This window comes from Megalobrama amblycephala, linkage group LG5 (assembly GCF_018812025.1).
Source record: "Megalobrama amblycephala isolate DHTTF-2021 linkage group LG5, ASM1881202v1, whole genome shotgun sequence".
Classification (NCBI taxonomy): Eukaryota; Metazoa; Chordata; class Actinopteri; order Cypriniformes; family Xenocyprididae; genus Megalobrama; species Megalobrama amblycephala.
This window is the reverse complement of record NC_063048.1, coordinates 22,797,960-22,919,855: the sequence shown is the minus strand read 5'-3', so window position 1 is coordinate 22,919,855 and position 121,896 is coordinate 22,797,960. Positions and strand designations below refer to the sequence as shown.

The following is a 121,896-nucleotide window of genomic DNA, read 5'->3' as shown; positions in this document are numbered from 1 at the left end:
AGAACTCACAGAGCTTTCATCTGTGGTAGATTTGTCTTAAGTGTTGCCAAGGTGACAAGATAACAGGTACAGCAGATTATCATGTGTCATCACCAGACCTGGGACACCACAGGCTTTCCACAGAACCTTCTAGAAACCAATGAACTAGTAAACATGTAAAATAGCCTCGCATGCAAAACAGCCTTGCATACATTACATCCAAAACGTAATGTATATAATGTTGTTTGAATCCAATTGTCACCATACTGGTTTAGTTTTTACAGACACTTGTATTGAGGGAAACAAATCAAATTGAGAATATGAACATTTATTCAACTCAAAGAAAAAGATTTGAGACAAAAATATTTTCTTACATTTTAATGTGACTTTGTTCAAAGTCAGAAATTACTGCAGGGATCAACAATTTCAAACACAACTTAGGTTACAAAAAATATAAAGCAAAAAAATAAAGGATGAAAACAGACTTTTCTGATTTGTTCTCATGTGCACAGTAGAGCACTCGTGCGTTGCCACAATGCTCAGATGAACAGAGAGAGCAGCCTGCTGGATCAGCTCTCTGGGCGTTTTGGTTTATGGATCATGCACACAAGAGGACAAACACGCTGGGGTCTGCCGTCCATGCAAACAAAACACTCGTAAAAAGTCCTGCTGAAGTGAAGCAAGAATCCACAGGCCAACGTGTACATTATTAACTCAGAACTGCAAATAAGCTTTTCATGTTTCATTGTGACTATAAAAGCAACATAGGAATCATGAGGGGGACTGGGGACTAAAAAAAGTTGTTTTTAGGGGGGATAAACAGTCGTCGACAGTATTTAAGGGTGGAGAAGGACAAAATCTGATCAAGAAGCTTCAGCTGCTCAATCATTTTCACATCATAAAACTCCTCAGCAATAAACATTCCAGAAAAAAAAAATCCAAAACAAACAAGTCTAGGGTGAATTTTAACAATTTGTACATTCTAAAGCTGAACCAACATCAAACATTTAAAATGCAGAGTGGAAGAAAAATAGGGAAATGTGGGATGTGGTAGATAATCCCTCAGGACTGAGATGATGGAGACATCTGGGCCTTCCTCATTGAGCGAAGAGCTTTCTCACGTAGGTGCTTCTCCAGATCATCCAAACTGTCTTCTACTTCACTCTCTGATTCCTTCAAGAAAGGTAGCATTAATTATGTCTGACTCAAGCATAACAATTATGTTTAGGTTCTCACATTATATAGAACTTGTGTAAGTATGGTAAAACTGGACATATACTTTTATACTCCTGGACTATTATATTCTTCAGACAGCTTTAAAAGTGTAACTTCACCTTTTTCTGGTCAGAGTCTGGCTCTGCTTCCTGTCCGTGTCCTCCTGCCACCCCTCCACTCTTTTCTTCTCCACTCTTCTCCTTCTTCTGTTTCTTATGCTTCTTGTGTTTTTTCTCTTTCTTGTGTTTCTTCTCTTTCTTCTTTTTCTTCTTTTTACCACCTTCTGCATCTGAGTTCTACAGAACGAAGAGAAAATGTTTTGACTCATGCAATATAAAAAGTAACATCATGCATAGCACAGTGATTTTAACACACTTTTGGCATTAATCGTAAATACTAGGGATGCTCCGATCGATCGGCCGCAGATCGGTATCAGCTGATAATCACATTGTCAATCGGGAGACATAAAATAGGCCGATCTCACCAACCAATTGCAAATTGATGATGTCAGACTTAAGCGCCACAATCATGTCATCACCAGTTATTACACAGTCTCACGAAACAACTTTATACAATAGATTGCTTAAAATCAAGAAACTTTACAGTATTAAACATGAAAAACAGTGTCAGTGTCATTTCATCAGAAGTACAAATAAATTTTTTTACTATAAAGCGGCTATACAGTGTGTTGATGTTTTCACTCACGGACGTCTAACCTTGACGGACTGAACAGGAGAAATGAACCGGAAAAGATTTCCATGTGAAAGAAGGCGGAGCCTCTGCGCATACCCACCTATTACATAATCGCCACAGACCAATAGTAGTACAAAGGTGTTTACCAGCCGTAGCAAACTTTTCTGGAAATTTCACTTTGGAAGGCAGTTTCAAACTCCTAAAACAAACTCCAAACAAACCTAGTTTTGGCCTGATTTTGTACGAAATATCACATCAGTTCATTCTTCGATTTCGCTTGAAGTACACTGGGGCCTTCAATCAAACAAATGGATCAAACAGTCTCTAATTGCTCTCAACTAAATCACTATTGTAAAGATTATGCAGAGTTTTTGTACATTTGATTACTTTACACAATTTATGTTGTATTTCTATTTCTAGTGCTTTTCTCGAAGTTTTGCGCTCGAGCGTTGATAGTGAGTGACTATTCAGTACAGCTGCATATGTTTTGGATGAAAAGAGGAATAGACTATCTCCCCAAATTGCAGAAAAGCTTCAAATTTATAAAGAGAATCCAGCGTTACCTACTTAAGTAGGACATATGAAGGAAGGACACAAATACTCAGAATGTGCTGAATATTCCTGATCAATTCTTATCAGACAACTCATTTTGTTCATTTAGGAGTTGCAGTGTTTCTATTTGTTTTTGTCCTCAGTCACATATTGGACAATGTTTAATTACACCTTATGGGTTGTAATTATGTTCAGTTTGAGTCTTGTAGGCTCTTTAATAAGCCAAAGTATCCCAATATGAATTGTGTTTTGCATGAGCATTGTTTTAAAGGCTTGTTAAAATGTTCTAGTGTTGTCACAGTACCAAAATTCCAGTAGTCGGTACCGATACCATGAAAATTTTACGGTTCTCGGTACCAATTTCGGCAAAATCTATTGGAACTATTTTACCATTTTATATAGCCTATTTTAAAAACATTAAATATGATTTGGAGTGTGTGTGTGTTTGTGTTTGTGTGTGTATATATAGGCTACCTCAATGAAATAAATTTTGAAATATATATAAATATATATATATATATATATATATATATATATATATATATATATATATATATATATATATATATATATATATATATATATATATGCTCAAACATCCATCGTGTACTGTTGAAAAAACCAGCATATGCTGGTAAGGTAGGTTTTGAAGCTGTATGCTGGTCCATGCTAGTCCTAAGCTGGTCCTGGACCAGCATAAACCAGCTCAAACCAGCGTACCAGCTTCAAAACCAACTTTACCAGCATATGCTGGTTTTTTCAACAGAGGTAACAGACGTGCGTGTTTATTTTAGCTATTCCGTCAGAGAAACAACACACTACAGCCTGTAAAACTATGAAATAAATAATCGGTAAATAATGGTAACCTAAATAATAAGAAAGTTAAATATTATTTCAAAGAGCATTCGTTTTTTATTTCCACACAAGACGCGTCATATATAGCCAAAGTCCTGTTATTACTTTGATATAGCCGCTCTGCGCTTTGAGAGGGATGAGGGACACGAGCAGGAAAGAGACCATTTCTCTTCAATAATATCTTCGTTATCTCCTGATGTTACAAGCAACTGACATTTGTTGTAAAAGGTCTGAAGAGCCTCCACAGGGGCAAGACATTCAGGCTATGTTTGATTTAGCGCTGCCAAAGAAAACGAAAGTAAAATTCACTGGTGTGTGAAACGCGCTATACAAATAAACTTGACACACCTTATAAAGTCTAATAACAAGCACAAACTCTGTTAAATAGAAATTGATGTGCAAGCAACAAGGTTTCTGTCCTACAGTGTTTTTTCTACTTTACCACAGTAAATAATGCGAATAGCCTATAATAGGCCTAAATGCGAATGAAAGAAACGTTATAATCCCCTGCGTGAGTGAAGATTTGGGAAAAGAAACAGATTCCATGTTCAGTGGAATAAATAATAGAATATTGTTAAATTCTCTGCTGATCAGATCGCGATTGGCAAAACAGAATACAAAGCTTAAATGTATGGACTTATGCACCTCTCTCATTCGGCATGAACCAAAATGTTTCCATGGCTGCGAAGTCGCATTTAATTGCTAACCTATTATTTCTTCTGTAAACAAAGCTTTGTGCTTCACTCGTGTCATATTCACGTAAATACTGCCACAGCCCATTCAGTGGGTACCGAATATACCCGGATTCTCGGTACTACAGAAATGCTGGTATCGTCACATTTTCAAAATTTCAGTACCGACTTGGTACCGAAGTACCGGTACTTTTGACAACACTAAAATGTTCATTGTAAAATTAACATTTGTTGTGCTTATTTGATTCTCAATTAAAGCGACAATCTATAGCATTACTGTAAATAACGTCTGTGGTTTTACTTGTCTGGAAAAAAAACACTGACATTCAACAGAGCTTTTATTATTAGTTATATAAAGCTTGAATTATCAGGATCTGTATCGGCCGATTAATAAATAAAAATCTTTTTATTTTTAAAAACTATTGGCTGTAAAATTCCTGATCGGAGCATCCCTAATAAATACAGTAGTTTTAAAGGTCCTGTTTTTCGTGTTTTTTTGAAGCTTTGATTGTGTTTATAGTGTGCAATATAACATGTGTTCATGTTTCGCGTGTAAAAAAACACAGTATTTTTCACATAATTTACTTTTCTGTATACCGCTGTTTCCACTGTCATAAAACGGGCTGATGACTTACTTGTTCTATGAAGTCCCTCCTTCAGAAATACGTAACGAGTTCTGATTGTGCCAGCGGTTCCTGTGTTGTGATTCGACAGCAGTTTAGCGCATCTTGCCCGGAAAGGTCACGCCTCTTACCATAACGTGGAGATGCACGCGCTCAGTGTTATTGTAAACATGTCTTTAATTTTACCCTATCAATTTGAGCCGGAATCAGACCCGGTGATTGGACTGCGGGATGAAAATAACAGCGTTTCGAAGACATGGCGACAAACACACTCTACAAACGCAACCCTTGTGTATTCCTGTGGGCGGAGGTTAGTCAAAAAACTGTTTTAGTGACGTCATTAAAGAAGGAAGTAGAGGGATGTAGTCCAAACTGGCCGTTCGATGTAGGCGACTTCTGTTAAATAAAATATCTCGCTTGGCATTGAACTTTGAGCTTTAAAATTTTACAGATTTTATTTATACTCTAACAACAACATTACACACTAACTAAAGTTTGAAACATGGGATCACGAAGAACGGGACCTTTAATAGGATCCATTTCTAAAAGTGAACAACTGAAAAGTCTGGAAACTAAAATCAACCAAATACAAATTTGGTTTTTGAAGCCTCAAAGCTCTCTAAACTCGAGCAGTCTGGGGCAAGTAAGACCAAAGCTTAGGCAGGTGTGGCATACCTTGTTAGGTGATGGGCTCGGGGAGACACTGCTGTTCTTTTTGGCAGGTGGAGGTGGAGAACGGCTAGCAGAACGAGAGGGTGAGACTGAAGCAGGTCGCTTGTGAGCCGTGGGAGGAGGAGGAGAAGCAGATGGTGAATGTGAAACCTGCCTCCTAACAGGCTGGGGGCTCTGAGAACCTCTACAAATGGAAAGGAACAGAGTCAGTCAGATATTGTTTATCTGTAACACAAATAGAACATGGGCTAGAGAACAAATGTACCTCTGAGATTTGCGTGGTTCTGGTGTGCGGGAAACCCTGCGAATGGGTCTGGTGCTGTGAGATGGGGACGTCTGACGTCTTTGTCTCTGTGGGGATAAACTCGAGGGCCCGTATCGAGCTGGAGGACTGGAAGACACTCGAGTAGCATGGGCAGAGGGAGAGGAGCGGGCATCTCTGCCGCGTTGGGCTGCAGGGGGATTTGGAGAGCTTCTACGGTGGCGGGGTGGAGGCGAAACAGACGAGGGTGAAGTACCTCTTTTTCCTGGACTACTGCCACGGCTCCGTTTGGGGGATCGAGAGGAGCGACGTTTGGCCACAGGGGAGGGCGACCCTCTACGCTTCGCCACAGGGGAGGGGGATCCTCTACGCTTTGCCACTGGCGAGGGAGATGCCCTGCGTTTGGCCACTGGCGAGGGAGACGCCCTGCGCTTGGCCACTGGCGAGGGAGACGCCCTGCGCTTCGACACAGGTGATGGAGACCCTCTGCGTTTGGACATGGGTGAAGGAGACCCTCTGCGTTTTGAAACGGGGGAAGGAGACCCTCTGCGTTTTGAAACGGGGGAAGGAGATCCTCTCCTCTTGGACAAGGGTGAAGGAGACCCTCTGCGTTTTGAAATGGGCGAAGGGGATCCTCTCCTCTTGGACAGAGGTGAAGGAGACCCTCTATGTTTGGATACAGGGGATGGAGACCTTCTACGTTTGGGAGGAGACACTGATGAGCGCCTTTTTTGAGCTAGGGGAGGGGAGGGACTGTATCTGCGCTGGATAGGAGGAGTGAAACGGCGATGAGGTGGAGATGGAGATCTGAAAAAGAAGGGACAGAAGAAAGGGATGAATATCCAAGTAGGTCAAAGAGTCTTCACAACCCAAAACCACAAAAACTATTCATAAACTGGACTTTACCTGCGTCTCGGGGGAGGAGAGGGTGACCTGCGGCGGCGAACAGGAGAGGGTGATCGATGTCTACGGCCAGCAGGTGATGGAGAACGTCTCTTTCTGAAAGAGAAAGGGAGTCAAACTCAGGGTCTGATTGTAATAAAGCAGTTAAGAGTAAACAACAGGGCTGGGAATAGATTCTGATTCCCAAGATCACATTTAATTCAATGTTACACAATGTAAACTCAGTCTTTAAATTCATTAAAGAGTTTGCACAACCAAATATGAAAATTCTGTCAAATTACTCACCTTCATGATGTTTCAAAACCATTAGACTTTTTAATTTTTGAAACAAGAATTTTTTAACGAATAAGTGAACCAATGAGGTTTGTTCTTGCATGTGATTCAAGCTTCTGCAAAAAACATTGAGGTTTGTTCTAGTGTTCGAATGAGCTTCTGTTTACCATTTTTGATGTGCTCCGTGTGTGTTTTGATCAATGCTTAAATGTGAATAACAGTTTGAAATTGTGTGCTAGAGCTGGGACAATTCATCGATTTTTGATTCGCAATACAATTATTCTGTTTCGATTATTATATTTTCCAAATGTATTGATTCTGAGCATAGTTATTAACCGCACTCTTAAATGCTCAAGAAGAAGAGTGCTGGACAGCGCTCGTGCTTTTGGCTGAGTCGTGTAAGTGGTGAACAAAGCATCTGAGTAGTGACCTTATGGGGGTATCACATTTCAAATGCAAATCTTGTTGATTTTCACCTTGGGGATGCATCTCTGTGTCGCCTCCGTGGTGATGCAGGTGAATGGCTCCGTCGCCTTCTGATTTCTCCATTCCTGGCACCTGCCCCCCTATTCTGCCTCCTTGGACCTTCATCTTCAGAAGAAGAGGATGAACCAGTGTCTGTAAGCCAAAAAAAAAAAAAAAAAAAAAATAAAAAAAATTGATTACCAGCTCTAAATCAAACATCTACTAGCATACTTTTTCCACATCCAACATGACTCGTAGGTGCAAGCACAGGTGTGAGAGGAAGACAGACAGTGGAAGTGAGGACAAACAAGTGTGATGGACAAAAAAAACATTGGTAACCTGAAGAGGACTGCTGATTCTGTCTCCGATACTGACGGCGCTGCTGGACAGAATCTGCCGTTGACCCTTTGCCCACCTTCTCCTCTTCTGTAACACAAAGCAGTGGAGTCCTTCAGTGCCCGAGAAACACCCATGTGCCCACCAACACAAACCCATGATGTGTAAAAATACACAGCCACACACACCCCCATGGCATGCACCCTTCCCTCATCTTTGGAATGAACAGAAGAGACTGAAGAGAATAGTGAAACGAGCTGCAGATTCCAAATCATTAGTTTGTGTTGTAGTATAACAAAAAGCCAGACAGACAGGGTTCTGCCTACAAGTCTTGGTCTGTAAACCTTTCTGATATGCACACAAATGCATGTTTAAGAGCCAATTCTTACCAGACTCTGATGCATCAGACCGTCTAGGTTTTGGAGAAGGTGTGTCATTTCTTCCACCAGGCCTGTGCTTCACAGCTGAAATTTTCAGATGCATTACAGTCAGAATCATTTTCCTGCTTAATATCCTATAAACAACACGGCTCTGATAAGAAACCATTTCAGACTTCTATCCAAAAAAAGAAAGAATTTAAACCATTTTAAATTTCAGATAACAATAATAACACTTCTAGGAAACAACCTGAAGGGCTGGTGTCTGGTCCTGAAGGACTGCGGCCTCGTCTTCTGGAGGGGCTGGCGGGGTCTAAGCGCCGTGGAAGTTTTCTGGGCGGTGTAACTGACCTACGTTTCCCTGCTCTCTTATGGGGTGACCGAGAGGAGGAGCTGCCTGAGGAGGACCGGGAGCGAGAGCGCCGCCTGCTGGCCGAACAGGATCAGGTGAACACAAAAGCTGACTAAACTTCTAGCAGTTCATGTGAGGCAGATGAAAGACAGATTTTTATAAAAAGATGAAAAAGACATGAGAACATTTATAAAGCTCAGTGTCACACCAGTATGGCTTTACCATTCAAATATTTGGGGTTGTGTTTATTAGGGCCGTCACTAATAATTATTTTGGCATTTTCGTAAATGGTTGATTATTTTGACAATAAATGGGAGTAAACTGATAGGTCTATTTTTATTACCACAAAATAAATTTAAGTGAACAATAGCCTTTAAAATGATTTAAAATACATATATTTAGCGCATATACTTATTTAAAGGGATAGTTCACACAAAAATGAAAATTACCCCATGATTTATTCACCTTCAAGCCAGGTGTATATGACGTGTGATGTATTGATGAACACGGAACCAAATTAAAAGTCTAAAACGAATGTTTTTAAAGAGAAATGTCAGGATTTTGAAATAAGAGAAGATGAGCTTGAGTTTGTTGTCCAGCCCTATTTGTTTGAACCTCGAGTATCATAAGCTTATGATACTCCTACATCCTACGTTGTGTCAGAGGTTACTTTTATGTTGTAAATCGATGCGTAAGGCAGTCACCCGAAAGCTAGTTATTATAGTAAATGTTTTAAATATGGATATTTTTCTTACAAAAACCCATCGCTTCACTTCAGAAGGCCTTTATTAACCCCCTGGAGCTGTATGGATTATTTTTAGGATGGATGGATGGATGCACTTTTTTGGGCTTTAAAATCAAAATTCACTACCATTATAAAGCCTGGAAGAGCTAGGGTATATTTTAATATAACTTTGATTGTGTTCATCTGAAAGAAGATGTATACACCTAGGATGGCTTGAGGGCGACTAAATCATGGGATCATTTTAATTTATAGGCAGATGATACGCAAACTACATTTCTCATCTGGATAAAGCAAACCAGTGCAAACATGGTCCTGTTTGGTATCACATCTTGACTTAAGCTCTATGCTGTTGCACTGTACCCATACTATACATTGTGAATTCTGAAAAGCTTTTTTTCCTGTAATGTTTTTTTTTTTTTTTTCATGGGTACTTTGGTATGCACAAATTTCTGAATAATATGGACTGCTTTATCATTTGGTTAGCTTTGAGTTTCCAGGTTTCCTTTTTTGGAAAAACACCTACATTTACCTTGGAAAAATGTTTTGTGAGAACCACTCTTCAATTGGATGGTTCCTTTGCTGGATATAGCAAATGACAAAATGAACAAGAAATGGTGTATGCTTAATTTCATGATAAGTGTGCGATCACACAATTTTTTATTTTTATTTTAATCTATTGACAGCCCTAGTTTAAATATATCGTGCAGCCGTATAAAACAGACCAAGTATTTTGCTTGTTAATCGACATGGGTAAATTGCAATTAAGGATATTTTTTTTTTTTTTTTTTTTTTTTTTTTTAAATCAAATACTCAAATTTAACAGAGGAATCGTGACAGCCCTAGTATTTATTATTATTTTTCATGTTTTTGAAAGAAGTCTCTTATGCCCACCATGGCTGCATTTATTTGATCAAACATACTGTAAAAACTATGTATTGTGGAATATTTAAATAATACATACATAAAACGTAATATTGTGGAATATTACAATTTAAAATAACCGTATTATTATATATAAAAAATATATAATAATATATTTTAAAATTTAATTTATTCATGAGATGCTGAAGCTCAATTTTTAGCAGCCATTATTTCAGTCTTCAGTGTCACATGATCCTTCAGAAATCATTCTAATATGCTGATTTGGTGTTCAAGAAACATTTCTTATTGTTGCCTAATATTTTTATGGAAACCAATATATTTTTCAGGATTCTTTAATGAATATAAAGTTCTAAAGAACAGCATTCATTTGAAATAGAAAGGTTTTGCAACACTATAAAAGTCTTTACTGAAACCTTTGATCCATTTAATGCATACTTGCAGAATAAAAGTATGAATTTCTAAAAAATACAAATTAAAAAAAGGCTGACCTGCGGACAGGTGAACGGCTACGTCTATGCCTAGAGGGAGGTCGACGTCTAGGGGGGCTCCTACGTCTTGGAGAGATTCGCCTCCTGGGACTTCTGCGGCGAGGAGAGAACGACCTAGAAACAGAGACATTAGCTTATCCCCTAGTTCAATCATATCTGCAGGTAAACAAAATGATTTAAGATAAGAAATCATCTGACTTCAACATCGGAGACAAAACTCACCTAGAGCGGGATCGAGGTCGTTTGCGAGAGCGAGGAGAACGAGAGCGGTGGCGTGGGCGATCTCTCCGTCCATCCTTGTCTCTGTCCCGTTCTCTGGGTTTGGGCCTGTCTTCCGATTTGGATGTTTTGTCTGGAGAGGATTCTTTTACAGCCTCTGTTAAGGAGTCCGGCTTCATCTCACCCACCAGATCACTGACAGGAAAATGGGGGAAATAATTCAGTCTAAAAATCCATGATACTACAAAAAGCAATTTTATGCACTATTTTAGCAAAGTCACTACATGTGGCACAAGGTGGAACTTACATAAATTAACATTTCAGATTCATATAAAGGTCTTTTTTTTTGTCAATAGCAACTTGAAGGACTAAAATATTAGGATTGCATAGTGCAGGCAGCTTTCCATAGTTACCTGGTAGAGGAAGCCTCCTGAACAAGTGGCTCTGGTTTGGAGCTCTCTGATTGGTCCGGTTCTTGCTTTGGTTCTTCTTTATTATTGGGCGGACTAGAAGGCGGCGAGGCAGCCGGGCTCGGTTTTCGGCGAGGAGAGCGAGAGGGACTGGATTTACGGTCGCGCTTCACAGGGGAGCGGGACTTCCTCCTGGAATCAAAAGTGAACCAGGAAAAAAAAAAAAAAAAACATTTAGCACATGGCCAGTTTACAACATTATCCATTATTTACACTTACAAATATAACCTAATTATATTTGCCTTTAATTAATAAACTAAAAATTAATATAACCTAATTCTTAATGTCACCATGAATTCAGAATTGACAATTCTTATTTATTAATATACATAATTATTTTTCTTAACAACAACAACTTACATGAAATCGCCATAATTAGCAAATAACCAATGACAATGATCAAACAATCCCATCAATTCCCGTTCAAAATCAAGCACTGCCCTACATTTTTTCATGTTTGAGAAGCCATTTAACTCAGATGTGTGACAATGGGGAAGAAAAGACGATCAAAATTGAAGCAAAATGAAGGCCAAAACAAACCTTTTAGGGCTTTTTGACTGAGCTCGCTCTTTGATCTCCTTCTCCCTTTTATCCTCATCTATTTTTTTCAGAGAGGCGAGTTTCTCCTGTTCGATCTAAAACAGCAAATAGAAAAACTGTTAAACACTCAGTTTTGTAGTTTACAATCATATTGTACACATGCCCAAGTCAATTATTACAACACAAAATGTCCAGCCATAAAAAAAATCCAATCACAGTCAGTATGTAAGTTTGTAACTTCTCAGCTCTTCATCATCACCTGTCTCTGTTTGATCTCCTCTTTCTTTTGCTCCAGGAAGGCAGACGGGATACCGGCGATGTTCTCCTGGGCACTTAGCAACAGCGGCCAGAGGTCCTTCATGAATTCCCGAGCGTTCTTCCCATTCAAAAACCCTGTCAAATTAATCTGCATCATCTTCCCATCTGGATTCTGCAACACAAACAGCAGGGAGGAAGAGAGAGGGGAGGAAACCATGCAGTTAATACTGACACAGAACCAGAGTGCTGAGCTCTGAAAGTCTACCTACACCTTCCCTTCCTGAACATCCAGTAAACAGCTGCTTTTCAACAAGAGCCCAGTACCTGTGGGCCTCAAATGTCTCTAAAACCAACTAACAATTGAATTTTATTTTTACTCATAAACCAATTGATAAAAGGATCAAAAACACTTCTAAAATGAATACACTCCCTTTGAGCATGCATTACATGTTTACATGTTATTATCTGAACTGAGATGTACCCTCCCAGTTCACATCCCCTCGTCAAGGAGCAATAAGACCCTCCCCCACCACTAGGGCTGTCTCTTCCTGTGCAATATCAAACTCCTGAGAGATAGAAACATTACAGTCCACAAACAGAGTGCATCAAAACCCCAAAAAGCAAGAACAGTCCAGTTGTCTTCAGTGTGAGTGGCGCAGGCTCTGTGGGCTGGGGGGGCGGAGAAAGGCGCTCCATTGGCTGGCCTCCGCCTCACTACCGCATCACACTCAATCACCTTGAGTTTAATGCTATATCATTTATCTAAATTGCAAGAGACGAACAAGCAATAATGAGTACACAAGGCATGGAAAACTCTTTATTTACAACAAAATGAAGAGGAAAATAAACCTATGAGATCCATGTGCTAAGACAGGGATGCCGAATCGTGCTCCTAAAGATGTACGATTTGTTGTAAGAATAGGGCTGGACTGGACCTAAATTTTGCAATTAAGTAGATCTCCAAGAGCAGGACTAAGCACCCGTTGTCCTAAAATGAGTGTTAAATTAACATTTCTGGTTCAATGAAGGTTAAGCTCCATCAACAGCATCTGTGGAATAATTTAAGAGAGTTACATTTTTGAAGCCAGGGACCAGCAAATATGATGATTTGCTTGCCCTCTTCAGACATATTGTCATGTATATGGACCCATTTAGATGGAGTACAGAAAATGCGTGATATTAAAAAGAGAACATGTTAGCAATTTTTTTCTTTGAATATTTTACTGTACTTTTTTAAATTATATGCAAATTTATATACCACTTTTTAGCTTTAAAGCTAATAAAGAATGTGTAAAAAAATATATTTTAATTATTATTACTCAGATTAATTACTGTGATTATTTTTGAGATTCTATATTAGATATAATAAAATAATGGTTATTGAAGGGGGAAAAGAAACATACGCCTGGTTCACAAACAGGGCTTATATTAAGCCAGGATTAGGATATTTAAGTAGCTTTTATAAACATGCCTTAGAAAAAAACATGACTGGTGTGCATCTTAAGACAAAACAATGGCACTGACATATTTTAGGATATGTCAGTGCAAGCTGCTTTCAGTTAAAAAAGCTCAAACATGCATTTTAGTCTGCATTCACAAGGCTTAAGACTTGTCTGTGAAACCAGGGGATAAAGTTTACATCAAGATTTTTTTTTTGTGAATATAAATAAACTCATCCTGTGACCCTTGTGGAGGTTTGCTGAGGCCCCTTAGTTGAAAAACACTGCCCCTAGAACCCTTTTGTGGACCTCTGATGGTGTGGTTTAAAACCCCCCGGGAATAATCAGTTACCACTGAAAGAAACTACAGGTTTGTCCACCTAGAGCAGTAGTCCAATTGCAAAAATTATGATTTAGGCAACATTTTAGCTCAAATAACACATTTTTATAGAATTAAAGTGCTTAAATGTATGAGCCTCACAATTCAGTCTTTAAACCCTTCGAACCCTAGCACTGTTAAGTGCCATTCTGTCGCTGCAATTTTTTTTTTTTTTTTTTTTAGAAAACTACAGAAAGACTTCATTATTCTCTGAGGTAACTGACATTATTCCACAAATGCTGCAGATCAAACCTAAACTGTATTTAACCTGAAACATTCCTTTAAGTTATTGTATGTCTATGTAATTACAAAAACTGAAAGCACCTTTTTATGTCTGAGAATAAAGAAACACCTGTACGTATCATTAATAGGAGCAAATACCTCTCTGGAATCCAAGCAAAGGCTTCCTGAAAATCAAATCTTTAGAGACTAAAAAACAGTGACTAATAAACAGAGCTTAGCTAAATTAATGAAAACGCTAAATGTGTCTCATGTCTCTCTTTGTTATTTGTATCATTTTGCGCAAATGCACAATCATACAAAAAACCAAAATATTTTTTTTTTTATAATTGACAGTTGAGCCTAATAAATTCCCTTGAAAAAAAAAATTCCCATCCAATGTCGTACTGCATTATCCCACATGCAATGTTACATTTTTCTTTGCATTCTTTACTGGTTGTATGTTGTTTCTAAAAATGGTCATTAAATTAGGCCTTTGTGTTTGAGATGTATTGCTGAACTTTGACTTTCAAAGGCACAAATGATAAAGCTGAAATGACTCTACCACTGGCACAATGTCAAGCCCTGCTTATAACTCACCTCAAAAATTAAAGCTCATCATCAAGGGAGAGTTGGATTCAGAGAGACTTTGGGCTCAGGTGAGATCTAATTAGGAGTTGGTGCTATACTTCAGATGCAAGGAATAAGATCCATATTGGTTCAGGCCTTTTAAATCATAAATCACATCAACATTAGAACATTGCTGTTCAGAAGGAACGGTGTCACAAATCATATCTTTAGAGAGAGAGAATATCATTTTTACCCCCTTTCTGTCTTTTTAAAGCCAGACAGACACTTAAAGACTGATGTTAGATGTTTTCTGCTGTTACATCTACACATGACAAATGTTTCAAATAACTGTCAGCGGAACTATTCACTGATCTTCAAACCTTCTCTCATCCTCCCAAAGAACAAAACACATCTAATATATAATTGCAGCATGTGTGAAAAGCGCGGGAAGAGCAGAGTGGCCGTCTACCTTTTCCTCCAGCTGGTTGAAGACAAATTCGATGACGACATCATCCTCAAATCCAAGGATCTCCGTCACACGCTGGGTGATCCAGGGCTTGATGACTTCCAGGTTGACCTTGGTCATATCCACCTAACAACACATCAGAAAACGACAATGAACAACTTTTCCATATATTTTTAGGGTCAACTTTTATTTGAATTAAAAATGATTCAATATTAAATGGTCCTTAAATGGTCATGTAAACATGTAATGCATGCTCAAATGGAGTGTATTCATTTTAGAAGTGTTTTTGATCCTTTTATCCTTTTACCAGTTAAAATGCTGGTGTCCAAAAATATTTTGAAAACAGTTGTGCTGCTTAATATTTTTGTGGAAACTGTATACATATTTTTTTTTTAGAAGGTTCCAAAGAACAGCATTTATTTGAAATACAAATCTTACATTAAAAAATAGATTCTACTAACATGATGGAACATAATTTAAAATCTAATAAGCATCAATGTGCAGCATGTTTACAGTAATATGATGCTGTGAACACATTTACACCAAAGAAAATAAGTATTTCCATTTTTTCTACCTTCTTCTCCAGACATTCTGCAAACTTCAGCTGCTTCAACAGCTTCTTATGTTTGTTGCTGAAGCGGTTATCCTGCTCCGCACTGGTGCCCTACAAAAAAAACATTAATTCATAAAACATCATGTGATACAGAAAATATTTATTTTTTTCCCTGTATCTGGGGTTAATATAAAATTTCCAGGATGAGGCTAATGAAAAACTTAATTATTTATACACCAATACACACACTCTAATAATGTACATATAAGTCAATCTGTACTTCACAAATGTAACTACGACTCCTCGACCACAAATGACTTTATAACGCGATAGTGGACTTTATTTGTAATAATAAGAACGATAATATGAAAAACAAATTCCTTAAATCGGTTGTTCCTGTTTAATCTGTTGAGTATTTTCAGGTTCTCACACGCAGCCGCCATTACAGCCACACTCCAATGAACACACCAAATACAGCCTAAAAACAACCAACCAGTCAACCAACTGACGAATAACAAATAGTAACAACGTATTCGACATCTATAGTGTAGTATTTGTGAAAGAATATAACACTTACGCGGAAAAACCCCGCGTCCATTTCTGTCGTGTGTCAATATGGCACGATGTCCCAAAATCCACTGCGGCGCGGCAGCTTTTCCGTCACTTCCGGAAGATGAGTGGTCACGTGCCTGAAATCTGCTGGACTGCGTCTGCAAGCTGAAAAATGCTGCCTCCGCAGACAGCATAGAGGTAGGAGGGCGAATCCAATAATCGAGTCACATTCTGTCTCCTGAGATACCTTCATCTGATGCATTTCTTTCGCTGCCTTTGATATCCCACAATCCTTTAAACAATTTATTTTATTATTATCTCCCCTGGCACCCGTTTTTTCCCTTTTATTTTTATATTATAGCTGTTTTTTTCTTTTTTTCCCCCTTCTTTTTTCTGTTTTGTATTGTGCATAATGGCATGTTTAATACTTGCAAAAATATAGGCCTATTTCATGTTGTGTGAATAAAAAAAAAATCTATTTAATAGGCCTACTAGTTAATGTTTCATAATATACTGATTAAACAATGAAATATGCAAATAAATAAAATATAAAATAAATGATTTCATTTTGTTAGTTTATCCTCCAACAAATGAAGGAATGAAAGTTATCATTTGAGCAGCTGTTTTAATAATTTTATTTATTATGTGAGCATTTGATTTATCTTTATATTTTAAAGAAAAACTCTTCCATATGTTTTATGTTTTGTAATTTAAGGTGCACGTTTTCCCTAAATATATAGCTGTTTGTTGTTAATGCTGCTGTTGGTTTTCCAATATTCTTAGTTCACTGCTGCAATTGATTTGAAAAATCTCTTATTAGTATGCTATATAAGTCCTTGAATGGTCTGGCGCCGTCCTGTCTCTCAGGTCTCCTGACTGAGTGTCTAAAACACTAAGATCAACAAGTCAAAGGCTATACTACTAGTTGAGGTTCAGTCTAATAAAACAAAGGCAAGTTTAAATCACACCTTAAAAACATCTTTTTTTATGGCTTTAAACCCACTAACTGTTTATGTGTTTTCATGTATTATTTGTCTTAGTATCTTACTGTTTTTGCTTTTTGTAAGTTATGTAAAGCACATTATCTCTCACTACTGAAGAAGTCAAAATCTAATATTATTAATGCAAAAATCCAGATTTCTTTTTTCATATTTTACAGGATTCATTTTAAAACAGCATTGAACAAATCCATAAACTGTTTGCTGTATTAAAGTCATTTATTTGACATACACTGCAATTTTCCACCAGTTCTGAATGAGATTCATTAGCAACTTTTGATGTTAAATGATAACTGAAAATTAAGGCAGTTTGAACACAATATGTTTTGTCCAGAAATCACACTTGCTTTTGGAAGGGAGGTGAGTCATTCTACATATTATCTTAGCTAAGAGTCATTTTTATTTGTCTGCACTAGGCAATAAGAAGGCAGACAGACAGGAAGAAGCCAAAGAACTCTCCCCTTTCTGTTGCAAGGCCGCATTGGCTGTTTTATCCTGTAGTTTTGCTGTTCTGAGTTAACAAAAATGTAAAAAAATATCTCTTCACAGTGTATAAATAATACATCAGCAATGCTGAGTGATTAAGTAGACTACTTAATTCACACCACCACACTATATATTGTGAATCCAGAGCCATTTGATAACTGACTCTAAATAAATAAAGCCAATACAGGCTAGTGGGTTTAACAGAACCCAAAATTCAGGCAACTGTGAATTCCTCACAGATAGCAGTTGGAACAATTGCAGTATCATCTTTTGATTCACACTAGAGCTGGTAGTGATTTGAAGCTTTTTCTTCCCATGGCTGTGTTCAAACTGAGACACACAGTACATGGTCTAGAGCACTGTTAAGTGAAAGGTGTCTAATGGTCCTTACTGTATTTGTACAAAAATAGCATCTGTGGGGTCAAAATTGAACTCTTCCCAAAAAGAATGTGAGGATTGGATAAGATGAGGACAACAGTGTTTTAATTATAACATCAGATCATTGAAAGTCTTTAAGGGAAAACTGGGGCCAGAACTTTTCTCAGCGCTGTAGTTAAAATAAAAGAAGTGTGGTGTCTCTAAAATGATTAAATTGGACTTTCATCTATAATGTGTGCAATTATTATTATTGTTATTATCAGCAGCATTTTATTGTTTCCTTGTTTTTCCCCTGTCCCATGACAACTATGTAAGAATAGATCACAGAGTAGAAAGACAGACCCTGCATCCAAATATGCCAACTTCAATACTACATAGTAGGCAAAACTGTATGTGAACCAAGTCCGAATTCATAAACACTAAGCTGAAAAGTAACCGAATGACCTACTACTTCCGGCAAGATTTTGAAGTGCACATCCACTGGCAACTGACACTGTAGCTCACATGACAGTGACAACATGGCAAATGTAGTATGTCCGAATTTCATTCATACTACACACATTCTCACTATATCAGAACATACTTTTTTAATGGTCGCAAAGCAGGTATCAACCCAAATGTAGTGCCTACAATACAGTATGTGATTTTGGACGCAGCAAGAGTCTCCTGAGCGGTGAGAGAATGTGAGTTTTCACTGTTGGTTTACATGTTTTCTTCACAAGCATACGTTTGTAGAGAACTGTCTGTGTCGGCAGTTCTCTAACTGACAGAGAGTCCTGGTCTAAAGAAATTTGAGATAGATGAGTTTAGAAATGTACTGGAAAGATGCTGGTGATTTGTGCTTCAGTCCCTGAGAAGACCTGCTAGCTGACAGGTAGTCCTGCATTGGTTCTCTTTTCACGGATGGAAGCCAACATGTCTGTAACCATCTCTGACAGGCCGTACGCAGGCTTCCAGCCCCAATCCTGACGTGCATTAGAGTCATCAAACCGCACAGGCCAGCTGTCCGCTATGGAAGGAATATAACATTTTATGAATATTTAGATCATTGCTTTAATTGATTGTTATAAAAGCTTTTATAGCCTTTATTTGTACTTTTTGAATTTTAAAGGTGCCCTAGAACTTTTTAAAAAAAGATGTAATATAAGTCTAAGGTGTCCCCTGAATGTGTCTGTGAAGTTTCAGCTCAAAATACCCCATAGATTTTTTTTAATTCATTTTTTTAACTGCCTATTTTGGGGCATCATTATAAATGAGCCGATTCTGGGCTACTGGCCCTTTAATTCTCCTGCTCCACGCCCACGGAGATCGCGCTTGCCTTGAACAGTGCATAAACAAAGTTTACACAGCTAATATAACCCTCAAATGGATCTTTACAAAGTGTTCGTCATGCATGCGGCATGCATGCGTCGGATTATGTGAGTATTACTGTTATATTGTTTACATTGATTCTGCATGAGTTTGAGGCTATTCTCCGTGGCTAACGGCTAATGCTACACTGTTGGAGAGATTTATAAAGAATGAAGTTGTGTTTATGCACTATACAGACTGCAAGTGTTTAATAATGAAAATGGCGACGGCTCTTGTCTCCGTGAATACAGTAAGAAACGATGGTAACTTTAACCACATTTAACAGTACATTAGACGAAACATTTAGAAGGACAATTTACAAATATCACTAAAAATATCATGTTATCATGGATCATGTCAGTTATTATTGCTCCATCTGCCATTTTTTGCTATTGTTCTTGCTTGCTTACCTAGTCTGTTGATTAACCTGTGCACAGATCCAGACGTTACTGGCTGCCCTTGTCTAATGTCTTTTATAATGTTGGGAACATGGGCTGGCATTATGCGAATATTGGGGGCGTACACCCCGACTGTTACGTAACAGTCGGTGTTATGTTGAGATTCGCCTGTTCTTCGGAGGTCTTTTAAACAAATGAGATTTACACAAGAAGGAGGAAACAATGGAGTTTGAGACTCACTGTATGTCATTTCCATGTACTGAACTCTTGTTATTTAACTATGCCAAGATAAATTCAATTTTTCATTCGAGGGCACCTTTAAAATACATGTATAAGCCTTTAATTTGATTTTTTTTAAAAATCGATAATTAACTATTAACAAACATACAGTGACCAAGAGGCATTATGTCTACAATAAAACAAGAACATTAAAATATTTCAAAAGGTCATTCACTCACGCTGTTCTTACCAATAGTCTGCCGGATGGTATCAGGATTGTACGTGACCCTCAGGTGGGGCAGGTGTTTACGGATCTCTTCTGCCACTTCCTCAGGCGTGAAGCTCATGGCTGCGATGTTGTAAGTACGCAGTGAAAGTCGGCTTTCAGGAGCCTGCATGAACTCAACGGTGGCCCTATGGCAGTCAGAGATGTGCATCATGGGAAGCCGAGTGTTGGAACGCAAGTAACATTCATGGTGGCCGGTGCTGAGGGCATCGTGAAAGATCTGGACAGCATAATCTGAGGAGAAGAGGACATACAATTAAGTGAAAGTGAAAACTGAAGTGAAGGCCAAGTATAGAAACCCATATTCAGAATTTGTCCTCTGCATTTAAAGGTATAGTTCACCCAAAAATTTAAATTCTGTCATTTATTACTCACCCTCATGTCGTTCCACACCTGTAAGACCTTCGTTCATCTTTGAAACACAAATCAAGATATTTATTCATAAAATCCGATGGCTCAGTGAGGCCTGCATTGCCAGCAAGACAATTAACACTTTCAATGCCTATAGCTACTAAAGACGTATTTAAAACAGTTCATGTGTCTACAGTGGTTCAACCTTAATGTTATGAAGCGACGAGAATACTTTTTGTGTGCCAAAAAAACTAAATAACGACTTTATTCAACAATATCTAGTCTTTAAAAAAAACTGCTTCCTGAAGCTTTGAAGCTTTACGAATCTTTTGTTTCGAATCAGTGGTTTGGAGTGGTTCAAACTGCCAAAGTCACGTCCCCCAGTGGTGAACCATTGAAATTTCAAAACATGACATAACGAAGCCTCCTTTACTGAAATCACATGACTTTGGCAGTTTGATACGCGCTCTGAACCACCGATTCGAAACAAAAGATTCGTAAACCTTCAAAGCTTCATGAAGCAGTGTTTTGAAATCACCTATCACTAGATATTGCTGAATAAAGTCATTATTTTGTTTTTTTTCGCGCACAAAAAATATTCTTGTCGCTTCATAACATTAAGGTTAAACCACTGTAGTCACATGAACTGTTTTAAATATGTATTTAGTAGCTTTCTGGGCATTGAAAGTGTTAATTGTCTTGTAGACCACACTGCGCCATCGGATTTGAAAAAATTAAATATCTTAATTTGTGTTTCAAAGATGAACGAAGGTCTTACAGGTGTGGAACGACATGAGGGTGAGTAATTAATGTCAGAATTTTCATTTTGGGTGAACTAACCCTTTAACTCATCTAAGTTAATGCACACACATTAGGAGCAGTGTTTTTGTGAATTGTGGGGACATTCCATAGGCGTAATGGCTTTTATACTGTACAAACCGTATTTTCTGTTACCCTACAAACTCACCCCTAAACCTACCCATCACAGGAAACTGTGCACATTTTTACTTTCTCAAAAATACTCATTCTGTATGATTAATGTCCTCATAAGTCATCCTCTCCTTGTAATACCTATGTCATACCCATGTCATTATACAAATTTGTGTCCATCATGTTACAAAAACACGCACACACACATACACACACACACACACACACACACACAGCCAACCAAATATACACCCAGAGCAGTGGGCAGCCATTTGCAGTGGCACCCGGGGAGCAACTGGAGGTTGGTATTGAGGGTGGAAGAGAGCGCTGTTTATTCACTCCCCCACCTACATTTTCTTGCTGATATTGAGGTTACCAGTCTGACTTACTAACCATTAGGCCATGACTGCCCCAAATTAGTCAGATTAGGTGTGTTGTTTTATTGTAAGTAAACAACAATTCTATGAATAAGTGAATAAGTATAGAGGTGTGTGTCTTTATGTAAACTAAAGATTGTGTCTGTAAGTAAAGCTGGTTACCAGTGGTGCCTCCTCCTGGCTTGGTGTGGGCAGAAACGACTCCTGGGTATCGCAAGCATCGGAAATCCAGGCCATATTTATGGTGGAGATACTGATCCAATCAGAACACAGTTAGGATGTTAGCATTTCATAATTACATATATAATGTAAGTCAGGGGTTCCTAAACTTTTTTTTGTCAGCCGAACCTCTTAGACGTAATTTACTTGAAGTTAATTTATTTTAAATTAATATTGCAATAATTTAACAACACTTTTGCATGTTCACAGTTCTCTGATGTTGATAATAATAATAATAATAATAATAATAAAGAATATATTTATTTAATTAAATTGAAGCCTTTGATTTGATCATCTCACTAAGCTATATTGTGATTATCATGCAGTCCCAATTATTAATTAATTTTAGAAACCCTGATGTAAGTGAGAAATTGTTCACATTAAAGGTTTAGTTCACCCAAAACAAAAAATTCTGTCATTAATTACTCACCCTCAAGTCGTTCCATATCCGTAAGACCTTTCAAATGAAGATATTTTTATTGAAATCTGAGAGCTTTCTGTCCCTCCATAGAGATTCAATGCAACTACTACTTTCAAGGTATGAAAGTACTCCATGTGACTCCACTGGTTTAACCTCAGTTTTATGAAGCGAAGCGAGTGCTTTGTTTGCACAAAAAAACATAATTTACCACTTTATTTACAAAAATATTTATGTATGTTGTGTTCAGACTTGCGTGCCAACAACACAAATGCGTTCACGAGAGCATCGCGGCGCATGTGTTTTGTGTTCACGCGCAAGATGACATTATCGCGTGAACCCACTTTGGATAATATTATTCTGTAAATAAAGTGGTAAATTATGTTTTTTGCACAAACAGAGCACTCATGGTTCTTCATAAAACTGAGGTTAAACCACTGGAGTCACATGGAGTACTTTAAGGACTTGTAGGTCTTACATACCTTTCTGGACCTTGAAAGTGGTAGCTGCTTTGGAAACCTCTCGGATTTTATTAAAAATATCTTCATTTGTGTTCCTAAGATGAAAGAAGGTCTTATGGATGTGGAACGACACAATTAAAGATCAATTTTTGGGTGAATTAACCCTTTTTAAGCTTATGAAGTATATATGCATTGTACACTATTTAGACATACTGATTCCTGTTACAATGAACCTTTACACAAATCATAATTTTCAATTATTATTAATTAATTAATTTCCCAAGACTAACTAGAACATAAAAAAACATCAATCTTTACTTCCCCCATCAGCTCTGCATGGACTTTGGAAACTCCATAAATGGTGCGAGGTCTCTGGATGCAGAGGTCAGGGGCCGGGTCGCGGGGAGACGAAGGGCCAAATGCTCCGATGGTACTGGGTACAAACAGTCGCAAGCAGTTCTCCAGAGCCAGATCTAACACATTATGCAGACCTAAAGGAAGAGGAGTGGGTGAGGGGAAGAGAAGAGAAGATATCAGGACGGGCAACAGGAGAAGGACAGAATGTGGGACGTCAGGGATAGTGGAAACCTTACGTTGTAAATTATGCAGTCATATAACATATAGCATCTAATCCTAACGCTTAAAACATGTGACTGAGTTTTCCCACCTGTTATATTGATGGTGCGGGCAAGAGCCATGTTAGCTTCCCCGACAGCACTGAGCAATGCGCTGTAATGCACCAGCCAGGTGATTCTGTTGTTCACAACTAGCTCCCTCAGGTTTTTATAGTCCAGCACATCAGCGTACACAAATGGACCTGTGAGGTAAATCACACACCAGAGAAATATGAATGAGGCCAAGTGATTGAAATGTAAATAAGGTTCGATTTGTTAACATGATCGTGAGCTAACAATAAACAATATTTATCACAGCATTTACAACATGAATCTAGGCTAGTGTTCATTCATAAATATACTATTGCTCAAGTTAAATTCATGTTTGTTAAAGTTGAAACGTTAAAAATACAACATTCAAAAGGTTGGGGTCGGAATGTTTTTGAAAAAAAGTCTCATGCACACTAAGGATGCATTTATTTAATTAAATATACAGCAAAAACATACATAATAATATATGTGATAATATTGTGAAATATTATTACTATTTTGAAAAACTATTTTCTATTTTGATATATTTTAAAATGTAATTTATTCCAGTGATGGCAAAGCTGAATTTTCAAAGCCATTACTCCAGTCTTCAAGTGATCCTTAATTTTTGTGGACATTTTTTTTTTTCAGGATTGATGATTAGAAACTTCAAAAGAAAAGCATTAATCACTTTTGATCAAATTAATGCATTGTTATTAAAAAAACATTAACTTTTGAACTGAAAACCCAAACTTCTGAATGGTAATTGATCTTATAAGATTAATAAATGCTTTAAAGATTTATTTTATTATTCCATCTTAGCTATTGTATTATTTAATGTTAACATATAGAGCCTTTTTGTACACTGTTACTGGAATGTATTTGGAGAGTTGAAATGTAAGAGCCACATGATGAATAAACTTATACTGTAAACTCTAACAGCCAGTTCAAGGCACCACACTATCCATGTGGCTCTATATATATATGTTGCACCTGATGCAACCGCCTGCCTATATCAGAGCCGTATTGAGAGTCAACATACCCATGTTATAAACTTCAGCTGGAGGCCTCCTAATATCTGACAGGATGACATTTTCCTTTCCATACTGCTGCCTGATGTAAAAGGAGTTAAAGATTATGAAACAAATTATGAAATTATCATTCAGCATTTGCAGAATTTCACAGAATCTACTTCAGAAAATTAAAAAGGGTTAAATTTGCACAGCAAATATCTATGTAAACCAAGGCAAATATCCAATCTATGCAAAGTTGTAAAAACTGTGTTCTGGAGTCTGATTTCAATTTTCTCTCATGCTACACATCTTTCACTAACCTCAGCATTTGAGCTAGACCAACTCCAAGCTGTCCTAAGCCACCTTTAACAGGAGAAAAACACATTCAACAATGAAAGGAGTTTAAACACACTACAGCAACAAACATTTTACCACCAGAAATGTCACCATTCACAATGCCACAAATGAGAAGCAAGTAAGCCGAATAAAATTCCTAAATCTAAATATCAATTAAAAATGTCACTTTTATGTGCATTATTTTTTTTTAATGAATACCCCAATACTGGAGGTGAGGTGAATGCACAATAAAAGACAACTTGATTCCACACATCATGTGTGTCATACAACTCTAGTATACAACTAAAAACAATACAATTTCTATTACAGTGATTGCTTTAGACTGATGCCACATAGGCTAAGTATAGGATTATTGTGAAGATTTTGGTGAGTCCCCAAAAGAGCTAAAAGCTCACAAATGGCAGTGCAGTTTCATAAACAGGCCAAAGTAATTTGAAAAAGGCTCCGTTATTGTTATTGTCCAGACATTTTTAACTCCACTCTAACTGACAGCCCATTTACTCACTCTTTACACGCTATTGCACAAGCATAAAACAGCCGCGCGCTCTATTGTGCGCACGCGGAGCGCTTTTAACACTGTTTATTCCCAACCTATTGTCATGGCGATCAATAGGATTGACTCTTACGAGGCATGGAAAACAAACACAGAAGACGTGATGGAACTGCTGACTTTTCCATCAAAACATTACAGTTTGTCACACGTTATTTAAGCAGCTGGGAAACAGATGGCACCTGTGATAAGGACCCGAGGACTGTCCGTAGGAGGCTCGGAGGACTCGTTGCTCGGCCATCGGTTGATTTGACGCGGCGACAAACTCATGCCGCGAACCGACCAACCTTTACACAACGAGCGAACACACAACCGGACACCTGACAGCATGTCGTCTATCTGTCAGTTAATAAACAAATCAGTCATCAAACCGAATGGACGGTTCGGGAAGAACATGGCTATAGTAGCCTAAAAACTGTACAATTTTCTTTAATAAAACTGAAAGCTAAGTCGATATTTCATCTTTAAAAGTGAGTTGATTCATAGACATGTAAATCAGTAGTTCAAGAAAAAGCGCAACATCTCACCTTGAGTTTATCAAAACTTGAAATCCGTGATGATGTAAAACACGTGTCTTGCACCAAAATCACAACATTGCTGTAGTGTAGACCTATCCGGAGGTGGAAAATTGAGTAAGTAAATAGTGCTGATAAGAGGGATTTTCATGGTATTTAACCATTAGAATTAAGAGATTACTGTCCGATTGGTTGCCGGAGGAACGCATCGAATGACCATTGGATAAACAAGCTGCCGGAGCAGAGAATGCTGGGAAATGTAGTTTTATCGTTATGCTAGCACATACTATCGCGTGATAATGACTGTGGTGTCTATTAACGCTACAAGAGGGCAAACTTGCTGACGGGCTGCCCACTCCGGATTTATATTGTGTGGGTGAGTTTAGCTGAGCTGGGGCTTTACCCTGAGGACTTCATTGGCCAGTGAGATGTTATTGTCTCTCTCTCTCTCTCTGTGTGTGTGTGTGTGTGTGTGTGTGTGTGTTTCATAATTTTATAGTCAAATAATATATATTTATAATATACTCTAATGTCAAACATGTAAAACAATAACATAGCCTAATATAATCATTGATGAATAGAAAAAATATGTCTGTTATATATTCCATAAAATGAAAATAAATTCTAAAATCAAATAAAAAAGTAAATGTCACAATACAAAGACTCTGCTAGGAAACATTTTAATAATATTTATTAAAATATTTCCCTAGACAACAGTCATTATTTGAAAATATCTGAACTCTGAATGCGGCTAATCAGAATCAAGTACTGTGCAATAACTCATTATAAAGCATGTTCCCATGGCAAATGCTGTTTGTAACTTCTCAAACATGTATAAAATCACCTTCTAGTAGGTCTTCAAACTTCTCACATTCACCTGATTCAACATTCAGCTGTCTGTAACAGTGTGAACAATGTTTACAATAAAACATAATTATTAATCACAGTAAATTCCAACAACAAACTATTCATACACACTACAATAAACAGATTTTTCCACTATTTGGGATCATTTATATTAGCATTTTGCTTGAAAGTGAGGCAGATGGCCGTCAATATGTCTGATCTTCAAATGCAAGTATGTCTGATTACTATTCAATGATAGAACATCAGATTGTTTTCGTAAATGACATTATATCTGATATATCTGATTGACAGTGATACTAATTTCGTTAGTCCAATTGCCAAGAAATGCATAATAGCAACAGTCGCTCTCTACAATGTCCTTTCTACCATGAGGTCACAAAATAGTCAGCTCATCCATGAGGTTCTCAAATGGGGTCAAGGTGTCACAGTGTGTACTAGGTGTTTTATTGGTCCGGTCAGGTCCAGCTCTCTCACGATGCTCTTTCACAATGCTCCACATCTCCTCTCGAGCTTCCTCCATGTTCTGAGCATACTCAGTCCACCTGAGGAACAGCCCTACCCACAAACCCATACAGAGATAATGAGGACCCTGTGACATTAAGGATGGAAGTGTATGTGTTTTTTCTCTCAAAGTCAGACTCTACACACTAATAATACCAATAAACTCCAATAACATTATCACACCATAGCTGTAACTTTGTATTCATGTGTGTATTTATTGAATGATCTGGACCTAACCTGTCCAGAGTTGTAAGGACTGAGGATGCACTGAAGGCCAAATGGCCAAATCCGTGGGTTCATACAGTGGATTGAGGTACTGCTCTTCAATATCAGGACTCAGTAGGGACTGAAACAAACAGTGTGTGTTCTCCTTCACTCCTGCAGCACATCTATTCCAGGCAAAAATGTAAAAAAAAAAAACAATAATAATTATACAGTATACATGCACTACTGCTCAAAAGTTTGGGGTCAGTAATTATTTAAAGAAATTCATATTTTTATTCCAGCATGACATATTAAATTGAGCAGAAGTGACTTTAAAGACTTTTACATCACAAAATATTTCTATTTGAACTTTCTGTTCATCCATGTAAATTCAACTAATAAAAATGTATCACAGTTTTCACAAAAATTTGAAGCAGCACAAAGCACAAAACTGAAAATAATATGCATCCTGAGCACCAAATCAGCATGATTTCTGAAGGATCATTTGACACTGAAGGCTGGAGTAATGGATACTGAATAGGAATGCCATCATAGGAATAATTTACTTTTAATATAATAATATACTGAAACCAAACACAGTTATTTTAAATTGTAATAATATTTCACAATATTATTTTTTACTGTATTTTTGATCAAATAATTCAGCCTTGGTGAGCATAACATTTTTAAAACAAAAAATAATTTAACTTTTGAATGGCGCATAATAATGTGTGTCATATAAGGATAATTTGTGCCCACCTCTCCTGCTCGTTGTTACATAGAAAGGTTCCATAGTTCGAAGCGTAAACCTCTTGTGCTAATCGGAGCAGCAGGGCCTCACTAAACTCCAATGCCAGAGGAAATTGCCGCCACACCTGCCACACACAGTCAAGCAACAGTAGGAAGGACGGACACTCCTGCTTCAGACGGGCATGAGAGTATGCCGAATGAGCACAGCGCTGCTGGAATGGGTGTCCAGCCTGAGAAACAACAACCATACAATTCATCAACCTTCTGACAAACAGATCTGCGACACCTATTAGATGTAGTTTAATAGTAAAGTGACTTTGTTGGCACAATGCATCCGTAAACATTCACAAATTTCACAAACACACATACCTGAGCACAAATGATGTCACACAAACAAACATTCACCTGTATCCAGTCCCTCTCCAGTAGGCAGAGGAAGCCAGTGAGAGTTCTAGAGGCGGGGTCTAGGATAAGTTGAGCCAATGAGCTCACCAGCAGTGTACTGTCTGTCCCTTCAGAGCCATGCACAAGCACAGAGTGACCATCCCTGCAAAAACAGACCACATGACAGAACAATACATCCCAGAGCCATGCATAAGCACATGACTTAAAAATCAACAGAACTAATATACAGTCAAACCAAAATTTATTCAGACACCTTAAACATTTCATTCATTATTTCAGTTTATTCACTATAGTTTAAAAATGGTAATAAAATATGACGAGATCTCAGAGTTAAACTGTGTCAGAAAAAAATAATCTTAATTATGTCATATAACACTTAAAGGTGCTAAAGAGGTTCTTTTTGTCGACTGAGTTTTTGAAATGAGCGCATGGGTAAGAATAACCCCCCTCCTTCACAGCTCATTTAGAGGGAACGCCTCCCAAAACTCGTGCACAAGTATCGGAACACGAGTGTTTACCACCGGCATTCGCTGTGTTATTAAGCCGGGCACACATTTAACGACTAGCTAAAACATTCTGACTGTGCTCAACATACAGCGATTGTTTCCTGCTCCTGAAGCAGATTTATATACTTTCACATGGAATTTGAACACCGACTGTAATCGCAGACTGAAAGCAACTGGCTCTGACTGGACGCGTTTGAGCGCAATTAGTCATAAGTATCAATTTACATTCATAATCGGCCTTACAATCGTTAAGTGTGTGCGTGACTTAAAGCCGTGGATTCATTATGTCGGACTCACCGCAGGTAACTCATAATCTGCAGTTGTTACTCCTGTCTCCTGACAAAAACATTGCATGCGGCGCCTTGGAGTGTGGAAAGTTACTGGAGCGCGCAGCCGCGCGTCTCTCACAAGGAATGTCATGGCAGTGATTGACAAGCCAGAGGGCCAATCGTTTACGCAATGATTGCGTAAACGATTGGCTGATGTTTTTAAGGCCCTACCTCGTGCACAGATGATGTATATTAATATTATTACTTTCAGTGCACCTAATAAATAGTTTTTTATCAGTTAGTAAAGACAGTTTCAAGTAATATTGCAAAAATGTATAAAACAAAACATCCTCTTTAGCACCTTTAAGCAAAACATGGTCAGGTCAAAGTGTCTGAGTAATTTTTGGTTCCAAATTTTTATCAATTTTACTGGTAGTCCACTCTATGAAGAATTTTTGAGTATAATATGTCACTTGCTATCCTCACTTACATAAATGAACTATAGTGTCCTGCACCCACTAGTAAAAAAATATAAAAAATGTCTGAATAATTTTTGGTTTGACTGTATATATATATATATATATATATATATATATATATACACACTGTATATATTAACATTCAGAATTTTGTGGTTAGTAAAGTTATAAAGTTACTAAAGATTTCTAATTTAAATATGCTGTTCTTTCTAACTTTCTGTTCATCAGAGAATCCTGAAAACATGTATCACTGCTTTCACAAAAATATTAAGCGGCACAACTGGTTTCAATATTGATAATAATAAGAAATGCTTCTTGAGCAGCAAATCAGCATGTTAAAATGATTACTGAAAATTCAGCTTTGCCATCACAAGAATAAATTACATTTTAAAATGTTTTAAAATATAAAACAGTAAAAAAAAAGGAAAAAACAGAAGAAGCTCATCAAAAATTCATAGATATGAGGGTCAACCAAAATTGACAACAAAAGCATCAATACAATACAAAGCATCTGTTAGTTACACAAAGGCAGTAAATAAAATAATAAGAGAGAGAATGTGAAAAGCAAAGCACAATAATAGTTAAAGGTACACTATAGAGAATTTTTTTTATTTTATAATATTATTTTGTTTAATTTTTCATTGGAAATTAATTATTGAGCCAGTAAAAATAGTGTTAAACTGTGTTATTGCCTTATTCTGAGTCAATACAGAAAACCTACAATAATTTAATAAGACTGCAATTTTATGTTTCAACCACAGATGGTGACAGGGAGCCCAAAATTCTGTAGCATCCCATTAAAACACTAGCCTGACTACGTCAGACTTCCTACTTCCGCTCAATTTCATTTCGCTTCTGTACTCAGTCTGATACAGCGTCAGAGCTTTGTGTTTGCCACCGGTCTGGAAACAGCCGGGCCAATCAACGAACAGAGGGCGGGCTGAGAGCCGTGACGTAATGCTAAGCGCCGAGTTTTACATTGTAGGTTAGAGAAATCGAAAACCGAAACGACTGCGGAAATGGGAAACGAGACACGGGATGCAAACTTCGGGATGCATTAACTTCGCATAATCTGCAAAAGTCGTTTACAGCCTTGTTCACTCCGGTATTTCGCTCGCATCATCATGTGTTTACAACAGGTTTACAGTGGAAGTTCAATCATAGATTTGAGTTCGATGCATGATGTCTGTGCTTCGATGCGGCTGTACAGGCCCATAACATACGTCATAACTAAACGTATCTGATTGGCTTACGGGTAACCAATGATTTTAAACTTCAGACAAGCGCCCCCTAGCGAGAGAGAAAACACTTCTCTATTATGCCATTCCAGACTCTGTCTACGAAGCAAAGTGAAGTAGCAGAGTCTGGTATTACCAGGCTATTAAAACACCAAAGTAATAGATCTTCCCACCTCTCCACACACTCTACCACCAGTCCTGCAGTGGATAACGCACTGTGAACATGAGAAAGCCATTTGGAGTTCTCCAGTTTACTGAGCCATCGGTCCACACTATGAGACGGGTCACTACACGCTTCCACCAGCTTAATAAGACTCTCCTGCAGAACCTTACCCCTGTAAACACACATGATGACATGTACAATCAAAGTCAAATGTGTCACATAATTTCAGACAATTAAAAATGTCTTGTAATATTCCCTCTCACCTTTCATGGTGTCTATGGATTCTTTTCCAGTAGCTATAACAGGATTTAGACTCAAAACCTCCTCCTGTCATCCGGGCCTGCTGGGCTTGCTGGGCAGAACGCAGATCGATGATGTAACCCAACTCTGACCCATCAATCACAGCCTGGAGAAGGAGCTCATCCTCCTTACATCTCTTCCTATTGGCTCCTGTCAAGGGCTGGCTGCTTCGCATGATCACCTAAAGAAAAGATACAAATAACTTTTACTTTGTATCATTTATTACAAAATTTAAAATTGAGCTGTATGATGCATTTTTCGCTTTGTTACACCTTTGTACTGTCTTACTGTTGCACTGTTCTTTTCAACCAATACAGCTACATACGCTTATATTTGAGATATGGCCATAGCCAGCTATCTAAGTAAATTGGTAAATTTTTAAAGTTCTCTGAATGACTAATTAGGCATTTAAAACTCCTATGAATGCTTGCATGTATAACTCACTTTAGACAGTTTGATAGATTCTTTAGTGTCCATAGAGTGAAAATAATGGAGAGGGATTCATGTTGCTGCGAGACACTGGCGGAGCGAACGGGGCTTGAGAGAGTGAGGATGCAGATGCAGCCTCCATTGTGTTGCCAGATCAAATTATCATAAGGGTCTTTAGACTTGTTTTTTGTTTTTTTCAAAAACAGTATCATAGTATAGTACACAGATCTGTAGAACAAGTAGGTTACAGAATGAAATATGCCAAATATGCAATGCAAACACTGGCCATGGCTATTTTATTCAGTTTAGTAGTTAAAAGTTTAGTTTACCCAAAAATAAAAATTCTGACATTAATTTCTCACACTCATGTCATTCCAAACCAATAAGACTTTCGTTCATCTTCAGAACACAAATGAAGATCTTTTTGATGAAATCTGAGAGCTTTCTGTCCCTCTATATAGCTTCATAAAGTTCATAGTCAAGTCAAGTCACCTTTATTTATATAGCGCTTTTTACAATGCACATTGTGTCAAAGCAGCTTTACAGTGATAACTGGTAAATAATTTTGGCTGCATAGCAGCTCTTAAAGAAAATGATGTTATTGTCCAGCTTAAGTAATTTCAGTATTGATTCATTCCCTTGTAAAAATCAATAGTTATTAATGTAGTTTGCATACAATGGTGTCAATGCAGGCAGATCAAAAATATTGTTGAATATCAAGAGTCCCCAACTAAGCAAGCCAAAGGTGACAGCGGCAAGGAACCCAAACTTCAACATCAGGTGACAAACAGGTGATAAAAATGGAGAAAAAAACCTTGGGAGAAACCAGGCTCAATTGGGGGACAATTCTCCTCTGGCCAACAGCGAACAGTGCATGATTATGATTCAGGCAGCTTTACAGATCATAAGCCCGATTGGGATTGCAACAGTCAAAATATTTAATTCAGTTCCATGTAGTTGAAGATCGTATTCATCACGCCGGTTCATAAAGAGATAATAAAAATAATCTATATCTGAAGAGACAATCACTTTATATGATGAACAGATTTAATTTAGGCTTTTATTCGCATATAAACATTGATCAGCGAACATAAACAGAAGCTCAACCGAAACTGCTTGACCCATGAGAACAAACCTCTTCTGGAAGCTCAAATGTGCTGCGTAACACACGAGAATGAACCTCATTGGTTCTCGCACGTCAAGCAAACATGCTTGAGCTTCGGTTTACCACAACTGATGTGTGAGCTGATGAATGTTAACATGAATAAAAGCCTAAATTATATCTTTTCATCATATAAAGTGATCGAGTCTCTTCAGAAAATTTGCACTAAACCGCTCAATATATATGGATTAGTTTTTAGCTCTTTATGAACTTTTTGAAGTGTCAAATTTTCAGTTGCATAGCTGTCAATGGAGGGACAGAAAGCTCTCAGATTTCATCAAAAAGATCTTTATTTGTGTTCCGAAGATGAATGAAAGTCAGATGAATGTCGTTCCAAACCCGACATGAGGGTGAGCAATTAATGACAGAATTTTCATTTTTGGGTGAACTAACCTTTTAAGTTTTACAAAGTCATGCTAAAAACATTCATAAGAGCACTAGACAACGTTCTTATCATTTATCATCCATATATAGCAATGCTTATTGATGCTTATTAAAACTATTACAGTAATAAGTATTGTTACATGAATAATAAACAAATAATAAAATGACCTAGCCTATGGTAAATTATTAACAAACTGTGAAAATTTAACAATTTAACAATGTCTGTTGACCCCCCAAAACAGACAGTACAGAGAAAGTGTACCCAAAGTGTAGAATGGCAAAAAGGTTCTGACAAAATACCCCAGACCTCACTAATTTTCAAACCCTGGTTACGGCCATGATTTGAGATACAGGAAAACATGATACACTCACCATTCCGTTCCTAAGGTGACAGTAGGAGAGCACAGGAAATCTGCCACCCTGTCTGAACCGGGCTGACTGGACCAGCTTCTCATCATCCACCTCGCGAGGCACAATGACCGCACGTGGATACGATGGGCATACAGAGAAATCTGAGTTTACTGTACTGACTCTCCACCTGTCCCACTGCTCACACACACATGCACATTTTATGAACATACAAACCATGTACATATATACAGTTAAATATACATACATATATACACGTTTATTTAAACAGTTCTAAATATATTCCTATAAATAATCGATTTTATATAAGATAGACACAGCATATAAAACTGATGAATGACAAGTAAAAAACACTGTAATTATGATACAAATATGATGTCGTGCCAAAAGGACAGGAAGTCAAGGGACGAGAGATAAACATCTACAGCTATGGACAGAAATGAAGGCCCGTGAAACAGCTGTGAGATGACAATGGGTGATAATTAAAGCTATGGAAACAAACAAGGCATAGAAAAAAGAATTCAGAAATGATAATTATTAAAAAATGCATACGGGTGAAATATTTGTAACTGACTATAGAGAAAGAGAACACATTGTTATGAATTTTAGTGTCACACATCTCTCGCAACTGCTTTCAGTTTCCTGTGGCAAACAAAGTGCTTCCTGTCTGGCTTCCTTTCAGGAAACAAAGCAATAGCTTACATTAAGTAATGATTTTAAAGATCGTTTGTTTGTGTTTGTCTATTTCATTGTGTGTCTCTCAAAGTGAGAGAAAAACAGGATGACATTAACTGGTCTGAAGCAAAGGGAAGTGAAAGTGAAAGAATACAGCTCACCAGTCTTTCTGTTTGTTTGTAATATTGCTCTGTTGAGGACAGGCCCCACGGGCCATGCAGATTAAGGTGTGACGGTCTATAGAAAAAGGGATACGTCTCTGTCACACTTTCCAGAGCCGAGAGAGCCTATAGAGACATGAGACAATATCAGAATCTACTCTCATTAAAGATGAGGCAGTGCTGGTCTCAACATTCATTTTACTGCCAGTGTCTAGAGTGAAGATTGGCTTGTTCTTTCAGAATATATGTTTGATGGCATCTTTAGTCATCTTTAAAAGTCATCTTTTAAGAGATGTAATCTATAATGACAACTTGCAATGACCCATATTTAAGATTTTCCAGGATGCTTTACTACTGACAGTAGGAAAACTTTTGTAGATATTAAGATTTTCTTAATAGATTCATTTTTAATTTAACAGTATTGGCCAATATTGGATATTTAATTGTGCATGGTAACTTCCCCAATTTGTACATTTGGATAAACTCTTTGCCATCACCTAATACTAATTCAAAGCAATTCTTTTAAAACATTTATAATAATATAATAACACTGCTAAATGTAATCTTTATTAAATCTCAGAATGAATCTTCATTTTACATACTGCACATTATGTTAAGAAGCCTAAATATATTTAGACAAATTGTACAGAATTTTAATATCTGGCAACATTTATTAGCCATAATGTGAAAGGCAGAAATGTAATATAGGTGCAACCTGAATTTTATTGTATTAGTGTATTGTTGTATACTGTTCGCAAGTTGAATTACATGTCCAATCAAAGTAATCACACACCTCTCTTCAACAAACTGCTTGATTTGAGGTTTATTTTATGTCCATAGCACAAATGGTTGCAAAGTGATAGCTATATTTAGTACCTCTATAGAACTGGCTATGTTCAGACATTCCTCCATTCCAGGAATTTCCAACTGAAGAACAAGCAGGTCCTTACATTTAATGGTGATAGTACCAGAGGATCCCATAGTCCTGTATTAGACACACGTACAAACACCGCCACACACATTTTTAAGAACACGCCTTGCTCACATTCTCAAATTCAATACAATCATCCCCATTGGGGCCTCAGTAGAGACAGAAGCAGGAAGCAAAAACAAGCCAGGCTAGCAGGGAGACGTAAAAATGTGAGGTATGACTAAGCTCTAAACAGAACTTTAATACAATGTAAGTTAGCAGTCCCTCTCGTTGTATTTCCATATTTGGACATTAGATTACAAACATAAATATATATTGTACATCATGTACATGAATATTGCTGCTTTGCCTGTATTCAAAACACAAAAAGCATATCAGAGTGATATGATCTTTTACATAAATGCTCATTGCAAAGCACAAAAGATCTTGCAAAATGCTCATTGTTCTCCTCCCTGCCATAAGCTAAGAACACATTGCCAGCGCAGCTCATTTTAGAAGTTGCCTTCTTATGCTGAATTGAGATGCTGTCCATTGCCACTGCTCTCCTCATTTCTTAATATCAGTGTATAAATTAATGGCAGATCCCAGATCAGAATAAAAAGGCAGCTTCAATGAGCAATGACAGTCCACACATCAAACATTGGGCCTGCTTTAGAAGTGTACCTGGGGTATCCGAAAAGATTCTCGACACTGATACACAGGAAAAGTGATGATATTAGAGAAAGAGAGAATTAGAGTTTAATATTACAGAAGCAGGTCAATTCAGGGATAAGACACAAACAATTTTCTAACCTTATCTGGTGTAATTATGAACCAAATGTGATTCAAAGAGTAGATGGACAAATTAATGAGAATATGAATTATGCATTTACAAAGGAAAGGTGGATTATTTTTCTGAACATGTTTCAGCATTGATCAACAATAAGCTACATACATGCAAAAGTGCTGCTGAGACAAAAGTGTGATATGGTAACAGTAAACAATAAATAAACAAAAAATATTACTTAACATAACTGAATCAACTTAAATATATTTGGTTACACCAACAAAACGAAACTGAAATACCAGCAAAACAATTTAGGCTGGTTTATGATGGGTTTTCCGCCTCAGCAGAGAATAATTAAACTCCAGCTGATGAGAACAGCTGTCTCTCTACCTTTTCTCAATGGCATCGATGTTCCTGAGGAGAATGAGAAGTTGCCAGGAAGCTTCATCCTTTCTGTCTGAGAACAGAAGGTGGTGGCTGGTAACGCACAGGGTTCCTCTGAGCGCTGGATGGAAGGGTCTTCTCAGGGTAACATCTTCAACATTAGCGGTCTTGATGTGCTCCGACAACTCCATTTCACAAGGACAACAACCACCATCTGGTAGCTCTCACGCTGAGTTTAGAGAGCTGGTGGGCGAGCCACTACTCCGGTCTCTGTCTTCCGCAAATGTTTTAAGTTAATCCTCTACAAAACTGTGTCCACCCCTCGATGTTAAAATACGATGTTATAAAACTTAGGCTACCGGCGTCTGGCAAATATAAAATACCACTAAGCGACTGAGCGCGAGCGGCGGGAGGTCTGCTCGTGCGATTCATAAGCAATTTGTTTGCTTCTTTGCTTTCGTTTCCGTTCTTGAAGTCCCAACCCTCTTCTCTTTTTGTGATGTTTCTGCTTATTGTTGTGGCTGTTTTTTCAGAGTATTAGTAATTACAAAACACAGGCCTTTATAACTTGTTAAGCAATTTGTTACAGTTTTTGGTGATCTTACAACTGAGGTCCTTGAGGGTGTCTCTGCACCATGCTGATGGTGATGATGATGGTGGTGATGATGATGATGGTGGTAGCAGCAGGAAAAATTAAGATGGAGGGCATAAGCTACAGCCAATTAATTAAGAAAAACATGAATTACACAAGAAAAATGTTTACAAAAATAAGTGACAAAAATGCTGAATGCAGTGTCATTTTCAGCATGCACAGTGACTAATGTTAACTGAACTAATACAAAGTCAGTGTGAGTTAAGTATTTAAAAAATGTAGTCTGGTTTAGACAACTAAAATAAATTAATTCAGATTATGTTGGATAGAAAAAACATTTTCTTTATTTTTTGTCAGGATTGAACCTGTTTTCCTTTTTAAAAATCAATTAAATATTTGTTTTACATTTAATAATTAAAGTCTTCAAACATTTTGATGCCACAAACCATCAAACATGAAGATCAATTTATACTGTGAAAAATATAGGCTAATATCTAGAAAATATTTACTTTCTGTTAAGTTTCTTTCTTTTTTTTTTGTTTCTTTTTATCTTTCAATAGAATTAATGTGTGCTTAACAGTCTTCATTAATGTTTCTGTATTAATAATATTAAATATTAATTATATTTTCAGTATTATTTTTCTAAATATTTGTATGTCTTTATTTTTTAAAACATAATTTTTCTTTGAACTTTTTGAGGATTCCTAACACCCCCTCGCGGCTCTCTGGGGGGTCCTGGCCGAGGCCCTGTTTGAAAAAAATCCACTTACAGGCCTACCGCTGGTTTTTAGAATAGCCTAATAAATTATATCTGACTGATTCTGATGCTAGATTCTAATGGATTCTCCCTGCAATTCCTCAACATCAGCAGAAGATGGAGACATTCTGTTATAAAACAGTTGCAAAGACTCACGTTTGATATAATGGTGCAGTCGCGCTGACTTGTTGATATGTAAAAAGTGTGAGTGAGCTTTAGGCCACAAAATACATAAATATTTACCGCCATTTCTTAGTTGCCTTTGAGAAACCATATTGTTTGATGAAAACTGTCCTGTCCTGGAATTGCCTTTGTTTCACTTTAGCTAATGTGATTTTTGAGATGTGTGAGAAGCTGTTTACTATAGGGTTTAAGGGTGTCAGTGACCCCGTGCCACTTGAATAGTTTCACATGAACACGAAATATCACGTCTGGCCGCAACATAAAAGTTCAGACTGTCTAAAGTTCTCAGATTAAACTCTGATCATGTCATTTGGCTGCAGAACATGGGCGGTCACTTTTCTGTCTATTTAAACATGAGCACAGCACACCTCTTGAGATTAATCACTCATGCACATGATCAGGCACACAGTGCACAAGACCGTCGTACTTAGAATGGAAGGAGCGACTGCAGGCTCGCCCGTGGATTGATGCCACAGACAGTTCAAATATCAGCAGCCCAGGATCTGTGGAGAAGGACACCCAGCTATCTGACAACTGGAAAGATGGGATGCCTTATAAGAATATATGCTGCATTGGCTCAGAAACTAACTGGTATTGTATTTATATTTCATAAGCTTTGTATTTTTAACTTTTGTCTAAGTTTAGATAATAGTCATTGTCTAGAAAGTGTATAATAATGAATATAATAAACGATCTATCTATCTATCTATCTATCTATCTATCTATCTATCTATCTATCTATCTATCTATCTATCTATCTATCTATCTATCTATCTTTTGGATTATTGGTAATAAACTGCACTTGGGTTCTACCTACGCTCGCCTCCAGTGGACTCCTTATGTTACACTGATGCAGAAAAGTTAGTTCATGCCTTCATGATGTCTAGACTAGATTACTGTAATGCATTACAAGCTGGTTGTCCTGCTTCCTCAAACAAGCTACAATTAGTACAAAATGCAGCTGCTAGAGTTCTTACCAGGTCAAGAAAATATGATCATATAACACCAATTTTATCATCTCTACACTGGTTACCTATTAAGTTCCGTAATGATTCTAAAGTATTGCTAATGTCCTATAAGGCTCTTAATGGTTTAGCTCCTGTGTACTTAATCGATCTTCTATTGCCCTACAGTCCTTCACGCTCTTTAAGATCACAAAACTCTGGACTTCTGGTTGTACCTAGGATATCTAAGTCCAGTAAAGGAGGGAGAGCATTTTCACATTTGGCTCCTAAACTCTGGAATAGCCTTCCTGATAATGTTCAGGCCTCAGACTCACTCACCCAGTTTAAATCTAGATTAAAAACGCATCTCTTTAGCCAAGCATTCACATAATGCATCAGATAAATTGCATATGACTATCTTTGCTTAATGTTATGAACAGCAGCTATGCTAATTATTCTCCATTTGCTTTTCTGTTTTACTAGAGTGACTAGAGTTACTGTGACTAGAGAGTACATCAGCTTCAGTTTGGATCCAGCCTCTTAAGAAGACTTCAGATGACCAACACCTTTGAAGACGGTGCCAACTCCTGCGAGGACTTCAGATGACGCAATATCTGGATCAAATTTCTATATATCCTAATTATTGTTAATATGTAATTCATTATTTCTAGGAGCTCATTGCTTCTACCTTCAATTAAACTGCTAACAGTGATTGTAAATTAAATTGCCTAAATTATTACATTATTAGCTAACTGCATTCTCTAAATTGTAATGTTGACATGTATTCTCTGTAAAGCTGCTTTGAAACGATATGTATCGTGAAAAGCGCTGTACAAATAAATGTGAATTGAATTGAACTTTTTCCCATTGAGATGAATTGGAAAAATTGTCCCAATCAACCTGAATTCACCCTATATATAAATAATACACTGTACATATAGTATAAAATTACATAATATAACAGTTAAGCAGTCAGATTGATTTGGCTAAAGAAGCAGACTGCTGTGAAGTGAGATACATGTCAACTGATGTTGAAATCTTTGGCGTAGTACGACACAGGTGGCATGACTCTAGTCTCTCGGCATATTACACTTAAATGCCACACAGCTGCAGAAACTTGAGTGGGTGTTCGACCGAAAGGTGTGGACAATTCCCTGCATGTGTGACTGCTGTTCTGAATAATTTAATCTCATAATTACTGCTGGTTATCAAAGTATCTGGTTTTAGCTGTAGTCCACAGCAATGTGTGAGCTATAAAATCATTCTCACTCTCTCTTTCTCTCTCTCATTTCTCCTCAGAGAGAGATGCAGATGCAGGATAACCATCTCGCACGGCAGTTGATTCGCTTACGGGGGGAGATCCACAGGCTGAAGGTGGAGCAGGTGTGTCACCGTCACAAAGAGATGCTGGATGACGCTACGTATGAGCTGGAGGAGTGCGAGGAGGAATCAGACCTGCTGTGTGACATCCCCATGAAAGCCGCCTTCACTCTTTCCACAACTCTCAAACATCTTGGTCTCACCAAAATGAACCTCAATTCCAGATGATTCTCACTCTGTTGAGAGGCAGACGCCCCTCAAGAAAACTCCAAGACTCCAACCGGCACACACCCCCATCAGTGTTCCCGACTGCTCAGGAGATAAAACCGACGGCTTGGCTGTGATCCCGAGCAGCAGCCTCACAGGAAGTGTGAGTTTGTGTTCAGACATTTTGTCACCTTGTCTATTAAAACCTAAAAATAACCCACACTCTAAGGCTTAGAGCAGCAACAAGTGAGAAGCTTTTCATCCCACTGTCGGTGTTTGGTCTAACATATGTTTTTTCCTGATGTTTGAGAATGTTGTGCTTGGGAAACTTTCATAGAAACAGTGAGGTTACATATATATACATACAGGTGCTGGTCATATAATTAGAATATCATCAAAAAGTTGATTTATTTCACTAATTCCATTCAAAAAGTGAAACTTGTATATTATATTCATTCATTACACACAGACTGATATATTTCAAATGTTTATTTCTTTTAATTTTGATGATTATAACTGACAACTAAGGAAAATCCCAAATTCAGTATCTCAGAAAATTAGAATATTGTGAAAAGGTTCAATATTGAAGACACCTGGTGCCACACTCTAATCAGCTAATTAACTCAAAACACCTGCAAAGGCCTTTAAATGGTCTCTCAGTCTAGTTCTGTAGGCTACATAATCATGGGGAAGACTGCTGACTTGACAGTTGTCCAAAAGACGACCATTGACACCTTGCACAAGGAGGGCAAGACACAAAAGGTCATTGCAAAAGAGGCTGGCTGTTCACAGAGCTCTGTGTCCAAGCACATTAATAGAGTCTGCCGTACCAGACTCACAAAATGGCAACGACAACAAGGTTTAATCATGTTACTGCTGTCGTTCCCGAGACTTATCATTTCGCGGCTGATGCATTAAAGTCCATTCACGCCGTAGTTCACGCTGCACGCCAGAGCCATGCCATGTCTCGTCTGACTCTCCAGAGCCCCGTCACGTCTCAGCAGATCTTCCAGAGCCTCGTCACGTCTCAGCAGACCTTCCAGAGCCTCGTCATGTCTCAGCAGACCTTCCAGAGCCCTGTCACGTTTCAGCAGATCTTCCAGAGCCCTGTCACGTCTCATCAGACCTTCCAGAGCTTCATCACGTCTCAGCAGATCTTCCAGAGTCACATCACGTCTCATCTGATCATCAAGAGTCACGTCATGTCTCAGCTGATCATCCAGAATCGTGTCACGTCACAGCTGATCAGCCGGAGTCTGGACATGTCCTGTCTGTTACACCCAAATCTTTGAGGTTAGTCCTTCGGTATCCCAGTCTGGTATCCAGTGTGAGGGATACACTGCTGGTGTCAGCATGTGCCGCTGGTATCCCCAAATCAGCTCTCTCTAGCCCTCCTGCTCCTGAACTGATTCCCCTGTCCGCAGTGCTCCCCATAATGGGGTTGCTTTATGGTATATCTGGGCCACGTACACCAACGTTGAATCTCCAGAGGTGGCAGCTTATGCTGCAGAACCTCTGATGGTAGCAGAGCCCGCTGCAATTTCCCTAGAGGTGGCGGCATATGCTGCAGAACCTCATGAGGCGCCGGCGCTCGCTTTAGCTCCTTGCATGCTGGTGGCGTCCAGCGATACACTCTCAGCCTATCGTGTTGTGGTCGAAGAGACCATTACTGAATCCTCCCTGTTTCCCGATGTTACTGCTGTAGAACCTCCAGAGGTGTCCTGATTACCCGCCTGTCTTGGATTTCTCTCTTGTCTTGTCGTCTGGATTCTGTTCGCCCCTTTCTTAGTTTTTTATGATCTGTCTATGAATTTCCCACTTGCCTCAACCTTTGGATTACGTTCGCCATTGATTGACCTACGCCTGTTTGTCGGATTACTCTTCTGTCTTGCCCTCTACATACCTGTAAGCCATTGTCAGACCCTTGCCTGTTTAGACTGTTTTTGAATAAAGCTTTGCACATGGATCCGCACATTTCTCATCTCAGTCGCCCCGTAACACTTACGGACCCCAAACTTTTGAATGGTAATGTATATAATATGTTTTTTGATTAATCAAAGGTTTGATGTATAAATATTTAGTGCACTGTTAAGGGTGTAAAACATGCTTTTGCTTTAAATCAACCTGTTTACTTAAATTGAACACAATCCCCCGGTTTCACAAACCAGGCTTAAGCTAGTCCTAGACTAAAATGCATGTTTGAACTGTTTCAACTGAAAGAAACTTGCTCTGAGATATCTAAAAATATGTCAGTGCAATTGTTTTGTCTCAAGATGAACATAAGAAATATTTTTTTCTAAGACACGTTTAAAAAAGTTACTTAAATGCCCTAATTGAACTAAGGCCTAATCCTGGCTTAGGCTAAGCCCTGTCTGTGAAACCGGCCAATGACTAATTTTTTAATCTAAAAACTAAAAAGTGCTTTAAAAGTTGCCTTAAATTAATAAAGATGCCTGGCTGGGGCAGCAGCATCCTGTACACCTCAGTGGCAGGCAAGGACGGGCAGAAAGGACGCAATAGAACCTGTCCCTCCAGCCGAGATGAAGTCAGGGTTTACAGCTCGTACTTCATAATACCCAAGAAAGGCGGGGGGTTACGGCCAATCTTGGATCTGTGTGTCTTGAATCGGGCCCTTAATAAGCTCCCGTTCAAGATGCTCACGCTGAAACGCATCCTCACGTGCGTTCGCACCCACAATTGGTTTGCAGCGATCGACCTGAAGGATGTGTACTTCCATGTCTCGATCCTCCCTCGACACAGACCATTTCTATGCTTTGCGTTTGAGGGTCAGGCATACCAGTAAAAGATCCTACCCTTCGGGCTGTCCCTGACTCCCCGTGTCTTTACCAAAGTCGTGGAAGGTGCCCTTGCCCCGCTCAGGGAAGTGGACATTCGCGTACTCAACTATCTTGACAACTGGCTCATCTTGGCCCAGTCGCGAGATCAGTTGTGTGAACACAGGTACTTGGTGCTCAAGCACCTCAGCCGGTTGGGCTTCCGGTTGGGTATCTCTTTTCTTTGTGTGGAGCTGGACTCGGTCAGCATGATGGCGCGTCTCATCAACGAGCGCACACAGTCAATGCTGAACTGCCTGAATATGTTCTTGCAGAAAACAGCGGTTCTATTGAAGCGATTTCAGAGGCTCCTGGAGCATATGGCATCCGCAGTCACACTGCTCGGATTGCTGCACATGAGACCGCTTCAGCAATGGCTACACACCCGAGTCCCGAGGTGGGCATAGCGCCATGGCATGCTCCGTGTGGTCATCACACCGCGTTGTCACCGTACATTCAGCCGTAGTCAGACCTTGCTTTTCTACGGGCTGGGGTCCCCCTAGTACAAGTGTCCAGGCATGTTGTTGTCACAACAGATGCCTCCACCACCGGCTGGGGTGCCATATGCAATGGGTATGCTGCGTCGGGTTCCTGGACAGGACCCCAACTGCAGTGGCATATCAATTGCCTCAAGTTGCTAGCAGTATTCCTTGCCTTGTGCCGGTTTCCCAGAGCTGATGCTCCTCACGACAGCCCCTCCCTGGCGGATTCCCCTGAGGATGGACCTGTTTTCTGCAACCTCTGCAACCTCCACGTGTGGTCTCTGGATGGGACACAGACGACTTAAGTGGCCTATCGCCAGCGGAAGTTGGCACTATCACTTCGGCCAGAGCCCCCTCCATGAGGCGCGCATATGCCATGAAGTGAAGTCTGTTCGCTGTGTGGTGTTCTTCACACTGGGAAGCCCCCCAAAAATGCCTAGTCAGCTCTGTGCTTTCCTTCCTTCAAGATGGCTTGGAGCGGAGGCTGTCCCCCTCCACCTTGAAGGTCTATGTGGCCGCCATCGCAGCACATCACAATGTGGTTGGTAGCAGGTCACTAGGAATGTACGACCTGATCATCAGGTTCCTGAGAGGCACCAGGAGGTTAAATCCCCTATAGGCCTCTATCTTTTGAGGGAATCTAATTAGGTAATAGGCCTATATATGATTAATATTTTTTACTGTAACACCCTCCACATCCACCCCACCCACCCCTGAAACCACAACAACTATTTCTGCTGTGATCATTGGACTCACCACATGAAAAACCTGGTCAAAAGTCACATTGGGTAACATAAATCAAAATAAATACAAATGAAATAGCAGGCTTGGGCGTGAAGTGTCTAAATTAAGATGAGTGTTCCTGCAATAGAAAGTTAAAAAGGTACCTTATTTCCTTTGAATGTTTGGGCTGTGACTTACTGCAAATGCATGCTCTATTTGCAGCCTGATGCCACAACAAAAGTGTGTGGTCTGCTCTGAGAGAGCAAGAAACAAAGAGAGAGAGACAGTGAACAGGTTTAAGAGACAGATAATGAAGAGAGACATGAGATGGGTTAGCATCATATCCAAGTAGCTGGTTGAAAAAAAATGAAAAATTTACTTTACCTCAATTTCCATTTGCATATTAGTTTACTATTGCGTACTTAATTGGGCTATTGCAAATTGCATATTAGGCCTATTCTCTAATAGAGCATTGACATTTGATTCAAAGTGAATCAGAGGCCTGATTTGTTGTTGTTGTTGTTGTTTTTGCAAATGGGCACAAATGCAGCATAGAATAGCAATGTACATAACCTTTTTTTCAGCATATTCAAATGTAAAGTTTTGTGGCTCTATTCAGTACAAGTACAAGCCAAAAACCCATGAGTGCCGTTAAAGTTTCCACTCTTTGACATCATGGCGCCACAAAAACAGGTGACAAGTGGAGTCCTGACCCAGAATCCTTCACTCCAATGGCACCACTCTAAGAAGAAAAGGTTAAAAAATGAACCTTTTGAGATTCCTGGCGATTGCAACTGTGGGGAAACCTTAAAGGGTTAGTTCACCCAAAAATGAAAATAATGTAATTTATTACTCACCCTCATGTTGTTCTACACCTGTAAGACCTTCATTCATCTTCAGAACACAAATTAAGATATTTTTGATGAAATCCGATGGCTCAGTAAGGCCTCTATTGCCAGCGATGTCACTGAACCTCTCAGGATCCAGACAGGTACTAAATACATATTTAAAACAGTTCATGTGAGTACAGTGGTTCTACTTTAATATTATAAAGAGACGAGAATACTTTTTGTGCACCAAAAAAACCAAAATAATGACTTTTCAACAATATCTAATGACGTTCGATTTTAAAACACTGCTTCGAAGCTTTACGGATCTTTTGTTTCGAATCAGTGGTTCGGATCCCGTAAACGAAGCCTCATTTACTAATGCGCAACATCACGTGACTTTGCCACTCTGAACCACTGATTCGAAAAAAACATTTCGTAAAGCTTCGTTTTGAAATCGCCCATCACTAGATATTGTTGAAAAGTCATTATTTCAGTGACATTGCTGGCAATAGAGGCCTCACTGAGATATCGGATTTCATCAAAATTATTTTAATTTGTGTTCTGAAGATGAACGAAGGTCTTACGAGTGTGGAACGACATGAGGGTGAGTAATAAATGACATTATTTTCATTTCTGGGTGAACTAACCCTTAAAAGGTTAATTTTTGAACCTTTTTTGAAAAGGTTTTATTTGGAACCTCAACTTAAAGGTGCATTAATGACCCATTAAGGTTCCTTTTTAAACCTGTTTCTAGATAGCAATAACATTATTATTATTAACATTATTATTAATATAGTATTTAATCCCATTTCACAATATAAACAGAACACAATGATTGTCCATAAAATGTTTAATACATAAATATAAAATGTGAGCACAGACAAACAGAGATTTGCTTGAAAAAAGGAATATTGCCTTTCATCAATCAAATAAATAAATTAATTAGACTAAAAATTTATTCCAACCTTTAACAGAATGTAGCTGAATATCTTCAATATTTAGAAAATAAGAATGTTTAAAACAGGACACCACTGGGCAAATAGAGACTTACTTAAAATAAAGGAATATTGTATTTCATGAAAATCCGACAACAATCAATTTCATTTAACAAGTATAAGAATGTAACTGAATATTTATAATATTTAGAAAATAAGATAATGCTTTAAACAGGAGACTCCTATTAAGATCACATATTTATATACATATACATTAATTTAAACAAGAAATTAGCCATGTAGTCTAGTTTTTTGTAGTGAGTATACTGTGATTTTTCCCTCCCAGCCTCATACTCACCTATCCCAGAGCGACACACCATAAGCACCACCACACTCACTAATATGAATATAGTATGCATCTAATCTAGGCTACATGTAATTGAGAGCATTCTGAAATAATGCTTATGTGTGTGTTATCAACATGTCAATTTATTATAAGCAACACAAGACTTTAACAACCAATGATATTTATAGCTGGAGAGACTGGACTGATATTCTACTGTTTAGTGTCAATCATCTAAATCAGCCAGTTAGGATCTACATTTAGCCTTAGATGTTATATGAATATGGTCCCTGGAGCACAGGTTTTATCAGCTGCCAATTTTCAATGCACATTTAAGAGTGCAAGTTGCAACTATTATTAACAATGGAAAGATGAGGTTTATCAGTATGTCGCAATATCCCCGTTTTGTTTTCTGTTTTGCACCATTTCCTGCCAGTTATGCATTTAGATTCACAAGCTTGCAATTTGAGTCAATATCAGTTATTCTGGATATACTGTATATCAGGTAGGCAACAGTACATGGCAAATTTTCTCAAGAAAAAAAAAAAATCTCTCAACTAATGCTGTAAAATATACATGGGAATCAGTTGGTACTATATTAATATTGAAGGTTAAAATGAATCAATTTGTATACAAACTTAAATTACACTTAAGGAAATTTTTGTAATAATAAAGTTTTAATAGACCTACTAACTTTAAAATTAATTTCTACTCCAATTTGTTTTTTGAAATATAAACATTATGTCAATGTCACACAACGTCACATTTACCACAGAAAAAACATTCAGTGACCATAAACTCATTAGTCAGCTAGAAAAATTAACACTAGAGAGCAGCATTCTGATAAATATAGCTATGCACGTTACATATATTCATTATAATTTTTTAATGTTCTTCAATATTTAATGCATGTTTGAATAAATCAGTGATGACAGCCACGATTTCAATGTTTATATTTAAAAAAAAAACGATTTGGAGTAGAAATATGATTATATAAATCTAAACTTTATTTATTATTAAAAAAAAAAACATCATTGAGTGTAACTGAAGTGTTTGTAAATAAGTTAATTTTAACCTTCAATATTATTATAGTAGTACCATCTGACTCCCATGTGTAGTTTTTTCCTCTAGAAAATTTGGCATATACTGTAACTGATCCAAAATAATCGATATTGAATCGAATCGAAATCATAATCGAATCAAAAGCATGTGAATAGAAATCAAATCGAATCGTGAAAATTATGTCAATACCCAGCCCTACAGAGAAATATTGCAATTTAGAAAACAATGTGGTATAAAATATGAATAAAAATAAACTTTTCATTTTTACACAACATTACCTTTTGTCATTTATGAAAATCACATATTCTCTCTCTCTCTCTCTCACACGCATGCACACACGCACACACACACATGGAAAAATATCTTGAAATAGTTCCTACTTGTGGAAAAGGTGTAGTAACTGTGGTACACACAGAATTATTAGGCCGTTAAATTGACAATATTGTGGCCGCATTAACACGACGTGTGTGCTTGGCCTGTTGTCCTTTATTCATTATTAACACACACTTTAATGTTATTATGACATTAAATAGGTGTTATTTTCATAGCTTTTAAAAAAGTTCATAGTTTTTTGACAGGTTATGTTGTCTTACCTCAGATTTTTGTGTTGTTCCGCTCAGTCCCGCTGCTGCCACTTGAAGTTTGTAACGGTTTCAGTGCATTGCGTTGCGTACCAAGCACAAATACAGAAAACATTTAAAGAGGCTCTATGTAGGAATGACACCCAGTGGTCGAAATAGGTACTGCAGTCCAAATTCAAAATATTGTTTGCCCCGCCCCCTCGTTCAAAGACACGGGTGGCCAGCTTGAGGACGCGCAACAAGAGGGAGCGCAATTGACAATGAAAGCTGAGGAGACTTACACACTGTAAGCTGATGAATTGATTTATCTGTGTTTTAAAGGTGATAGAGAGGATTTTTTCGTCGACTGAGAATCCAAAGACTGTTACTGAGTTTTTGAAATGAGCGCATGCGTAAGAACAACCCCCCTCCTTCACAACACATTTCAAAGGAACGCCTCCCAAAACTCGTAAACACTCGTATTGGAACACGAGTGTTTACCACCGGCATTCGCTGTGTCGTGTTTTTTGGATTCATTATGTCGGACTCACCGCAGGTAACTCATAATCTGCAGTTGTTACTCCTGTCTCCTGACAAAAACATTGCATGCGCGCCTGTGGAGTGTGGAAAGTTACTGGAGAGCGCAGCCGCGCTCGTCTCTCAAAAGGAACGTCACGGCAGTGATTGACAAGCCAGAGGGCCAATCGTTTACGTGATGATCGCGTAAACGATTGGCTGATGTTTTTAAGGCCCTACCTCGTGCACAGATGATGTATATTAATATTATTACTTTCAGTGCACCTAATAAATAGTCTTTTATCAGTTAGTAAAGACAGTTTCAAGTAATATTGCAAAAATGAATAAAACAAAACATCCTCTTTAGCACCTTTAATATGCTGTCATTCATAGAGATTTTTAGATGGCTGCAGAGGCTTTTTAGGTCAGGTAGAATCTGCGATTCTCTGACCAAGTTTGTTTGCTGGTTTCCATGGCTGCAATACGCAGTGTTTTCTGCCAACTGGCAACCTGTGATGTCGAAATACTATTGGATAAACTGGCAGCACACGGTTTCACACAGACCAAAACAAAGACAGACATTCCGACACAGAACGCACATTTCAAAGTAGAATATCTGGCTGTAGCATTGTGTTTCTGAGAAACAAGTAGGTGAACTTAGTATGTTTCCTAAATATCTGCGAACATATTGGGGTATGTTTATGCTTTATTAAAGTAAAAATCTTACATATAGCCCCTTTAAGGCAATTTGTTTATTTCATTCTTAAAAATTCTTGAATAACTTGGCTGTGCATCACACCTGACCCATGATTTTCATTCCAAAAATGCATAGTGGGGAATATTTAAAGGACGTACGGTTGTCTAATCTGAAGATATTGAACGCAATCTATTTTGTAGGGCAAGAATTTCACTTACCCTCTCCATTTAACATTGAACAGCTTCTTGTCAATTTATGAATGTAAAACTGAACTTTCATTCTTGTTATCTTTAATTTATGCTCTAAAAAATGACAAAAACATGGTGCCTTTCAAGGTTATCATGCAATTTATAGAAATGTGGTCAGGGGGTACAGATGAAACACTATCAACTGTAGCATACTCGCAGTAGAATCCAATCATCTTAGAAAAGGTTAATGAACGAATCTTAACTATACACAGGTTCTAATATGAACCATGTTACCACAACAAAGATTCTAAAAAGAACTTCCAAATAACCAGTGGATCATTATAGAACCTGTAAGTTCAACTTTGAACCTTTTTGAGACTTAGACGTTTATATTTGCACTTTGAAGTTCTTTATTGAACTCCAAAGGTTTGATCTCTCCTAAGAGTGACAGCTGCTCAGAGTAGTGCACCTGCTGAAAAAATACTAAATATCAGCTCAAACATTTCATCGAATGGAAGCTCTATCATCAGCTTGCTTTGCAGCATTGTGGTGTGTGCGTGTGTGTGTGTGTGTGTGTGTGTGTGTGTATGTGTGTGTGAGTGATGCTTTCACAAATGATGTGCTTTTGTTAATGTGGGAAGTCAAACTGTGACGTGACTTGCACAACTTTAGCAGCACATGTCATCGAAACACACGTCGAAGCTTTACAGATCTCGTTGCTTTGTTTGTAATCTTGGTTTAGATGCATGTGGCAAAATGTGTTCTTCATAAAATATAAAGCTAACGATATGGCAATGCCTGCTGAGCTGGCCCAACACTGAAATCAGCATCTTCTGTCGACAGAAAAGGTGAGTTTTACTTGCAGGTTGCTACTTTTTCTTCACTTAAATCGAGACCCAGATGAATTTTAATGAGTACTGGCTATCAGACCTGTAAAAGTATTCTCAGGCAGTCTATTTATAAATAATAAATGATCTATTGGATGAGACTTTACTGGCTAAACTAAAGCCTCAGACAGTCTGAGATAGCAGAGAGTATAGTGAGCGGATTATACTCTCTTAAAAATCATTTCATAAGGCTTAAGAAAAGAAAAGAAATCAAAAAGAGTTTTAATGCTGAGCTCATAATATTTGCAAAATAGAATTTTTTTATTTTCTGAAAAAAATGCTATAAAACATTTATTAAATTATTCATATTGTACATTTTAAATGCAGGCATAAAATATTATATTGTGAAGTAGAAAAGTAGATGTGAGTGTGTTTGAATTGAAATATCTATGCACTGTTGAAATCGAAATATCTAGAACACTATTACATTTTCTAGAAATTTACTAGAAAACTAGAAACTAAGCGATCAAAATTTGTTACATTTTTGAATTTGATTTTGGATTGAGTATTGACACTATTAATATTAAAACAGTAAAACAGAAAATCCTCATAGATTAAAACTGGTGGCTTTTTCTTTTCTTTTTTTTTTTTGAAAAGAGGGATTTTCATAAATGTTGGGCAGTGATTATAAGAAGGAAATTCCCTGCCTTAAAGGCAGTCACTTTAAATCTTCATTTACAAATTATAATCTTGCCCTATTCCTATAATGCAGGTAAAACTATCATGAATTATGTGTTAAGATCATTTATATATTTATTTGGGCAATTGTCAGTCATAAATAGTACACCACTTTTCTTGTATTTCTTGTATATACATTGAGGTAAAATAAAATAATATATAATACAACAGCTCGTATAAATAAAGACTTTAAAAACCAAACCTATTTTTTGGCTTAACTTGACTGTTTTGTGTGAATCAGGAAAGTTTATCCCTCGTGTCTGAACCTCTTGACCTCTGTTCGCTCTCCAGTATAATATTGAGACAGTGATATATAAAAAACATGTGATTGTGTCAGTGGGATTCCAGCAGCATTTGATCTCTTTGACTTCACTTCAAACCTATAAAAACACATCCTATATGTAACAGGAGAATCTGGAGGCCTAAATGAACACAAAACCATCTGTCATCATTAATTCATCCTCATGTGTTCATATGACTTTCTTTGTCCTGCATAACACAAAATATATTTTTTTTAAAAAATGATTTTTGTCTATATAGTAAATCCAAAACAACAATGGACCGCACTGACTATCCCTTTAAGTGATTGTCTAGAAGCGCCTATGTCATACAAACATAAACTATGCTTGGGATCTTCATAAAGCAATATGAACCCAAAACATGTGACCTTACCGTGCATCTCTCGAGACTCATTTGCACTGATACTGGTCGGGTCAGGTACAGGCCGGAGGTCAGTGGAAATTCTTGTCTCTGTTTAGAGATACTTTGATTTGGGCTGTTCTCCAAAACAATCCCAGTAGCTCACAGTGTACAGTTTGACCCCAAAGGGTTGAGCTTTTCCTGACCCAGCAACACAGTTTCTCACGGGTCCAAACCCCAAAGTGACATACACATTGTGTTAGCACATTAACTGTGATTATTTATCTGCTTAATGGTAATGAAAATGCTTTTGTGCTTGTGTCTTTACATATGGATAAACTGCAGTACAGCGCAATCTTACATACAAACACTTTTGTACAGAGATTTTTTTAATGAATGTGCTATATTCAAAAAGCAAAACACAATACATTCAAGACAAGTGAAAAACACACACACACATGGACACGGATCACTGTAATCCAAATCCCTTCAGTCGTTAAGAAAACTGTCTGAAACCTAGTAGGCCTCATTTATCAATCTAACATTGAAATGAGCCTTTTATGCCTTTCTTTAAGGTTCTTAATATTGTTTTGGGAGTCTCCTACAACAGGTTTACATGCATGCAAGATCAGAAAACTCTTTCGTTTTCACATTAATTTCACCTCAGTTCTCAATGATTCATGAACGATTCGTTAGAAGCAGTTTGAAGAATCAGTCTGTCTAAAGATCCTTTCCATGAGCCTACACTGCTCTGATTGGTCAGATGGCCATCGCCATAACTGAATGACAGCTATCAATTCTCAAGACATTGTATACAATGTATGGACAGAAAAGATAGTATCGATTTTACCTTATCAATTCGAGCCTGAGTCCGACAATGAAACGTCTGAAGTAGTCGATCAACCAGAAACCAGTAGTCTAGTCCAGAGTCTGTAAGTCTAGATTTTTGTAGTGAGTATACTGTGATTTTTCTCTCCCAGCCTCATACTCACACCATAAGCACCACCACACTCACTAATATGAATATAGTATGCATCTGATCTAGGCTACATGTAATTGAGAGCATTCTGAAACAATGCTTATGTGTGTGTTATCAACATGTCAATTTATTATAAGCAACACAAGACTTTAACAGCCAATGACATTTATAGCTGGAGAGACTGGACTGATATTCTACTGTTTAGTGTCAATCACCATCTAAATCAGCCAGTTAGGATCTACATTTAGCTTTAGATGTTATATGAATATGGTCCCTGGAGCACAGGTTTTATCAGCTGCCAATTTTCAATGCACATTTTGCAAGTTGCAAGTTGCAACTATTAACAATGGAAAGATGAGGTTTATCAGTATGTCGCAATATCCCCGTTTTGTTTTCTGTTTTGCACCATTTCCTGACAGTTATGCATTTTGATTCACAAGCTTGCAATTTGAGTCAATATCAGTTATTCTGGATAAACTGTATATCAGTTAGGCAACAGTACATGGCAAATTTTCTCAGAACTCTTAGTATTATATACTATGGCACCTTTAATTGAACTAAATGTCACTTTTTTAGTTTCACTTGTTTAGAGTCAGGGTTTCCCCGTTTCAGGTTTTATGTGTTTTTAAAACACTGTCTTGGTATGAACTATAATGTATGTATATATGTGTGTTTCTTAGAGATGATCCTGAATGGTACATGGCGGAGTCTCTGTTTACCAGGCAGAAGGGATACATACCACAGAATTTTGTAGCAAAACTGAACAGAATGAAGACAAAACCGTAAGCAATGTATCAGTCGATTGCATTTGGAGCGCACACACACTCATGTATACGCAAACAAATCCATAATTTAAAGCACAATTAAATGTACAGTGGCATGAAAAAGTATGTGAACCCCTTGCAGAATCTGTGAAAATAAGAATTATTTTAATAAAATAAGAGGGATAATAAAAAATGCATGTTATTTTTTGTTTACTGTCCTGAGTAAGATATTTTACATAAAAGATGTTTGCATTTAGTTCACAAGACAAAACAATAGCTGAATTTATTAAAATAACCCCATTCATAAGTATGTGAACCATTGATTCTCAATACTGTGTGTGGTTACCTGATGATCCACGACTGTTTTTTGTGTTTTGTGAAGGTTCTTCATGAGTCTCTTGTTTGTTCTGAGCAGTTAAACTGAGCTCTGTTCTTCAGAAAAATCCTCCAGCTCCTGCAGATTCAAGCATTTTTGCATATTTGAACCCTTTCCAGCAGTGACTGTAGGATTTTGAGATCTGTGTTTTCATACTGAGGACAACTGAGGGACTCAAACACAACTATTAAAACATTTTCAAACATTCACTGATGCTCCAGAAGGAAACACCATGCATTAAGAGTCGGGGTGTGAAAACTTTTGAACAGGATGAAGATGTCACAATTTTCTTATTTTGTTTAAATATCATTGTTTTTCATTTAGTACAGCCCTTCGGAACCAACAGAAGATCCTTGCATGTTTCCCGGCAGAAAAATTAAGTACAATTTACCTTGATATTTGAATTCAAAAGTTTTCACCCCCCGGCTCTTAATGCATCGTGTTTCCTTCTGGAGCATTAGTGAATGTTTGAACCTTTTTTAATAGTTGAGTTTGAGTCCCTCAATTGTCCTCAGTGTGAAAAGATGAATCTCAAAATCATACAGCCACTGCTGGAAAGGGTTCAAATATGCAAAAATGCTTAAAAACCGATGAATCTGCAGGACATGGAGGATTTTTCTGAAGAACAGAGCTCAGTTTAACTGCTCAGAACAAACAAGAGACTCATGAACAACCATCACAAAATAAAAAAACAGTCGTGGATCATCAGGTAACCACACACAGTATTGAGAATCAATGGTTCACATACTTATGAATGGGGTTATTTTAATAAATTCAGCTATTGTTTTGTCTTGTGAACTAAATGCAAACATCTTTTATGTAAAATATCTTACTCAGGACAGTACTAAACAAAACATAACATGCATTTTTTATTATCCCTCTTATTTTATTAAAATAATTCTCATTTTCACAGATTCTGCAAGGGATTCACATATTTTTTCATGCCACTGTATGTATGCAGATCAGCTGATGTGGGTTTTTGAATAAAGAAGATCAAATCAGCTTCCCCAAAATGAGATTTGGGAAATGCCGCCCAAAACTGTGGCTGAAAGGTTGATTCATTCAGGTTATACCTTGTCGCTTATGACGAATGATTTACGTGGTGAGAAGAAAAAAAATACTCCCACAAATCACACAAGTTTCTGAGCATCACTACGCTAAACTGCTGATGCCACATTTCTGCGTATGTTCAGGTCTAAAATCTTTAAGATCTTGGGAGGAGTGAAACGCCCCAACCCTGTATCTTTAGAACAATTTAAACCCAAAATAAACGATCCCAAATAAGATAATTAATGAGTCAAAGCCCTCATGAAATGACAATAATGTTGTGTTGCAGGTGGTTCTTTAAAAATCTCTCCAGGAATGACGCCACTAGGCAATTACTGGCCCTGGGTAACACACAGGGCTCCTTCCTCATCAGAGAGAGTGAGACCACACCAGGTATGAAACAACGCATTGCTCCGCACACAGCAGAAAAACACAAACAAAAAACATACAAAAAAAACACACACACACACACACACACACACACACACACACACACACACACACACACACACACACACACACACACACAAAAGCATGAGGGCACATCAGACAGTGCTCATCCTGTCACTAGCCAGTCATAGCCAGTCCATATCACATTACAGTGCTGGATCAGAATGTTTTGCTTTTCTAGTTTCACTATAAATAAATAAAAATAAAAATAAAAAAAACATGTAAAAAAAATAAATAATAATAAAAATCTTAATAAAAATAAATTAAATAAAATAATAATTTTAGAAATATTATTAAAATAAAAATATTTAAATACATTTTAAATAAGTTATTGTGTCAGGAAACCCTTTAGGATAATTCAAGGGTGAATTTTAGAACATTTTCTACATGTCATTCACTGTAAAATGACTCCAGTCTAGAAATTCTCAGTGTTGTGAAGGTAAATGTGTGACTATACAGTATGTGCTCTGATTGTCTTCTTGTTCTGGTGCCTCAGGTAGTTTCTCTCTATCTGTGAGAGATCTTGACCACACACAGGGCGACGTCATCAAGCACTACAGAATCCGCAACCTGGACGCAGGCGGATTCTACATCACCACCAAGATCTCCTTCAGTTCCCTCTCAGAGCTGGTCAAACATTATTCACGTATGTTCGAGTGTTCATATGTGCCTTAGACAAATCGGTTGTCAGATTTTTTTAAAAGACATGAGTCAAGAACAGTTCAATCAGGCTGTTTATAAGACCTCAAGTGTGGATGAAAAGTGACACCATTTGTTTATCTTTCTTCACGCAGGAGAGGCTGATGGACTATGCACCCGCCTGGTGAAGCCGTGTCAGACCCGAGCCCCTCAGAAGCCCTGGTGGCAGGATGAGTGGGAAGTACCCCGTAAGTCTCTCAATCTAGAGCGCAGACTGGGGCAGGTGCAGTTTGGAGAAGTATGGATGGGTAAGAAGCGTTTTACTTCATATTTCTCAACTGTATTATAGAATTGACTAAATTTTTACAGTAGGAATTAATAGTGAACGCTTCAAAGGCATTTTCTAGATGAATAACTATAAAGCATATTTTACACACCTCCACCATCATCTCCTCTTCCAGGTGAGATGACACGTCAAACACCTGTCCTACATATATGTTCTTAATGTGTGTTGTAGATAGCTCACTCTTGTCATCTGTGTATTCCAGAAAACCTGGTGGTAGCCATATACAAATATGAGCCGTGCCACAGTGACGACCTTGGGTTTGAGAAAGGGGAGAAGATGAAAATCCTAAATGCGTAAGCAACGCCTATGTTAAAACAGACTGACAGTCTCTGCAGATTATCTAAACAATATCTATTGGGTTTTGAGAAGTTGAATTGAACTAAATGTCACTTTTTTAGTTTCACTTGTTTAGATCAGAGTCAGGGTTTCCCCATTACAATTTTATGTGGTTTTAAAACACTGTCCTGGTATGAACTATAATGTAAGTATATATGTGTGTTTCTTAGAGATGATCCTGAATGGTACATGGCGGAGTCTCTGTTTACTGGGCAGAAGGGATACATACCACAGAATTTTGTAGCAAAACTGAACAGCATGGAGACAGAACCGTAAGCAATGTAACAGTCAACTGCATTTGGAGCACACACACTCATATATACCCAAACAAATCCATAATTTAAAGCACTATTAAATGTATGTACAGTGTGTATGCAGATCAGCTGATGTGGGTTTTTGAACAGAGAAGATCAAATCAGCTTCCCCACAATGAGATTTGGGAAATGCCACCCAGGACTGTGGCTGAAAGGTTGATTAATTCAGGCTATCCCTTGTCGCTTATGACGAATGATTTGCGTGGTGTCAGTAATGGAAAGAGAAGAAAAAAAATAGTTTCTGAGCATCACTACGCTAAACTGCTGACGCCACATTTCTGCGTATGTTCAGGTCTAAGATTTTTATGATCTTGGGAGGAGTGAAACGCCCCAACCCTGTATCTTTAGAACAATTTAAACTCAAAATAAACGATCCCAGATGAGATAATTAATGAGTCAAAGCCCTCATGAAATGACAATAATGTTGTGTTGCAGGTGGTTCTTTAAAAATCTCTCCAGGAACGAAGCCATTAGGCAGTTACTGGCCCCGGGTAACACGCAGGGCTCCTTCCTCATCAGAGAGAGTGAGACCACACCAGGTATGAGACAACACATTACTCCGCACACAACAGCAAAAAAACAAACAAACAAATAAACAAACAAACAAACACACACACAAAAGCATGAGGGCACATCAGACAGTGCTACAGTCCTGTCACCAGAACACAGGACTCATAGCCAGGCCATATCACATTACAGCTTTTCTAGTTTCACTATAAATGAAAAAAAAAAAAAAAAAAGTAAAAATAATTAATAATAAAAATCTTAATAAAAATTACAAAATTAAAAAAAAAAATAATAATAATTTTAGAAATATTATTAAAATAAAAATATTTAAATGCATTTTAAATAAGTTATTGTGTCAGGAAACCCTTTAGGATAATTCAAGGGTGAATTTTAGAACATTTTCTACATGTCATTAACTGTAAAATGACTCTAAAATGAATTCTCAGTGTAGTGAAGGTAAATGTGTGACTATACAGTATGTGCACTTGGCCGCCTCTGATTGTCTTCTTGTTCTGGTGCCTCAGGTAGTTTCTCTCTATCTGTGAGAGATCTTGACCACACACAAGGCGACGTCATCAAGCACTACAGAATCCGCAACCTGGATGCAGGCGGATTCAACATCACCACCAAGATCTCCTTCAATTCCCTTTCAAAGCTGGTCAAACATTATTCACGTATGTTCGAGTGTTCATATGTGCCTTAGACAAATCGCTTGTCTTGGCTATTTATAAAAGAACAGTTTGATAAGGCTGTTTATAGGAGCTCAAATCCAATGTGGTCAAAAAGTGACACCATTTGTTTATCTTTCTTCACACAGGAGAAGCTGATGGACTATGCACCCGCCTGGTGAAGCCGTGTCAGACCCGAGCCCCTCAGAAGTCCTGGTGGCAGGATGAGTGGGTATGGAGCGGAAAAGAGACTAGACGTGTTTAAGAGAGGCTCCTGGAAATAACCCAATTTTCTCATTAAAACTAGCCCTTTTTTTTTAGATAAATCTTAGGTATTCAAAAGAATGACGAAGCCTAAACCCACAAAAAGAGTCGAAAAGATGGATAAACCTGCAGAGAAGCAGAAGGAGTAGCAAGACGACCAGGCCTCAAGCAGCCAGTTACCTTCAAACTTTGGAAAGACGGCTGAAGGATTCACTCTAATGCCTGCTAATCCTTCCACTGCGGATATTATGGCCAGTTTTTCCAAACTTCATAAAAATGTGGATGCCAAATTTAATAATATTGGCCGAGTTACCTGTGGTAGTGGATCATGCCCATCGATCTCTCTGGTCCCCAGATCTGCAGAAGGACAACATCCAAGGCCTTTAATCATAAGGCTTCATCACAGCAGTTTCCGCTGGAATACCTGGGCTCGCGTGCAGAGGCGCCTGCAGCCGTACAGCTGTACACACTGTGCGTACCATGAGAGGGCACTAATTAATGTCGTTTTTAATTTTTTACATAATTTTTAAATTGATTATTAAAATCTATCTGCGTACACTCATTACACATTTAGAAAGCAAGAGAGAATGAGAATAAATAAAGGTGTGCGTTTGTGTGTTATAAAGTCAAATGTGTGCACGGAGGATATGGTTGAAAAGAAATCTGATTGGCTAGTTTATTTTCGTTGCTTTTTCCACACATTAAAAATGACATTACAGATAGTTACTGTTTAAAAACAGGCTCAAAATGATTAAATGCTCTCTAAAACAGCTAAATTCAATTGAAACATTTGCAAAAAAGCCTAAAACTATAGTAGGGACGGAGAAATGAAGCCTCTTAAATCTTTGAAGCTTTTCTCTAAATGTTTCGGGAAAAGTTTCAAAGCATCAAGAGTGGCAGCCCCATAGATTTCCAGGCATCCTGAAAATATGCATTGAGGTTCCTGCAGGGGCTGGGCTTAGATGCAAAAGAACGCCTTAGCCCCCTTCCCGCCTAACAGCCCAGACCTCAGGGCCAGGAACTTCCAGAACCAGGCATATTCCTCCTCTGTCAAGGCGATCTGTGCGGCCCCGAATGCCTGGTTGGTCTTGTGTGTGGAGATCTGTGGAAACATAAAAAACTGGTGTGACTGCTTGTGGAGATTTTAACGAGAGAACTGTACAGAGACTGAGAAAAACACTTACGTTAATTACATATGAGCCATCGGTGGAGCCCTTTTTTGCCCCCTTCACCTCCTCAATCAAAGACACCTCTTCGGTGTCCGTATAAGTGGGCGAGGTAGGCTGTGAGGTGGCTATAGAAGCTCCATTGATCTCTCTATATAGCTAACAGTCCCTCTCGTTGTATTTCCATATTTGGACATTAGATTACAAACAAAAATATATATTGCACATCGTGTACATGAATATTGCTGCTTTGCCTGTATTCAAAACACAAAAAGCATATCAGAGTGATATGATCTTTTACATAAATGCTCATTGCAAAGCACAAAAGATCTTGCAAAATGCTCATTGTTCTCCTCCCTGCCATAAGCTAAGAACACATTGCCAGCGCAGCTCATTTTAGAAGTTGCCTTCTTATGCTGAATTGAGATGCTGTCCACTGCCACTGCTCTCCTCATTTCTTAATATCACTGAATACATTAATGGCAGATCCCAGATCAGAATAAAAAGGCAGCTTCAATGAGCAATGACAGTCCACACATCAAACATTGGGCCTGCTTTAGAAGTGTACCTGGGGTATCCGAAAAGATTCTCGACACTGATACACAGGAAAAGTGATGATATTAGAGAAAGAGAGAATTAGAGTTTAATATTACAGAAGCAGGTCAATTCAGGGATAAGACACAAACAATTTTCTAACCTTATCTGGTGTAATTATGAACCAAATGTGATTCAAAGAGTAGATGGACAAATTAATGAGAATATGAATTATGCATTTACAAAGGAAAGGTGAATTATTTTTCTGAACATGTTTCAGCATTGATCAACAATAAGCTACATACATGCAAAAGTGCTGCTGAAACAAAAGCGTGATATGGTAACAGTAAACAATAAAAAAAACAAAAAATATTACTTAACATAACTGAATCAACTTAAATATATTTGGTTACACCAACAAAACGAAACTGAAATACCAGCAAACCAATTTAGGCTGGTTTATGATGGGTTTTCCGCCCCAGCAGAGAATAATTAAACTCCAGCTGATGAGAACAGCTGTCTCTCTACCTTTTCTCAATGGCATCGATGTTCCTGAGGAGAATGAGAAGTTGCCAGGAAGCTTCATCCTTTCAGAACTTGAACTTGTTAAGCAATTTGTTACAGTTTTTGGTGATCTTACAACTGAGGTCCTTGAGGGTGTCTCTGCACCATGCTGATGGTTATGATGGTGATGATGATGATGGTGGTGGTAGCAGCAGCCAATTAATTAAGAAAAACATGAATAAAACAAGAAAAATGTTTACAAAAATAAGTGACAATAATGCTGAATGCAGTGTCATTTTCAGCATGCACAGTGTCTAATGTTGACTGAACTGAACTAATACAAAGTCAGTGTGAGTTAAGTATTTTAAAAATGTAGTCTGGTTTAGACAACTAAAATAAATTAATTCAGGTAACGTTGGATACGTTGGATAGAAAAAAAAAATTGTTTTCCTTTTTAAAAATCAATTAAATATTTGTTTTACATTTAATAATGTAAGTCTTCAAACATTTTGATGCCACAAACCATCAAACATGAAGATCAATTTAAACTGAAAATATTTACTTTCTGTTGTCTTTCTTTTTTTTTTCTTTTTTCTTTTTATCTTTCAATAGAATTAATGTGTGCTTAACAGTCTTCATTAATGTTTCTGTATTAATAATATTAAATATTAATTATATTTTCAATTATATTATTTTTCTAAATATTTGTGTCTTGTTTTTTTTGTTTTTTTGGGTTTTTTTTACATAATTTTTCTCTGAACTTTTTGAGGACTCCCTAGCACCCCCTTGCGGCTCTCTGGGGGTCCCGGCCGAGGCCCTGTTTGAAAACCCACTTACAGGCCTATACCATTGGTTTTAGAATAGCCTAATAAATTATATCTGACTGATTCTGATGCTAGATTGTAATGGATTCTCCCTGCAATTCCTCAACATCAGCAGAAGATGGAGACATTCTGTTATAAAACAGCTGCAAAGACTCACGTTTGATATAATGGTGCAGTCGCGCTGACTTATTGATAGATAGAAAGTGTGAGTGAGCTTTAGGCCACAAAATACATAAATATTTACCGTCATTTCTTAGTTGCCTTTGAGAAACCATATTATTTGATGAAAACTGTCCTGTCTTGGAATTGCCTTTTTTCCACTTTAGCCAACGTGATTTTTGAGGTGTGTGAGAAGCTGTTTACTATAGGGTTTAAGTGTGTCAGTGACCCCGTGCCACTTGAATAGTTTCACATGAACACGAAATATCGCGTCTGGCCGCAACATAAAAGTTCAGACTGTCTAAAGTTCTCAGATTAAACTCTGATCATGTCATTTGGCTGCAGAACATGGGCGGTCACTTTTCTGTCTATATAAACATGAGCACAGCACACCTCTTGAGATTAATCACTCATGCACATGATCAGGCACACAGTGCACATGTCTGAGCAGTCACAAGTCTCACCCAGCTGGAATGAAAGCAGCACAGTGATGGAGTTCAGAGAGCTGGGAGCAGACGAGAACACTGAGGGCGATATGGAGGATCTGGATAGTGTGAAAGCCCTGACAGAGAAACTCAAACTCCAAACGCGCAGACCGTCGTACTTAGAATGGAAGGAGCGACTGCAGGCTCGCCCGTGGATTGATGCCACAGACAGTTCAAATGTCAGCAGCCCAGGATCTGTGGAGAAGGACACCCAGCTATCCGACGACTGGAAAGATGGGATGCCTTATAAGAATATATGCGGCTTTGATACTATAGACGACGCGTTACAGTGGCTCAGAAACGAACTGGTATTGTATTTATATTTCAAAAGCTTTATATTTTTTAACTTTTGGCTAAGTTTAGATATGGTCATTGTTTATTGGATATAATAAATAATACAATTATCTATCTATCTATCTATCTATCTATCTATCTATCTATCTATCTATCTATCTATCTATCTATCTATCTATCTATCTATCTATCTATCTATCTATCTATCTATCTATCTATCTATCTATCTATCTATCTATCTATCTATCTATCTATCTGTCTGTCTGTCTGTCTGTCCACATACACCATCAGTGGTTTTGGGATTTTTAAACTTTCTACTGTCTTTGGGTCATTTTGGGAACTAAAAGCATTTTTTTTCAAGTTGGTCGCAAACATGCAAGAAACAATACCATTCAAAAGTTTGGGTTCAGTATTTTTTTTTTTTTTTGGAAACAAATAAATACTTTTATTCAGCTTTGATATAGCATTTTATTTTATTGCATTAATATAATCAAAAGGTAAAGACAATGTTGCAAAATATTTGTATTTCAAACAAAATGCTGTTCTTTTGAACTTTCTATTCATCAAAGAATCAGCTTTGACATCACAGGAATAATTAGAAAACAAATTCAAATATAAAGTTATTTTAAGTTGAAATAATATTTCAGAATAGGCATATTACTGTTTTATCATTATTATTATTATTATTATTTAATCAAATAAATGCAGACTTGGTGAGCATAAGAGACTTCTTTCAAAAAACTTTAAAAATTGTATAGACTCCAAATATTTGAACAGTAGTGTAAAAAAGCCAAATTACTAATGTTAAGCAGTCAGATTGATTTGGCTAAAGAGGCAGAATGCTGTGAAGTGAGATACATGTCAACTGATGTTGAAATCTTTGGCGTAGTACAATACAGGTGGCATGACTCTAGTCTCTCGGCATATTACACTTAAATGCCACACAGCTGCAGAAACTATAGGTGTTCGACAGAAAGGTGTGGACAATTCCCTGCATGTGTGACTGCTGTTCTGAATAATTTAATCTCATAACTACTGCAGGTTATCTAAGTATCTGGTTTTAATTTATTAGTATCTGGTCTATAAAATCATTCTCACTCTCTATTTCTCTCTCTCTCATTTCTCCTCAGAGAGAGATGCAGATGCAGGATAACCATCTCGCACGGCAGTTGATTCGCTTACGGGGGGAGATCCACAGGCTGAAGGTGGAGCAGGTGTGTCACCGTCACAAAGAGATGCTGGATGACGCCACGTATGAGCTGGAGGAGTGCGAGGAGGAATCAGACCTGCTGTGTGACATCCCCATGAAAGCCGCCTTCACTCTTTCCACAACTCTCAAACATATTGGTCTCACCAAAATGAACCTCAATTCCAGACGATTCTCACTCTGTTGAGAGGCAGACGCCCCTCAAGAAAACTCCAAGCAGAACTTCTATTGTATTACTGACACTGAAAGCCAGTCATTCATTTCATTAAAACTGGACTATAATAATAAAAAAACTTCCTTTTTCCTCAAATCACTTAGCCTTATTGAACTTTGTTTGACCAGACTGGTGGTCATATCTGGAAATGCAGTAACCAGCAATACAACAGCAAGCCATGATCTTCACATCTATTATTAAACCACTTGTGAAAGTGGACTCCCCACAGGTCTGAGTTGGGGAAGAGTTTATATTTACATTTGAAAATATCTGAAGTAATCAGGAGGAACCTGCTTCTGTGTCAAAAGGCATGTGACCTGCACACACTCCCTTCAATGTTCCCGACTGCTCAGGAGATAAAACACTCTCCCGTCGGCTTGGCTGTGATCCCGAGCAGCAGCCTCACAGGAAGTGTGAGTTTGTGATCAGACATTTTGTCACCTTGTCTATTAAAACCTAAAAATAACCCACACTCTAAGGCTTAGAGCTGCAACAAGTGAGAAGCTTTTCAGCCCACTGTCATTGTTTGGTCTAACATATGTTTTTTCCTGATGTTTGAGAATGTTGTGCTTGGGAAACTTTCATATACACAGTGAGTTTACTAGATTTAAATGTTTATATATATGTATATACATATATATATATAGTGTTCTTTATACTTCCACAGAACCCATTAAAGTTCAGTTTCCATAATTACAAGCACTGGAAGTATAGCACTGCTTTTGTGCATATATACTGTAAATGCTTATGTCAGAAGCTTCATGATAAAATCAAAACATATCAAAGAGGACCTTTTATATATACATATATATATATATATATATATATATATATATATATATATAATTTTGTCTTGGGACTGAATGTGCATTAACAATTTGTTAAAAAAATAGATTATGTATGAAATGAATACTTCTATTCAGCAAAGATGCATTAAATTGATTAAAAGTGAAAGAAAAGGCTTTTACATTGTTTAAAAAAAGGATCATGAGACACTGGAGTAATGGCTGCTAAACAGTTTGCTTTGTCATTACAGGCACTTAATTTGAAAACAATAAAAAAAAAAAAATGGACCCAAAACGTTTGAATGGTTATGTATATAATAATATTTTTTAATTAATCAAATGTTTGATTTACAAATATTTAGTGCACTGTTAAGGGTATAAAATATGCTTTTGCTTTCAATCAACCTGTTTACTGAAATCGAACACAATAAACAACAAAAAATGAAAACGTGCTTTAAAAGTTGCCTTAAATTAATAAAGATGCTTCATTTGAAGAGATATTGTATTGGATATTGTAATTCAAGAGGAAGGGGGAAAAAACATCCTTCATTGTAACTCACTTTTGTTTAGGGTCCAATTCTCATTATTAACTATTAGTACTCATAAATCACATATTAATTCTGCATGACCAAATTCTACATCACTTAATCCTACCCAATACCTAAATGTAACAACCGCCTTACCAACTATTAATAAGCTGAAATTAGGAGTTTGAGGCAAAATTCATAGTTAATAGAAAAATTGGACCATAATAAAGTATGACCAAAAATGTATAAATCTTTTGAACATCATTGTTGCTTTAAATTTGATAATAAATTTATATTTGTAAATACAATCTTCGAAATGTATTCACAGTATTGTGTTGATTTATGTATTTGTGTAATTATCCAAACTGTTCTGTTCAGTTCTTATCTTGCTTTAATTCTTCCATCTTGCACATTCTGACAAGAATAAACTCAGAGGGTTTTTAGCAGTGTTGTCACAGGAATGAAAATAGAGGGTATTTATCAGACAAGGATGAATTTATCACTAAATGAGTCAAACAATGGACCAATTGCTTCATTGATTGTAACTGCAGAGACAGGACTGGCTGACATAAGGAGCCATGTGACTGCCAAGAAATGATCTCATGCTAGATAAATATATGGAGAGAGAGAGAGAGACGTGAAAGAGAAAGTTTTCTTTCTTAAAGCTGTTCTCAACACTGATATTACAAGCTTTTGTAGTTTATATCTTATAAACCCAATGGCATTAGGGCAAGTATCTTCATTGAACATCTCACATGAGGGCTGCTTTTGATTCCGCCTTTTAACAGAAACATGAACTATTTAGGTCACCTGAGAAGACACAAAAAGTGTTTAGTTTTGTTCCAGATACAGATTTCCTTGAGGCCTAGAATAGAAAACAAACACTGCTGTGGAAAGTGTCATTGCGCTTTGTAGAGTTTAAATGAAACCATCATGATAACCTACCTACTTTATTTGACGTAAATTCAAATTGTTATGTTACATATATAGACTATTTGCATGTTACATGGGATAAATAAACATTATTTAACGGGGAAAAAAATTATTTACATGCAATGCGTTAACATTTTTTTCAACCCAATAAGAAGTGGAATATATTCAAATTTATTTGCATAGCACTATTTTTTGACCAGCAATATTTATAATCATTTATAATTCTTACAATATTTAATAATAATCATCATTTTAATTAATATTTTTCCAAAGCAGCTTTACAGAAAATAGTACCGTACAATTAGTGAGATAGCAAAGAAAATCTCTCTAGAAAGAGACATAAATAAAATTCTTGAATTATTATTGAATGTGTGTTGAAAAGAAGGAGAAATGAACATTTATCACATAACTATGCATATTGGTTTAGTTTTTGTGTTAAAACATAAAATATTTATAATCGCATAAATTTTCCACAGATGTCCTAGCACCCCCTTGTGGTCCCTGGGGGGGCCCATGACCCCAGTTTGAAAAGTTTTGGTATGGATTCACAATCTCAAATCATCAAATAAACATTTGCTCTCACAAGAGATGTAACTGTGAATGTGTAACTGCCTGTTAAGATGATCAACTTCCCCCCTCCCTTCAAACCCCCCTCTTTTCAACCACAAGACCCCCAAAGAATGGAAAAACAAGCCATTGTTTCAGTCTTTTATATTCAAATTGAGAACCAAAAGCTAAACAAGAAATCCAGCAAGGATTTGATGTACTGTTGCAAAACTGACCCTTATGTGGTTCATCTTTTGAGGGAATTTAACTGGGTAATAGGCCTATATATGATTAATATTTTTTACCGTAACACCCCCCACATCCACCCCACCCACCCCTGAAACCACAACACCTATTTCTGCTGTGATCATTGGACTCACCACATGAAAAACCTGGTCAAAAGTCACATTGGGTAACATAAATCAAAATAAATACAAATGAAATAGCAGGCTTGGGCATTTAGTGTCTAAATTAAGATGAGTGTTCCTGCAGTAGAAAGTTAAAAAGGTACCTCATTTCCTTTGAATGTTTGGGCTGTGACTTCCTGCAAATGCATGCTCTATCTGCAGCCTGATGCCACAACAAAAGTGTGCGGTCTGCTCGGAGAGAGCAAGAAACAGAGAAAGAGAGACAGATAATGAAGAGAGACATGAGATGGGTTAGCATCATATCCAAGTAGCTGGCTGAAAAAAAAAAAAGAAAAATGTACTTTACCTCAAAATTTCCATTTGCATGTTAGTTTACTATTGCAAATTGAATTGGGCTATTGCAAATTGCATATTATGCCTATATTCTCTAACAGAGCATTGACATTTGATTCAAAGTGAATCAGAGGCCTGATTTTCTTTTTCTTTTTTTTTTCTTTTTTTTGCAAATGGGCACAAATGCAGCATAGAATAGCAACGTACGTAGCACTTTTAAGCATAAATATTCAAACGTGAAGTTTTGTGGCTCTATTCAGTACAAGTACAAGCCAAAAACCCATGAGTGCCGTTAAAGTTTCCACTCTTTGACATCATGGCGCCACAAAAACAGGTGACAAGTGGAGTCCTGACCCAGAATCCTTCACTCCAATGACACCAGCTGCTCAGAGTAGTGCACCTGCTGAAAAAATGTTAAATATCAGCTCAAACACACAAACGACAGGAAGCTCTATCATCAGCTTGCTTTGCAGCACTGTGGTGTGTGTGTGTGTGTGTGAGTGTGTGTGTGTATGTGTGTGTGAGTGATGCTTTCACAAATGATGTGCTTTTGTTAAGGTGGGAAGTCAAACTGTGACGTGACTTACACAACTTTAGCAGCACATGTCATCGAAACACGTCGAAGCTTTACATCTCGTTGCTTTGTTTGTAATCTTGGTTTAGATGCATGTGGCAAAATGTGTTCTTCATAAAATATAAAGCTAACGATATGGCAATGCCTGCTGAGCTGGCCCAACACTGAAATCAGCATCTTCTGTCGACAGAAAAGGTGAGTTTTACTTGCAGGTTGCTACTTTTTCTTCACTTAAATCGAAGCCCTGATGAATTTTAATGAGTACTGGCTATCAGACCTGTAAAAGTATTCTCAGTCTATCTATATATAATAAATGATCAATTGGATGAGACTTTACAAGCTAAACTAAAGCCTCAGACAGCCTGAGATAGCAGACTGATAGCAGAGAGTATAGTGAGTGGATTATACTCTCTTAAAAATCATTTCATAAGGCTTAAGAATTTAAAAAGAAAAGAAATCAAAAAGAGTTTCAAGCTGAGCTCATAATATTTGCTAAATAGAAGAAATGTCAAGCTTTTATTTTCTGGAAAGAAAATGCAATAGAACATTCAGTAAAATATTAATAATGTACATTTTAAATGCAGGCATAAAATATTACTATTCTGAAGTACAAAAAATAGACGTGAGTGTGTTCAGATTGAAATAATATCTATGGACTGTTCAAATCGAAATTTCTAGAACACTATTACGTTGTTGGCTCCTTAGCGATCAAAATTCGTTACATTTTTTATTTTGATTTTGGTTTAAAGATTTTAAATTAATTGATTTAGTTTTGCCACTTTTAATATTAAAACAGTAAAATAGAAAATCCTCATAGATTGAAACTGTTGGCTTTTTTTTTTTTTTTTTGAAAAGGGGGATTTTCATGAATGTTGGGCAGTGATTATAAAAAGGAAATTCCCTGCCTTAAAGGCTGTCACTTTAAATTTTCATTTACAAATTACAATCTTGCCCTAATGCAAATCATACTATCATGACATATATCTTTCTTAAGATTGTTTATTTATTTAATTATTTATTTATTTGGGTAATTGTCAGTCATAAATAGTACACCACTTTTCTTGTGCAGGAGAACAGCTAAAACATTGAGGTAAATTAAAATAACATAGAACACAACAACTCGGTATATAATAAAGACAATAAAAACCAAACCTATTTTTTGGCTTAACTTTGACTGTTTGGTGTGAATCAGTGAAGTTTATCCCTCGTGTCTGAACCTCTTGACCTCTGTTCGCTCTCCAGTATAATATTGAGACAGTGATATATAAAAAACATGTGATTTGATCTCTCTGACTTCATTTCAAACCTATAATAACACATCCTATATGTAACAGGAGAATGTGGAGGCCTAAATGAACACAAAACCATCTGTCATCATTAATTCATCCTCATGTCGTTCATATGACTTTCTTTGTCCCGCGTAACACAAAAGATATTTTTTTTTTAAAAATGATTTTTGTCTATATAGTAAATCCAAAACAACAATGGACCGCACTGACTATCCCTTTAAGTGATTGTCTAGAAGCGCCTATGTCATACAAACATAAACTATGCTTGGGATCTTCATAAAGCAATATGAACCCAAAACATGTGACCTTGCCGTGCATCTCTCGAGACTCATTTGCACTGATACTGGTCGGGTCAGGTACAGGCCGGAGGTCAGTGGAAATTCTTGTCTCTGTTTAGAGATCCTACTTTGATTTGGGCTGTTCTCCCAAACAATCCCAGGAGCTCACAGTGTACAGTTTGACCCCAAAGGGTTGAGCTTTTCCTGACCCAACAACACAGTTTCTCACGGGTCCAAACCCCAAAGTGACATACACATTGTGTTAGCACATTAACTGTGATTATTTATCTGCTTAATGGTAATGAAAATGCTTTTGTGCTTGTGTCTTTACATATGGATAAACTGCAGTACAGCGCAATCTTTTGTAGACTTTCGTACAGAGATTTTTTTAATGAATGTGCTATATTCAAAAAGCAAAACACAATACATTCAAGACAAGTGAAAAACACACACACACATGGACACGGATCACTGTAATCCAAATCCCTTCAGTCGTTAAGAAAACTGTCTGAAACTTAGAGTGTGAGTTGGAAAAAGTGTGTTTAGAATTCATAAAGAGGATTAACCTCCTTTACAGATCTGGTCCAGAACTGTTTTTGTTGTTGTTGTTTGTTTGTTTTGTTTTGTTTTATAGACAGAACAGTTTGTTTTACCCTACGGAGGCAAATGAATTGTTGAATATATAAACTGAATGTTTTTGGCTCTTTTTTTCTCTGTTAAAACAGGAAATACACTCTATATTAATTCCCTCTTTGTTTGCCAGGAGCTAGATCGATGCACTTACTGCACTTGAATATATCTGTTACGTCCCTCGTTAATTAGGGGATGAATTTATTGTCAGAATTATTACAGTTGTCACTGTTTTCTCTCATTCTTAGTAAATATGGGGAACTGCGGCTCTTATGATCCTGATGATGAATTCTCCTACCATCCAGATGAATGGTGTGATCAATGTAACTGTCCAAAGCCTCCAGCCAGTCAGGTATGTGTCTGCTGAAGAGAATATCATGTCACAGTCAGCTACACACAATACTTCTCTTTTTTCTTTTTACATGCAAGTATATCAGTAACCAAAGTTAGATTGTAAGTTAAATAGAAGCTCGCAAAAATAAATTGCATTTTTTGGCGTGTAACCATAGCAACTGTATCTTGGCTCCTTCCGTAGGAACTGTTTCAAAATGGAAGGGAAAAAGTACCGGACGGTATAGCGTCAAAGCATACCGTGCTAAGTGCTTATCTTATTTTCCACTATATTATAGATTTACACGTCACAAATATATGTATTAAAAACTATGACACATTTCCACAGTTATCAACATCGCAAATTTAATAAAGTTTTTAATATTTTCATATGTAAACAATTTAATACACATTTATAATGCTAAACTTTGTGTTATATTGCCCTGGCAGTAAATGACAAAACAAATGAATGCTGCTGCGAAGGTGTTTCTAAAAGGCCTGCAACAGCTTAGGGAGTGATATTGTTTTCCTTCTTTTGGAAAGTTGTGGAAATGCTATCGTGGATTTTTTCTTGTGCTTTTAGAGCAAATGCAAATACAAAAATTATATTTGCTGTCATCTCGCATTCACCACTATAAAAGTTTATCCAACTATGACTACTGCTTCTGAGAACCCTGAAAAGGGCTTATTTAGTGTTTCCCCCCCTAAATGTATTTAAGATTGCTTACGGTTAGCTAGCTGTGCTAGGCTCATTATAAGATATTTGGGTTGAAGAACCAAGATCTACACCCCAAAAAATTCATGTAAGGAATTGTAGTCACTGAATAATTCACACTGAGCATTAGAAAATGTGCTAGTTTTTTATATTCATTTAATATATTGTTCTAGAATTGTGAGACGGTTAAGAACAGGCAGACTGTAACGTGAGACAGAGACTGAAGTCACTAAATATGTAGGGAGACAAGAGAGAAAGGAAGTGGTGGAGCCATTCTCTACACTAAAGTCATGCATTACAAATTTCTGTGGTTTATAACATAAGACAAAACACAACGTCTCACAAAGAGCTACACAAAGCGTTTTTTTGAAAAATGCCTAGCTGAAACTGAAATAGAATGTGTGTTTTCAGGTGGTCTTTGAAAATGAAACTGCATGATGTTTAATTTAGTTTAGTTTAGAAAAAATGTGGAAAATCATTATTATGTTACTGATAAATGGTGATCTTGGGTTCGAGAAGGGGAGAAGATGAAAATCCTGAATGCATAATGTTAAAATAGACTGTCAATCTCAGTAGATCTTCTAAACATGGTTAAATATGGTTGACCACTGACCCCACACGTGATGTGATAAAAATAACAACCAGTGTAGCATATTATCCCCTCTTAATACAATACAGGAAGTGTTTAGATATTTTACACACTAATGTGTTATCTAAGCCATTTTAATTACGAGGACTCACGAAATGTCCTCATAAACCACGTTTATGTTGTAATACCAGTGTAATACCTATGTCATTATACAAATTTGTGTCCTCGTGAATCATATAAACAAGCACACGCGCACACACACACACGTGCGTATGCAATACAGAATGTTTTTGAAAAATGATCAGCCTAGCTGAAGCTAAAATAGAATATTTGTGTTTTCAGGAGATATCTTAATCTGAAAATGCACAATGTTTAATTTAGTTTAGTTAAAAAAAAAGTGGAAAATGATTTATGAATTTAATTTTCTGATTAAATTAGGCTCAAATACACATTCTTTGTGGCTAAAACATGTATTAATTAATTTGATCTGTTCCTACTGTGGTCCTTCTGCGTTGATGTTGATGTTCTTCTGACGGGTCAGCCCACTTATGGTTACATAATTTGAGGGAAATGAGCCTTTGTGTTGGTAATCAATTGGAGACTTAAACTTCCAGCTAAATTTACGACACATTTCCTCGTGATTTGTTTTTATTGAAGTAGATTAGAAATTAAAGAGAACAACACATGTTGTTATTGCATAATGAGAATTATGGAATGTTTACTTTTACAGTGGTAGTTATTTCATATAGGCCGTGAGAGAAGAAAATAAGAACAGTTCCACCCTGTTTAGGGAAGTGGCTTTGTGTGTTTTATGACATTATTAAATTATTGACATAGATTAAAGGATCCAGATATTGAGGTTTTGATATCATAAAAAGCTCATTAAAAACTGCTATCCTTCAGACAATTTCTAAAATCGTATTTGATATTTGTGTGTTTTTAGAGTTTTGATCTTTTTAATGGCCCTTACTGTTCTGAGTATAAACATAAACAGAATTAAAGTCACTGTTTTTAGCTATTGCCATCTTTTTGTTGTTATTTTTTTAGGTTTTTATTCATACTGGATTTTGACATCGTTTTCTCTCCTTTCTCTCACACAGAACTTTGATCCTCTGATTCCATATCCATCCCAGTACACACCTCCACCATCATCTCCTCTTCCAGGTGAGATGACACGTCTAACACCTGTCCTACATATATGTTCTTAATGTGTGTTGTAGATAGCTCACTCTTGTCATCTGTGTATTCCAGAAAACCTGGTGGTAGCCGTATACAAATATGAGCCATGCCACAGTGACGACCTTGGGTTTGAGAAAGGGGAGAAGATGAAAATCCTAAATGCGTAAGAAACACCTAAAACAGACTGACACTCTATGCAAATGATCTAAATATGGTTGACTTGTGGGTTTTGAGAAGATAAATTAAACTAAGTGTCACTTATACGTTTAGATCAGAGTCAGGGTTTCCCCGTTTCAATTTGTATGTGGTTTTAAAACACTGTCCTGGTATGAACTATACACTGCATTCCAAATTATTATGCAATTGACATATCAGTAAGATTTCAGTACAATAAACATTAATATTTTAGTTTTTCTAAGAAAATGTTTGTTTGTTTATTTATCCATGTCTTTTTAGATAACTGGTGTCAATCTCAGACAAAATAATTTGCCAGATCTATGGAAACCCTACTTAGAGGTTGTTCCACATTATTAAGCAAGTCACAGTTCTCATGCAATATGGGGAGGAAGAAAGGTCTTTCTGAAGATGAAAAGCATGAAATGGTGCAATGTTGTGCAAAAGGCATGAAAACAACTAATATTGTGTGAAACTGAAGGGAGATTATCGAATTATCATAAGATTTGTGAGTGATTTAGAGCACGGCAGAACTCGGTCAGATAAAGGCTTATTAAGGAAAGTTCCTGCCCAAAAAATGTATTGTATTAAAAGGGCAGCTAAAAAAAAAGCCAGTGTTGAGCAGCAAACAGGTATTTGAAGCTGCTGGTGTCTCTGGAGTCTCAAGAAGCTCTCCATGCAGGCTGGCAGTTGTGCTTAAAGATGCATTTCAGCCACTCCAAACCAAAACTCACAAAGAGAAACATTAACAGTGGGTGTAGAAATACATTTTCAAACAGTTTTATTGCTGTGGTGTTTTTTTGCAGCATGGGATAGTGCATAGTGCATTGTACAATAGTGCATTGTACTATGCACTATCCTCCTTTTTATACCATAGCTGAAAATGGCCAGTTATGAACTCCACATATCTTGCAAAAGTCATTTTAATACCCTCCATTTCACTTCCCAATAATCCAGCACAAATCATCACCAACCAGCTCCTTGCTGATGTCGCAGTCTTGTTGGAACGTGGTGGCCATTCACCAACCATCCATCCATTTAGACCATCCATTGTAGTACGGCATTAGTCAGTGAATAAAACTATTTAAAAATGAGTCTTCATGTATTTCTACACCCACTGTTAATGTTTCTCTTTGTGAGGTTTGGTTTGGAGTGGCTAAAGTGCATCTTTACACACAACTGCCAGCCTGCATGGAGAGCTTCTCGAGACTCCAGAGACACCAGGAGCTTCAAATACCTGTTTGCTGCTCAACACTGGCTTTTTTTTATAGCTGCCCTTTTAATACAATTCATTTTTTGGGCAGGAACTTTCCTCAATTTGCTTTTATCTGACCGAGTTCTGCTGTGCTCTGAATCACTCACAAATCTTATGATAATTCGATAATCTCCATTAAGTTTCACACAATATTAATTGTTTTCATGCCTTTTGCACAACATTGCACCATTTCATGCTTTTCATCTTCAAAAAGATCTTTCTTCCTCCCCATATTGCATGAGAACTGCGACTTGCTTAATAATGTGGAACAACCTCTAAGTAGGGTTTCCATAGACCTGGCAAATTATTTTGTCTGAGATTGATACCAGTTATCTAAAAAGACATGGATAAATAAACGAACAAACATTTTCTTAGAAAAACTAAAATCTGAATGTTTATTGTACAGAAATCTTACTGATTTGTCTCTTGCATAATAATTTGGAACGCAGTGTAATGTATGTATATATGTGTGTTTCTTAGAGATGATCCTGAATGGTACATGGCGGAGTCTCTGTTTACTGGGCAGAAGGGATACATACCACAGAATTTTGTAGCAAAACTGAACAGCATGGAGACAGAACCGTAAGTAATGTTAACCGTCGATTGCATTCGGAGCGCACAGACACACTCATGTATACGCAAACAAATCCACACTTAAATGTATTAAATGTATGTATGCAGATCAGCTGATGTGGGTTTTTGAACAGAGAAGATCAAATCAGCTTCCCCACAATGAGATTTGGGAAATGCCACCTAAAACTGTGGCTGAAAGGTTGATTCATTCAGGGTATCCCTTGTCGCTTATGACAAATGATTTGCGTGGTGTCAGTAATGGAAAGAGAAGAAAAAAAATACTCCCACAAATCACACAAGTTTCTGAGCATCACTATGCTAAACTGCTGACACCACATTTCTGCGTATGTTCAGGTCTAAAATCTTTAAGATCTTGGGAGGAGTGAAACGCCCCAACCCTGTATCTTTAGAACAATTTAAACTCAAAATAAACGATCCCAAATAAGGCAATTAATGAGTCAAAGCCCTCATAAAATGACAATAATGTTGTGTTGCAGGTGGTTCTTTAAAAATCTCTCCAGGAACGACGCCATGAGGCAATTACTGGCCCCGGGTAACACGCAGGGCTCCTTCCTCATCAGAGAGAGTGAGACCACACCAGGTATGAAACAACGCATTGCTCCGCACAAAAACAAACACAAAAGCTGGGGGGCTTAAGATCATCATAGCCAGGCCATATCACATTACAGTGCTGGATCAGAATGTTCTGCTTATAGTATCACTATAAAAAAAAAAAATTAATGTAAAAAATAAATAATAATAATAAAAAAATCTTAATAAAAATTACAAAATTAAAATAAATAAAATAATAATTTTAGAAATATTATTAAAATAAAAATATTTAAATGCATTTTAAATAAGTTATTGTGTCAGGAAACCCTTTAAGATAATTCAAGGGTGAATTTTAGAACATTTTCTACATGTCATTCACTGTAAAATGACTCCAGTCTAGAAATTCTCAGTGTTGTGAAGGTAAATGTGTGACTATACAGTATGTGCTCTGATTGTCTTCTTGTTCTGGTGCCTCAGGTAGTTTCTCTCTATCTGTGAGAGATCTTGACCACACACAGGGCGACGTCATCAAGCACTACAGAATCCGCAACCTGGACGCAGGCGGATTCTACATCACCACCAAGATCTCCTTCAAATTCCCTCTCAGAGCTGGTCAAACATTATTCACGTATGTTCGAGTGTTCATATGTGCCTTAGACAAATCGCTTGTCAGGTTTTTTTATAAAAGATATAAAATGACATGACAATAGACATGAGTCAAGAACAGGTTGTTTATAAGACCTCAAGTGTGGACGAAAAGTGACACCATTTGTTTATCTTTCTTCACGCAGGAGAGGCTGATGGACTATGCACCCGCCTGGTGAAGCCGTGTCAGACCCGAGCCCCTCAGAAGCCCTGGTGGCAGGATGAGTGGGAAGTACCCCGTGAGTCTCTCAATCTAGAGCGCAGACTGGGACAGGGGCAGTTTGGAGAAGTATGGATGGGTAAGAAGCGTTTTACTTCCTGTTTCTCAACTGTATTACAGAATTTACACAGTGGGGATTAATGGTGAATGATTCAAAGGCATTTTCTAGATGAATAACTATAAAGCATATTTTCACTTTTTATCGAGGTCATGTCAGACCACATGGAACACCAATATTAACACCAAGAATAAACAAACCACAAAAAAAAAAATCTTTTCAGCATCCAGGTGTTGTGCCTGGCCAGGTCTGTCTGTGCTTGTCTGGAAATGTTTGCGAGTGAGCAAATATTGTGAATTGAACCATCACAAAAGGGTATAGATAAACATGCATCTACAGGCTAGCTAGTGTGTATGTGCTGCTCTTACCAGTTTTATGAGTGTGTCTTTCATGTCAGGACTGTAAATACAGTAAGCTTGTTGGAATGTTTGACAAATGTTTAGCATTGAAGACGGTCTGAGCACTGTAAATTAGCACATTCAGCATTTGGTCTTACTCATCATGTGATTTAAGACACTCATACACATGGGTGTGCGCTTAAACTCACTCATACACACACACAACACAACTAACAATTTTTAAAGCTGAATTTCGGGTGAAATTAACACATTTGTGGTAGCTATTGTATAATCTATCTAGACCAGTGGTTCTCAACCTTTTAGACTGTTGTTGTCCAACACAAAATTCAAAGCAAAGATATTTTTGTTATTTCTGCTGTAATTATGACAAAGACGCTTGTTTTAGAAGTCACTTGTTTTAGTTTTTTCTTGCCAATTGTGACGTATATCTGAGTAAAACAGCTTCTTGAACAAGAAAAAATGTAGAGCGGGACTTGATTTTGTCCATTGAGAATTGATTGGTTTGTTGTGGTGTGCTATAGCGGTGATCTCATGTGAGTGACGAGTTGTCTTGGGGCCAGTTGCATAAACATAACCACTAAGTTAAGTGTCTTAAGAACTAGTCTGACGAACTAACAGTTAGTTAGGGCTCATCAGTCTTTCTTTTCGGAATCAAATTAGACCAATCTACCTTTTCATGTAACTGACTTAAAAAAATTATGATCAGTCTTGAAGAAAAAATGAGATGACCAACTTGTAAGACTAGTCTAAGCAGTTTATGCAACCAGCCCCTGCGCTTACGCCGAAAAACACATCATCAGAGAAGAGAAGAGAAGAGAAGAGAAGAGAAGAGAAGAGAAGAGAAGAGAAGAGAAGAGAAGAGAAGAGAAGTCAGGAGGGAAAGTTATTTTGAATTTAAAAAAAAAAATGATATGCAGGGATAAATTATTTATAATAAATACCACAATATTCCATAAAAAAAAAAAAGAATTGTCAATATTGATAACATGGTGAATTTATATTAACTAATTAATTTTGTGATTACAGAAGTTTAAAGAACTATATGTATACTTGAAGAAAAACAATAGTTTTTAGAGGGGGCAACAGAAATATGATTTCAGTTTATATCTTGAGTTTATTTGTTTGTCTTTTTAAACATTTTAATTTAGATTGGTTGAGAGTGGTTCTCAACCCCTTGATATAGAATATAAGTATATTAATTATGATGTATATTTTTGTTTAGTTACCAACAGGATGCCACAGTTTGTACTTACAGTAGCATCATCATATATGGCCTACACTCATGTGTTATATGTTCATATGTTTAGAAGATTTAAATGTGTCCAGTTTTAAAACACACCAACTTCAACTGTGAAATCATACTTGTCTTGTGTTGACCCTAAAAATAGAACTGTAGAAGTCACATCAATGCTTTAGATTTACCACTTCCTGTCCCTGGTTGCCATAGCAACTGACTTGTTACCCTCACTGCCTGTCAGCTCCGTGACCGTGAGAGCCCGCATCATAGCTGCCATTTTGTTTGTTTTTTGCAGTGAATACCTTTCTTTATACAAATGAAAGAACCGTTCCATGTAATGGATCGTTCTGTTCATTAAACCTCAGTCATTTTCATTTGTGAGATAACATCACACAAATCATCCCCATAGAAATAAAATAAACCGGTTATCAAGCAGTCAGACAATGTAAAGCCAAAGAAACTCAGCGAAGGAGAACATTGTGAATTTCTCACATAGCAAACTCTTTAAAAACACCCTTATACAAAAACATTCTCATGATAAGGAAATAGTAGTAGTTTGGCCACTCTTATTTCTAAACATGTGATCCAAACAGAAAGATTAAATTCAGACCTGAATGAAATAGTTCGGTTTGAAGCAAATCATTCTTGGGGAATTTTCGAAAATCTGATTATTGAGCCTATTATTGAGCTATCCCTTTGATAGCTCAAACATACACACAAAAAACAACAACAATTCTATCATAATCATAACTTACTCACCCTTATGTTCCAAAACAGTATGACTTTATTCTTCTGTGGAAAACAAAAGAAGATATTTTGAGAAATGTCTCAGTGTTTGTTTGTTTTTTCCCTTCTCCATACAATGGAAATCAATGGGCAACAATACAGTTTGGTTAGCAGCATTCTTCTTTTATGTCATACAGGTTTGTGTCAACATGAGAAATTTGATGACAGAATTTTCATATGGCTAAACTACCCTTTTAAATGAAGATATTATTCTCTAAGACATTATTAATAAATTATTTTTCACTCTCTCTATTTATAGGGCTGTATAACAACAACCGTAGAGTGGCTATCAAGAGTCTCAAGCCAGGTACCATGTCCATCAGTGCTTTCCTGGCTGAAGCAAACCTGATGAAGACCCTGCAGCACCCTCGACTCGTGCGACTTTTCGCTGTGGTTACACAGGAGCCCATTTATATCATCACAGAGTACATGGAGAACGGTGAGACACGCAATTGCACTTACACACTCGTGCAAACAAAGGAGGGGGAGAGTTCAATGAAATGACAAAGCCTTCATAGTACTGAATGATTCATCCCTGCATTTCACCTGAACGTTCTTTACACAGATCCTCTCATTGAGTAAATTTCCATTTAAACATCAGGGTTTCATGATCTAACAGGTCTGAGTAGTATCAGGACAGTCTGAGCACTGTCTGAGTGTTGTTTGTGTGTGTTATGCCCACAGCACTTCCACAGTGTTGTCCGCTCTGTGAAAACAAAGCTTTCTCATGGCTTTGAACATAATGAAGGCATCTCAAAATGCATCCCTCACTCACCTGAATGATTCTCAGCAGAGCAACATCAAACAGCCTCTTTGATTGTGCAGTATTTTTGAGGGCCAACTTTTTTCGGTCTCTTTAAATGACCGCAGTGTTTTTAAATTTAGAGACATTTGGTGTGCCTCTTTTATATGTACGAATGCACAGCTATGAACATTTTAAGTTTAAATATGATTATACATGCATCTTTGTAAACATACAACACTTACATAACCCAGTTTATTCATAAAATGGAGATTTAGCAAAAACATACACTACAATTCAAAAGAACTCTTATATGCTCACCAAGGCTGCATTTATTTGATCAAAAACACAGTAAAAACTCTTTTGTATTTTAATATATTGTAAAATATAATTTATTTCTATAATGGCAAAGCTAAATTTTCAGCATAATTACTCCAGTCTTCAAGGGTAAGCTCACCCCAAAATGAAAATTCTGTCATGAATTACTCACCCTCATGTCGTTCCAAATTTGTAAGACTTTCGTTCATCTTCGGAACACAATTGAAGATCTTTTTGATTAAATCTGAGAGATCTGAGTCTGTCTCTCCATAGACTTCCTTTGCACATTGATCTTTGACGCTTCAAAGAGTTTATAGAGATCGGAAAACTAACCCATATGAATCGATAGATTTAGTCCAAATTTTCTGAAGAGACTCGATCACTTTTTATGATGAGCAGATTTAATTTAGGCTTTTACTCACATATAAACCTTGATCAGTGAACATAAACAGATGCTCAACCAAACCTGAATGATGCACGAGAACAAAGCTAAAACGTGCTGCATAAAGAGGTTCATTCTCGTGTGTTATGCAGCATGTTTGAACTTCTGGAAGAGGTTTGTTCTCTCGCGTAATGAGTAATTAATGACAGAATTTTTTTTATTTTGGGGTGAACTAACCCTTTCAGTGTCACATGATCCTTCAGAAATCATTCTAATATGCTGATTTGGTGTTCATGAAATATTTCTTATTATCACAGTTAAAAACAGTTATGTTGCTATAATAATTTTTTTGAGAAACTGTAATTTTTTAGATTATTTGATTATTGACAGAAAGTTCAAAATGACAAAATTACATTTAAATCGATCCTTGCTAAAAACAAACAAACAAACAAACAAACAAACAAAAAAAAACCCCAAAGCATACATTTGACCCCAAACATTTGAATGGTAGTGTGAATCTTCAATATTAAGGAGGGACCAAATGTAAAACTTGCAGTAACATTGCCCAACCACTAAACTGAGTATTTGAGGGGACATGTTCCCCTCATTATCTATGGTAGTTACGGCCCTGGGCCTGTATTTATCAAGCCTCTGAGAATTACTCACAAGAACACTCCTAAGAACTGACTTAAAGGTAGGGATGTAACGATTCACTCAACTCACGATTCGATACGATTCACGATACTGGTTTCACGATTCGATTTTCTCACGATTTTTTTTAACAAAATGAGATTTAAATGAGAAAGTGTCTTTTTATTATTTCTCAGACAAAATGCTGTATATTTCTTTGTGAAATTGAAATATCTTTATAACAACTAAATTGAAATTTTAAAACAAATCCTAAATCAAATAAATAAATAAATAATACAAATAAAAGAAATCTCTTCATATGAGTACATGAACAAGACGTTTATTTGCTCTATTACAGGCTGAACTATCTGAACACGTTTTCCACTATGTTTTAATTACAAATTTTAAAACCGGTGTGCTGTTAACTAACCTGCCTATACATGGCCTAGATTTTATGATATAATCAGCCACCATGGAATCCAAAAGAAAACTGAACTGGCGGGAGGAACAAGCGCTACAGCTTGCTGAATTAGTCGAACAAGTTCAGCCCAACATTAACCAGCGCTGGCAAAGATGATGCCTGCTCTGTTCAAACGATACCGTTTGATTAACTGCTCGTCGCTAAACATTTTCAAAAACATTCTTCCTCTCCTGAAAAATTTGCACACGTCTTTGTCTCCTCAGTGCCATCACAAGCCCCTATTGGCAACTCCTAACCACTTGAGAGACCTCTCGAGCTGACTTAAATAACTGGGAGAGTAAGAGTGATACTTAGCTTTAAGAAATTTGATAACTTGCTTTTATACTTAAGTTTGAAAGTAGGAGTAAATTTCATCAATTCTCAGCACTTAAGACTAAAATGGCACTTTGAGAAACTTGATAAATACGGCCCCTGATGTTTATTTCTTCATAATGGCTGGTGTTTAATCAAACTTACTGATTCATGCCTGTCATTGTTCACTAAGCGGTTCTGATGTCTCTCATAACCCTCTTGTAAATGGCATGCAGAACTTCATATCTGGCATTCCCTCCTTGAGTGTTCTAGAACATAAAATGACCCACTTCATTTTAGTAGAACACATTAAGTCCTTGAGTTTTGTGTCATATCATTCTATTTTAGTTCTCAGAATGTTCTTGTTATTGTAATACTCGGGTCAGATGCACATTTCATTTTTTTTTTTTTTTAAACTTGTTTAAACAATTTTCTATCTGTTACTACTCCTTTCTTCTTAAGTATTAGTTCACCCAAAATGTAAATTCTGTCATCATTTACTCACCCTCATGTTGTTCATAAATCATATTACTTTCTTTCTACTGTAGAACAACAAAGATGTTTACCAGGCTGTATAAAGCTTGCCTGGAAAATCCACCCTCACCACTGTACCAGCGGATGAGTCTGGTCGGCCATTGAATCGATTCGATTTCTAGGGCGGAGCAAATCCGAGCAAACAGGAAGCGGAGTAAACCAATCAGAGAAGGGCGGATATGACGTTAGCAAAGCGACAAGAGAGTCAACAGCGAAAAGTAAATAATTAATGTGTTTTTGGTCATTTAAAACTGAATTCACGGCTGAATAGAACAAACTCTCGTGTCTCGCGTGCGCCATCTTTGTTGATATCGAAGGGACTTTCGCCGCACTAGAGTGACGCTGTTTGCGTCACTGAAATAAACAAATCTGATTGCGCGGTACGGTTTGGAGTTGACTCGAATCACGACGGAGGGCGGACTGACCAGGGGTGCGTTTCCCGAAAGCATCGTTGGTGAACCATGGTCGTAAGTCCCATTGAACTCTATTGGTAACGACGGAACTTGCGACCATAGTTCGCTTTGGGAAACGCACCCCAGACTGATATATCTTGTAGAAGATATATCAGTCTGGCCTTGCCAGGCAAGTATAAAGCTGCTCAGAGTAAAATTTTAGTCTTAAGTGTGTCAAAATTCTAAGAATGATGTAATTTTACTCTTATTCCTAGACTTAAGAATAAGTATGATTCATAAAGGCTCCTAAGTGTCAAGACTAGGTCTTAGCTCCTAAATATTTAGGAGAGCTGGAGAGGTCTCCTAACCTAGTTAGGAGTAACAAGATGGCAGCAAATAAGAGGGGACACACACCTTCCAATAAAGATATGATGTATTGGAGTTATATGATGACACAGAGTTGATAAAATGATATAAACTTGATTGACAATTCTTTTTGTAACTGACCTAATAATAAATGTAATAACTTTAAATAAATGTAATACATTTAATAAATATTACTTAAACAATAATTAATATTTTTAATGCATTTTAATACATGTAATGACTTTGAATAAACTTTTTATAACTTTATATGTAACAACTTCTCCCACTCTACAAATCAATACTCTGACTGTAGAAATGAAATCGTAATTACCTTTTTTCTTTGTTTTTTGTTGTTGTTTTTTTTAAATGACCCTACAATTTTGCTTAAACCATCAAAATATGAGGAAAATATTATATTTATATTTATATTATTTAAATGTTTTAAAATATGAAGGAAGAATAAAACACTAAACTAAGCAAAGGTATTTATCTGACAACATTTTCTGGAAAACTACAGCTACAGGTTTCAGAAAAACAAAAAAGCTCAAAAGAAAGCACACATTAACTAAAGCATAATCAGTTTTTAATATTTCATTGGTCCTCTTGTTTTTGCATGTGTTCATAATTTCTTTGTATGACAGCCTGGCCAAAAATATATTTTTTAAATAATTTGAAATTTAATTTCATTATCACACATGAAACAATTGACTCCCAGGAATATACTTACATATTTTAACACATTTAAAAATATATTTGAATTAAGGTTGAAGATGTCAATTTTCATATGGCTGGACATCACATTTGGCCACTACTCTGACATATATCAATAGAAAAAGATTCCACTCCATCATTACTAATTTGTGATCATTTTGCACAATGCAAAGCTATTTTTTAAAATAAATTAAAATATTAAAATATTTCAGTGTCTTTTTAAATGATTTTTTTTTTTATAATAACATTAAATTATTGGTGTTGTGCTGCTGTGACTTCACCCTTGCAGGCTTGCTATTGGCTGATTCCAAAGTTGAGGGGAGTCAACATTTTGAGTTGAGTCCATCATTGTAGTCCTTAGTAGATGTCAACATTTTGAGTTGACATCATTGTAGTCCTTAGTTCACAACACTTAAGTCAGCACTAAAGAATCAGTCTTAGACTACTAAAAGTTGCTTTTTGCTTCTTTATAAAAATCTCCTTAGAAAAGTCCTACTTTTTACTATGAATTTTCTGACACTTAAGTCAAAACTTAAGACTATACTTAAGAGCATTTCTGAGAAGTTTTGTATGTACGAGCCCAGAATGTTTATGCTGCTTTTTTCTATGAGATCACAAAATGACTTCAAATGAAAAGGAAAATGTTGCACAAGTCCTAAGTACTACTTTTATGGTGCTTTTAGAATGTCATTTTTGGAGCTTGACAGCAGTTGGTATCCATTCACTTTCACTGTATTGAAAAGTGCAGCTTGAACCTTCCTCAAATGGTCTCCTTCATAGAGAAAAATGTGTTCCACTGATAAAAAAAAAAAACATGCAGGTTGAAAGCACCATGATGACAGACTGAATTCTAGGTGAACTATTCCTTTAAAGGCTTGAGATGCTATAATATTGTTTGGTTCCCTTTTATTTTGTGATGTTATCCTGAGAAACCTTTAATCCTGAGAAGCAAATGCGCCCTTAAAGCAGTTTGTCTCAGAGGAGTTAAAGATCTTTATAGCTGCAGCTCTGTTGTTCTGTTTCACTAACTACTAATGCATAATAAAACCCTCATGCATACTCAGCATCTCACTGCAAACTACTTAGAACAATGCACAGGACCGTCAAAAGCAGACTTCAAGTAGAAAGCAGGGTCACAGTTATAGCGTGAATTCCATCACATTAAAAAGAGTGAAGCAGAAAGCATACGGAGAAAGGGAGAGAGAGAGGAAATGGCAGATACAATGTGAGGTATAGAAAGAGAGTCTTTGTTCCATAGGCTGGTATCGGGAATGCTTTCTAATTTAGAGCCAACCACCCAGAAACTCACTACAACAAATCAGACTCATAAATGGTCACCATGGTCACAGGTGTTCACAAAAAAGACCTCCACACCCTATCTTTTCTCTTTTTAACGCAACAATAGCATCTCGGGTCGTCATCGCAGGCGTATTCCGATGCACGTTATTCCATGTGTAACCCAGTATGGATTGTTTGTTGCTCTCATTGCCCCTTAAGAGGATTGCTGGGCCTCCAGAATGTCATATTGAGGCCGACAGTAACAAAAGACTCTAAGAGGAACAGCCATGTTACTACAACGTCAGCGCGCTGGTGGTGCAGCTCGTGAATGGTCCTGCTTTGTGTTCCCTCTTTAAGGAAGCTGATGGAACACTACACTCTGCTTGGAAACCTCCCAATTCTTTATTTAGGAAAAGTACAATTGTTGTCTGTGTTGTTATTTTAAAGAAGAGGTTGATGTGCCCTTTTTCCACCCCTCTGTCATTTTAACAATGGAGACAATGACAGAATGATTCAAAACATTGGAACTTCATCTAAACTTAACCCACGACCTTGAATTTTACACCCTGATGCGATCTGAGATCAAAGGAATGTATACGCCGCTTGTTATTAGAGTTCCTAACGGGGCATTTTCCGCTGCACCTTTGTGGGAATTTCCTTCAGGGTCAGTCACTTCTTCTTTTTCCAACACAGCTTGTCGTCTCAAAAGCAACAACTTTGGCCTTTAACACCAAATGTCTTAGCGGCTGATCCAAACTGCCTGAACTAATTTCCTGCAGTTGTTATGTTCTAGTTCTTGGATCTAATCTGAGTGCCGTTGTTTGCGCTTCTAGAAAACTTTGAGAAGAGCTTACAGTACGTTTTAAGTACCAAAATAACACCATTCATATATCTGCTGTTTCCTTTTGCCTTTGAACTAAAATGACTGATGGAGAGAGCGTTCTTCCGGTAACATTCAGTTGTGGTAAAAGAATGTTTTAAAAAAAAAGCCTGTTGAAGACAAGACAGAAGACTTATGAACTATAATTAAAATGTAAAAAAAATACAAATAAATTGAAGCAATTTTTTACCATATGATTTTCTATTCAGTCTATTGCAGAGCATGAAACCCTGGTCAATCTCACTAGTGCTAACTAGTGACGTTTCATAGCCAGCTTAGTTCTTTGAGCATATTTACATTTTATGGTTTGCAGTGAAATTTTACTAAATTCTGTCATAGATTGTTTTGCTGTATATAAAATATATGTTAAAATGTCATGTTGATTCTGGTTTTAGGCAGCCTGGTGGATTTTTTGAAGACTCCAGAAGGATCTAATTTAACCATCAGTACTCTGATCGACATGTCCGCCCAGGTAGGCTGCATGTGACCCTATCATATGTTTTTTTTTTTTTTTTTTTTTTTTTTTACTGCATTCAAAACATCAAATTTGTACTTGTTACAAGCTCAAGTCTACATTTCAGCCCCTTTCTGTTTATCACTCATTCCTCTATTTGACCAATGTCTCTAAGCTGGTGACGGCAGCATTAATCAGCCGCTGTTCTGCTTCCTAATCTCATGGTTAACAATGAGCACGACTGTGTGTGCTGGAACGAGTCTAGACACCTTAATACAACAACAACTACCCAAGCCAATCTAGAAACAGATGAACAAACAGTACAAATGTGTTTACATATACTGGACAAAATAAATTATTCCTTTAAATTACGTTGGTTAAAATGTATAAATCATCTTTGTCATCACAAGAATAACATTAAGTTTTCATGTTTTATGGGGACATTCCATAGATATAATGGTTTTTATACTGTACAAACTGCATGTTCTATGCCCCTACACTAACCTTACCCCTAAACCTACCCAGAAACACAGAAAACTTTCTTCTATTTTCTGGTGATTTTTTTTACCAAAAAAATGTCCCCACAAGGTCAGAATTTACTGGTATTACTATACTTGTGGGGACATTTGGTCCCAATAATGTATGGAATACCAGGACCACACACACACACATATATATATATATATATATATATATATATATATATATATATATATATATAAAAATGCAAATCAGGCTTTATTTCTTACTGGCATTACATTTACATTCACAGACCAAACATACAGTTCTTTGTTTGTTTGCTAGGAAATATTGTACACATAGATTGTGAGGACATGATTTAAGTCACAGTAATTCTTGACCTAATTAATGACACTCCATGCTTAATTCAAGAACATCTAATTATTATGTGAACAGTGTAAAATCCATGAACTATTCACAGGCAGACAGTAATTTCTGAGTAGACAGTTTGCGCTTTGATTCAGATCTAGGTTTTCTGCTACAGTAGAATCGACTGATCGGGTTAAAAATTAGGCTGTCAGATGGTCTTGATCATTCATGGTATGAATGTCTCTAATAGTGAGAGTGTCTCATGCGCTCAGTGTGCGAGTGATTGGAGTGTGAAGATCAGGAAATACTGATGTTATTGAGCAGTGTTTCAGGTCAGAGGTTCACAGGGATCATGTGACATGGGGTAGATGTAAGGAGATGGTCTTTCTTTCTCTTGGTAATGTGAAGAAACGATGATATCGTTTTTCAGCAAGGTATTCAATGAAATGTTGGCGGTGAAACGATAAGAGGGAAAGTGAGAGACAGAATCTTTTGAAGTGTCATTAAAAAGAGATGTTTTGCTTTAGGGATCAGCTTAGATGTTGTATGATATTTTTCAGCTATTCTTCTCCATAAAGTGAATGAGATCATTCAGGGCTTTTAAAATGTCTTGGCAAAATTATTACTTGCATACTTACATGCTTCTTATCAGCAAACACACACACAAATTAGATGCATGCCTGCACATTTATGCAAACCTGTCAATTCTGAAGCAAAACTGTCAGGCACATTCACATCAAACCGACAGCATAACACTTCCTTGAACAAACGCGCGCATGGTGTCATAGTGCAACATCCTCTATAAAAATCAGACAGCGTTGCAACAAATGAAAATCACACTACCATCATGCATCACCCATAATGCATCTGCACACGCACATTGAAACCATGATAGTATATGGCCTAAATCACAGATCACAGTCTAATTTCATGTGAAAAAGAAAATGCTCCTTCCCTCTCATTCTGACTGCGGGCCTAGGTCAGAAATAGCAGACCTCTGAGAAGTTCAGAAGCCATCACTGTTCTGAGATCAGTCAAAACTGGAGCTAGCTCAAACATGGAAAATATGAAAGATGATGCATCAGACATCAGGAAGTATACCAGCAAGCCAACCTTCTATATGAAACTTATGATTTTGTGCTGGGTGGAGTGGAGCAGTGGAGGTTAAAAGTCAAATCAAAGGAAGCAAAAAGCAAGGCCCTCCCTGTCTCAGGAACTGACCTCTGTCTGTGTGTAACGTGTTATGTTTGGAATGAAATACTAGCCTACTGCGCACTGTTTTGTAAAAATAGTATGTGAAACTTTTATGCAACAATAAGCTGCTATATTGTTGTTGCACATTCCTTTTTTTTTTTTAAAGAAATTAATACTTTTATTCAGCAATGATACATTAAACTGAACAAAAGTGACAGTAAAGACACGTATAATGTTACAAAAGATTTCCATTGCAAATAAATCATGTTCTATTGAACTTTCTGTTCATTGAAGAATCTTATATTGCAGATTATAAATATTTAAAAAGAAAACAGTTGTTTTGAATTGTAATAATATATCACATTATTACTGATTTTATTGTATTTTTTGACCTGATAAAATAATGATTTGAAGAGGAAATATGATTTTTTTTTTTTTTAGCAAATATTACTTGCAGTTTATTTTTTTACACCGGTAATGGAAGGTCAAGCAAATACCGCTTTGTGAGATACAGTATCTAGCACAGTATTCTCTATTATATACACCAAATGTGGTACGTCATCTCAGTATTTCATGAATACTTTGCATGGTATACATATTAAATACTGCAGAAATAATAGCATAGTAGTATGCTATTCTGAACCTAGCCATGATCACACACAGCCTTGTTTTTAACACTTTACTGCCCCCTGCAGGTCGCAGAGGGAATGGCTTACATAGAGCAGAAGAACTACATCCATAGAGATCTGAGAGCTGCCAACATTTTAGTGTCTGATGAGCTCATTTGCAAGATTGCTGACTTCGGCCTTGCCCGCCTCATCGAAAATAACGAATACACTGCCAGAGAGGGTAAGGTAGCATCAACTCTGTTCTATCCTGTCAATTTAACATAGCATTAGGCTACATCACCAATGAATCTCAGTTTATGCAAAAAAAGTCTGGCTGTAACACTTTCAAAGAGACCTAAAAAGATGCCTTTTGCTTTAAATCACACAGGTGCAAAGTTTCCTATCAAATGGACGGCACCTGAGGCCATAAACTATGGCACCTTTTCGATCAAATCAGATGTCTGGTCGTTTGGAGTACTGCTGACAGAGATTGTTACCTATGGAAGAATCCCATATCCAGGTAACAAACAAGCTCAATGTGCTTCCTGTTTGACCTCATTTTGAAATGCATTGTGAAGTCATTTTGTCATATCTCAGAATTTCTTTACACACTGTTACTCCTGATCTTTCAGGGATGACAAACCCAGAGGTGATCGCAAACCTTGAGAGAGGGTACCGCATGCCTTGCCCCGATAACTGCCCTGAGGATCTCTATACGATCATGAAACACTGCTGGACAGAGAACCCAGACAACCGGCCCACCTTTGAGTACCTGCGCAGTGTTCTAGAGGACTTTTTCACGGCCACAGAAAGACAGTACCAGGAGCAGCCCTGCTGAAAAGATTCCTCTTACAAACAACAAAATTGGAAAAAAATGACAGTCCACGGGGTCACTTTAAAAACTTGCATTGGAAAATATTTCAAAATACAGTTTGTGTAATTAAAAGAAAGAAAAAAACTGAGATTTTATGCCTTATTCTAATCGAAAAGTCTTCAATAATCATGATTAAGAGTTTAAACATTGATTTTGTCCAGGCTTTGTCCACAGAATCTATTATGTATAAACCAGGTGCATGCATACTTTTTTAGCAGTTGGGAAAATTGAAAAAAAAAATTGCCTACAATTCGTCAGTTCTGAGTGTGCTCTCAATGCTTTGTGTTCTCCCTCCATAGCTTTTAGTATTTCTGCTTTCTGTGCATTCTGCTCTTTTATTTGCCTTTTTATTTTTTTTTATAAATATCTGCATCCTGAACTACTGAACCAGTAAAACAGTCCAAGAGAAAAACTGGCCTCATTCTGTCTCATTTCAGCTATTTAGACAGCTCTTTTACAGATCAGAATCAAAATGAGCTTTATTCGCCAAGTGTACACAAACACACAAGGAATTTGTTGTGGTTTCCAGGAGCTCTGGATCCATCAATCCATACATCCATCTATACATCCATTCATCACTCTAAAAATGCTGGGTTTAAAACAACTCAAGTTGGTTTGAAAATGGACAAACCCAGCAGTTCGGTTAAATGTTTGTAAAAATTACTATATGGCTGCCTTAAAATTAGGCAAGGCAAGGCAATTTTATTTGTATAGCACATTTCATACACAATGGCAATTCAAAGTGCTTTACATAAAGAGGAAGAATAAAAATAGAACATAAGAAATAGAAATAACAGTAAAAACAGAGAATTTTGTTATCTGGATGGAAGAGCAAGAAAGTTTCAGGGAGTTTTTGTTGTTGTTGTTGTTGTTGCTGTTGTCCGTCAGAGTGGATCTAAACGGATCTATCCATCAGAGCGGATCTAACTGGATCTTCCTCACACGTCAGGACCGCTGTCTAGCTTTACCTGTTAAGGCACCTTGAACTGATAAACAAAGTTTCAATCTCCCCTTTTGCCAAGACACCTCAAACTGCGCCACACAGCCCCAATCCCGCTTCCGGAGATATCTTATCTAATGCAACGCCTTCCCCTTTGGAAATGCAATCCCCTTTGGAAAGTATCCTGACTGTAATCCAGAGATATCTTATATATGTGTGTGTGTGTGTGTGTGTGTGTATATATATATATATATATATATACACACATATAATATATATATATATATATGGATACTTTTTTACTCTTACTCAAGTAACTATTAAGATTATTACTTTCACATTTACTTTAAGTAAATATTTCTACAAGTACTTGTACTTTTACTCGAGTAGCCTACAGTTTTTGGATACTCTACCCACCTCTGTTTAAGACAAACCATGTGCAAATTCATAAGTCAACACCATAGCTGTGTATTTTCTATTTAAAACTGCAGTAAACCATGAGCAGTCTGAGAGTTATCAGTTAAAGGTGTTCAAAACACACAAATAACTGCATTATTGTGGATGTTCATTATTGCACATGTTCACCGCTAGATGGGGATGTTCCCCTCACATTGAATTTAATTGAATTAAGTATTCCATTGATTTGTGATTAATTGAAAATGTCTAATTTAATTGTCACACAAAATTGTACACACTTATACGATCACAACGCTAAAAGATTTCATTGATTTAAAAAAGATTAAAAAGAAAGTACTGTTTTAAATAAACAGAAGCAGAGAAACGAGACATGCGGAACTGCTTTATTCTCCATGCAGTTTCCCTTATTTCCACATTTTCTATCTCCATTGTGCAGCTCCATTCTGCAGAAAGACCGCCCAGGCAAGACTGTCACACTGGGAGCGTTTATGCTGGGATGTGTAGGTTATGCAGCGACACTTAACTTTAAACTATTTCATGGAAGTCTATTTAAATGTGGTTTTAAAGGGGAAGCGCATCTCTTTAATCTTACCCTGGAGTTGCTTTACCTTCCGGCCTCCGCCTAATGTGTGTATGTAACGATAAATGATAAACTGTATACGTTGAACAACCTATAAAGTGATTTAGAATTAATCAACTGTAAAAAATAATAGGCTACATGTAGATGTAACCCCAAATATAGCCTATTAAACATGAAGGAAAGGGGACTGGAAGGGCAGAGTGTTTAGTGGATGGGTGGTAAGGGATTACTCTAGGCCTAATTCATTTTTGATGCAGGATGCAGATGTTCTGTGTGCTAATCGCAAATTATAGCTAATCCCAGTAAACAACATATCAGACAGAATTACTGCCTGCATCCTCTGCTGTGGACTACACTTCACTGTGGTGTGTGTTACATGTTTATTGTTTGAAAATAATCTCCTTTTGTTTTTGTAGTTTTGTGTCCATATCGTTCATATCACTTGTTTGTCATGTCTGTTCAGAGATACTTTCATGTAATATATGTTACTAATACAAGATCATTGTTCCCTTGGAGTATATATATATATATATATATATATATATATATATATATATATATATATACAGTACAGTCCAAAAGTTTGGAACCACTAAGATTTTTAATGTTTTTAAAAGAAGTTTCGTCTGCTCACCAAGGCTACATTTATTTAATTAAAAATACAGTAAAAAACAGTAATATTGTGAAATATTATTACAATTTAAAATAACTGTGTACTATTTAAATATATTTGACAAAGTAATTTATTCCTGTGATGCAAAGCTGAATTTTCAGCATCATTACTCCAGTCTTCAGTGTCACATGATCCTTCAGAAATCATTCTAATATGCTGATCTGCTGCTCAATAAACATTTATGATTATTTTCAATGTTGAAAACAGTTGTGTACTTTTTTTTTCAGGATTCCTTGATGAATAGAAAGTTCAAAAGAACAGCATTTATCTGAAATACAAAGCTTCTGTAGCATTATACACTACCGTTCAAAAGTTTGAGGTCAGTAAGAATTTTTATTTTTTTGAAAAGAAATTAAAGAAATGAATACTTTTATTCAGCAAGGATGCATTAAATCAATCAAAAGTGGCAGTAAAGACATTTATAATGTTACAAAAGATTAGATTTCAGATAAACACTGTTCTTTTGAACTTTCTATTCATCAAATAATCCTGAAAAAAAAATATTGTATACAAATATTTTGTACAATTGTACACATTAAATGTTTCTTGAGCAGCAGATCAGCATATTAGAATGATTTCTGAAGGATCATGTGACACTGAAGACTGGAGTAATGATGCTGAAAATTCAGCTTTGCCATCACAGGAATAAATTACTTTGTGAAATATATTCAAAAAGAAAACAGTTATTTTAAATTGTAATAATATTTCACAATATTACTGTTTTTACTGTATTTTTAATTAAATAAATGTAGCCTTGGTGAGCAGACAAAACTTCTTTTAAAAACATTAAAAATCTTAGTGGTTCCAAACTTTTGGACTGTACTGTATATATATATATATATATTAACCTAATTGTGTACTAATAGGCTCAGTAATAAATACATTAATTTAATTTCACTACTTGTTATATTATATTATATTATATTATATTATATTATATTATTAATACACATCTTCAGATTATAAAGCAAAAGGTTAAACTGTTGTTGTATTATTATTTTATTTATTTATTTATTGCAGTTGGGCTTGAGGCCTTCTTTCAAATGGCCACTAGATGGTAGCACTACACGTTCAAAACAACCTCGTTATTGCATTAAAGTCCTTTATAGGCATTTTGCGTACATTGGCTTGCGTACCTTGAACAAACTATTATTAGTGTGTTTGTTTACCAGTTGATATGGGCATACACAGAAGATGCTGTCTGATAGAGAACCTTTAGCAGCTAAATCACTAACATTGCAACATGGCTTTCCTTCATCAGGAAAACGCTGGACCAAATCAGCTTTGTTCAGATATGTGATTCCACAGGGCTTGCCAAAGGACTGCTGTGTGCCAAATGCACATCCGTATGTTTAGGGCTTTTTGCGCTACTAAGCTACTTACAAATTAGCAGTGGACATAATATTTTCTATTCATCATTTTCATAAACATCACAGCTTTGATCTCTGCCAATCCCTTCAGCGTTCTCTCTCCATTACACACGGGCACATACACAAAGTACAACAAACATGGCTAATTTTTACAACTAGGTCTTGGCTCTGAAGCATCTGAAAATCTCCTGTTTGAGGTTGTTAAGCCTATTACCAGAACAGACGCTGTATTGGGAATTTATTTATTTTATCTTGTGGATGTTTTGAGTCACGCGGCTCTCTGGAAATAGGCCTTGGTTCCGTTTGTTGAATCGTGACATTCAGCTGTCTGATATTTCGCCATCGTCCAGCAACGCTGTGTGTGTCAAATGTTGGAACTACTGTCAGAAAACGAAAATAATAACCTTGTCATAAGTCACACTGTGCTTACAGGTGTTTATGTAACTCTTCTTTGATAGCTATGCCCTAAAATCAGGTTATTTAATTTTGTTTTTCATTAATGGCCATTTCCAACAATAGGCAGGATTATCTTTCTGTCTAACCCTGTGCATAATAGTTTAAAAAGGACCCATCATCTATAATTGTTATTTTGTTAAGGGCAGTTGGCACGAAAGATTATTGGGATCAACAGTGATTGATAATATTTTAATAGATTTAATTCCTAGGTCCTGAGCTTGTCTCAGGCTGAAGTGTTTTTAATCTCTGTTTTCATGCCCCTCTCCTCTGCTAATCTGTTTTTCTATTATTCTCTTTAAAGCTCTAACAAAACAATTACTTTCCTAATGTCCTATTATTGAGATTAGATGCTATCAAATTGTTTATATAGCCATTATAAATGATAGTAAATTTCATATAAACTTTATACTAACATGCCAATTCAAATAATAATGATAATATGATATAATGATCTTTGTTATTGTTTTTTTAATATTTAAGCAGACATTTGTGTTATGTATTTGTGTGATCTGATAGAATATGAATTATGATGATTATGCTATGGAGTTAGAGCTAAACCTTTACACTAAACAACTGGATATGATATTTATGAATAATGATAAACTAAATATAATAAAACACTGGGTTTATCCGTTTTATATTGACCATAATGTGACTGTAAATAAAATCAGTCCTCAGATAGAATAAAAAAAAAAAATTAACATCTGCACTTCTGTTGCAAGATGATGTGTTTTGTTTGGAATGATGATTTAACACATCTGCAGAGGAGCAGAGCCTTTGTTGAGGTTGTTTAAATACAAATATCTGGATAAAGCTCATAAAAGCAGGCTGACATGAATTAAAGATGATTGGGCTATTGAATATTCTGACAGTTTCTAGGAAACAAACTGCTTAACCTAGTTATTGTTTGGCTTAAATGTACCTTTTTTTCTTTCTTTCTTTTTTCCCCACAGATTTTAGGGGTGTAACAGACCATTTAACGGGTCAGAGCATCCATACTGGAAGCCTTCTTTATGCCTTTCTCATGTCTTTGACAGCAAAAAGACTGACCCCAGTGATGAAATGACCCAATTCCTTAATTTCTTATCCTTCCATGTAGCAAGTCAAGGTAATTCTCTATGACATATTTTTATTTTTGGTCTACTGAAACAATAAAAAAAACAGAAAGCAGGAGTCAAAAGCATAAAATGTTTAATTTTTTTTTTGTCATGATCTGGATTTGTTTTTGCTGGTATTATATTGCTCTGTTGATGACATTGATCAATGCAAAACATTCATCATCACAGCAGGTAAAGTGCTTTAGAATCCTTTCTAGGAACTTTCTGGCCCCCAAGACACATGCCATAACAGGGAAATATTATGACATTCACAATAGTGGTGCTGAACAAGTGGTCACCCTGAAGCGACTGATTTTTTTGACTGAACAAGAAAGAAACATTTAAGATTTATGAATAATGCCCATGGACATAACATAAAACATGTAATTTAACTCTTTTTACATTAATCATTTTTACACATCAAAGATAAAATAATTCAGAATAAAACAGTCTCTAGTATTCAAATATTTGATAAACAAACAAAAAAAACATAACACAGGAATGCTGACAAACAAAGCCATTGTGAAAAGGTGAGACATTGTAAACTGATAGTCCTTGTATGTGCTCTTCAAAATTGTCCATATTTGTTTGCATGTTTAACTCTCATTTTCAGAATCACTGCTGTCTTCTGTTCGAGGTGGTGATCTTTTCAAAGTGCTTTTACTCTCTTGTTTCGAAGTGCTGGACAAGTCTATTGCCATGTCCTCAGAGTCATCTGCTCCATTGGCTCCACTTGACCATGTCATGTCGCTGTCTTTCCCCTTGTGTTCCTCTGAATATGAATCTGAGTGAATCGATTCAGGTGTGCCGGGAGCTTTCTTCGCTATTTCCAGAGACTTTTTGTGCATTCCTAAAAAAAATTAAATGCAGACACGATCAAATATTGATCTTAAGCTGCTGAATACTTATAGCTCTTCATTTAATAGCAATTACAAGAGAAATTTTAAGTCAGGCCAAGGGCCTGTTTAAGCCTAATTTACATATATTTAAGTCTATACATTCAAGTATGGACAACATCAGACAGACATTCACAAGACACCTCAGCTATGTATTCAAGTGATCAAATACATATTTGAGTCTTTGAGTACTAAATAGGAAAACCACCTGCTGGCTCACCTAGAAGCCAGGGAGCGCATGAGCCCATCATTCCATTCTTGGCCGAGTTGATAATGGATTCTGGAAGTGGAATCGAGTGACGGACCATGGCACCATACAGCCCATATTCTGCCATGACACTGCTGCGGCCCCAGCACTTCTCCCTTTTCCTCCACTTAGCACGGCGGTTTTGAAACCATACCTGGACAAAAACAAACCTGGGCATTAGCTATTTGTGAGAGAAAGATCAAGAAAGAAAAAGAGAGGAAAAAAACTGAACGTCATCCTACCTGTATCCTGTCCTCTGGTAGCTCTGTTTTCATGGCCAGCATTTCTCTTGCATAAACATCTGGATAGTGCGCTTCATGGAAGGCTTTCTCCAGCTCCTCAAGCTGATGCGAGGTGAAAACTGTCCTAAAAATCAAAACGAAATGCGTGGTTGAAACAATGAATCATCAGATCCTTACAGAATAAACATTTAATGGGATATTTCATTTCATTACATACCTGTGCCTACGCTTCTTCCTCTTTTGAGAGTTCCCTGAGTTTTTTCCATCATTGTGATCCCCGGAAAGACAATCATCATCTGTAATGAAATTCGTTTTTTTTTTTTTTTTGTTAATAACAAAATTAACATATGCTGGGCAAAGGACAAAGATGCATTAAATAAATAAATAAATTAAATGTACACTTTTTAGTAACAAAAATGTGCTTTGTTATTCAAATAAATATTTAATATTACTGAATCAAGCTGCCTACATTTGGCTACATAAACATTACTATTTCTTAAGCAGAAATCTGTTAAAGGTTACCAGTTTTCAAAAAAAAAAAAAAATCTAATTCCATTAAATAAGTAAACAAAATCACAATTATTCGTTAATCAAAAAAAAAAAAAAAAAAAAAAAAAAAAAATCCACCGCAAGTAAAGAAACGTCAATTTCAGGGCCAGTTTCAGCACCAGTTTCTGTGAACAGCTCTTTGGCTCATTCATAACCAAATAAAGTGATTTGTACCGGAATAGGCGTCCCGTTGCTGTTCCATATTCTGCATGAAGTGGCTCTCTGTCCGTGACTGCAGGAGCGGGATGTGGCTCGGAAGAAAACACGGGGTTCCGGGAGGTTGTTGTGCTGCCAAACTACAGAGAAAACCCAAGCCGAGCGGCAAAGAGCCACCCGGGAAGGCAAATCCTCCTACCGCCGCGCTCTGCCCCTCTCCATTGGCCCCTGCGCCAGGACCGGACTGATGCGGCTGAAGTTCCGACTCCAGACCGAGCAGGTCTGTGATTGCGAAACCTTTGGACCTGAATCCAGATCCATTGAGGCGTGATTTGTCGATTCCGAATGAGGGATACAGTTTAACCTTAGGTTTTTCATCTATAGTCTCTTCTCTTCCCGTCATGGTGGCAGTTTGTTTAATTCACTTTCTCTCTGCGGAGGTCAGGCTGGTGGGACGGTTAAGCGCTCTGGCGGGACCATTTATCCTTCTGTCCAATCCAGAAGATCATCTCACTGCCCAATCAGATCCAACGTCAGATATGTCTTCCATGAGGAGGCGTTTCCCTTTTTCAATCACAAAGGATTAATTGCCACCAATTTTCCCTTTAATCCGATAAGGATTTTCCTCCGCTCTCTGAATTGGTCCTAAGTAGTTTTTCCCTTTAGATGGAAGATTTCACTCATGTGCGCAGCCTCCAGTTATTGAAAACGTTTAATATGTGGAATTTCAGTTGGAGTCCGAATGTAAAATTATTAGAATGAGAAACCAGAACAAGATCAATATTCAACATTTTAGTGGCTAACTATGACTCTAGCCTATAGTTTCGTGACATTTATCTAATGGATACATTACTTTGTAGACAGAAACAAACATAACAAAATGAAAAGAAAAAAAGCGAAAAAAGCAATTTCTCCAAGTGTTATAACCATAACTCTAATTTTACATCTCATTGCTCATTAAATCTCACTACAAGCTTGCACTGAACTAGACATTTAATTTAATTATGAATAAAATTTTATCTGGGCTTCTTCACACATCGCCGTTTTTGCTTTTTGAAGAAATGATTTCCTTGCCATAAAAGTTCACACTGTATAGGCCTAGCCAGCTATTTTCTAAAAGAACAGGCTATTGTTCATTAGGCTTAGGCCTAACTTCTGTGCAAAACAATAACAACAATGGCAACATTACTAAATACCATGAAATTATGTTGGTGAATAATAGCTTAATAATAATAAAATATTATAATTATATAGCTTAATAATAATAATAATAATAATATTAAAGTATTATTATTATTATTATACAAAAGCTTAATAATAATAAAATAGTAGTAGGCCTATTATTATTAGCCTATTATATTTACTATAACCGTTTTATAATTTATTTTAAATGTAGCGTATACGATTTATAATTATTTGAAGTCTACAAAGTGCCAGTGAATCAATATGAATGAATCTGTATTTATACAAGACTAGAAAACAGCTAATAAACTAGTCCTAATGTGCATTTATATTTTTACACAATAAAATGTTCTCGCCGTTATTGCTTGTTTTTTATATTCGCAACATGATTGACAGTCCTCATGAAGATACTTTCACTCCACCAAACCAGTCTCCATTCGTAGTTATAGCCTATCTAATAATTCCATCTTCCACCTATTTTCCTGCCTGGACAGATATTGGAATTAAAAAAAAAATAATAATAATAATTATCTTGACATTGTCAAAGAATCTGCTTTATTTCCCCTCATTGTAATAGGCTATTGCTTCAGCAATGAGGTTCCCTATGAGTAAATATTTTGGGAAATGAGGTCAAAGTTACGTTGACGCTGTCAGGTCGAGATGATGTGGCAGAGGCCATCCCAGGTGTTTCAATAACAGCAGGCAAAACCGGTCAACATCTCAGCCAGTCTGTTTCAAAAAGAAGCAATTAGAGAAATCGTCTTACACAAGATAATTAAATGAAGTACATTAAATTCGTTTACAACACTAATCTGTCATATAAAGAGCTCGACTCTGTAAAATCTGCTTTTAGGGCCCGTTTCCACCAGGACGTCCTCCAGCGTTTTAACTGGCATTTAACAGAGCTGCTGCAGTAATCCTCATAACTGTAGCCTAACACAACGTTAACTAAAACTGAAAGCGATCATACGAGAGAAAATGAGGGAGAGATCATTAGTGATCATGCTGGAGAATAATCTCTGGTTATTATATTTACATTTATTTTTAATAATACTTAGGCATACTATTTTATTTTCATTATTATGTTTTAATAGCTAATAATAATAAATAGCCTATAGTGCAACAGCAACAATACCAACCAATAATAATTTATTATCATTATTATTATTAGGCTGTTATCATTAGCTATTAGCCTATATGTTGTAGGCCTAATTATTTGATTTTAACGGCTACAACAAATTACGAACACATAACGAAGAATTTATTTTCTCATCTTATTAAGCTATTTCTTAGATCAACAAAAGAAAAAACGGATTTTAATGAAGTATTTATTTATTTGTTTAGGCTATTTGTAGAATTCGTTTCACATATTTTGAAATAGGCCTGACGAAAATTCATAACCACTTTCTCATTTTAAGCGCAGTTTTTTTAAAATAATATTTGTGTGTTTAATTTAGCCTAGGCTAATGATTATACATTCTGATTCCTTATAGGTATTTGCTGACCAAAAGGTTGCAATTTAACACCGCAACAGCCTTGTAAATTGTCAAGCAAAATATTCAATTGGCCTAACAATTTTTGTTAAATAGGCTAATTCTGAAAACATTTCAATATCACATCTTTCAGAGTAAACACAAAACTTGACCGTTGATTTCTGGTCATCCTGTTGTTTTTAAGCAGACTGGAACAAACACACCTCAATGGAAACGGACAAATAAAACAAATCATTGTAAATAATTCATGGCGCTAAGTAACTGAATCGAACAACACACTTAAACTGCGCTCGCCGTAAAGCGAGGAAATAAATTGTTATTTTAAGGGCCAGATTACAAGGCTGGGTTTCATGGTGTCATCAGATAGGATAATCCTGGATTAAACTAATCAGTAAATGTTTCTCCGCTCATTATTTTCCAGAGAAGATTTCCAACCGATTCTCCACCGCCAAGATTATTAATCTCTTAAAGAGCGTAACATCAAAAAATCGCTCTTTGCTCTAATTTCCTCTGGCCGTGGCGCACGGCACATGGAGGTTGTTTGACTAATAGACATGCCACGTGCCCTAATTCTGAGTAGGATCCCGCCACTGGGAATTGCAGCAGCCCCGCACGCGCGCGCGCGACCCTCACCTACCCCACCCACCTCTGAGAAACTGTCCACTGGCTGCCAGCAGAATGGCTATTAAGCAATGGGATTTCATACAGATTTTACATTTGATATGATGGGCAAAATGTAGATTTTACAAGTCAAACGAGGTTAAAAGGATATAGCCTACCCAATAATAAGGACCACACAACCTTCAAATGTTTTGGTTAATGGCTTTGGGGAAACAAGATCCTTAAAAAACTTAATCATGGATTCCCCTTGTCACTGATGCTTTTTGTCACTTTACAACATTGGGCAGATGTTCAAATCTCAATCTAAATCCTCGATTCTTGGGTAGTTGTGTGTGTCTGTTCTTAAGGGTCGGAGGTCTTACGCGTTTGTTGTGCAAACATCTGGGCCCTTAGATCTCCAGATGTTTCATCCAATCTATTAAGATCCCAGCTGATCATCACAACACACCGCCATTTAAACTGAGTCCGACCAATGGTCAGAGAGCATATCACAACGACTTCCCATCACTCTGGCACTCATTGCTTTTCAACAACACTGGATGATCCCTCCTGACAACTTGTTTAATGTTCCACAAATACATCGCGAGGATCACTTAGTAGTCCAAGAAATTCAGTCAGAAGAAAGCTGCACCGTCAAGGTCAGCTGCTGTCTGCTGCACATAAGCTTCATCCTGAAACAGCAAACAAGCTGTAACCCTGCATCCTATTTGTCCCAAATCAGGACAAAATAAAGCGTATATTAATTGTAAGCAAAATGAAAAGCCCTTATCCCAACCCTATATAATCTTTTATATAATAATAATAATAATGAAAAACCGATGCAGATGTCCATTCGGCTGCTTTCAAACATGCAAAGGGAGACCAGCCAGATAATCATTTCGCTGTATTAGAGGAGAACAGGCTTAACAGCATTTGAGCATAAAATTTCAAACTTACTGAGGGCAACGATTTGCCTTTTGACGGGGTAATATGTTGTAAGCTGCTGATCGTTTTTTTGGAACGTATGCCACATTAATGCCGTGAATTGTAATCACACCAGTGAAGTATTCATCCTCGAGTGGTAAATAATTTATGTTGAGATTAGGTTTTTGCATTCTTAGCTCTGCTGGCAGCTTATCTGTCAAAGCACAAATCTATGAGATTTAGTAATTCATTTTCTCTGTTTTCAAAATTGGTTTGCCTTTTGTTTCCTCACTATCCTTACATTTACTCTAATGAATGTCCTTCGGCGCCTGACGTTTATTTCCATTGGATCTTTTGGAAGTCCAGTAATAAATAAAGATATGAGCTTCCAAACAATAAATATTTGTTTCACATTGAATCAGTAACCAGAGGTTTAATTAAAGCGCTAGTTCATCTAAAAATGAACATTCTGTAGTCATTTACTTACCTTCATGCTGTTACAAACCTGTATGACATTCTTTTTGCTGCAGAAAAGAAGATATTTAAAGGATTACTTCATACAAAAATAAAAATGTCGTTCCAACCCGTAAAACATTCGTTCATCTTCGGAACACAAATTAAAAATATTTTTGATGAAATGCGAGAGCTTTCTGAACCCCCATAGACTGCAACGTTATTACCACTTTCAAGGCCCAGAAAAGTAGTAAAGACATTGTTAAAAAAGTCCATGTGACTACACTGGTTCAAACTTAATGTTATGAAGCGACAAGAATTGTCATATATATATAGCCTATATATATATATATATATATATATATATATATATATATATATATATATATATATATATATGACAATTCTTGTCATATATATACATATATATGTCATATATATACATATATATGTCATATATACACGACGCATGCCTGTGATACTGGAGCTGGCCAATACTGAGTTGGCGTTCTAACGTAGAAGCGCTGCACTGTGTTTACAATGTGAACAGCATCAGAGACTGTAGATAAAGAGAAGAAATTGTTGAAAAAAGTCATTATTTTTGTTTTGTTTTTGTTTTTTTGCATGCAAAAAGTATTCTCATCTCTTCATAACATTAAGGTTGAACCACATGGTCACATGGACTATTTTAACAATGTCTTGACTACATCAGAAAGCTCTCGGATTTTAACCCTTTAAACATCATCGAACACTATTGACTTACATAAATAGACCATAAAACAAAACACATTTTTCAAAATATCTTTTTTAACTTCCACAGAAGACAAAAAAGCTGTTATACAGGTTTAGAATGACACGAGGGTGAGTAATTGATGACAGAATTTTCAGTTTTAGGTGGACTCTCTTTAAATTTGTATTACATGTTAATGCCATGGACCGAGTTGTGGGGTAATGAATACTTGATGACTTGTTGATCACTATTAAATGTGTTTCCTGCTATAGACAAAAATCTTTAGAATCTGTTACCAACCACTGAGAGCAATGAAGGCAAAAAACAAATGCACACCCACTCACACTTTCAAATAGCCACATTGTGCGAAGACGTGTGCTACAGAGAGCGTGTGAGGCGTTGGGACGCGGTTTTCTCCCTCTGGGGAATGAGTACAAAAGCACGGAAGAGCCCACTTGGGACTAAGAGAGCTGGGTTAATTAAAAACCTTATGCACCCACACACTCATATTCACACACAGACACAGAAGGACATCAGAGGTTATCTGATCAGTTACACTCAAAAGCAAAGAGAAATTGGCTAGTCAGTTAGAGCTGTGAATCACTTATGTTGTGAATCTGCCCCTGGGGAAGACACTCCAAATTAAGCTGAAATGCTGCTTTAAAATTGATTTTTTTGCACCTATGCTGGAGAATACTAGAATGTGAATTAGTAATGTCTAATCTAAGTAGTTTTAGAGCATGTTGCAGATTTTTCAATAAATAGTTTTATATACTATTAAGTGTTTTAAGTTTTTTTTTTTTTTCGCACAGAAGAAAGAAATGCATGGTTTGGAACAACACAAGTGTGAGTAAATTAATCTTTTTGGTGAACTACACTTTTAAAGGGATAGTTTACCCAAAAATGGAAATTCTGTCATTTATTCACCCTCATGTTATTCCAGTTCTGGGATGCATTTCCTGTACAATGACATAACTCACTGTTTAACCACCATGTCACAAACTCTTTACCGAAACAGTCACACCTTTGTCACTTTAAACCATGTTAGTTGAATAATATAGGACAGGTGGTGGAGTAATAACTTCTGCTAATTAATTGATTTGATAATAGTTAATTTATATAAACAACAGAAAGTTGTTCATTTTTAATCACAAAACACAGTAGCCTATTTGATGTTCACTTCACTCCCATATACATGCGGTTCATTCAATAAGAAGTTTTTTCTACAACATAATTTTTGCTTACATGTTGCTGTAACGAAAATGCACCTGAGGACTAATAAGGTTTTGTTCGCTGTCGTTTTGTTATAATTTTATGTTTGATTCTTCACAGGTTCCCTCTTACATCATACTCTGGGTTTCCTTATCCACATTCTTCAAAAACAGCGCTGATTGGTAACCAACATTCTTCAAAATATTATGTTCCACAGCAGAAAGAAGGTTTGTAACAACAAGAGGGTGAGCAAATAATGACTATAATGAATAAGTGAATAATGAATAATTGGACTATACCTTTAGGTATATCATTATAGCAAGATAATTTATAATTACATTTATTAAAATATCCTTCAAAAGAATCAACAAAATCTTTTATTGTTTAAAGACAAGGCAATTTGGCAGATGGTAAAGGAACTGTTTCATAATTTGGACCTTGCATGTTTGCATGGCACATTGTAAACGATAGCAGTAATTGCTATAATTCTATATCCAGACAGTGATTATGTCCTGGGTCATCTTCAACAATGCCCTATAAACACCAGACCCAACTGAGTTTGTTTTTAATTGTTTAGCTGGTCCATTGTTTATGCTAGATAAGGGGGCAACAATAGTCTGGCCACGCGTCACCCCCGCCAATCACACCCCATTCACCGCCTCTGGCCCACTAATTATTCAAAAATGCACATTTATGCAAATAGCCCTCCTTGTAGATTAACCTAATTCAGTGATGTAAACAACGGGTAGTCGTGGGATTAAAGTTTTGTAAATTAGTCATGGCCACTAATGATCTCTGATGTCTGTAAGTCTGGGGTTTTGGTCTCCTTAGAGCTTTATAGACTCGTGGTAATCTCACGTCTGAAGTGAGGTCACGCCACGCAGCCCAAGACACGTTAAAAATCTGTCAAAAAAATAAACAATATAACTGCACTCGCCGTTATGCGTAACTGTTCAGGATTAAAAATTACTGGAGGATGCACAGGGTCAGAGGCATTTTATAAACATTGTTAAACCTCTATTAGCCTTCCTTTGTAATTGCTGTATGTGCGTTTTTTTTTGCAAATAAGCCACGTGCCATCCATATACAAAGCCAGTTTCTAGTAAGAGGCTAGTTTTGAAAGTTAAAAGGAATAGTCCACCTAAAAAGAAATTTGAATAATCATGTACTCAATCTCATGTTATTCCAAACCTGTATGATTTCCTTTCTTCTGTGAAACACACAAAAATGCAAAAACATAAAAAAAAAATTATATTTACAAAATGTGTGTGTATACATATATATATATATATATATATATATATATATACATTTTGTAAATATTATTATTTTTAATATTTGTATTAATAATATAAATATTTATTTATTTATTTTAATTCTTAAATTATCAATATATGATAAATATATACCTTTTCGCAAAGTATTAAAACATAAGTCACACTCGCAGGTTAATCATATAGTTCTGACTGAGTCTTTAATCCTCTGGTCCATTGCTTAAGTATCCCATCTTCAACACTTTCGCTAAAGCTGACCATCACAGCTTGGGTCATCCTGAGTCACACATGATTAACAAAGTTTTGTGACCCTGATATAATGCGCACGTTCAATAATGGAAAATTTTCTTTTCTGCAAATATTCCTATTAACCAAATAAGGCTGATATAATGTTATAAAAATAAGCAACTTATTTTAGTTTGTCAAGCTACAAGTTGATCACAATTGAAAATGGTTCAATTACAGTTAAACTGCCCTATTGAAGAATTTGTTAGCTACAAACTACCAACAAAAAGCACCAAACAACACTGAGACTACATTACCATATTGATTTTTAGATGTTTTTGAAAGCCCTTATGCTCAACAAGGATGCATTTATTTGATCAAGATATATTCTTCAGTGTCACATGATCCTATAGAAATCTTTCTAATATGCTGATTTGGTGCTCAAGAAACTATACTTATTATAAATATTGAAGGACAGTTGTGCTGTTTAATATTTGTGGAAATAATTTTGTAGAAAGTTTTTTTTGTAATTTTTTTTAAAGCATTCATTTGAAATATAAATCTTTAATAACATTATAAATGTCTTAATATCTATAACTGCACTTTTGATCAATTTAATGCAGACCCCATATTTTTATATATATATATATATATTCTCCCTAGCTACAGTTAAATACATTTAACTGTAAATAAATAAATAATAAATAGTAAATAAATACAAATAAACTACATTTATCTTTATCATTTATCTTCATTTTTTTCCAGTATATATTGGAAAAGATGAAGATAAATGACAAAGATACCGGTAAATGATGTAGTTTATTTATTTGTATTTATTTACTTATTTGTCCTCAAGAGGAAATTTGTTTCCACCGTAGATGTGTACATATCACAAACACAACAAAAAACATGTTAACTTATCAACTTATACAATCAAAACAATCACAGACTAACAAAAAAAGCGAGAGCATAAGATGACGTATATGGCTGATTTCCTATGTATTTAAAGTTTGTATAGCTAGAGGAACAAAACTCTTACTATAGATGGCCTTAGTACTGACATCACTGCCTTTATCTAGTTACAACACTGGTTAGTATTTACTAAACACAGAGACTAGACATAGAAAAAGTTGTGGGGGAGGAAAAGTAAGAAGATCAGACAGAAGAAGGGAAAAGATAAAGGTAACATAGAAAGCAGGATACCATAACCACCAGCTGAGTACTGGTTTGTGTGACGAGTAAGCCAGTCCACTAATGACCTTTGTGCGTCCTGTTCAGTTAGCCTTGCTAACAAAGACACTATTCACACGCCATCACAGGCCTGTCTGACTCACTTAACCTATTAGACAGTGATCACTGTCTTTTTCTTTCCCCCAGTCCCACTCCTTCCCTCTCCCCCTCACTCCTATCTCGCTCTCTCTTACTTTCTTTCTCTTTTCTCTCTCCACTTCCTTAAAGTGTGCTAATTAAAAGGAATCAGGTCAATTATAAGATGGGGACTCATTATGAGGCAGTGATCAGGGACACATTGTGCTGTCCAGACAACCAACCGTCATTGTGCCTCACCATGGAGAAAAAGAGCCAATGCACTCTTTACCCAAATGAGGGATAAAAACAGCTTCTGTGTCAACTATCTGGTCTAATACAATAATATTAACTCAGAAAATAAATAATTTTAAAATCACCTCAAATCAATATTCCTTACTTACATCAAGTGAGTATACTTACATCAAATCTGCCATTCATTATATCATTCATATACTAGATTAAAAAAAATAATTTTAAAAAAATTAATACCTTTATTCAGCAAAGACACAATAAATTGTTTAAAAGTGAGAGTAAAGACATTTATAATATTACACAATAGTTCTATTTCAAATAAATGCTGTTTTTTTGAACTTTCTATTCATCAAAGAATCCAGAAAAAAGAATCAGTTTCCACAAAAATATTTACTGATTTCAACATTCAGCATATTAGAATGATTTCTGAAGTATCATGTGACACTGAAGACTGGAGTAATGATGCTGAAAATTCAGCTTTCCAACAAATTACATTTTAAAATATATAAATATATAAAATTGTTTTTTTAAATTCTGATAATATTTCACAGTAGTTTTGCTTCTACCTTATTTTTATCAAATAAATGCAGACTTGATGAGCATAAGAGAATTCTACTTCTATAATAATAATAAAAAAAAATAAATCTTACAAACTTTTGAGCTGTGTATTTATGCAAATTTATTTATACTGCATATATTTTACCAGTATATCTTCCCTGGAAATCAAACCAATGACTTTGGATATATTTTAGAGTAGTCAATGTGCTGCTTGTATAGCAGTACAGATTTACTGTCCTCTGAAAATAACTTAACATACAGCCATTATTGTCTAAATAGCTGGCAACAAAAGTGAGTACACCCTAAGTGATAACAGCTGTACATTGTTTAACCATGCAAAGCCACATGTCCTATTCATCACGTTCATGTTTTTGTCTGCTTGACAGGACTATACAAATGTGTGTATCTTGTATTAGAGCAGTTAAAATTTGGTGCTTTGAGTACAATTCTCTCATACTGACCACTGGATGTTCAACATGGCACCTCAAGGCAAAGAACTCTCTGAGGATTTGAGAATTAGAATTGTTGCTCTCCACAAAGATGGCCTTGGCTATGAGAAGATTGTTAACACCATGAAACTGAGTTACAGAACAGTGGCCAGGGTCATACAGAGGTTTTCCAAGACGGGTTCCACTCGGAACAGGCCAAAGAAGTTGAATCAAAGAAGTTGAGGCCTTGTGCTGTGCGTCAGGTGCAGAAGCTGGCTTCAAAAAACAGACGCATAAGTGCTGCCAGCATTGCTTTAGAGGTTGCAGGAGCGGAAGGTCAGCTTGTCAGTGCTCAGACCATACGCCGCACACTGCAACAGAAGGAAGCCTCTTCTGAAGCTGGCTCACAAGAAAGCCCGCAAACAGTTTGCTGAAGACAACCTGTCCAAGAGCATGAATTACTGGAACCATGTCCTGTGGTCTGATGAGACTAAGATAAACTTGTTTGGCTCAGATGGTGTCCAGTGGCGATGCCCTGGTGAGGAGTACCAACAAAATTGTGTCTTGCCTACAGTCAAGCATGGTGGTGGTAGCATCATGGTCTGGGGCTGCATGATTGCTGCTGGTACTGGGGAGCTCTGCTTCATTGAGGGAAAAATGGATTCCAACATGTACTGTGATATTCTGAAGCAGAACATGATGCCCTCCCTTCAGAAACTGGGCTGAACGGCATGATAATGACCCAAAACACACCGCCAAGACGACAACTGCCTTGCTGAAGAAGCTGAAGGTGGAGGTGATGGAGTGGCAAAGTATGTCTTCAGACCTGAACCCTATTGAGCACCTGTTGGGCATCCTCAAGCGGAAGGTGGAGAAGTGCCATGTGTCTTACATCCAGCAGATCTGTGATGTCATTATGGAGAAGTGGAAGAGAATCCCAGCAACAACCTGTGCAGCTCTGGTGAATTCCATGCCCAGGAGGATTAAGGCAGTGCTAGATAACAATGGTGCTCACACAAAATATTGACACTTTGGACACAGTTTTGACATGTTCACTTAGGGTGTACTCACTTTTGTTGCCAGTTATTTAGACAATAATGGCTGTATGTTGAGTTATTTTCAGAGGACAGTAAATCTGTACTGCTATACAAGCTGCACATTGTCTACTCTAAAGTATATCCAATTTTCATTTCTATAGTATTGTCCCTTGAGACCATATAATAAAATGATTGCTGAAATGTGAGGGGTGTACTCACTTTTGTGAGATACTGTATATTTTAGAGGAACAAACTTGAAACAAACAGACCTTTGGTATGATTTTAAATTTTGCAATGCAAGACCTTTTGAACTAAATATAGCAAGGACAGATTGAATATAGATAGATTGAAACTGCGCATTTCACCATATTAGAAATTTGGAAAAGCTGAACTTGATTCGACCCAGTGCACCCCTGTCCTCAATAGGAGGAGAGGAGGGGTTTAGCTTTAACTGGCAGAGGACTTTTCTGAAAGTGATAGGGAGAAATCATAAGAGTATTATAAAAGAACAATGAAAACAAAATCTGCCTGTGATTTGAATAATAGTTGTGATATTAAATCGGTCGAAGGGATTATTAAAAGAGTGGAGTGACTATTGTCCTTTTTTATGTCCATCTTAAAAATAATCACATATGTTATGAGACATATGGTTCATATCTGTGTGGAGAGGAATGGAAAGAGCAATCTAGAACATGGATTACCAACTTATATCTGTAAGTATCTTTTCTCGCAATGATGTGATTATAGTTCAACATCCACTAACTATCTAAATATTTCATTCTCATACAGAGGGTTAACAAATCTTTTCACATTTATATTTATATAAATAGATATATTTTTTAAAATAATAATATAAAATCACCTGTCTTAGGGGCAGAAATAGAGATACTTTGCATGATATGAGAAAACTTAAGGAATGAAGAAAAAAAAAATCACATCAACTCCATTAATTAGGGGAACACGGCGCTTGATGAAGTGTCCTAAGCCCTTTGGCGTTTGGTGCTGAGTGGCAGATGTCATGTGCTAACATTCAATAACTAACCTTGAGGAGTGGGACAGCCTTGCAAGTTCCTATCCCTTGTCAGAACGTCTCCCAATCTGGCTCCAATCTGTCACATACGCAGAAGTGGGGCTCCATGAGTGCACAGGCTTCCCTTTCCCCAAGGCCATCCCATCCACCTCATTCTCATACTGTAAGCCCTAAAGACCAGCTGTATAATATATAAGCATCTTTTCTCCAAGAATGACAAAATAACTAAATTATTTTCTACAGCCTCAAAATTCACTTAAGCTGCCTTTTCAGAGCAAATATGGAAGAGCTTAGAGCAATGATGATATTATCCGAATAGTAAATATGGCTCACATCAAACTTCAACATTCTCTTACTATTTTACATAAATCATGCAAGGAAAATTTGAAGGTGAGTTGCAAGCAAATTCTTGCATTGAAACCAACCACAAGCCGTATATGAGGGCATGTACGATACATTCAGCTCATTTTCTCAGCTAAGTGCCATTACCCATAATCTACCATAAGCACTGGAGAGCGCCTATCGCCATGGCCCTCTGAGTCCCAGTCACCCTGCTTTACCACCATCCACTCACCCTCTGCAGCTACCCCACCCTCTGTGGTGACAGGATTAGGCCAAATGAGGCTAAGAACAGATTGAAAAAAAGGAGGAAAAGGAAAATAAGAAGAAAATCGGTTTTAAAAAATGCAAACACTAATTCACAATGGATGACGAATCATCCCTTTCGCTCATTAATAGATCAAAGGTTCAGCGTACTGTAAACAAACACAAGTTTAGGTGAAAATAAAGACATTGCTTATTCTACAGACTTCAAACTACATATAGTTGATACAGTTGATAGTTATTAATGCAAATGAGAGAGAGAGAGAGAACAGTTGGAACAGTATGCTGTAAAGCTGCCTTACCGATTCACTGCAAATGTAAAATACCTTTAAAAATGAGAATTCAACAGTTTTTATTTCCATTCAGTATTTTATTTGATTAGCTATTTGTTTAGTTAAAAGTAGTTCATTTGTAAAACATTGAACAGTAGCTAATGGCAAACAGCGATACAATATTTAATTTCAGTTCATCATTTTAATATTAACAGTTGAAAAGTTGAGTAACAGTAAAAAAAACATTGAACAATTGCAAACAGCAATAATAAAACAGATGAAATCTATTACCTTTTGATCTTACATCGTGCAACTAAACTGCATGTGTCGCAATATGGATTCTATAGTGCGGGCAGGGGCGTAAATTTCATCTGACAGTATGGAGGACAAGAGCAATTTTTGAAGGGGACAAACTATTTACTATTACTATTACAGCCAAAATTTTACTTATAAAGGATATATGTAATGTAACACAGAAGAAAACCTTTTATTAGTGTAGCATGGAGACTGTGCCATTATGGTTAATGTTTATCTTTGGTTCAATGAAAAAACTGACTAAATTGACCAAAATATTCTTCTTCAAATCCATTTATTTATTGGAATATTTTTGAATTTGTTTACAACCAAGTCACCAAAATACGATGAATAGGCTACACATTGAGCAAAACCCAACACACAACAGTTCACACTTACGCTTATCACAATGTTAATTGTTGTTGGTGTGGGTGACTTTTTAGTATCCAACATGTAAGTTAACTTTAACAGTCATGTAAGGATGAGAAGCTATTCAATGTGGAAGTTACGTGAAGTGAAAAAATTACCTTAGAAAAAAACTTGCGCCGACATCTTCAGACTGAAGCGCATGTAGGCTACTTCAAATTTCCCACGATCGAAGAGGGCGCTAATACGCATGTGCGAAACAAATATCACAGATCAGACTTGTTGTACGCAAGTTATTTAAGGTGTTTCATCCCATGTTTCAAACTGTAGTGTGTAATGTTGTTGTTAGAGTATAAATAAAATCCAAAGTTCTGCCAAGCGAGATATTTTATTTAACAGAAGTCTACATCGGGCCAGTTTGGACTACTCCCTCTACTTCCTTCTTTAATGTTAAAACAGTTTTTTGAAACCTCCGCCCAGAATACACAAGAGTTGCGTTTGTAGAGTGTGTTTGTCGCCATGTCGCGAAACGCTGTTAGAGTCATACCGGGTGATTCGCTCAAATTGATAGAGTAAAATTAAAGACAGTAAAACACTGAGCGCATATTCCACGTTGTGGCGTGACCTTTCCGGGCAAGGTTCGCTCAACTGTCATCACAACACAGACCGCTGGCACTAGAACTTTGTTTTCTGAAGGAGGACTTTAGAACAAGGAAGTCATCCCCGTTTTTATGACAGTGGAAACAGCGGTTACAGATAAGTAAATTATGTGATAAATACTGTGTTTTTTTTACACGCGAAACATAACACATTTATTGCACACTATAAACACAATCAAAGCTTCAAAAAAACACGAAAAACGGGACCTTGGTGTTTCATGTCTTTGTCTACTCGGGAGAGAGAGAGCACGAGAGAGAATTGCGCTTTCAGTAAAACGTTTTTGTGGCAAAAACCATGACACTTTTGTTGTTTTCTCCTATTGTTATATATTTATTTGCTTGGTTGATGTCTTTGTGGGTTTTGTTTCTTTTTCTGTTATAGGCTGTAAGGACCTGAAATTATATATTTGAAATAACTGGAATCATTTGGCGAAGTGATATGGAACTGTAATGTTGTCAAGACCTGCCTAGAACTAATTTATCCGTGCGTTTCCCTGAAAATAATTGCACCTTAGAACGTTGATCAACCAATCAGATTCGAGCATTCAACAGCCCCGTCACTGTAATAAATGATGTTGTTAAAGGGTTAGTTCACCCACACTGTAAAAAAAATCCCAGTAAAATTTACGGTAAAAAAACGGCAGCTGTGGTTGCCAGAACTTTACCGTAAAAAATACAGTAGCAACGTAAAAAAAAATCTGTTAAATTTACGGTAAAATAACGTATTTCATTAACTGATATAATGTTAATTTACCAACCTAATGAAGTACTAATATCTGTTTTGTACCTTTATAATACACTGACAGTCACCAAACACAGTGGTGATAAGAGTCACATGATGAATCAAAGTTCATCACAAGCAGCTTTTCTACAAGCTGAGGAGGACAATACTAATATATAGAAGGAGCACACAGAGTCATTCACACACACACTAAACACCATCATGGTAACATGCATGAAATTTTAAAAATGCAATAAACATTAATTTAACAACATTAGATGTAACATAAAACCCTAATGTACATAACTGATTAGAAAAAAATGAGAAAAACTAAGAAGAAACAGAGTTATTTCAACGAAAATATATCAAATGTGAAGTGTCACACAGGGAATTGTGGGAATGTCAATTTACGGTTTTTCACTGTAAATTTTACAATGAATTGTTATTTTTCACTTCCAAAAACTGTGAATTTAACGGTATTTTACTGTAAAATTACATTAAATGTACCGTTAGATCTATTACAGTTATTCACCGTATATAGTACGGAAACTTTCTGTAAACCAATTGACAGTTTTTCACCACAGCATTTTTACAGTCTTTTGCTGTTAAAATCACGGTCATTTTTTACAGTGCAAAAATGAAAATTCTGTTGTTAATTACTCACCCTCATGCTGTTCCACACCCGTAAGACCTTCATTCATCTTCAGAACACAAATTAAGATATTTTAATTGAAATCCAATGGCTCCGTGAGGCCTGCATAGGGAGCAATGACATTTCCTCTCTCAAGATCCATAAAGGTACTAAAAACATATTTAAATCAGTTCATGTGAGTACAGTGGTTCAATATTAATATTATAAAGCAACGAGAATATTTTTGGTGCGCCATATAGTGATGGCCGATTTCAAAACAATGCTTCAGGAAGCTTCGGAGCATAATGAATCAGTGCGTCGAATCAGCTGTTCGAGGCGCCAAAGTCACATGATTTCAGCAGTTTGGCTGTTTCACACGCGATCCGAATCATGATTCGATACGCTGATTCATTACGCTCCGAAGCTTCATGAAGCAGTGTTTTGAAATCGGCCATCACTAAATAAGTCGTTATTTTGGGGGTTTTTTGCCGCACCAAAAATATTCTCGTCACTTTATAATATTAATATTGAACCACTGTACTCATGAACCGATTTAAATATGTTTTTAATACCTTTATGGATCTTGAGAGAGGAAGTGTCATTGCTGGTTATGCAGGCCTCACTGAGCCATCGGATTTCAACTAAAATATCTTAATTTGTGTTCTGAAGATTAATGAAGGTCTTACGGGTGTGGAACGGCATGAGGGTGAGTAATAAATGACAGAATTTTCATTTTTGGGTGAACTAACCCTTTAAACTTCTGACAAAAAACAAATTTAATGTCAAAATTGGTAAGCTAAATGTGTTAAACACAAGTTAAAAAAATTGTAAAATTAAGCATGTGTATCAGTGCGCCAATTATGATAGCTCTAATTTAATATATAAAAGTGATCGGAGAATAGATCTGGTTCCTCTTCATGTTTCCAGTGAGGCAGTACTAGTTGTGGCACTCGTCAGACTGCATGTCTGTAGTGCGGTCTGCAAGGTTGGTATGAAGATGCAGTGGGGCATGCATGGCAGCGTTAGAGACCCGTCTGTCTCCCTCCCTGGGGTAAGACAGGCACTCTGTGGCTAATTTTGCGCATATGCTCGATGACAGGCAGCCGGCGTCCTCTGCAGCTGCCAGGACAGAGAGATGGTGATCAGGCAATTTATGATTTTTTTTTTAAATTTTTTTTTGAAGGACATTCTGCTTGCCTGTGAATAATTTTGTTAATCTGAAATGCAAGATATGGCTTCAAAACTAAAGAAATGCACACTTGGTGTAGTATGGGTGTTTACGAAACATTTTCTTGTGCTACTAATTCAAACGTTATTGAAAGAAATTAAACGTTTTTGTTTAGCATGGAGACATTAAATTGATTTAGAAGTGTTACTTAAAAAAAGTTGATTTCAAAGAAATGCTGTTTTGTTATTCATCAAACTTTCTATTCATCGAAGCATCCTGGAGGAAATGCAGGCTATCATTGTTTCCACAAAAATATTAAGCAGCAGTACAACTGTTTTCAACATTGATAATAATAAGAAATGTTTCTTGAGCACCAATTCAGCATATCAGAGTGATTTCTAGGATCATGTGACACTGAAGACTGGAGTGATGACTGCTGAAAATTGAGCTTTAATGACAAATGATAGAGTATCTATCTTATTGATGGAATATCGCTTAATTTTATAGCTTATCTCATTGCAGGCCAGAAATCCAAGTTAACACGGATTAAAATGTCACAGGAAAGACATCAGGAGGCAGACATCTCTATGAGTTAATCTTCTCACCCACTAATGAGTCTTCTACTGGATTGCTTAAATTAAAAGCAAATGTGAAGAGTGATTTGGCTGGCTTGCTAAGAGCCTGCCCCACTCCGTAATGCATTAAGTGATTTGATTTCGCTCTCATTACTGTAATAATGCCCTGTTAGGACTAAACAATGAAATGACCAGGTTATCCGGATATTAAACTGTTCCTGTTCAGAGCTCAATCAGGGTTAATGACAATAGGGTTGCAAAGCTGAACAAATGAAGACTTTGGGAGAGGGATATGAGATTTAAGGGTTGCATACTCCTTGAGCTGCTTGATATTATTTCATATTTATTGACTTTGAATAGTGATTCAAATTATCTTCAAAAAAAATTTGGGAAAATGGAAAATGTGTAAATGAGTAAACATTTCATCCAAAACAGAAGGTCTCCTTCCACTGCAGCAAGTCAGCTAAATTGTACAATGTCTAACAAAATCTGAATGCAATTTCTCTCAAATCTGATTTGAACAGCTTTTTGCTGTTGCTTGTTGCTCTTAATATTAAAAAGAAAGAAAGAAAAGAAACACACTGACAGGATATAGGGTTAGGGATGCTTATTTAAGCCCTACAATGATAAATCAGAAATATGCTTTTGTTATACTTCTGATTAAAGATCATAGATTGCTGCTTCATCGCTGATCTTTGCCTGCCGGCTGCTTTCCTGGTGCATGTGAAGGGGATTTTACACAGTGACAGTTATCATCCCCTTTATCACTGTCCTTTCATTTTAGAACAAAGAACAACTAATCCTCATAATTTTTATTGCTAATACCAAAGCATTGTTTTTCCCCCTTTTTTTTCTTTTTGTAAAGCATGAAATTGGTAGGGAAAGAGATGTTAAAGTGGACTGACCATCAAATCTATTTAATAAATGCCAGATTTGTCCCTGAAATCCACAAATACACGCACTGCAAGGAAAATATATGCAAAGGAAAGCAATGATATTACCATAATTTTAAATTACAGAATAGTTTAACTAAATTGGTGTATCAATTCATTATTATACAAAAGCTAATAAATTAATTTTAATTATACATACTATTTCTGTGTTGTTATTTCAGTTTATCAAGTTTCAACCAAATTGTCAAAACATAAGAATACTGTTATTGTTTGATCCTATAGGTTGATGACAGTATAAGATCTATTGCACCCAAAGGTCAGAAAAGATGGGCTAAATTCACCTTTGACCTCTGCACAATTATTCTTCATGTGGGTTTCAGTGTTATCACATGCTAAATTTAACACATTTTCAAGTGTTTCAGGCTTTTATTGTGTTTTGGTGGAAGAACAGATAATGTAGCTGTAGTCTTGTCCAAATGAACTAAAGTGATTGGTGATGAGAGAGTCAGAGAGGATTTGCTTTTAGTTGGGATTCTCCCTGTTTTTGTGATTTACGGAACATTTCCTTCAGATTAGCCAGCCCACGCAGAGCACATTAACTAAAGTAAATTTATTTAAATTATTCCATTATTATTATTATAATTTCCCTTGTCTGCTCTCAGAAAAACATTATATAATGAATCAAAAAGGCATTAGCTGCTTTATCCTTTTATTTTCCATCTATAAAAGGTAGTATGTTGGTGGATGAGAATTGGATTTGAACAGGCTAATGCCATCCATAACAAATGAGAGTCTGGATGAGGTTTTAACGTACAGCAGAGGATCATGGGAAATTTCAGAGCTGTTACCTCCACTAAGGACAAAGGATATCTTTTTCATATATATATTTTTTTTTTTAAATCGAAAGCCATTTCATGGTGGTATATCCCAAAATTATAATTTTATTAAATAATAATGCTGAAAAATGTGATTGCTGATTGAGGTTTGGAACACAAGTTAATCCATCTTGATACAGCTTGAATTATAATTTTTCATAGAAAGGTTGGATAAATATATGGTTTTCAATAGACATGAATAATTAAATATTTATTAATCTAATCACAAATTTTAAGTCATTGCAAATGCATATTATAAATTCAGCCAATATATTTTCTTAAAATAAGTAAATTAGTTTACATTTTAAAAAGCCATGAATTGTTACCTTTATTTTTTAAGTTTTACGAACACCTCATTATTTACAGTGTAAGACTTCAATAAGTCTCCTTGACTTTTAGTTTATAATTGTTGGTGCTTGAATGATCTCAGGTAACGCTGCATCAACCTTTTTATGTAATGGTGGTTCTAGGTAATAATCTCTCTGCCATTTTAAATATATCTATAAATACTTTGCCTTAATCAGAAAATACTGGAAGACGGGCTATTCCATGTGGGACCACCCCCCCCCCCCCTTCATGTACACTCTTTCACATACATGTAATACACATGATGCTGGAAGGAGGATTATTAGGAAGGATTTAGAGCAGGATTTCATTCGAAATAAGTATAATCGATGACTCCTATTACATCTCTTAAATCCTCAGTTTGAGAACATTTAATAATTACTTCAATTTATCCTGCAGTTATATATGTCATATATGAAGTCCATGCAGGACATGGACAATTATTAAATGTGACTAAACCTGTTTCTCATGTTCAGATATGTGGTGGTACAGTTTGGTTGTAATTGCTTGTGTGTCATTTGTCTCTGCTCATTCTGTTACATAGAGAGCAACAGTGTTAGACCGTTTCTTAAGAGCCTAAAATGAAAGTATTTGAAAGGACAAAAAACAAAAAAAACAAACATGACCTAATCCCATTGGATTATTTACGCTGCCTTCTACACGATTAAGCTACAAAAATGAAATTAAAATGTGTGTTCAATGGGATTTTCAGGGAATTTCCTGCAACGTTGCTTGAAAAAAAACCCTCTGATAATAAGGAACAATAACTAATTCTGTTATAGTAGTTCTAATGTTATCTCCCCCCTCCCCCCCAGGATTAGACTATTGTTTCATTCTAGGAAGATCTTAGATAATGTCTTATTTTTTGTGTGTGCATTAAAGCTGTGAAAAAAAGTAATCTACGCTATAGTCTGTAATAAAGAAATGCATTCAAAAGACTTGTACACGGACAAGGGGTTTAAATATCAGGATTAAGTACAGGTTTACACAGAAGTGATCACATTACTACATGTACATAATCTATTGAATGGCATTTAATTAGGAGAGAAATATGTTTTCATAGTTTAAATATGCAAATGTGTGATTTAAATATGTAGCACGCACATTCATTGATTTAAATTCAACAAATTTAGACTGTGGTAAATCCGTCTGGATTATTGTAACTTGTTTACTTGTTTTGAAGTTATGAAACAACTTCATATGAGTCACTGTTTCACTTTCAAAAACTTTTTGCTCAAAAGTACAAGGCAGATTAATGTTTGTGGATATATGGGTGTGTCACATCTGTTTTGGTGTTTTTTCATGTTCATGGTTCATGTCTTTTATTTGGCTCCTTTGTTTCCTGGTGTTGTCATGTGATTCCCTTATCCCGTCATGTGATCCTGTAATGCGATTCCTTAGTCTCAAGTGTCATGTTCTGATTGGTTACCTTGTTTTATGTGTCACATTCTTATTTGTTCTTTGCTTCATTGTGTTCAGGTGTTTCTTGTTAAGTCATTAGTCCATGTATATTTTAGGGGTGTTGAAATTAATCGTTTCTATGATGCATTGCTATGCGGAGTGCAGACCTGGACAATTCTGCATTGATGCAGTAACAGACCGCAATCGATTATAGCCTACTGACGTTTCTCTGACGTCATTCATCACATATGCGCTTCTCACGCTAGCGTAAAATGCCGTAGGGAGGTGAAACTTAAAAGCGAGTAATAAACATAATGCACCCACTATTTTAACACACTTTACAGCATGCGAGCGTGTGTAGTGAGTATGTGCGAGCGAGCGCGTGTGTGTGCACAAATGTATGTGAGCGTTATTGTAACCTAAGTACACTACTACTTGACAGTTTCATGTGCTTTTAGTATTTACTAGTGTTTATTTCTTCTAAAAGTCGTATGCTGTGTTCCGACTTAAGTTTTGTTTGATATTTGCTACATTCAGGAAGTGTACTTTCTTGGAGCAGATAAAATAAAAAGGGGTTCATATATCTGACTTCTTGTATTTATTGACGAAAACATAGCCATGTGCAGTAATATTGAAAATGGAGGATACAACGCATCGTGATGACATGAAAATCATTATCGAATTTAGGCCCCGTCCACACAAAGCCAGATCTTTTTATCTGCGTACACACGAAACCGCTGAAACCAAAACTCCTATCCGATACAAAATTTTTGCATATACGCCTAAACGTGTCTCCGTGTGGACGGGGCCTTAATTGTGAGACCAGTGACGATTTACACCCCTAGTATATTTAAGCCCTATTGTTTGCATTACATTGTCGTGTTTTGTTAGTGTCTACCTGCTGTTGGTGAGTCTCATGTTTCTTTGTCAAGTCTTTGTTCACATTTGGATGAATAAAACTACACATGGGTTCTTCAACTCGTTTACAGTGGACGTTTGTGACAAAATACATGACCAATAACAATGAACCCAGCAGTTGCACTCCTGCGTCTACGTCATGGGGATCATCCCCTGGAAGCTTATGTTTAGGACTTTTGTGGACTGTGTTATGAGGTGGGATTTATCGAAGTTGCCCTTAAAGGCATCTTTTGCAATGGTCTTAATGACCTTTTGAATTACTTGATGCCTGAAAATGATGATTTGGGTATTACATCAACTATGCCTGGTTGTTACTCTGGGAGATACAGATGAGGAACCCTGCAATTCCACAGCACCCACCATGCCAGAGACTTCCCATGCCACAACCGCCATGTCAGGATTTCTTCACATTAAGACCCCCACACCCCACGTCATAGCCACCATGCCAGAGCCTCCCAAAGAAATTATTTCCGGGCAGAGAGGTCGGTCCCATGTTGACCGTGGCCCACGCACCAATGCTTCCAAGTCCAGTGGTTCCAAGTCGGTTGGTCCTGGAAATTATCCCTCTGTCCATGGCGCTGCCTGTGATGGAAACTGCCATCATGTGTGTTTGGGCTAAACACACACTTCCCCAGAGGTGGCGGCAACCTCAGCTCCTCCTAAGGAGGCGACGGCGACTGCTACAGCTCCTCTCGAGGCGTCATGTCTGCCTACCCTGTGATGGCCAAGGAAGCCATCTCTGAAACCTCTGCCTGCCCTGGCCCGCCACTGCTCCACAGTCCAGGCCCACCACCATAACATGATCTAGGTCCTGTTCCCCTTCACCTCCATCCCTCCCCCTGGACGCCTTTGATCCACCACCCTCCTGCACATTTGTGTTCTGGTTTATCTTCGGTTAGTGCATATGGAGTCATGTGATTCCCTTATCCTGTCAAATGCTTCATATGTCATGTTCTGATTGGTTCCCATGTTTGTGTCATGTTCTCATTGGTTCTTTTGCTTATTTGTGTTCAAGTGTTTCTTGTAAGTCATTAATCCATGTATATTTAAGCCCTCTTGTTTGCCTAGTTACCTTGTTGTGTATTGTTAATGTTTACTTGCTGTTGGTGAGTCTCATGTTTCTTTGCTAAGCTATGTCAGGTGTTTGTATTTGTTCACGTCTGGATTGCATAAAACTACACATGGGTTGTTCAACTCGCCTATAGTGGATGTTTGTGACACGGTGAAGATCTGTTTATTTCCACCCATTTTACGTCAGTTGGGTCCAAGTGAACTGGATTAGTGGTTTTATTAAAGAGAGTGACTCTTAATAATGTGACGTAATTGCTATGAATTTGCTTTGAATGTTTATGCAGACCACATCACTAATGGTCTAATCATTATAGTTAAAAATGTGAGCGAGAGATTAAGGGACCATTAAACATTAAATTGCTAAAAGCTATTAAGAGCTTACATGTTAAATTACATATACACTCTGATGATGTATAGAGGAATTTGAGTATGAGTGGAAGAATAGTTTGTTTAACCTGTTAGTTGTCCCCTCAGTTTAACCTGAGAGTAGTTTGTTTAACC

At 36.8% G+C, this 121,896-nt stretch overlaps 6 protein-coding genes across 13 annotated transcripts; 2 read left to right on the top strand and 4 right to left on the bottom strand.

The window, feature by feature from the left end:
- Positions 1-342: 342 nt before the first annotated feature.
- Positions 343-16,210, bottom strand: srrm1 (serine/arginine repetitive matrix 1). 5 transcript variants are annotated; one of them, XM_048191294.1, is made up of 17 exons: positions 16,055-16,210; positions 15,499-15,588; positions 14,928-15,050; positions 11,853-12,023; positions 11,594-11,688; positions 10,997-11,185; positions 10,587-10,778; positions 10,365-10,478; positions 8,148-8,326; positions 7,910-7,984; positions 7,524-7,610; positions 7,196-7,337; positions 6,450-6,542; positions 5,547-6,350; positions 5,285-5,465; positions 1,314-1,490; positions 343-1,152 (listed from the first exon to the last, which is right to left on the bottom strand). In XM_048191294.1, exons 1-17 carry the CDS (start codon positions 16,073-16,075, stop codon positions 1,042-1,044), a joined length of 2,844 nt encoding a protein of 947 aa, XP_048047251.1. In that variant the 5' UTR covers positions 16,076-16,210; the 3' UTR covers positions 343-1,041. The 5 variants fall into 5 exon arrangements, with proteins under 5 accessions (XP_048047251.1, XP_048047252.1, XP_048047253.1 ...); XM_048191295.1 differs by having other exon boundaries at positions 8,148-8,323; XM_048191296.1 differs by lacking the exons at positions 7,524-7,610; positions 16,055-16,210 and adding an exon at positions 15,858-15,876.
- A 1,017-nt stretch (positions 16,211-17,227) lies between these two features.
- Positions 17,228-26,961, bottom strand: tdh2 (L-threonine dehydrogenase 2). 2 transcript variants are annotated; one of them, XM_048191290.1, is made up of 10 exons: positions 26,824-26,961; positions 25,992-26,074; positions 25,647-25,803; positions 24,878-24,920; positions 24,587-24,657; positions 23,568-23,717; positions 23,219-23,391; positions 21,965-22,055; positions 20,109-20,378; positions 17,228-18,900 (listed from the first exon to the last, which is right to left on the bottom strand). In XM_048191290.1, exons 1-10 carry the CDS (start codon positions 26,909-26,911, stop codon positions 18,755-18,757), a joined length of 1,272 nt encoding a protein of 423 aa, XP_048047247.1. In that variant the 5' UTR covers positions 26,912-26,961; the 3' UTR covers positions 17,228-18,754. The 2 variants fall into 2 exon arrangements, with proteins under 2 accessions (XP_048047247.1, XP_048047248.1); XM_048191291.1 differs by lacking the exon at positions 26,824-26,961 and having other exon boundaries at positions 25,647-25,799; positions 25,992-26,070.
- zgc:154055 (uncharacterized protein LOC556036 homolog) lies at positions 26,646-37,374 on the bottom strand. Of its 2 annotated transcripts, XM_048191287.1 has the most exons (11): positions 36,929-37,374; positions 36,436-36,462; positions 35,718-35,826; positions 34,842-34,967; positions 34,009-34,182; positions 31,625-31,842; positions 31,372-31,533; positions 28,707-28,848; positions 28,311-28,531; positions 27,585-27,736; positions 26,646-27,401 (listed from the first exon to the last, which is right to left on the bottom strand). In XM_048191287.1, exons 1-11 carry the CDS (start codon positions 37,111-37,113, stop codon positions 27,220-27,222), a joined length of 1,698 nt encoding a protein of 565 aa, XP_048047244.1. In that variant the 5' UTR covers positions 37,114-37,374; the 3' UTR covers positions 26,646-27,219. The 2 variants fall into 2 exon arrangements, with proteins under 2 accessions (XP_048047244.1, XP_048047245.1); XM_048191288.1 differs by lacking the exon at positions 36,436-36,462 and having other exon boundaries at positions 36,929-37,373.
- Positions 37,375-40,219: 2,845 nt separating this feature from the next.
- Positions 40,220-90,686, top strand: lck (LCK proto-oncogene, Src family tyrosine kinase). Its single transcript, XM_048191293.1, has 15 exons — positions 40,220-41,088; positions 53,959-54,060; positions 55,755-55,858; positions 56,412-56,561; positions 56,710-56,862; positions 57,103-57,193; positions 57,407-57,508; positions 57,986-58,089; positions 58,582-58,731; positions 76,798-76,950; positions 79,571-79,750; positions 86,712-86,788; positions 89,488-89,641; positions 89,789-89,920; positions 90,033-90,686. The coding sequence occupies exons 2-15, from the start codon at positions 53,978-53,980 to the stop codon at positions 90,236-90,238; spliced, it is 1,839 nt and encodes a 612-aa protein (XP_048047250.1). The 5' UTR covers positions 40,220-41,088; positions 53,959-53,977; the 3' UTR covers positions 90,239-90,686.
- On the top strand, positions 62,128-65,456 carry fam167b (family with sequence similarity 167 member B). Its single transcript, XM_048191292.1, has 2 exons — positions 62,128-62,969; positions 64,086-65,456. The coding sequence occupies exons 1-2, from the start codon at positions 62,589-62,591 to the stop codon at positions 64,347-64,349; spliced, it is 645 nt and encodes a 214-aa protein (XP_048047249.1). The 5' UTR covers positions 62,128-62,588; the 3' UTR covers positions 64,350-65,456.
- Positions 90,687-95,884: 5,198 nt separating the features above from the next.
- vsx1 (visual system homeobox 1 homolog, chx10-like) lies at positions 95,885-99,060 on the bottom strand. 2 transcript variants are annotated; one of them, XM_048190294.1, is made up of 5 exons: positions 97,916-99,060; positions 97,410-97,488; positions 97,193-97,316; positions 96,912-97,104; positions 95,885-96,657 (listed from the first exon to the last, which is right to left on the bottom strand). In XM_048190294.1, the coding sequence occupies exons 1-5, from the start codon at positions 98,298-98,300 to the stop codon at positions 96,404-96,406; spliced, it is 1,035 nt and encodes a 344-aa protein (XP_048046251.1). In that variant the 5' UTR covers positions 98,301-99,060; the 3' UTR covers positions 95,885-96,403. The 2 variants fall into 2 exon arrangements, with proteins under 2 accessions (XP_048046251.1, XP_048046252.1); XM_048190295.1 differs by having other exon boundaries at positions 96,924-97,104; positions 97,916-98,873.
- Positions 99,061-121,896: the final 22,836 nt, after the last annotated feature.

What these genes read in the sequence shown, in the direction of transcription:
- tdh2 (XM_048191290.1), bottom strand. Translation starts at nt 26,911, where the DNA reads ATGTTTTATTGTAAACATTGTTCACACTGTTACAGACAGCTGAATGTT. An exon ending in AGCTGAAGTTTATAACATGG is followed by an intron (nt 23,718 to 24,586) that starts GTATGTTGACTC and finishes TTTACCTCACAG; the next exon opens with GTCCATTTGTGTACGCTGAT. An exon ending in CCGCACCATCAATATAACAG is followed by an intron (nt 23,392 to 23,567) that starts GTGGGAAAACTC and finishes CTCTTCCTTTAG; the next exon opens with GTCTGCATAATGTGTTAGAT.
- fam167b (XM_048191292.1), top strand. Translation starts at nt 62,589, where the DNA reads ATGCACATGATCAGGCACACAGTGCACATGTCTGAGCAGTCACAAGTC. An exon ending in AGTGGCTCAGAAACGAACTG is followed by an intron (nt 62,970 to 64,085) that starts GTATTGTATTTA and finishes ATTTCTCCTCAG; the next exon opens with AGAGAGATGCAGATGCAGGA.
- srrm1 (XM_048191294.1), bottom strand. Translation starts at nt 16,075, where the DNA reads ATGGACGCGGGGTTTTTCCGC. An exon ending in AGGAGATCAAACAGAGACAG is followed by an intron (nt 11,689 to 11,852) that starts GTGATGATGAAG and finishes TTGCTGTTTTAG; the next exon opens with ATCGAACAGGAGAAACTCGC. An exon ending in GTCTGATGCATCAGAGTCTG is followed by an intron (nt 7,611 to 7,909) that starts GTAAGAATTGGC and finishes TTTGTGTTACAG; the next exon opens with AAGAGGAGAAGGTGGGCAAA.
- zgc:154055 (XM_048191287.1), bottom strand. Translation starts at nt 37,113, where the DNA reads ATGGAGTTGTCGGAGCACATCAAGACCGCTAATGTTGAAGATGTTACC. An exon ending in ATCCATAGACACCATGAAAG is followed by an intron (nt 31,534 to 31,624) that starts GTGAGAGGGAAT and finishes GTGTGTTTACAG; the next exon opens with GGGTAAGGTTCTGCAGGAGA. An exon ending in GTGGTAGAGTGTGTGGAGAG is followed by an intron (nt 28,849 to 31,371) that starts GTGGGAAGATCT and finishes CTGTTTTTGCAG; the next exon opens with GGATGGTCACTCTGTGCTTG.
- vsx1 (XM_048190294.1), bottom strand. Translation starts at nt 98,300, where the DNA reads ATGACGGGAAGAGAAGAGACTATAGATGAAAAACCTAAGGTTAAACTG. An exon ending in GCAACGGGACGCCTATTCCG is followed by an intron (nt 97,489 to 97,915) that starts GTACAAATCACT and finishes ATTTCATTACAG; the next exon opens with ATGATGATTGTCTTTCCGGG. An exon ending in GCTTCTAGGTGAGCCAGCAG is followed by an intron (nt 96,658 to 96,911) that starts GTGGTTTTCCTA and finishes AATTTTTTTTAG; the next exon opens with GAATGCACAAAAAGTCTCTG.
- lck (XM_048191293.1), top strand. Translation starts at nt 53,978, where the DNA reads ATGGCGGAGTCTCTGTTTACCAGGCAGAAGGGATACATACCACAGAAT. An exon ending in AGAGAGTGAGACCACACCAG is followed by an intron (nt 55,859 to 56,411) that starts GTATGAAACAAC and finishes CTGGTGCCTCAG; the next exon opens with GTAGTTTCTCTCTATCTGTG. An exon ending in GTTTGGAGAAGTATGGATGG is followed by an intron (nt 76,951 to 79,570) that starts GTAAGAAGCGTT and finishes CTCTATTTATAG; the next exon opens with GGCTGTATAACAACAACCGT.